The 144,179-nt window shown below is 45.2% G+C and overlaps 3 protein-coding genes across 9 annotated transcripts in view; 1 reads left to right on the top strand and 2 right to left on the bottom strand.

Moving 5' to 3' along the window:
- The window catches only part of nphp4 (nephronophthisis 4), a 516,026-nt gene extending 499,502 nt beyond the window's left edge, over positions 1-16,524 (bottom strand). For all 4 annotated transcript variants that reach the window (XM_070860148.1, XM_070860151.1, XM_070860149.1 and 1 more), the window contains exon 1: positions 16,369-16,524. In XM_070860148.1, the coding sequence (XP_070716249.1) occupies positions 16,369-16,518 (150 nt within the window). In that variant the 5' untranslated portion in view covers positions 16,519-16,524. The remainder of the gene's footprint in view (positions 1-16,368) is intronic.
- A 38,413-nt stretch (positions 16,525-54,937) lies between these two features.
- c18h1orf174 (chromosome 18 C1orf174 homolog) lies at positions 54,938-92,263 on the top strand. Of its 4 annotated transcripts, none has more exons than XM_070860913.1 (5): positions 54,938-55,062; positions 67,597-67,707; positions 86,309-86,896; positions 90,173-90,319; positions 91,208-92,263. In XM_070860913.1, the coding sequence occupies exons 1-5, from the start codon at positions 55,048-55,050 to the stop codon at positions 91,280-91,282; spliced, it is 936 nt and encodes a 311-aa protein (XP_070717014.1). In that variant the 5' UTR covers positions 54,938-55,047; the 3' UTR covers positions 91,283-92,263. The 4 variants fall into 4 exon arrangements, with proteins under 4 accessions (XP_070717014.1, XP_070717013.1, XP_070717016.1 ...); XM_070860912.1 differs by having other exon boundaries at positions 90,161-90,319; XM_070860915.1 differs by lacking the exon at positions 67,597-67,707 and having other exon boundaries at positions 90,161-90,319.
- Positions 92,264-104,752: 12,489 nt separating this feature from the next.
- Positions 104,753-139,212, bottom strand: dffb (DNA fragmentation factor, beta polypeptide (caspase-activated DNase)). The gene is made up of 7 exons (XM_070860147.1): positions 139,073-139,212; positions 130,243-130,372; positions 127,568-127,756; positions 124,090-124,169; positions 115,133-115,306; positions 109,830-109,930; positions 104,753-108,136 (listed from the first exon to the last, which is right to left on the bottom strand). Exons 1-7 carry the CDS (start codon positions 139,178-139,180, stop codon positions 107,926-107,928), a joined length of 993 nt encoding a protein of 330 aa, XP_070716248.1. The 5' UTR covers positions 139,181-139,212; the 3' UTR covers positions 104,753-107,925.
- Between the last annotated feature and the right edge of the window lie 4,967 nt (positions 139,213-144,179).

Here is a 144,179-nt window from a genome sequence, read left to right as displayed (position 1 = left end):
TAGTCATATTTTACATAGAGATGAGCTTCCGATCACACATATGTTCCATCACCAAAATCGCCTTCGTCCATCTTGGTAATATCGTCCGTCTCCACTCCGCTTCAACTCATCTGCTGCTGAAAAACCTTGTCCATGCTTTTGTTACCTTTAGACTTGACTGTTCCAATGCTCTCCTGGCCGGCCTCCCTCCCATCTTCCACCCTCCATAAATTTGAGCTCATCCAAAACTCTGCTGCCCGTGTCCTAATTCACATCAAGTCTCGTCACCCATCACCCCTGTACTCGCTGACCTACATTGGCTCCTGGTCCGGCAATGCCTCAAATTTAAAATTCTCATATCTTGTTGTTCAAATCCATCCATGGCCTCACCCCTCCCTATCTCTATAACCTCCTCCAGCCTTACAACCCTCAAATATCTCTGCACTCCTCCAATTCCAGCCTCTTGTGCATCCCCTATTTTAATCGCTCCACCATTGACGGCCATTATTTCAGCTGCCTGAGCCGCAAGCTCTCTCTAATTTAACCACGTCCCACCAATCCAAGAAACACCATTTGCCCCTACTCTTAGCTTTCTATCCTCCAGCCATTTCTCTATTAATCAGGCTATATTCCAGTTAACATCATGTCTTAATTTCAGTCATCATCATAGGCAGTCCCTCGGAATCAAGGAAGACTTGCTTCCACTCTTATTCATGAGTTCTTAGGTGGCTGTACAGTCCAATACGAGAACCACAGTTTCTGTCACAGGTGGGACAGATAGTCGTTGAGGGAAAGGGTGGGCAGGGAGCCTGGTTTGCCGCACGCTCCTTCCGCTGCCTGCGCTTGATTTCTGCATGCTCTCGGCGACTATACTCGAGGAGTTCAGCGCCCTCCCGAATACACTTCCTCCATTTAGGGTGGTCTAAGGCCAGGGACTCCCAGGTGTCAGTGGGGATGTCGCACTTTATCAGGGAGGCTTTGAGGGTGTCCTTGTAACGTTTCCTCTGCCCACCTTTGGCTCATTTGCCATGGACGAGTTCAGAGTAGAGCGCTTGTTTTGGAAGTCTCGTGTCTGGCATGCGAACTACGTGGCCTGCCCAGCGGAGCTGATCAAGTGTGGTCAGTGCTTCAATGCTGGGGATGTTGGCCTGGACAAGGACACTAACGTTTGTGCATCTGTCCTCCCAGGGGATTTGCAGGATCTTGCGGAGACATCGCTGGTGGTATTTCTCCAGCGACTTGAGGGGCCTACTGTACATGGTCCACACCTCTGAGCCATACAGGAGGGCGGGTATTACTACGGCCCTGTAGACCACGAGCTTGGTGACAGTTTTGAGGGACTGGTCTTCAAACATTCTCTTCCTCAGGCGGCTGAAGGCTGCACTGACACACTGGAGACTCTTGTCGTCAATGCCTGCTCTTGTTGATAGGAGGCTCCCGAGATAGGGGAAGTGGTCCACGTTGTCCAGGTCCACGCCATGGATCTTGATGTCTGGGGGGCAGGCTGGTGGAGGACCTTTGTCTTACTAATGTTTAGCGCAAGACCCATGTTTTCATATGCCTCGGTAAATACGACGACTATGTCCTGGAGTTCAGCCTGTGTGTGTGCACAGACGCAGGCATCATCCGCGTACTGTAGCTCGACGACAGAGGTTGAAGTGGTCTTGGATCTGGCCTGGAGACGGCGAAGGTTGAACAGCTTCCCACTGGTTCTATAGTTTAGTTCCACTCCAGCGGGGAGCTTATCAACCGTGAGGTGGAGCATGGCAGCGAGGAAGATTGAGAAGAGGGTTGGGGCGATGACGCAGCCCTGCTTGACCCCGGTCCGGATGTGAATTGGGTCTGTGATGGATCCGTTGGTAAGGATCACGGCTTGCATGTCGACGTGAAGCAGGCGGAGTATGGTGACATACTTTTGGGGGCATCCGAAACGGAGGAGGACGTTCCATAGACCCTCGCGGTTGACAATGTCAAAAGTATTTGTAAGGTCAAAGAAGGCCATGTATAAGGGCTGGCACTGTTTCCTACATTTTCTCTGCAGCTGTCGCGCTGCAAAAATTATATCCGTTGTGCCCCGGAGACGACAAAATCCGCACTGCGACTCCAGGAGGAGCTCCTCGGCCATGGGGAGAAGACGGTTGAGGAGGACTCTAGCGACGACTTTCCCAGTGGTTGATAGCAGGGAGATTCCTCTGTAGTTTTTTTTTTGGCCAATTCTTGTCAGATCAACTCCAGCGCCAAAGATAACTTTGCGCAATTTACACTTGATCTTAGCCAAAAGGCCGAGAGGGGAAGCTGCACCGTTCCTGGAAGCACTGCAATACCAGGTCGGTGCATAGAGTGGACGGGCCAAGCCCTGATTCCTCTGTAGTTGCCGCAGTCGGACTTGTCCCCTTTTTTAAAGATTGTCACGATCACTGCATCTCTAAGATCTCCTGGCATGCTCTCCTCGCTCCAGATGAGAGAGATGAGGTTGTGTATTCGCGCCAGTACGTCTCATGTGGCACTATATCAAGCATCTTCTGAAAATTCATGTATTCATCCACCATATTCCCTTTATCTATACATTGCGATTTCTGGGGAAAAAAATCAATTAAATTATTCAAGCATGACCTCTTCTTAGAAATGCATACTAAATGTCCCTGACTGACCTATAGCCTTTCTACATGTTAACTAATTTCATCCCATATTATCAACACTGGGGAGGGGGGCGGGGAAACAGTGGGAGAAATTTAAATGGCCATTTACGCTGTTCTTCCACCAAAGTTACTATGAACAATCCAGAGAACTCTTCCAGGCATAGAGGTTTACCCACAACTAAGATAAAGCATAATTGCCATATAACTTCCTACCTTATCGCTTTCCCCCATCTTGAACAGAGGTGGATCATTTGTTACGCTGCAGTCTTTTTGCACAATTTCCAAAAGGTTTTAGAAAATTTATGGCTAGTGCAGGCACTATCTCCTTCCCAATCTCAGATCGATATCATTTAGGATGGTGACGTTTCTGCTTTTGTAACAACAAAACTTGCAATTCTATAGCAGCTTTAACACAAAACATCCCAAAGCACGTTACAGAAGTGAAAGTAACCATTTTAGTCCCATTCATTTTTTTGAAAATAGTTTCTATTTGAATATTTTATACTTGCACTTAGCCTTCCTAATCTCTAACCAGACTGCAGCAGTTCAAGAAGGTGGCTCACCACCACCTTCAAGGGCAATTAAGAATGGGCAATAAATGCTGGCCTTGCCAGCGACGCTCACACCCCATGAATGTAAAAAAATAGTGGTTCTTCTACATCTTCAGCAGGTTACCCTATAGTCTCACTTTCACCTTCCTCTGCAAAAACTGAGAAAATATTTATTAAGCACAGAGAATGGTCAGTTTTTGAAATAGTTTATCTAGCAAGGTTGTAACGGCAAGTAGATTAAATCTAATCTAACACTCCAGTGCAGTACCGAGAGAGTGCTGTACGGTCAGAAGTGCCTATTTTCAGATGAGACATTAAACCTTTTAGATGGCCATAAAGGATCCCATCGCACTATTGAGAAGAGCAGAGTTTCCCCCGGTGTCCTGACCAATATTTATCCCTCAATCAACATCACTAAAAAAAACAGATCATCTGTTCACATTGCTGTTTGTGGGATCTTGCTGTGAATCAGATGGTCATGTGTTCAAGCCACGCCACAGGACCTAAGTACATAATCTAGGCGAACACTTCAGTGCTGTACTGAGGGAATACTGTATCAAGACATTGGGCCCAAGTTTCCACATGATTTGCGCCCGATTTTTAGGAGCAACTGGTGGAAAACGGACTATTTTAGAAATCGCAATTCTCCACATTTTTTTTTCTGCAGTTCTAGTCAAGTAGAACAGTTCTACGTTGGAACAGAATTTTTTCTTCAAAAGGGGGCGTGTCCGGCCACTGACGCCTGATTTCAAAGTTTCCACAGTGAAAACGTACTCCAAACTAAGTTACAATGGAGCAAGTGAAGATTTTTGTAGAACTGAAAAAACCTGTTCTACACATTAAAAAATCAGACGCAGGTTACAAGTTAGGCATCCAGAACGAGGTGGGGGGGGGGGGGGTGAGGAGGGGAAGGGAAGTCATTAAATTCTACAATAAATCCTTATTTATACTTCTACAAATATTATACAAATAAATCCAACATTTATAAGCAAAGAAAAGATTAAATAAACCATCTTTCTACCTGTGTGAAAGTGCTTCAGGCACGGAGAATGCTGCAGTCAGCCTGAGGCGCCCGTTCTTCCCGCAGGGGGGAGGAGGCGCCCGTTCTTCCCGCGGGGGGGGGGGGGCATGGTACGAGGCGCCCGTTCTTTCCCGCGGGGGGGGGGGGGGGGGAGGAGGCGCCCGTTCTTCCTGCGGGGGGGGGGAGGCGCCCGTTCTTTCCCAAGTGGGGGGGAGGAGGCGCCCGTTCTTCCCGCGCAGGGGGGGGGGGGGAGAAAGAGGCGCTCGTTCTTCCCGCAAGGGGGGGGGGGGCAGTGAGAAGGCTGCAAGTGCTGATGGCAATGTGCTTTTATTTTTAAAAAATGTTCAAAAATTAAACAGCTACAAAGAACTACAAAAATGGGCGAGTGCCAATGTTTTTTTCACACTGCATGTGCGCGAACGCTCCAACACGCATGCGCAGCGTTGCCGGCAGGAAAAAAAACTAATTTAAATAGTACCCGCCCCCTCCCACTTACAAAATCGGCGTGAGTGTAGGCTCCGCCCCCCTGGGCGCCACGCCAGGCAGACAAGGAGCTGCAGAACGCTCCAGAATCGCGATTTTTTTTTTAGGCGCCGTTTTAGGTGCGAAAAACGGGCGCCCAGCTCAGAGGGGCGCCCGTTTTTTTATCGTGTGGATACTTGGGCCCATTAAGCTCTCTGCCTGTTCAGGTGAACGCAAAAGATCCCATGCACTATTCAAAGCAGCACAGCAAAACGCTCCTGGCCAACATTTATCCTTCAAAGATCACCAAAAACAGATTAAATGGTCATTCACCTTATTGGTGCTTGTAGGACTTCGGTGTCTGTAATTGGCTGCTGCTTTTGCCTATAAAACAGTAACTACACTTCATAGAATTTTACATCACGGAAGGAGGCCATTTCGGCCCATCGTGTCCGCGCCGGCCAACAAAGAGCTATCCAGCCTAATCCCACTTTCCAGCTCTTGGTCCGTAGCCCTGTAGGTTACGGCACTTCAAGTGCACATCCACGTACTTTTTAAATGTAGTGAGGGTTTCTGCCTCTACAACCCTTTTAGGCAGTGAGTTCCAGACCCCCACCACCCTCTGGGTGAAGATATTTCCCCTCAACTCCCCTCTAAACCTCCTACCAATTACTTTAAATCTTATTTTAATTACTTAAAAACTAATTCATTGGCTATGAATCATTTTTAGATGTCCTGAGGATATGAAAAGCACCATAAAAATGGAAATTCTTTCTTTTTAATATTGGAGTTATATGTCTTTCAACATCTGATGAAAATATTTGTGAGTGATAGCTCAACTCTAGTGGAGATAATAGGGCCATTGAAAGAAAACCATGATATGCGAAAGCTGGAAGGTTTGCATCAGATCTGTGGATCAATGGTCACACCTACACATGAACATTAAGACGAAGGTCTAGTTTGTATCAAACTGGTCGATCATGTCAGAATACAACAGTCACCTCAAGGACTGGAGAACAACAGAACACAGAGGTGGTACCTGAGCGATTGTTTCAACATGCAACTGCAGGGAATAGAATTCTTCCCACAACAAGTAGTGATATATACATTGACACCATTATTCTATTTAAAAGGACAAAAATCACTCAAAAGAAATTGACAAATCTTTTTATCTTTCATTCATTAATAAGCATACAATTACATAAATCACATTGAGGCACATCAACCTGTCACTTGCACATGTCACTGCAACAAAAAAGACAGATGGGTACCTACTGCTTCTCCAAACAAAATAGACCGTTGCCAAACACTTTTTCATGAACACAATGCTCCTTTAATAGCGAGGTTACAGCACAGAGATGTAAACTTCTTTTTTTAAACGTTACATATGATTTTCAGTTATGACTCATTCACCAAGAACAAGCAATTATATTCAACATTCTAAAACTATTGAGGAAATTATGAGGAAAAACGTATTGCCAACTTACACCCATGCCAGAAATAGCAGCCTTAGGCATTTGGTGCGTTACTTACATTTCAAAATGTTGATGCAGTTACACAGTAATATTTAACCCATTTTGGTTCAAGGGGTAAGATATAATTGGCCTTAGGCAGTCTGTAAATTCTAGATAGTATGCTATACATCATACTCATACCTAGTCTTAATCTACAGCTGTGGAATAAACTCCATGATCAAAGTAATTTTTTCTAAACATCGTTCAATACACTGGTCTGTGCTCTGTTATCTGATCTCAGCTGGGTCACTACAATTCGTCTAAGCACCCATGGGCTATGGAGGCAGGTTGTGGTGATTCAACTAGGTTCCCTTTCCTGATTGCTTTCCAGATATATCCGATAAAACGTACACTTGTCCAAATGTCAGAATAGAATCCGACTAAAATGTAATGGCCTCAAAGGTAGAACAGTCTGTTGGCCCCAACTATTTAGGCTCACAGGTGAAGAATGGTCATTTGAGTGCAGTTTTGAAAGAACCTTGCCCCAGCAATACTTAATTCCTTCAGAAAGTGGGGAAAAAAACCACTTAAAATATATGTTAATGTGGATACCATTCCGATGTACATGGAATATGATGGAATATTGTGCATACTCTTTGTGCATTACATCAGTGTGTTTTTCTGCAAATACACTGCATATAATTAATCTAGGTAGGATAAATAGATATAAAGGAAATTGGATTATACTGTAATTAGCATAAATCTAGATAGCCTCAATATGAACATTTTCAATTTCAGTAGGAACATGTGGCTGAACATACCAGGTAGTGAACAGCCCCCATGCTGCAGAAATCACTTTATAATGAGCACAAAATACTGGCATGCAGAGGCAAAAGATGACACAGGAGACATGAGAAAAATAAATATTTACTTCAGAAATATGCCATTAAATTAAATGTCAATTACATTTTTTAATAAAGTTAATCATTCTGTTACAATCTTAGATGATGCATTGAAATGATAGATAAGTACAAATATATAAATATTCCTCCAAGTCACATCGACACAATACTACAAGATGTGCAAAAGATAAAAACTGATGTAAAATCACTAACTTCTTAATATTTATGATAGGCATGAATGGTCTCAGTACTGAATCTCATTTGCATTCATTTCCATTTGCAGACTTACAAACTGGCTGCTGAGATTTGGAAGGATCCATTTGTCGAAGGAGGTTCTTCAGGACATTGTCCAGATCAGGGGCCACAGAAAAAATGAATGCTGGACAAAGCCCCAGCAGAGAAGCCATAAAAGGATTCTAGGGTGCTCTGCACAGCAGCATCCTAGAGTAATGTGGGTAACTAGTTTCACATGAATCTGGAAAGACAGATTGGCTCTCCAGTCAATATGCTCCATCAAATGTGTGGTCCAATTGAATAATATTATTGAACTTAACATGGATGTTTCAGATTTACACTGGCATTGTGACATTGTTCAATGGTCTCCATCAAGCAGCATGTACCATCATCTACATAGCTTTGGAATGGCAGTGGGATGTCAAGGGGCCACCTGCTTTATGTGGATGATGTGTTTTTGCAGATTCTCCCACATATTTGTAGTACCTTGGACAGGCCCTGCACATGGTCCTGCAATAAGAAATGGGTCTTCTCACTGCTCAGCAGCACACTGTATATTTCCCTTCCTGGATAGTAAATGCTTTGTGGGTGTTGATGATTTTATTCCTCTTTAGAAAATTCATCTCCTTTGTACATCTCTGTTGTCTTCTGAAATGATTAAAGATGTGTGGATGGATGCAGCAGAGCTGGATGAACATTACGTCACTGTGGGGATAAAAATGATAGAATTTGTGACACAAAGCCATTGGAAATGGAGAGAGTCCTGCAGACACTAGACAAGCAGAGCATAGCATATGCAAGTCAAACGTATCTGCAGAATATACATATATTTTAAAAATTCTGCACGTATATTAGTAACTTTATAAAGTTTTGGCAAGCTAACATACACATCATATAGAATACTTTCCAACGACTTTTACTGTACAAAAGGTGTAAAAAGAACTCTTTTAAACTTACCAGATTGGAAATGCATTTTGTCCTTCCTGAAGTATTTTGAGTTGTTGATCTATCATTTCTTCAGATCAAGTGAGTGTTTTTAATTACTAAATCACATCCTCTTCAGTGTGCTTTGGACCTTTGATAATTAAATTCAACTTTCTTCCTTGCCACTTTTTTTGAGGTAAAGAAGAAAGAACTTGCATTTATTTATATTGCGTCTTTCACGACCTCTGGAAATTCCAAAGCGCTTAACAGCCAATGAAATTCTTTTGAAGTGTAGTCACTGTTGTAATGCAGTTTATGTTTTCTGCGACCTTGTACGATTTGTTCAATTTCAGAAATTTTAAGAGATGAGGATTCATGTATATACTTATCTGGAACTGGTAGTGTGGCACCCTGAATTTTATAAACTGATTTGAACAAACAATACAATGTGGTAAAGCATTGCCATCTCAGCTTCTCAACTGAATTTCCCTCCTTTTCCATCTTTACTAACACTGTGTGCCAGGATATTAATTTCCATTAATCACAAAACAAAGTGCCTCACCAAAATAATAGATCTGCATATTCCAATAAGCTTCCAAATTATTGCCGTGTGATATTTATCAGAAATCCTGTGTTCCCAGTTGAGCTACATCATTGAAGTGCCCCGGCAACTCGTATGTCAGAATTTCACCCTCATTTTTGTAAAAAGAATTATTCGTCCTCGGTTTCTCTTCACTTCAGGAAGACATAATAGATGATTCCAAAGACGCAAAGGGCAAAATTTTTTTTGGCAATGTGTAATTACAAAACATATTAAGGTGGCATTAATACAGCTTTACTGCTCAGTCCTTTTGTTACACCTCCATAAATCAATAGCAATATATAAAGATCTAAATTCTGTTTCAAAGACACCTCCCCACAGAGCTGTCATTCCTCACATCACTGTCAAATGCTTCTGTGAAATGCACAATCAAGCATACATGAAGAATTTTCTGTAGTCAAATCAAATTAACACAGTAGGGAAGTGCGACTAATTGGACCAAAGAGTCAGTACAGGGATGTGGGATGAATGCCTCCTTCGCAGTGTTATGATACTATGATGGTTTGTTTTTGGAAAAAATACTTTTGAATTTACACCTGTATTTCATGATGCAGATGCATTATCAAGCGCAGGCAGCGGAAGGAGCGTGCGACAAACCAGATTCCCCGCCCTACCTTTCCTTCAACCACTGTCTGTCCCACCTGTGACAGAGACTGTGGTTCTCATATTGGACTGTACAGCCACCTAAGAACTCATGCTAAGAGTGGAAGCAAGTTTTCCTCGATTCCGAGGGACGGCCTATGATGATGATGATGATTACATTAATTATTGAGGAAGTTCAGGAATTGGTGACATTTTGCAATCAGCGTTATAAATCTCACAATTTCTCAAGCCATGCTCTATTCAACTTTAGACTTAGCAAATAAATGGCAACCCAAGTGCCCCTTTACACTACAAGGTTGCCTTCAATATCAGCGAGCTTCCCAGCTAGATGAACAAGTTTCCAGTTTATCTCGGTAATGACTGCGTTTGCTGATTTAAAGCCACATTTGTGACTTAAGTAACTTCACACACAGGCCCAGAATTGTCGGTAGAAATAACAGTAAGGCTATCATCAGTGCTCACCTTTATTAAGGAGTAAATCGGACAGCAACTTCTGATGTCCTTACATGCACAGTTAAAATGCGGAAATCAGGAAGTTGCTATCCGAATTGCCCTGCTCCTCCAAAAGCTGCTCTATACTGGTATTTTGGGCGAGACCCCCAGCATTCAAATACATGAACATAAAAATATAAGAAATAGGAGCAGGATTAGGCCAGTCGGTCCCTCGAGCCTGCTCTGCCATTCAATAAGATCATGACTGATCTTCGACCTCAACTCCACTTTCCTGCACTGTCCCCATATCCCTTGATTCCCTTAATATCCAAAAATCTATTAATCTCTGCCTTGAATACACTCAACGACTGAACATCCACAGCCTTCTGGGGTAGAGAATTCCAAAGATTCACCACCCTCCGAGTGAAAAAATTTCTCCTCATCTCAGTTCTAAATGGCCGACCCCTTATTCTGAGACTGCGTCCCCTGGTCTAGATTCGACAGCCAGGGGAAACATTCTCCCTGCATCTACCCTGTCAAGGTCTAAGAATTGTGCATGTTTCAATGAGATCACCTCTCATTCTTCTAAACTCGAGAGAATATAAGCCTAGTCTACTCAATCTCTCTTCATAGGACAATCCCCCCATCCCAGGAATCAATCTGGTGAACCTTCGTTGCACTACCTCGATGGCAAGTATATCCTTCCTTAGGTAAGGAGACCAAAACTGTACACACTACTCCAGGTGTGGTCTCTCCATGGCCCGATATAATTGCAGCAAGACATTTTTACTCTTGCACTCAAATCCTCTTGTAATAAAGGCCAACAGACCATTTGCTTTCTTAATTGTTTGCTGTAGCCACATGTTAACTATCAGTGATTCGTGTACAAGGACACCCAGGTCCCCCTGAACACGAACAATACCAACAATAACGTGAAGGGCATGAAGTTGCTGTACTTATCCACGACATGCCCAGAAAAAGTTAGAACCTATCCTTACAAGTGTAAATGAATTTTTAACAGCGAGATAAGTCTTAATTACTGCCAAACAACCTCTCTGGCACTGAAAATTAACTTTTACAAGTGTACAGTCTCATTCCTTCAGATTTTAATTATTGATAGAAATGTTTTTTTAATTAAAATGTTCTAAAACTTTATTACTGTTACGTTATCTCTCCCTTCATCCCATCTTTCTTTCCTTTTCTTTATTTCACTTTCTGTACATTATTTGACATTGAATTAACTATTCTAATTTACACTTCCTGGTTTAGACTCTGCATGGCTCATTAAGGATTTTTCAATCTGATTGGTTAAGGAGACAGACCATTGCTTGTCCTGTTCACACAGGTCCTAGATCCAATATCGAGGCCGCCATGATATTTTGGCTCGCTAATAACTACAAGTTGCAGTGCAAAAGCCCACAGTAAGTCTGTGAGCAAGTGTAAGTGCAATGAACGGCTAGTGCTGTTTGTTCACCGCTGACCACAAAATCCAGGCCACAGTTTTCCCACTATTGGTGAATCCACCCTGTGGTATAATATTTTGGATGGACCAGCAGGTAGAGCTGTAGTACTAAGTCATAAGATCAGAAATGGTCTATGTTATTATCTGATCTCTGGCAAAAACATAAGATATAGGTGTCGCAGCAGGTCATACGACCCCACTAGCCTGCTCCGCCATTCAATTAAATCATGGCTGATCTTCGGCCTCAATTCCACTTTTCGGCTCGATCCCCAGATCCCTTGATTCCCTTATAGTCCAAAAATATAGGAATCGCAGGATAGCTCAGATGAATACGTGGCTTGAGAAGTGGTGCAGAAGGGAGGGATTCAAATTCTTGGGACATTGGAACCGGTTCTGGGGGAGATGGGACCAGTACAAATCGGACGGTCTGCACCTGGGCAGGACTGGAACCAATGTCCTAGGGGGAGTGTTTGCTAGTGCTGTTGAGGAGGAGTTAAACTAATATGGCAGGGGGATGGGAACCTATGCAGGGAGAAAGAGGGAAATAAAATGGAGTCAGAAGCAAAATATCAAAAGGAGAATAGTAAAAGTGGAGGGCAAAAAACAAAAAGGGCCACATTACAGCAAAACTCTAAAGGGGCAAAGTGTGTTAGAAAGACAAGCCTGAAGGCTCTGTGCCTCAATGCGAGGAGTATTCGGAATAAGGTGGACGAATTAACTGCGCAGATAGCAGTTAACGGGTATGATATAATTGGCATCACGGAAGGATAGACAGAGAGGAAAAGGAGGCGGGGTGGCATTGCTGGTTAAAGAGGAAATTAATGCAATAGTAAGAAAGGACATTAGCTTGGATGATGTGGAATCGGTATGGGTGGAGCTACGGAATACCATGGGGCAGAAAACGCTAGTGGGAGTTGTGTACAGACCTCCAAACAGTAGTAGTGAGGTTGGGGATAGCATCAAATAAGAAATTAGGGATGCATGCAATAAAGGTACAGCAGTTATCATGGGTGACTTTAATCTACATATTGATTGGGCTAACTAAACTGGTAGCAATGTGGTGGAGGAGGATTTCCTGGAATGTATTCGGGACCAATATGTCGAGGAACCAACTAGGGAGCTGGCCATCCTAGACTGGATGATGTGTAATGAGAAAGGACTAATTAGCAATCTTGTTGTGCGAGGCCCCTTGGGGGAAGAGTGACCATAACATGGTAGAATTCTTTATTAAGATGGAGAGTGACAATTAATTCAAAAACTAGGGTCCTGAACTTAAGGAAAGCTAACTTGGATGGTTTGAGGCATGAATTGGCTAGAATAGACTGGCAAATGATACTTAAAGGGTTGACGGCGGATAGGCAATGGCAAACATTTAAAGATCACATGGATGAACTTCAGCAATTGTGCATCCCTGTCTGGAGTAAAAATAAAACGGGGAAGGTGGCTCAACCGTGGCTAACAAGGGAAATTAAGGATAGTGTTAAATCCAAGGAAGAGGCATATAAATTGGCCAGAAAAAGCAGCAAGCCTGAGGACTGGGAGAAATTTGGAATTCAGTAGCGGATGACAAAGGGTTTAATTAAGGGGGGAAAATAGAGTACGAGAAGAAGCTTGCCAGGAACATAAAAATTGACTGCAAAAGCTTCTATAGATATGTGAAGAGAAAAAGATTAGTGAAGACAAATGTAGGTCCCTTGCAGTCAGATTCAGGTGAATTTATGATGGGGAACAAAAAAATGGCAGACCAATTGAACAAATACTTTGGTTCTATCTTCACGAAGGAAGACACAAATAACTTTCCGGAAGTACTAGGGGACCGAGGGTCGAGTGAGAAGAAGGAACTGAAGGATATCCTTATTAGACGGGAAATTGTGTTAGGGAAATTGATGGGATTGAAGGCCGATAAATCCCCGGGGTCTGATAGTCTGCATCCCAGAGTACTTAAGGAAGCAGCCCTAGAAATAGTGGATGCATTGGTGATCATTTTCCAACAGTCTATCCGAATCCACATTATACTGCATCTGCCATGCATTTGCCCACTCACCTAACCTGTCCACGTCACCCTGCAGCCTCTTAGTGTCCCCCTCACAGCTCACACCGCCACCCAGTTTATTGTCATCTGCAAACTTGGAGATATTACACTCAATTCCATCATCTAAATCATTGATGTATATTGTAAAGAGCTGGGGTCCCAGCACTGAGCCCTGCGGCACTCCACTAGTCACTGCCTGCCATTCTGAAAAGGACCCGTTTATCCTGACTCTCTGCTTCCTGTCTGCCAACCGGTTCTCTATCCACATCGGTATTTTACCCCCGATACCTATTGGACTGGAGCATAGCTAATGTAACACTACTTTTTAAAAAGGGAGGGAGAGATAAAGCAGGTAATTATAGACCGGTTAGCCTGACATCAGTAGTGGGGAAAATATTGGAATCAATTATTAAGGATGAAATAGCAGCGCATTTGGAAAGCAGTGACAGGATTGGTCCAAGTCAGCATGAATCTATGAAGGGGAAATCATGCTTGACAAATCTTCTAGAATTTTTTTGAGGATGTAACGAGTAGAGTAGACAAGGAAGAACCAGTGGATGTAGTTTATTTAGACTTTCAAAAGGCTTTTGACAAGGTCCCACACAAGAGATTGGTGTGCAAAATTAAAGCACATGGTATTGGGGGTAATATACTGACGTGGATAGGGAACGGTTGGCAGACAGGAAGCAGAGAGTCGGGATAAACGGGTCCTTTTCAGAATGGCAGGCAGTGACTAGTGGAGTGCCGCAGAGCTCAGTGCTGGGACCCCAGCTCTTTACAATATACATCAATGATTTAGATGATGGAATTGAGTGTAATATCTCTCAAGATTGCAGATGACACTAAACTGGGTGGCAGTGAGAGCTGTGAGGGGGACGCTAAGAGGCTGCAGGGTGACTTGGACAGGTTAGGTGAGTGGCCAAATGCATAGCAGATGCAGTATAATGTGGATAAATGTGAGGTTATCCACATTGGGGGCAAAAACGCAAAGACAGAATATTATCTGAATGGCGGCAGATTAGGAAAAGGGGAGGTGCAACGAGACCTGGGTGTCATGGTACATCAGTCATTGAAAGTTGGCATACAGGTACAGCAGGCGGTGAAGAAGGCAAATGGTATGTTGGCCTTCATAGCTAGGGGATTTGAGTATAGAAGCAGGGAGGTCTTACTGCAGTTGTACAGGGCCTTTGTGAGGCCTCACCTGGAATATGGTGTTCAGTTTTGGTCTCCTAATCTGAGGAAGGGCGTTCTTGCTATTGAGGGAGTGCAGCGAAGGTTCACCAGACTGATTCCTGGGATGGCTGGACTGACATATGAGGAGAGACTGGATCAACTGGGCCTTTATACATTGGAGTTTAGAAGGATGAGAGGGGATCTCATTGAAACATATAAGATTCTGACGGGACGGGACAGGTTAGATGCGGGTAGAATGTTCCCGATGTTGGGGAAGTCTAGAACCAGGGGACACAGTCTTAGGATAAGGGGTAGGCCATTGAGGACTGAGATGAGGAGAAACTTCTTCACTCACAGAGTTGTTAACCTGTGGCATTCCCTGCCGCAGAGAGTTGTTGATGCCAGTTCATTGGATATATTCAAGAGGGAGTTAGACATGGCCCTTATGGTTAAGGGGATCAAGGGGCATGGAGAGAAAGCAGGAAAGGGGTCCTGAGGGAATGATCAGCCATGATCTTATTGAATGGTGGTACAGGCTCAAAGCATCTATTTTCTCTGTTTCTATGTTCTAAATCTATCGATCTCAGCCTTGAATATACTCAATAACTGAGCATCTGCAGTCCTTTGGGGTAGCGAATTCCAGAGATTCACAACCCTTTGAGTGAAGAAATTTCTCCTCACCTCAATCCTAAATGGCAAACCTCTTATCCTGAGACTATGCTCTCTGTTCTAGACTCTCCAGCCAGTTTGCCTCTGTATTCTTAGGTTAGGAAGGGAAAAATCAAACAAGGTCAGCACTCCCTATCAGCATCCATTAACTGCAGGTCTATGGACTGCAAGCATTCACCATCTCTGCTCACACAAGAAGAATGGCCACTTCAGCAAAGTATCAGAAGGCTTTGGATCTGTGCCCCAGCAGGGAGTCAACAGTTTTGGCTGGTCGGTGAGAATTGGAATGAAAACAGGAGAGGGTGGGGGAAATCAGACTTCAAAATAAATAAATGAGACAAACAAACTTGAACATTTCTAGGGATTCAAACAACACGGAATATTCCATAACTTTGGAATGGATGTTGAAAAAAGTTGGTTGTTATTTCTCCACTACTTCTCTCGACCCCTATTTGGTATCTAAATTGTCAGATTGCTTGTCCGGATGAGCAGAAATTATCTCCAATTAAATATTGGGAAGACCGAAGCCATTATCTTTGGTCCCCGTTACAAACTGCTCTTTACTACGTTAAAGGTGCTATATAAATACAAGTTATTATCGATTATTTCTGTATTTTTTTCATGGCCTAAGTTGTGTGAAAACTGAAACTATCCAATTTTGAAGGAAAAAATCCTGAAGACGAAATCAAAACGGGAGTTATATTTCTTCCGAATGCATTACATAAAATAAGAATATTCAAGATCCAGAGATAAGACTAAAAGATAGCGGACACCCAATTCAAAAACACAAAAGCAAAATACTGCGGTTGCTGAGATCTGAAATAGAAACAGAAAATGCTGGAAATCTCAGCGGCCTGAAACATTAACTCTGTTTCTCTCCGCAGATGCTGTTTGACCCGCTGAGATTTCCAGCATGTTCTGTTTTTAATCCCACATTCAAAAACCAAGTTGTATAACATGGGAACCATTCGGCCCCTCCAGCCTGCTCCGGCATTCAACAATAAAAACAGAAAATGCTGAAAATCTCAGCGTTCAACAAGTCAGACAGATGGCACCCTGCACCACGTCCTGCTCGCCATTTGATTTTAGCAGAAGATGGTCACTCTGCAATGCTGCTCCCCGGACATCTCCCGCACGGAGGTTTACAGCACAGAAGGAGACCATTCTGCCCATCCATCCATCTGTCTGTCTGTCTCTCTCTCTCTCTCTCTCTCTCTGCCGTATCCTTACCGCTCGGAACGGCAGCCCCTCCAGATTCCTCAACACCAGCTGGAACAAGTCCGGGCCCTCCACCAAGCCCTGGTACCGATGAGGGTGAGGAGGAACCGCCAGGTTCACCAAACTCCTCCAGTGGGGCCCGGCCGGCCCGTCCGCCGCCATCTTAGCAACCGCCAGTCAGCGGGGTGCACCACTGGGGGGCGGGGGGGAGCGGCATGTAACCATCTTCCCAGCCGCACAACAACACGTACTACTATCGGGCCCCCTCACACGGCACCAGCAGAAAAACATGAGATAGATTATTTCTACTTTTAAATATTTTCGATTAGAGCAACTGAATTCTGCAGAATAGTTGCCCAGTGAAATAGTGCACCCCCAAACGGCTGGTTTGGTAGAGCCGGCGTCGGCTGGTGTCCGGTTACCAGGGTGACGGGCTCAGGCCGGGCGCTGCCAGGGAAGCGAGACTTGCATTTTTATAGCACCTTTCACGACCACCTGGACGTTTCAAAGTGCTTTACAGCCAATGAAGTACTTTTGAAGTATAGTCACTGTTTTAATGTGGGAAACGCAGCAGCCAATTTTCTCACAGCAAGCTCTCACAAACAGCAATGTGATAATCACCAGATAATCTGTTTTTGTTATGTTGATTGAGGGATAAAAATTGGCCAGGACACCAGGGATAACTCCCCTGCTCTTCTTCGAAATAGTGCCATGGGTCGTCGACCCGAAAAGTTAACTCTGTTTTTCTCTCCACAGACGCTGCCTGCTGAGATTTCCAGCATTCTCTGTTTTTATTTCAGATTCCAGCATCCGCAGTATTTTGCTTTTGTGTTGCCACGGAATCTTTTATATCCACCTGAAAGAGCAGACGGGGCCTCGGTTTAATGTCTCATCCGAAAGACGGCACCTCCGACAGTGCAGCGCTCCCTCAGTACCGCACTGGATGTCAGCCTAGATTTTTTTTAATGTTTTCAAGTTCCTGGAGTGGGACTTGAACCCACAACCTTCTGACTTAGAGGCGAGTGTGCTACCCACTGACAAACAGCTGAAGCAGGGGGAAGGATCCTGCTTTTGCCATTTTAAATAATGTTTTGTTGAAGAAAGTTTGCCTCCGAGTCAAGTGCTACACTTTTCTTTGCCAGACCAATCATGCCTCACTCATCTGGAATGTGATGAACTTCGTTTGGCTTTAAAATGCCCTCCTTCCTGACGTATTTTACTCTTTGAAAAACAGAAAGAAAGACTTGCATTTACATAGCACCTTTCACGACCACCAGGCTTTAATAAGAATATAAGCAATAGGAGCCGGAGTAGGCCATACGGCCCCTCGAGCCTGCTCCGTCATTCAATAAGATCATGGCTGATCTGATCATGGACTCAGATCCACTTCCCTGCCCGCTCCCCATAACCCCTTATCCTCTTATCGTTTAAGAAACTGTCTATTTCTGTCTTAAATTTATTCAATGTCGAGCTTCCACTGCTCTCTGAGGAAACGAATGCCACAGATTTACAACCCTCTGAGAGAAGAAATTTCTCCTCATCAGTTTTAAATGGGCGGCCCCCTGTTACGCTCATAATAAAGGATGAAATTGAGTACTGTGAACAATGAGTAAGTGTGACCTAAGCTCCTTTAATTAGACTCCAGAGTGCAGGTACCTCGTGGGTGACCTGCTTATATACAGTGCTCCCAAGGGATGCTGGGATCCCTTGGGACGCCAACATGTAGGTCCTCTGGTGGTGGTGTGATACAGGTTGCCAACGGTTAAAGACATAACATCACTCTCTCGTAAAGTTAATAGTACATTTATTTACAGGGTGCCATGTATCTCACACTACTGAACATAACTGTATCTTACCATGCTATACATGACTGTAACTAGAGATGACCTGTAACCACAAGCTTACCTTACCACCAGGGGTGCACTTGCAGGAGACACTAGATACCTGTCCCAGACAGGTATATAAGCATAGGTCTCAGGCAAGTGTGGCATTCGAGAGCTGTGTAATAAAGGTGCAGGTCCTGAGTGACCTTGACTTCAGCTTGTGCCTCGTGTGAGTCTGTACTGCAGGGTCAGGGTTTTACAGTGGCGACGAGTTACGGGATTACAGAATCCACAGAATGGTGACTAATGGCTCAGATGAAAAATACAATGCTGGAGATAATTGGGAGGACTTTATAGAAAGGCTCCAGCAAAGTTTCATAACCAAAGACTGGTTAGGCGACGATAAGGCAGACAAGAGAAGAGCCCATCTCTTGACCAGCTGTGGCTCGAAAACATACGCCTAAATGAAGGACCTGCTGGCACCCGAGAAACCAGCAAGCAAGTAGTTTGAAGAGTTGAGCACACTGATAAGAGACCACCTGAAGCGAGCGAGCAGCCTACGCATGGCCAGACACAGGTTCTACAACTACAGACACTGTGTGGGCCAGAGCATACTCGACTTCATGGCGGAACTTCAGAGGTTGGCCAGCTTATGTGAGTTCTCTGATGAACTAAGGAGAGACGTACTGAGAGACTTTTTTATTGAAGGAATAGGCCATGCAGGCATATTCCGAAAGCTCATAGAGACCAAGAACTTGACCCGAGAGGCAGCAGCACTGGTTGGACAGACATTCTTGGCAGGAGAAGAAGAAACAAGGTTGATCTACACTGCGGGTACGACAACTAACGAAACATCGGAACAAGGGGTTCACAGCGTGAAACAAGCCGCTACCCCCACACACAGACAAAGGCAGGAGAGCAGACCCTCAACAGCAGTGGCGCCAGAAGCCATCAAGGGCCACATGAACGGCCGTTCACACCTCATCAACCCACAATGCGAGCAATCAACTACAAACTGAGAGAAGCTCAAGAGAGATCAGCCAGACGCAGCTCATCCTTTGGAAACAATGGAAGCGGTCTGTGCTGGAGATGTGGAGGAAGGCACTCATCAAGGAGGTGTCGATTTCAGCATGCTGTTGGCAGAAACTGCGACTATACAGGGCATCTGGCCCGCATGTGCAGAAAAACGGCAGCTCGGCTGGTATACGAATCGGAAGGGTCGGAAAGCGGACCAGAAGATGGTGGGAACAGTACCCAGGACACCAAGGTACAGCGGGTCAACACGATCAATGGCCACTGCTCTTACAACAAGATGCCTCCAATAATGATGAGAGTCCTACTCAACGGGATACCCGTCAACATGGAGCTGGATACGGGAGCGAGTCAATCTCTCATGAGCGCTCAACAATTTGAACAGCTGTGGCCGCACAAAAAAGACAGACCAAAACTCACAAGGATCAACACCAAACTAAGGACCTATACCAAAGAAATCGTCCCAGTCCTTGGCAGCGCCATGCTCTCAGTCACACAGAAAGGGACAGTGAACCGACTTCCCCTGTGGATTGTCCCCGGAGATCTCCCAGCACTGCTGGGGAGAAGCTGGCTGGCAAAACTAAATTGGAAATGGGATGATGTTCACGCCATGTCATCAGAGGAACGGACCTCCTGCTCAACAGTTCTAAGTCGATTTGAACATCTCTTTCAGCCAGGTGTGGGCACCTTCAAAGGGGCTAAAGTCAAAATCTACATCACACAGGATGCTAGACTGGTCCATCACAAGGCTAGAGCTGTGCCCTATGTCATGAGGGAAAAGATTGAACATGAACTGGACAGGCTTCTGCAGGAAGGCATTATCTCACCCGTGGAATTTAGCGACTGGGCAAGTCCCATCGTCCCAGTCATGAAGCCTGATGGATCCGTACGAATCTGTGGGGACTACAAATCTACCATAAACAGAGTCTCCTTACAGGACCAATACCCACTGCCCAGAGCAGAGGACTTATTTGCCACATTGGCTGGAGGAAAACTTTTCTCAAAACTAGATCTCACATCTGCGTACATGACACAAGAATTGACCGACGAGTCTAAGCTACTCACCACCATCAACACACATCGAGGCCTTTTCATGTACAATCGATGCCCATTCGGCACCAGGTCGGCATTTGCTATATTCCAGCGCAACATGGAGAGTCTGCTCAAGTCCATCCCGGGGACGGTTGTGTTTCAAGACGACATACTTATCACAGGCAGGGACACCGACTCCCATCTCCGCAATTTGGAGGAAGTACTAAAGCGGTTGGATCGGGTAGGCCTGAGAGTTAAGAAATTCAAGTGCCTGTTTCTCGTGCCCGAGGTTAAATTTTTGGGCAGAAGGATTGCCGCTGATGGAATCCACCCAACAGAGTCCAAAACAGAAGCAATTCGCCTTGCACCCAGGCCCTGGAATGTCTCAGAACTGCGCGCCTTTCTCGGGCTACTCAATTACTGTGGGAACTTTATGCAGAACTTAAGCACGCTGCTGGAGCCTCTCCACGTGCTACTCAGAAAGGGGTGCGATTGGTTTTGGGGGGACGCCCAGGAACGCGTCTTCAATAAGGCACGCAACCTTCTGTGTTCCAACAGTGTTTTGGCTTTCTTTGATCCAGGTAAAAACCTAGTTCTTACATGTGATGTGTCAGCGTACGGGGTCGGGTGCGTTTTACAACATGTCAATAGTGCGGGTAAATTACAACCCATAGCTTATGTCTCCAGGTCACTTTCGCGGGCGGAGCGCGGGTACGGAATGGTGGAGAAGGAGGCGCTCGCGTGCGTGTACGGTGTCAAAAAGATGCACCAATACCTTTTCAGGGCCAAGTTCGCGTTAGAAACCGACCACAAGCCCCTCGCGTCCCTACTATCCAAGAGCAAGGCAATAAACGCCAACGCCTCGGCGCGCATTCAACGGTGGGCACTCATGCTTATCTCTTACGATTACACCATAAGGCACAGACCAGGCACAGACAACTGTGCCGACACACTTAGCAGGCTACCCCTGGCGACCACAGAAGGGTCTGATGAACAGGACTGTGAGATAGTCATGGCAATCAATGCCTTTGAGTCCACAGGTTCGCCCATGGCGGCTCGCCAAATCAGAGACTGGACAACCAGCGACCCCACGTTACCCCTAGTAAAAAGATGTGTCTTAACTGGTGACTGGGCAGAGGCTCGCGATGCCTGCCCCGAGGAGATCAAACCTTTCCATAGGCGCATGCATGAGCTGTCACTACAAGCAGATTGCCTGATGTGGGGCAGCTGGTTATGCCTCTGCGAGGCAGAGAGGCATTTGTCCAGGAGCTCCATCGCGAGTACCCGGGGATCGTTCTCATGAAGGCGATAGCCAGATCCCACGTCTGGTGGCCTGGCATTGACGTGGACTTGGAGCTCTGCGTCTGACGGTGCACCATTTGTGCCCAACTCAGTAATGCTCCCAGGGAGGCCCCCCCTGAGCCTCTGGCCCTGGCCCTCCAAAATGTGGTCGCGGGTGCACGTAGACTATGCGGGCCCATTCATGGGCAAAATGTTCCTCGTAGTTGTCGATGCATTTTCAAAGTGGATCGAATGCACCATTTTAAACTCGAGCACCACCTCCACCACTTTGGAGAGCCTTGGCATTCCTGACATATTGGTCAGTGATAATGGTCCGTGCTTCACCAGTGCAGAATTCCAAGATTTTATGAGTGACCACGACATAAATCACATTAGAACGGCACCGTTCAAGCCGGCCTCCATGGCCAGGTGGAGCGAGCAGTGCAGATCATTGAGGACAAACACAGGATCATTGACCTCAATATCGCGTGACAAATTTGCGCAATCATGGTACATACTTTGTTGATGCCGCCTGCCCTCAACGTGGTCATGGAGATCAGGGTGGACAAGAGAGAGACTTGTTTTGAACGCCCTTTTCATGAGTAGCTCGGCTGGGGGAACCCCGGGTTCTGGGCACATGAGCCGTCGTCGACGGACGAAAGCACTCGGATGTCGTCCCACTTCCAGCGGATTTTTCCCAACCAGCAACCCGGGTAGGAAATTATCAAAATAGTTGAGGAGTCCCAGGAACGACCGCAGCTCCGTCACGTTCTGTGATCTCGGCGCGTTCTTGATGGCCTCCGTCTTGGCGTCGGTGGTCTGATTCCGTCTACTGCGATTCTTCTTCCCAAGAACTCGACCTCTGGTGCCAGGAAAACACACTTCGAGCGTTTCAACCTGAGTCAACTTAGAACCTCTTCCAAATTCTTCAAGTGTTCGATGGTGTCCCGACCTGTGACCAGTATGTCGTCCTGGAAAACCATAGTGCGAGGAACCGACTTTAGCAGGCTCTCCATGTTCCATTGGAAAATTGCCGCAGCCGACCGAATCCCGAATGGGCATCTGTTATAGATGAACAGACCTTTGTGCGTGTTGATGCAGGTGAGGCCTTTCGAAGATTCCTCCAGCCCCTGCATCATGTAGACCGATGTCAGGTCCAACTTGGTGAACGTCTTTCCTCCAGCCAGGGTCGCAAATAGGTCGTCTGCCTTTGGTAGCGGGTACTGGTCCTGCAGCAAAAAATGGTTAATCGTTGCTTTATCGTCCCCACAAATTCCAACCGTGCCGCCACCTTTGAGTACCGGGACAATCGGACTGGCCCACTCGTTGAATTCTACCGCCGCGATGATGCCTTCTCACTGCAACCTGTCCAGCTCAATTTCCACTTTCTCTCACATCATATACGGTACTACCCGTGCCTTGTGGTGGACGTGTCGTGTAGCGGGAACCAAATGGATCTGCACTTTCGCCCCCCGAGAAACTTCCAATGCCTGGCTCGAACAACGATGGAAATCTGCTCAGAACCTGGGCACATGAGGCATCGGCGGCGGACAAAAGCGCTCGGATGTCGTCCCAGTTCCAGCGGATTTTTCCCAGCAGCTTCTACTGAACATTGTGGGGCCATCCCCTGGCACGATCCATTGTGGGAGTTCATGCACTGCTCCATCATAGGAGACTTTGTCCTCTGCACTGCCAATTACAGGGATCAGTTCTTTGGTGTAAGTTCTTAGCTTGCTGTGAATGGGGCTGAGCTTGGGCCTGTGTACCTTGTTGCACCACAGCTTGTCGAAGGCCTTTTTGCTCATTATGGATTGACTCACACCCGTGTCCAGTTCCATAGCTACTGGAATTCCGTTCAGTTCAACTTTCAACATTATTGGTGGACATTCCGTGGTGAAGGTGTGTACCCCGTACACTTCTGCTTCCTCGGTTCGAGTCTCTAGTTCAGCCTGATCACCGTAGATCGATCTTCCTCTGCAACATGGTGGTTTGCAGGGTTTGCAGCTCGCATGCACATTCACTGGAGGTGTCCCATTGTTCTGCAGCCATTGCACGCATAGTGCTTGAAGTGGCATTGATGGGCCCGATGATCACCTCCACAACGCCAACAAGGTGTTAACTGCCTCGCATTAACGATTGATGGCGGACTCTGGGTCATCTGAGATCGTGCAGCAGCCGGCGTGTACGTTCTGCCATGTATATTCCTGCTCGAAAACGACGTTACTTTGTGCACAGTACTGGCCAAAATCTCTTTATGCTGCGAAATCTGTTTGGTGTTATTGCTGGTGGACATAAATGCCTGGGCTATCATTATGGCTTTGCTCAGATTTGGTGTTTCAACAGTCAATAGTTTGCGAAGGATTACCTCATGGCCAATGCCAAGCACAAAAAAGTCTCTCAGCATTTGTTCAAGGAATCTGATATGTCCTTACTATACAGTATAAATGCACATGAGGCCCATACTTGAGAGAAGGTCACTCTGTGACCAGTCACCTTTATTACCAAGGCCTCAAGAGAGTCAAGGTGGGTAGAGCGTCCCCTTTTATACCGGAAAGTCCAGGTTAGGAGTGTCTCCCACAAGTTCGCACCCTGTGGTCAATGTTCTCAAGGTGTACAACTTAGGTCAGCTTATACATGGGTTACAATGATAGTTGAATGCATGACATCACCTCACCCCCAAAGTCTTATTGGGATCACAGGTTAAGTCTCTCTCATGGTTTACACTCCCTTGTAGAGCGCCTGAGTTGGGGCTCCGGTTGTTGGGCGCTGGCCTGAGTGTCTGTTGTATGTGGTGCCACAGGCCTGTCCGAACTGCCCACAGTGACTGTGCTCTCCTCCACTTGGTTCCGGTGTTCGGTCACCTGCAGTGGAGTAAACTCTACGTCGTGTTCTTCCTCTGCTTCTTCTATGGGGTTGCTGAACCTCCTTTTTGTTTGATCCACGTGTTTGTGGCAGATTTGTCCATTGATAAGTTTAACTACCAAAACCCTATTCCCCTCTTTGGCAATCACAGTGCCTGCAAGCCATTTGTGCCCTGCAGCGTAATTAAGGACAAAAATAGGGTAATTGACATCAATACATCGCGCCCTTGCATTCCTGTCATGGTAGTCACATTGTGACTGACACCTGCTCTCAACAATTTCTTTCATAGTAGGGTATATAAGGGATAACCTGGTTTTGAGCGTCCTTTTCATTCGCAGCTCTGCGGGTGGAACCCTGTGAGTGAGTGTGGTCGGGATCTATTGGCCAACAGGAGACGTGATAAGCAGCTTTGTAGGGAATCCCCTTGGATTCTGAGCAACTCCTATTTGATTATCTGCACTGCTCGTTCCACCTGGCCATTTGAGGCTGGCTTGAACGGTGCCGTTCTGACATGGTTGATTCTATTGCCTGCCATGAAGTCCTGGAATTCAGTGCTTGTGAAGCACGGGCCATTGTCACTGACCAAGACGTCCGGTCGACCATGGGCGACGAACATTGCCCGTAGACGTTCTACCGTGGTAGAATTTAAAATGGCCCACTCAATCCATTTGGAATAGGCATCTACTACAACCAAAAACATTTTTCCCATGAAAGGACCTGCGTGGTCCACATGGATGCATGACCATGGCTTGGCAGGCCAGGACCAGGGGCTAAGGGGGGCTTCCCTGGGTGCGTTGCCCAGCTGAGCACACGTGTTGCACCTGTAAACATAAAGTTCCAGGTCTGCATCTATCCCTGGCCACCAAACGTGTGACCTGGCAATTGCCTTCATCATGACAATGCCTGAAGTTCTCTGATAAACACCTCTCTGCCCTTCTGGGGCATGACTACTCGGTTTCCCCACAGTAGGCAATCGGCCTGAATCGAGAGTTCATCCTTGCGCCTTTGAAATGGTTTAAACTCCTCAGGGCATGCCCCGTACGTGGCTGCCCAGTCCCCATTCAGGACACATTTCTTAACTAAAGACAGTAGCGGGTCTTTATTTGTTCAGACTTTAATCTGGCAGGCTATCACAGGTGAGCCTTCGCTTTCGAAAGCTTCAATAGCCATGGCCATCTCAGCATCATGCTCAGTTGCCTCCTCAGTGGTGGCTAGTGGGAGCCTGCAGAGTGCATCGGCACAATTTTCAGTGCCCGGTCTGTGCTGAATTGTGTAGTCATAGGCGACGAATGTAAATGCCCACCTCTGTATGCGGGCCGATGCTTCGCATTTATAGCCTTGTTGTCAGCCAAAAGGGACGTTAGGGGTTTGTGATCTGTCTCCAGCTCAAATTTCCTGCCAAACAGGTACTGATGCATTTTTTTTACTGCATATACACATGCTAGCGCTTCATTTTCTACCATCCCGTAGCCCCTTTCTGCTTGGGACAGACTTCTGGAGGCATAAGCTACCGGCTGTAACTAACCATTGGCATTCACATGCTGCAACACACACCCAACCCCATAGGACGACGCATCGCACGTTAAAACTAGTTTCTTACACGGATCATATAACGTTAACAGTTTGTTGGAGCATAACAAATTGCGTGCTCTATCAAAAGCCCTTTTCAGGCTGTCCCCCCAGACCCAATCGCGACCTTTGCGTAGGAGCACTTGTAGCGGCTCTAACACCGTGCTCAGTTTGGGAAGAAAGTTGCCAAAATAGTTCAGGAGCCCCAGGAACGAACGCAGCTCTGTCGTGTTACGGGATCTGGGTGCTCTCTGGATCGCTTCCGTTTTGGACACAGTAGGTCTGATCCCGTCTGCTGCTACCCTCCTCCCCAGGAATTCTACCTCTGGAGCTAAGAAGACGCACTTCGTCTTTTTCAGTCGCAGACCTATCCGGTTCAGTCTGCGTAGCACCTCCTCCAGGTTGTGGAGGTGTTCTTCAGTATCGCGACCCGTGATGAGGATGTCGTCATGAAAAACCACCATCCTTGGAATCCACTTGAGGAGGCTTTCCATATTTCGCTGAAAGATCGCGGCGGCCGGACGAATACCGAACGGACATCTGTTATGCTCAAACAACCCCTTGTGTGTCGTGATGGTGGTCAGCTTCTTCGACTCACTCGCCAGCTCCTGGGTCATATAAGCTGAGGTCAGATCCAATTTTGAAAAAAGTTTGCCACCGGATAGCGTCGCAAAGAGGTCCTCCGCTCTCGGTAGCGGATACTGGTCTTGGAGTGACTCCCGATTGATGGTGGCCTTGTAATCTTGTAATCGCCACATATCCTGACCAACCCATCCGCCTTGAGCACCGGCATGATCGGGCTCGCCCAGTCACTGAATTCGACTGGCGAGATGCTGCCTTCCCTCAGCAGGCGGTCCAAGTCGCATTCTATCTTTTCCCACATCACGTACGGCACCGCTCTGGCCTTGTGGTGTACTGGCCTGGCGTCTGGGTTTATGTGAATCACTACCTTGGTCCCCATGAAAGTGCCGATGCCAGGTTGAAATAATGAGTCAAATTTGCCCAGGACCTGTGAGCATGATACTAGCTCCACAGAAGAAATTGCATTGACATCGCCCCATTTCCAGTTCATGTCAGCAAGCCAACTCCTCTCAAGTAGTGCGGGACCGTCCCCCGGGACAATCCAGAGTGGCAACCTGTTCTCCGAATCTTTGTGGGTCACGACTACCGTGGCGCTGCCTAGCACCGGAATGATCTCCTTTGTATATGTCCGTAGCTGTGCGTCAATCGGCAATAATTTTGGCCTCCTGGCCTTGGACACCCACAACCTTTTGAACTGTTTGATACTCATCAGGGACTGGCAGGCCCCGATGTCTAGCTCCATTAATACTGGGATGCCATTGAGGAGTACTTTCATCATTATCGGTGGCGTCCTGGTATATGAACTGTATATGTGCTCCACATGAACTCGCTGAACTTCAGCTTCCAGCAATTCCCCCCAGTATTCATTTGGCCTTGTAGGGCTTACGGGCCTGTTCTCCTTGTACATCAACCTGGCTGCAGGCTTCCTGCACATACGCGCCAAGTGACCGCTGACGTTGCAGTTTCTGCAGGTATATTGTTGATACCTGCAAGCTCTGGCTGGGTGTTTGCCTCCACACCTCCAGCATGAGCTGAAGGCCCCATTGTTGGAAACATTACCAGTCGATCGTCTCTGACTGTCTCTGTAACTGTACTTAAGCGCACCATTAACAGGTGTTGATGGCCCCATTACTGGCCGCATTGTCCATTGCGATGGCATGAATTGCCGTTCAGCTAGCCATTGTCTCTGTTGAATTCCCCATTTAGGTTCGACTGCATGCTGGGGCATGTCCGATTGCCCTTGTCTGCCTAGAGAACTGTGTGCCGCGTTAACAATGTTAACTCCCTGGTCGTTTACCGCATTTGAGCCAAGATTTTTGCCATAAATCATTCTGGCCTCTTGCTTCCCTGAGATAAATGTCTGGGCTATCAGAGCCGCCGCTTCCAAGGTCAAGTCTTTGGTCTCAATCAGTTTCCTGAAAATCCCAGCGTGCCCGATGCCCTCAATAAAAAAGTCTCACAGCATCTCCGCTCTGCAGGCATCTGGGAATTTACATAGGCTCGCCAGTCGCCGGAGATCTGCCACGAAGTCTGGAACGCTTTGCCCTTCTCGCCGCTGGAGCATGTAAAACCGGCGTCTTGCCATGTGCATGCTGCTCGCCGGTTTTCGGTGTTCCCCGATCAACTTACTGAGCTCTTCGAACATCATGTCCACCGGCTTCTCTGGCGCTAGAAGGTCCTTCATCAGGGAGTACGTTCTGGATCCATAAACCGTCAGGAGATGAGCCCTGCGTTTGTCGGCCGAATCCTGTCCCAACCATTCCTTAGTGACAAAACTTTGCTGTAGTCTCTCAATAAAGTCGTCCCAATCATCACCAACACAGTACCTCTCTTCTGTGCTGCTAGTGGCCATGCTCGTATGCTTTAAATCCCAGTTTCTCGTCGCCAATGATGTGTCCTTCCTATACAGCATAAGTGCACACGAGGCCCATACTTGAGAGAAGGTCACTCTGTGACCAGTTACCTTTATTACCAAGACCTCAAGAGAGTGAAGGTGGGTGGAGCTTCCCCTTTTATACCGGAAAGTCCAGGTTAGGAGTGCCTCCCACAAGTTCGCCCCCTGTGGTCAATGTTCTCAAGGTGTACAACTTAGGTTAGCTTATACATGGGTTACAATGATAGTTGAATACATGACAGAATCCATCAAATTCGCACTGTCCTGCAAGGTGCCTTAGTTCGGCGACATAGCTTGCCACTTCCTGGCTCTCCGACCGTTGACATATGTGGAACCGATATTTCGCCATCAAAACGCTTTCCTTAGGATTTAGGTGCTCCCGGATCAGCGTACACAATTCTTCATAGGATTTGGTTGTTGGTTTTACCGGAGCTAGAAGATTCTTCATGAGGCCATAGGTTGTTGCCCCACAGACGGTAAGGAGGATCGGCTTTCGTTTGGCAGCGTTCTCGTCCCCTTCCAGCTCGTTGGCCACGAAGTATTGGTCGACTCTCTCCAAGAAGGTCTCCCAATCGTCCCCTTCTGAGAACTTCTCCAGGATACCAACTGTTCTTTGCATTTTCGCGCGGTTATTTGTTATCTCGTCGCCAATTGTTACGCTCATAATAAAGGATGAAACTGAGTACTGTGAGCAATGAGTAAGTGTGACCTTAGCTCCTTTAATTAGACTCCAGAATGCAGGTACCTCGTGGGTGGCCTGCTTATATACAGTGCTCCCAGGAATGCTGGGATCCCTTGGGATGCCAACAGGTAGGCCCTCTGGTGATGGTGTGATACAGGTTGCCAAGGGTTAAATACATAACAATGCCCTCTAGTTCTAGTCTCCCCCGTCAATGGAAACATCCTCTCTACATCCACCTTGTCAAGCCCCCTCATAATCTTATACGTTTCAATAAGATCACCTTTCATTCTTCTGAATTCCAATTAGTGGAGGCCTAACCGACTCAACCGTTCCTCATAATTCAACCCCCTCATCCCCGGAATCAACCTCGTGATCCTTCTTGAACTGCCTCCAAAGCAAGTATATCATTTCGTAAATATGGAAACCAAAACTGCACGCAGTATTCCAGGTGTGGCTTCACCAATACCTGTACAACTGGAGCAAGACTTCCCTGCTTTTATACTCCATCCCCTTTGCAATAAAGGACAAGATTCCATTGACCTTCCGAATCACTTGCTGTACCTGCATATTATCCTTTTGTGTTTCATGCACAAGTATCCCCAGGTCCCACTGTACTGCAGCACTTTGCAATCTTTCTCCATTTAAATAATAACTTGCTCTTTGATTTTTTTTCTGCCAAAGTGCATGACCTCACACTTTCCAACATTACACTCCATCTGCCAAATATTTGGCCACTCACTTAGCCTGCCTATGTCCTTTTGCAGATTTTTTGTGCCCTCCTCACACATTGCTTTTCCTCCCATCTTTGTATCGTCAGCAAACTTGACTACGTTACACCTGGTCCCTTCCCCCAAGTCGTTAATATAGATTGTAAATAGTTGGGGTCCCAGCACTGATCCCTGCGGCACCCCACTAGTTACTGATTGCCAACCAGAGAATGAACCATTTATCCCAATTCTCTGTTTTCTGTTAGTTAGCCAATCCTCTATCCATGCTAATATATTACCCCCAACCCCTTGAACGTTTATCTTGTGCAGTAACCTTTTATGTGGCACCTTGTCAAATGACTTCTGGAAGTCCAAATACACCACATCCACTGGTTCCCTTTATCCACCCTGTTCGTTACATCCTCAAAGAATTCCAGTAAATTTGTCAAACATGACTTCCCCTTCATAAATCCATGCTGACTCTGCCTGATCGAATTTTGCGTTTCCAAATGTCCTGTTACTGCTTCTTTAATAATGGACTCCAACATTTTCCCAACCACAGATGTTAGGCTAACTGGCCTATAGTTTCCTGCTTTTTGTCTGCCTCCTTTTTTAAATAGGGGCGTTACATTTGCAGTTTTCTAATCTGCTGGGACCTCCCCAGAATCCAGGGAATTTTGGTAAATTACAACCAAAGCAACCACAATCTCTGCCGCTACTTCTCTTAAGACACTAGTGTTGTGTATCTGTAAAGCATGCACTCCCATGTTCCGCCACCAGGGAGTGCATCCCCTGAAGTCCCAAGGCATCTCAGCATCCCTTGGGAGCTCTGTATATAAGCCGGCCTCTAAGGCCTGTTCCTCACTCTGGAGTGTCTTAATAAAGACTGAAGTCACTGTTACTTTAACCTCCCTGTGTGCAGTCTCATCTGTGTTAGGAACACAATAACTGGCAACGAGTATACGAATCCAACACAAAGATGCAGCAAACTGTGGGCATCCTGGAGAAGTTCTCGGAGGGTGACGACTGGGAAACCTATGTTGAACGGCTAGACCAGTACTTTGTAGCCAATGAGCTGGACGGAGAAGGAAGCGCTGCAAAAAGGAGAGCGGTCCTGCTCATGGTCTGCGGGGCACCGACCTACAGCTTCATGAAGAATCTTCTGGCTCTGGTGAAACCCATAGATAAGTTGTATGAGAAGCTGTGTACACTGGTTCAGGAGCACCTTAACCCGATTGCGAGATATCGGTTCTACACGTGCCACGATCTGAAGGTCAAGAAGTGGAGCTACATCGCTGAGCTAAGGCGACTTGCAAGACAATGTGAGTTTGATGGCTACCTGGAGCAAATGCTCAGAGACTTTTTTGTACTGGGCATTGACCACTAGACCATCCTATGAAAACTTTTGACTGTAGAGACACCGACCCTCAGTAAGGCCATTGCGATAACACAGGCGTTTATGTCCACCAGTGATAACACCAAACAAATCTCTCAGCACACAAGTGCTAGTAATGTTCATAAATTAACTGGAACTGTGTTTGCGAGTAGAAATGTACAGGGCAGAAACCACGAGTCTGCAACTGCCAGCAGGCCTCAGGTGACCCAGATGACTCAGAGTCCGCAACAAAGGATGAATGCAAGGCAATTCACACCTTGTTGGCGTTGTGGAGGCTTCCATCCAGCCTATTCATGCCACTTCAAAGGGTATGTTTGCAAGAGCTGTGGAACAATGGGGCACCTCCAACGAGCTTGCAGATGAGTTGCAAGCTCTGCAAAACCTGCTAATCACCACGTGGCAGAAGAAGATCGGTCCATGGTGGATCAAAGCAATTTTGAGCCTCAGAGAGAGGAGGCAGATAGAGCATAAGAACATAAGAACACAAGAACATAAGAATTAGGAACAGGATTAGGCCATCTAGCCCCTCGAGCCTGCTCCGCCATTCAACAAGATCATGGCTCAGCTCCACTTAACCACCCGCTCCCCATAACCCTTAATTCCCTGATTGGTTAAAAATCTATCTACCTGTGATTTGAATATATTCAATGAGCTAGCCTCAATTGCTTCCTTGGGCAGAGAATTCCACAGATTCACAACCCTCTGGGAGAAGAAATTCCTTCTCAACTTGGTTTTAAATTGGCTCCCCCGTATTATGAGGCTGTGCCCCCTAGTTCTAGTCTCCCCGACCAGTGGAAACAACCTCTCTGCCTCTATCTTGTCTATCCCTTTCATTATTTTAAATGTTTCTATACGATCACCCCTCATCCTTCTCAACTCCAACGAAACCCAGTCTACTCAATCTATCATCATAAGGTAACCCCTCATCTCCGGAATCAGCCTAGTGAATCGTCTCTGTACCCCCTCCAAAGCTAGTATATCCTTCCTTAAGTAAGGTGACCAAAACTGCACGCAGTACTCCAGGTGCGGCCTCACCAATATCCTGTACAGTTGCAGCACGATCTCCCTGCTTTTGTACTCCATCCCTCTCGCAATGAAGGCCAACATTCCATTCACCTTCATGATTACCTGCTGCACCTGCAAACTAACTTTTTGGGATTCATGCACAAGGACCCCAAAAAAAAAAAAAAAAAAGGGCCTTGAAAATGTCTGCTGTGTCACCCAGGTCGGGTGGCATGGTTTTAATGTTTTATGTTTCTGCAGGTTAACTCAAAAGAGTTTCATGCACAAGGACCGCCACTTCCCTCTGCACCGCAGCATGTTGTAATTTCTTCCCATTCAAATAATATTCCCTTTTACTGTTTTTTTTTCCAAGATGGATGACCTCACATTTTCCGACATTGTATTCCATCTGCCAAACCTTAGCCCATTCGCTTAACCTATCTAAATCTCTTTGCAGCCTCTCTGTGTCCTCTACACAACCCGCTTTCCCAATAATCTTTGTGTCATCTGCAAATTTTGTTACACTACACTCTGTCCCCTCTTCCAGGTCATCTATGTATATTGTAAACAGTTGTGGTCCCAGCACCGATCTCTGTGGCACACCACTAGCCACCGATTTCCAACCCGAAAAGGACCCATTTATTCTGACTCTCTGCTTTCTGTTAGCCAGCCAATTCTCGATCCATGCTAATACATTTCCTCTGACTCGGTGTACCTTTATCTTCTGCAGTAACCTTTTGTGTGGCACCTTATCGAATGCCTTTTTGAAATCTAAATACACCACATCCATCGGAAAACCTCGATCCACCATGCTCGTTATATCCTCAAAGAATTCCAGTAAATTAGTTAAACATGATTTCCCCTTCATGAATCCATGTTGCGTCTGCTTGATTGCACTATTCCTATCAAGATGTTCCGCTATTTCTTCCTTAATGATAGCTTCAAGCATTTTCCCCGCTACAGATGTTAAACTAACCGGCCTATAGATACCTGCCTTTTGTCTGCCCCCTTTTTTAAACAGAGGCGTTACATTAGCTGCTTTCCAATCTGCTGGTACCTCCCCAGAGTCCAGAGAATTTTGGTAGATTATAACTAATGCATCTGCTATAACTTCCGCCATCTCTTTTAATACCCTGGGATGCATTTCATCAGGACCAGGGGACTTATCTACCTTGAGTCCCATTAGCCTGTCCAGCACTACCCCCCTAGTGATAGTGATTATCTCAAGATCCTCCCTTCCCACATTCCCGTGACCAGCAATTTTTGGCATGGTTTTTGTGTCTTCCACTGTGAAGACCGAAGCAAAATAATTGTTTAAGGTCTCAGCCATTTCCACATTTCCCATTATTAAATCCCCCTTCTCATCTTCTAAGGGACCAACATTTACTTTAGTCACTCTTTTCCGTTTTATATATCGGTAAAAGCTTTTACTATCTGTTTTTATGTTTTGCGCAAGTTTACTTTCGTAATCTATCTTTTCTTTCTTTATTGCTTTCTTAGTCATTCTTTGCTGTTGTTTAAAATTTTCCCAATCTTCTAGTTTCCCACTAACCTTGGCCACCTTGTACAAATTGGTTTTTAATTTGATACTCTCCTTTATTTCCTTGTTTATCCACGGCTGGTTATCCCTTCTCTTACCGCCCTTCTTTTTCACTGGAATATATTTTTGTTAAGCACTATGAAAGAGCTCCTTAAAAGTCCTCCACTGTTCCTCAATTGTGCCACCGTTTAGTCTGTGTTTCCAGTCTACTTTAGCCAACTCTGCCTTCATCCCACTGTCATCCCCTTTGTTTAAGCATAGTATGCTCGTTTGAGACACTACTTCCTCACCCTCAATCTGTATTACAAATTCAACCATACTGTGATCACTCATTCCGAGAGGATCTTTTACTCGGAGATCGTTTATTATTCCTGTCTCATTACACAGGACCAGATCTAAGATAGCTTGCTCCCTTGTAGGTTCTGTAACATATTGTTCTAAGAAACAATCCCGTATGCATTCTATGAATTCCTCCTCAAGGCTACCCCGTGCGATTTGATTTGACCAATCGATATGTAGGTTAAAATCCCCCATGACTACTGCCGTTCCTTTTTCACATGCCTCCATTATTCCCTTGATTATTGTCCGCCCCACCATGAAGTTATTATTTGGGGGCCTATAAATTATGCCCACCAGTGACTTTTTCCCTTTACTATCTATAATCTCCATCCACAATGATTCAACATTTTGTTCATTCGAGCCAATATCGTCTCTCACAACTGCCCTGATATCATCCTTTATTAACAGAGCTACCCCACCTCCTTTCCCTTCTTGTCTATCTTTCCGAATTGTCAGATACTCCTGTATGTTTAATTCCCAGTCTTGGCCACCCTGCAACCTCGTTTCTGTAATGGCCACCAAATCATACCCATTTGTAATGATTTGTGCCGTCAACTCATTTACTTTATTTCGAATGCTGCGTGCGTTTAGGTAGAGTGTTTTAATACTAGTTTTTAAACCATGATTTTTAGTTTTGACCCCTCCTGCAGCCCCTTTATATTCATACGTATTGTCCCTTCCTATCACCTTATGGTTTACACTTACCCCAGTGCTACTCTGCTCTGTTGCCTCCTGCCTTTTGCATTCTTTCTTGGGGTCCTGTTCATCTGAGCTCTCACCCACTCTAACTAGCTCAGAGTCCTCTCCTGGGTTCCAAATACTCCTCGCATTGAGGCACCGAGCTTTCATGCTTGCCTTTTTATTACACTTTGACCCTTTAGAGTTCTGCTGTACAGTGGCCCTTTTTGTTTTTTGCCTTGGGTTTCTCTGCCCTCCACTTTTACTCATCTCCTTTCTGTTTTTTCATTCTGTCTTCATTTTGTTTCCCTCTATCTCCCTGCATTGGTTCCCATCCCCCTGCCATATTTGTTTAACTCCTCCCCAACAGCACTAGCAAACACTCCCCCTAGGACATTGGTTCCGGTCCTGCCCAGGTGCAGACCGTCCGGTTTGTACTGGTCCCACCTCCCCCAGAACCGGTTCCAATGCCCCAGGAATTTGAATCCCTTCCTGCTGCACCATTGCTCAAGCCACGTATTCATCTGAGCTATCCTGCGATTCCTATTCTGTCTAGCACATGGCACTGGCAGCAATCCCGAGATTACTACTTTTGAGATCCTACGTTTTAATTTAGCTTCTAGCTCCTTAAATTCGTCTCGATGCTGAAGTACTCGGGGTGCACACATTTTCGACTAAATGTCCACCTATAATGCTAAATGTAAAATTGAATGGCTTACCCATAGCCATGGAACTGGACACTGGCACTAGCCAATCCATCACGAGTAAAAAGATGTTTGAGAGACTGTGGTGCAACAAGGCACTCAGACAAGCCCTGAGCCTCATCCACACGAAACTGAGAACGTACACCAAAGAGCTTATCACTGTTCTGGGCAGCGCCATGGCCAAGGTCACCTACGAGGGCACGGTGCATGAACTGCCACTCTGAATTGTCCTGGGCGATGGCCAAACACTGCTTGGAAGGAGCTGGCTGGGCAAAATCCGCTGGAACTAGGATGACATCCGAGCGCTATCACATGTCGATGAGGCCTCGTGTACCCTGATTCTTAACAAATTTCCTTCCCTTTTTGAGCCAGGCATTGGAAACTTTTCCGGGGCGAAAGTGCGGTTCCACTTGGTCCCACAGGCATGACCCATTCACCACAAGGCACGAGCGGTACCTCACATGATGAGGGAGAGAGTGGAAATCAAGCTGGACAGGCTGCAACGCGAGGGCATCATCTCTCCAGTGGAATTCAGCAAGTGGGCTAGCCCGATTGTTCCAGTACTCAAAAGTGATGGCACGGTCAGGATTTGCGGCGATTGTAAAGTAACTAATAATCGTTTCTCGCTATAGGACCAATACTGGTGCTAGCCAATCCGACCTATTTGCGACGCTGGCAGGAGGCAAGACGTTCACCAAGCTCGACCTGACTTCGGCCTACATGATGCAGGAGCTGGAGGAGTCTTGAAAGGGCCTCACCTGCATCAACACACACAAGGGACTGTTCATCTACAACAGATGCCCGTTTGGAATTTGGTCGGGCTACAGCAATCTTCCAGAGAAACATGGAGAGTCTGCTCAAGTCGGTACCACTCACGGTGGTTTTTCAGGATGATATATTGGTCACGGGTCAGGACACCGTCGAGCACCTACAAAACTTGGAGGAGGTCCTCCAGCGACTGGATCCTGGATCACGTAGGGCTGCGGCTGAAGAGGTCAAAATGCGTCTTCATGGCAACAGAAGTGGAACGTTTGGGGAGAAAGATCACGGCGGACGGCATTCGGCCCACAGACGCCAAGACAGAGGCTATCAGGAACGCACCCAGGCCACAGAACGTCACGGAGCTGCGGTCGTTCCTGGGACTCCTCAACTATTTTGGTAACTTCCTACCGGGGTTAAGCATCCTCTTAGAGCCCCTACGTGTTATTGCGTAAAGGTGAGAACTGGATGTGGGGGAAAAAAAACAAGTAATTGCTTTTGAGAAAGCCAGAAACATTTTATGCTCCAACAAGCTGCTTGTATTGTATAACCCGTGTAAAAGACTTGTGCTAGCATGTGATGTGTCGTCGTACGGAGTCGGGTGTGTATTACAACAAGCTAACGTTGTAGGGATGTTGCAACCTGTCGCCTATGCCTCCAGGAGCTTGTCTAAGGCCAAGAGGGCCTTCAGCATGATTGAGAAAGAGGCATTAGCGTGTGTGTTCGGTGTTAAGAAAATGCGTCAGTACCTGTTTGGCCTCAAATTTGAGCTGGAAACCGATCACAAGCCCCTCACATCCCTGTTCGCTGAAAACAAGGGGATAAATACTAATGCCTCAGTCCGCATATAAAAGGTGGGCACTCGAGCTATCAGTGTATAACTATACCATCTGCCACAGGCCAGACACCGAGAACTGTGTGGATGCTCTCAGTCGGCTACCATTGCCCACCACGGGGGTGGAAATGGCGCAGCCTCCAAACTTGTTGATGGTGGCGCAGCTCGCAGACTTGTTGATGGTCATGGAAGCGTTTGAAAATGATAAATCACCTGTCACGGCCCGCCAGATTAGGACTTGGACCAGCCAAGATCCTCTGCTGTTCCTCGTAAAAAACTGTGTACTGCATGGGAGCTGGGTCAGCATCCCTGTTGATATTGCAAGAGCTAATCAAGCCGTTCCAGCGGCGAAAGGCCGAGCTGTCCATTCAGGCAGACTGTCTGTTGTGGGGTAACTGCGTAGTGCTACCCAAAAAGGGCAGGGAGACGTTCATCTCGGATCTCCACAACACACACCCAGATATAATAATGATGAAAGCGATAGCCAGATCCCACGTGTGGTGGCCCAGTATCGACTCTGACTTAGAGTCCTGTGTACGGCAATGCAGCTTGTGTGCTCAGTTGAGCAACGCGCCCAGAGAGGCACCACTAAGTTTGTGGTCCTGGCCCTCCAGACCATGGTCAAGGATCCATGTCAACTATGTGGGCCCGTTTCTTGGCAAAATATTCCTGGTGGTGGTGGATGCTTTTCAAAATGGATTGAATGTGAAATAATGTCGGGAAGCACCTCCACCACCACCATTGAAAGCCTGAGGGCCATGTTTGCCAACCACGGCCTGCCTGACATACTGGTCAGTGACAATGGGCCATGTTTCACCAGTGCCGAATTAAAGAATTCATGACCCGCAATGGGATCAAACATGTCACTTCGGCCCCGTTTAAACCAGCCTCCAATGGGCAGGCATAACAGGCAGTACAAACAATCAAACAGAGTCTTAAACGAGTCACAGAAGGCTCACTCCAAACCCGCTTGTCCCGAGTACTGCTCAGCTACCGCACGAGACCCCACTCGCCCACAGGGGTGCCCCCGGCTGAGCTACTCATGAAAAGGGCACTTAAAACCAGACTCTCACTGGTTCACCCCAACCTGCATGATCAGGTAGAGAGCAGGCGGCAGCAATAAAATGTAAATGATGGTTGCGCCACTGTGTCACGGAAAATTGATTTGAATGACCCTGTGTATGTGCTAAACTATGGACATGGTCCCAAGTGGATCGCAGGCATGGTGATAGCTAAAGAAGGGAATAGGGTGTTTGTAGTCAAACTAGACAATGGACGAACTTGCAGAAAGCACCTTGACCAAACGAGGCTGCGCCCTGAACAACCAACAGCAGACACCACCTTTTTCGAGCCCAAAACACACACCCAAAGGATCAACGACACCACCCCGGATCAGGAAATCGAACCCATCACGCCCAACAGCCCAGCACAGGCTCACCCAGCAGCCCTGCAGGGCCAACAACACGCCAGCCCAGCAAGGGCACAGCCAACACACCAGAGGTGTACCGAGGCGGTCCACCAGGGAAAGAAAGGCTCCCGACCGCCTCACCTTGTAAATAGTTTTCACTTTGACTTTGGTGGGCGGGGTGGGGGGAGAGTGATGTTGTGTATCTGTAAAGCATGCACTCCCATGTTCCGCCACCAGGGAGTGCATCCCCTGAAGTCCCAAGGGATCCCAGCATCCCTTTGGAGCACTTTATATAAGCCGGCCCCTAAGGCCTGTTCCTCACTCTGGAGTGTCTTATTAAAAACTGAGGTCACTGTTACTTTAACCTCCCTGTGTGCAGTCTCATCTGTGTTAGGAACACAATACCTAGGATGCAAGCCAGCATGTCATGGGGATTTATCTGCCTTTAGTCCCATTATCTTACTGAGTACCACCTCCTTAATGATTGTGATTGTGTTAAGTTCCTCCCCCCTATAGCCCCTTGACTACCCGCTGTTGGAATATTGTTAGTGTCCTCTACCGTAAAGACTGATGCAAAATATTTGTTCAGAGTTTCTGCCATCTCCATGTTCCCCATTACTAATTCCCCGCTTTACAGCCAATGATGCGCTTTTTGAAGTGTCGTCATTGTTGCAATGTCGGAAATCAACATAAGACATAGGCAACACGCATGCTCCACGAATGGTGATAATGCAGCCAAGGATGTAACCTAAAGATACTCAAGAGTCTTTGTAGACTTGAAGTTCAACAATGTCCAACCAATGCAGCCCAGCAATCAATAATGAATCAAAAGAATAATTAATTATATAGTCATCAGAGGAAGTCGTGATCAAACTACACGATGCTCTGATCAGTACTGCATCCAGTTCTGGTCGCTATGATAAGCTCTAGAGGCAGTGCAGAGAAGAGCCACAAGCTGAACCCTAGTTCAGCTGGAAAGGAGGTGTCCAAGAGATGATCTTATAGTGGTATAGAAGGTAGCTAACAGAATGGAGAAGGTAGATGTGGAATATTACTTTATGTCATGAGAGTCGGAGAAGGGAAAATTTAGAACCAATGTCAGGATTTTAAAAACTTCATTCTCGCATGTGGCTGTTGCATTAAGGTCGGCATTTATTGCCCCTTCCTCGTTGCCCTTAAGAAAGTGATGGTGGGCCTCCATCTTGACCCGCTGCAGTCTGTGTGGTGAACATGCTCCCACAACGCTGTTAAGTAGGGAGTTCCAGAATGTTTACCCAAGAACAATGAAGGAAAGGCAACATATGTCCAAGTTAGGACAGTGTGGGTCTTGGACGGAAACTTGGAGGTTCCCATGTACCTGCTGCCTTTGTCCTAGGTGGTGGAGTTTGCAGGTTTGGGAGGTGCTGCCGAAGAAGCCTTGACGAATTGCTGCAGTGCATCCTGTAGATAGTACACACTGCAGTCTGGTGGAGGTGTTGGATGTTTAGGCTAGTGTATGAAACGTCGATCAAGTGGGCTGCTTTGTCTTGGATGATGCTGCTTGAGTCCTGGTGCAGCTGCACCCATCCTGGCAAATGGAATGTATCCCATCACACTAACTTGTGCCTTGTAGCTGGTGGGGAGGATTTGAGGTGTCATGAAGTAAGCTATTCGCTGCAGAATACCCAGCTTCTGACCTGCTATAGTAGCCAAGACATTTATGTGGCTGGGCCTTCATCATCATCATAGGTAGCCTCTCGGAATTGAGGAAGACTTGCTTCCACTCTTAGAATGAGTCCTTAATGGCTCAACAGCCCAATACGAGAGCCACAGTCCCTGCCACAGGTGGGACAGACAGTCGTTGAGGGTAAGGGAGGGTGGGACAGGTTTGCCGCACGTTCTTTCCGCTGCCTGTGCTTGTTTTCTGCATGCACTCGGCGATGAGACTCGAGGCGTTCAGCGCCCTCCCGGATGCACTTCCTCCACTTAGGGTGTTCTTTGCCCAGGGTCTCCCAGGTGTTGGTGCACTTTATCAGGGAGGCTTTGAGGGAGGCTGGTCCTTCACAGAGTGATCAATGCATCGAATGTACTTCCAGGAATAGGAGTGGAAGCAAAAACACTGGAATCCTTTAATAAACAATTGGATGGTGAAATGGGGAGAATTTAGGATCTCTGGATGGATGAATTAAGATGGGATAAATAGTTTCATCCATAAATATTTCAATCTTAAAATAAACATGCACTCTAAATGTTTTAATTGCTTTGCAAACAGTCTCACTATCTTTGTGAGATAATATAATATAGTGATATAATAAATCTCACTCCTGACATTTCCCTGATGTTGACAGCTCTGAGTTTACTGGTTTTAGTACATTTTGTCCATAGCATTTCCAGGAGTTCCTCTATTCAATTAAATGTTAAAAGGGATATGATGTAATTTTCAAGATGGAAAAAGGTTGGATGAGCCCAACAATTGGTTTGCGTTTGTGAACTTGTTTGGAACTGATTCAATTATGTTTCTTTACAAATTCTGTTGAAAAACTCTGCCAATAACTCTCCAACAGGGACAAGCAACAAGTCATCAATACTTGAAATCAAAGCCAATCCAACCCATAAACTAGATAGTTATACATCAGACTCTGCGTTGCTCTGCCTCCCGCCCCAATTTCTGTCTGCTATTCAGTTTTATTCTCTCCTCATTTCCCTCTTTCCTTCTCTTTTTCATTGCCATCTGGTACCCCCTCTCCTCCCCTACAAAACAAACCCACCCATTTCCCACTGATTGCTATTCATTCCTCCTTCATCCCAACATAATTGCTTAATTGACAATGTGTTCATGGGAGCAGCCCTTTTGAATTTGTCATGATTTTCTATCATAAAGAAAGTTTTGACAAGCACAATGTAGACAGTTTCCAACTCGTAGATATCTGCTCTTCATCACCTCTCTCCCCAGCAACTATCTAAGGTTGACCAAGCCTGTTCGCAACCTTGGTGTTATATTTGATCATGAATCGAGCTTCCTATCTCATATCTATTTTATCTAAGACTGCCCATTTCTACCTTTGAAATATTGTCTGTCCCTGCCCTTACCTCAACTTATCTGCTGTCGAATCACTCTTCCATGACTTTATCACCTCTAGCTAGACTTGACTATTCCAACTTCTCCCTCATTCTACCCTCCATAAACTTGAGGTCATCCAAAACTCTGCGGCCCATGTGTTAACTCGTACCAAATCCCGCTCACCCATCTCTCCTGTACTTGCTGACCAACATTGGCTCCCAGTTAAGCAACTGATTTAAAAATTGATTTAAAAATTCTCATCCTTGTTTTCAAATCCCTCTATGGCCTCGCCCCTCCTTATCTCTTTAATCTCCTCCAGTCCCATAATTCCCCTAGAACTCTGCACTCTGCCTATTCTGGCCTTTTGAACACCCCTGATTTTAAATGCTCCATCATTGGCGGTTGTATTTTCAGCTGCCAAGGTCCTAAGCTCTGGAATTCACACTCTAAATCTCTCCACCACGCTGCTTCTCTTTCCTCCTTTAGAACGCTCCTTAAAACCTACCTCTTCGACAAAGCTTTTTGTCATCTGCCCTAACATCCCCTTATATGGCTCAGTGTCAAACTTTGGTTTTTTTAATAACACTCCTGTGAAGCACCTTGGGACATTTTATTATGTTAAAGGCGCTATATAAATATAACTTCTTGTTGTTGCGAGCATGTGGTGGAGCATCTGCGCGTGTGTTCAGTTAAGTTAGACAGTCATCATTGGATGTAGCAATAGAATAATATTATGTATGAATAAAGAATCTGACCAGATGCTGTGAGCTCAAAGTAAAGTGTGACCGTCGTCTTTTATTACAGGTCTCCAGAGTGCCTCTCCAGCCTGTGAGGCCTCCTTAAGTACAGGTGCTCCCAAGGGATTGTGGGATCCCTTGGGATTCCAGGGGATGAGCCCTCTGGTGGGTAAACAAGGTATTTACAGGTTTACATATATAACAGATAGTTTCTCTGTTGCTGTGGCGCTCTGGACAGGCTGAAATTGTTCTTTTACATTTTGGAAACAGAGCGGCATTAGTTTTGAACTTAGGCCATGCATTCTTTTGTATTCAATGTGCGTTATCCATATTGGAATCAGATTTGTCCTTAAAAATGTGCACTTTCCTGCAGTGTTACTTTTAGATCTAAAATGATCATATTACAAGAAGATTTCTGTTCATGACATAAGAAAGAAAAATACACAAAATGTTATTTGGAAAAATAAAGTAGAAGTGCTTCAGCCAATGATTTGTTCAATTTTTGCTCGTTTCCCATATTACAACAGTGACTACACTCCAAAAGCACTTCATGGGCTGTAAAGTGCTTTGAGACGTCTGGTGGTCGTAAAAGGTGCTATATAAATGCAAATCTTTCTTTTCTTTCTTATTGCATTCGTAGAGTTGGTTTTCTGTCTTAAGCAAAATGATTGTAAGCACTCTGTTAGCGTTAGGCTATTACCCTGTAAGCAGTTCCTCCTCTTCACTTGGAGGAATATCTGCAGCTGTTCAGAGTTGAGTTTAATGGCTGTCACCAATTGCAATAAAATCAGAATACCGAAAATGCCACTGCCCTCTGAGCAACTGACTCTTCAGTTGTCTGTGTATCTGTTGAACCTTATCCAGGAGCTCAGTACTACAGTTTTTAATTCATCATCATCATCATCATCATCATCATAGGCAGTCCCTCAAAATCGAGGAAGACTGGCTTCCACTCTAAAAGTGAGTTGTCAGGTGGCTGTACAGTCCAATGCGGGGATTACAGTCTCTGTCACAGGTGGGGCAGACAGTGGTTTAAGGAAAGGGTGGGTGGGGAGCCTAGTTTGCTGCACGCTCCTTCCGCTGTCTGCACTTGATTTCCGCATGTTCTTGGCAACGAGACTCGAAGTGCTCAATGCCCTGGGATACATGACAGGTAATATTGTTAAGGCCACATTCATTGCTCTGCCCTGAAGGTGGCGGTGAGCCTGCAACTTGGACCACTGTAATTTTTGTGGTGGTAGTACTCCCACAGTGGGGGTATGTAGGGAATTCCAGGATCTTAACTCAGCATCAATGAAGGAATGATGATATATGTCCAACTCAGAATAGTGTGAGACTTGGAGGTGATAATGTTCCAACGATATTGCTGTTCTTGCCCTTCTCGATGGGAGAGGTCATACGGAAGGGCGGAACTGTCAACTTTGCTGCAGTGGATCTTGTAGATAGGTCATACTGCAACTAAATTGTGCTGGTGATGGAGGGAGAGCATACTGAGTCCAGTGGCTGGTCGAGCTTACTGTTCGATCATTGATGATGTTAAACTTTTTGTATGTTATTGCAAGTGGTTAGTGTTCCATCACACTCCTGACTTGAGTTAGTGGTGGCGAGGCTTTGAGGGTTCAGGAAGTAAGCCACTTTGTTGCTATGTACCCAGCCTCTGCCCTGCTCTTATAGCCATGGTGTTGCTATGACTGTACCCGTTAATCTTGTGGTCAATGTGACTGTATATCTCTGAATATTGCATTCACTCTCATTTTCTGGGGTGAACCATGTTTTCACAATCCTTATGACATCATATTTTCTTCTGCTACAATTGTCTTCATTTCTCACATTCAGGTAATGGTCATTCATTCAAATACAAAAACAAAATACTGCGGATGCTGGAATCTGAAATAAAAACAGAGAATGCTGGAAATCTCAGAGGGTCAGGCAGCATCTGTGGAGAGAAACAGAGTTAATGTTTCAGGTCGATGACCCTTCATCAGAACAGAATGGTCATTCATTGCCTTCTTTACTTATCTAGCCCCTTTAAGTTTATTTTTATATCTAAATTTATTTCCCACTTTATCTTATCTTTAGCTTTCCCATGGCCATCCTCCATAGTAAAAATCTATTTCCCTCTCCCTTCGATTTTTCGCCTCTACATTAGGTAATGTTAGGCTTACCTGGTTTGATGCAGTCCATCTTTCCTCCTCCAATCAGGTTTAACCCCAAAAGCAGTCCCAGTTATTTATGAAGCCAACATCATTTACAGTTTCCCAGCTGGTCAAACACTCACTAACCTGTATAATTCTAATCATGAACTCATGAAGAAAGATGAGCAGTGGTGTTGGAAACATAGCCAGGATTTTCCGCTGGAATCATCACATCTCTGGTTTAACTTTCGCAGTCGTGGAGGCAAAATCAGGCCGGGAGCCTCTCTGCTGGCTCCAATTAGTCCTGCTACTTTATAATTTATACGCTAGAAGTGATGAAGATGTCGAATGTGTCCACCCTAATATGAGCGTATGTATTAAAAAAGTATGCAAATGCAAAATATGTCATATAATGAATTTTCTATTATTTGTCCCATGGTAATGTGGGCACTGTTATGTATTTAACCCCTTGCAATCTGTATCACACTACCATCAGAGGGCCTACCTGCATCCCTTGGGAGCGCGGTATATAAGCAGGCCACCCACGAGGCACATGCACTCTGGAGTCTTATTAAAGGAGTTAAGGTCATGCTTGCTCATTGCTCATAGTACTCAGTTTCATCCTTTATTATTAACGCATCAATTGGCGACGAGGTAACGAACAACCGCGCGAAAATGCAAAGAACAGTTGGTATCCTGGAGAAGTGCTCAGAAGGGGACGATTGAGAGGACTTCGTGGAGAGACTCGACCAATACTTTGTGGCCAACGAGCTGGAAGGGGACGAGAATGCTGCCAAACGAAGGGCGATCCTCCTTACTGTCTATGGGGCAACATGCTATGGCCTCATGAAGAATCTTCTAGCTCCAACAGCTAAATCCTATAAAGAATTGTGTACGCTGGTCCGGGAGCACCTAAATCCTAAGGAAAGCGATTTGATGGCGAGATATCGGTTCTACACGTGTCAACGGTCGGAGGGCCAGGAAGTGGCGAGCTATGTCACCAAACTAAGACACCTCGCAGGACATTGCGAATTTGAGGGATTCCGAGAACAAATGCTTGGAGACATTTTTGTACTGGGCATTGGCCATGAGGTGATCCTTTACAAACTGTTGACTGTTGATGCTCCGAATCTAAGCAAAGCCATAATGATAGCGCAGGCATTCATGTCCACCAGCGATAACACCAAACAGATTTTGCAGAGTAAAGAAGTTTCGGCCAGTACTGTGCACAAAGTAACGTCGTTTTCGAGCAGGAATATACATGGCAGAACGTACACATCGGCTGCTGCTGCATGACCTCACATGACCCAGCGTCTGCCATCAATCGTTAATGCGAGGCAGTTAACACCTTGTTGGCGTTGTGGAGGTGATCATCGGCCCCATCAATGCCGCTTCAAGCACTATGCTTGCAACGATGCAGAATAATGGGACACCTCCAGCAAATGTGCAGGCGAGCTGCAAACCTTGCAGAGGAAGATCGATCCGCTATGGATCAGGCTGAATTGGAGACTCATACCGAGGAGGCAGAAGCGTACAGGGTACACACATTCACCACAAAATGTCCACCAATAATGTTGAAAGTTGAACTGAACGGAATTCCAGTATCTATGGAACTGGACACGCGTGCAAGTCAGTCCATGATGAGTAAAAAGGCCTTCGACAGGCTGTGGTGCAACAAGGCACACAGGCCCAACCTCAGCCCCATTCACATCAAACTGAGGACATACACCAACGAACTAATCCCTGTAATTGGCAGTGCAAAAGTCAAAGTCTCCTATGATTGAGCAGTACACAAATTCCTGCTGTGGATCGTGCCAGGGGATGGCCCTACATTGTTTGACAGAAGCTGGCTGTGAAAAATCCACTGGAACTGGGACGACATCCGAGCGCTTTCGTCCGTCGACGACGCCTCGTGCCTGGGTTCTGAGCAAGTTTCCATCGTTGTTCGAGCCAGGCATTGGAAGCTTCTCAGGGGCGAAAGTGCAGATCCATTTGATTCCCGGTACGCGACCCATTCACCACAAGGCACGGGTGGTACCATATATGATGCGTGAGAAAGTGGAAATTGAGATGGACAGGCTGCAGCAAGAAGGCATAATTTTGCCGGTGGAATTCAACGAGTGGGCCAGTCCGATTGTCCCGGTCCTTAAAGAGGACGGCACGGTCAGAATTTGTGGGGACTATAAAGTAACGATTAACCGTTTCTCGCTGCAGGACCAGTACCGGCTACCCAAGGCAGACGACCTATTTGCGACCCTGGCTGGAGTGAAGACATTCACCAAGCTGGACCTGACCTCGGCCTACATGATGCAGGAGCTGGAGGAGTCTTCGAAAGGCCTCACCTGCATCAACATACACAAAGGTCTGTTCATCTATAACAGATGCCCATTTGGGATTCGGTCGGCTGTGGCAATCTTCCAACGGAATATGGAGAGCCTGCTAAAGTCAGTTCCTCGCACCGTGGTTTTCCAGGACGACATACTAGTTACAGGTCGGGACACCATTGAGCACTTGAAGAATCTGAGAGGTTCTTAGTCGGTTGGATCGCGTAGGACTCAGGTTGAAACGCTCGAGTGTGTTTTCCTGGCACTGGAGGTCGGGTTCTTGGGAAGAAGAATCGCAGCAGACGGCATCAGACCCACCGACACCAAGATGGAGGCCATCAAGAACGTGCCAAGACCACAGAATGTGACAGAGCTGCGTTCGTTCCTGGGACTCCTTAACTATTTCGGTAATTTTCTACCTGGGTTAAGCACCCTGCTGGAACCCCTACATGCGCTACTGCGCAAGGGAGATGACTGGGTATGGGGGAATTCACAAGAGGCTGCCTTTGAGAAAGCCAGGAATCTGTTGTCTTCAAACAAACTGCTTCTCCTGTATAACCCTTGTAAATAATTAGTGCTAGCTTGCGATGCGTCGTCATACGGGGTCGGGTGTGTGTTACAACAGGCTAACGAATCGGGGATTTTGCAACCGGTCGCTTATGCATCCAGGAGCTTGTCCAAGGCCAAAAGGGCCGACAGAATGATTGAAAAAGAGGCTCTAGCTTGCGTTTACGGGGTAAAAAAAATGCACCAGTACTTGTTTGGCCTCAAGTTTGAGCTTCAAACTGACCACAAGCCGTTCATATCGCTGTTCTCTGAGAGCAAAGGGATTAACACCAATGCGTCTGCCCGCATCCAAAGATGGGCGCTCACGCTGTCGGCATAGAACTATGTAATCTGCCACAGACCGGGCACAGAGAACTGCACTGATGCTCTCAGTCGGCCTGCATTGCCCATCACCGGGGTGGAAATGGCACAGCCTGCGGACTTGCTCATGGTAATGGATGCATTCGAAAATGAACAGTCACCCGTTACGGCCCGCCAGATCAGGACCTGGACCAGCCAGGATCCTTTACTGTCCTTGGTAAAAAAAACTGTGTCCTCTATGGGAGCTGGTCCAGCTTCCCAGCGGAGATGCAGGAGGTGATTAAGCCATTGCACAGCGCAAAGACGAAATGTCCCTGCAGGCGGACTGTCTGTTGTGGGGTAATCGCGTGGTCTTGCCCAAAAAAGGCAGAGATACGTTCATTTGCGAACTGCACAGCACCCACCCAGGCATTGTAATGATGAAAGCCATAGCTAGATCCTTTGTGTGGTAGCCCGGCACGACGCAGATTTAGTGTCATGCATGCACCAGTGCAACACTTGCTCTCAGCTGAGCAATGCACCCAGAGAGGCACCGCTAAGTTTGTGGTCGTTGTCCTCCAAACCGTGGTCGCGGATCCACGTGGACTATGCGGGCCCATTTCTAGGCAAAATGTTCTTGGTTGCCGTGGATGCTTACTCAAAATGGATTGAATGTGCAATAATGTCTGTAAGCACGTCCATGGCCACCATTAAGAGCCTACGATCCATGTTTGCCACGCACGGCCTGCTTGATATCCTAGTCAGCGACAATGGGCCGTGTTTCACCAGTGCTAAATTCAAGGAATTCATGACCCGCAATGGGATCAAGCACGTCACATCTGCCCCGATCAAGCCCGCTTCCAACGGCCAGGCAGAACGGGCAGTTCAGACCATCAAGCAAAGCTTGAAACGCATATTGGAAGGCTCCCTGCAGCCACGACTGTCCCGAGTGCTGCTCAGCTACTGCACCAGACCCCACTCACTCACCGGGGTTCCCCCACCCGAGCTGCTCATGAAAAGCGCGATCAAAACAAGGCTCTCTCTTGTCCACCCTGATCTCCATGACCACGTGGAGGGTAGGCGGCATCAACAAAGTGTGTACCATGACCGCGCAAATTTGTCACGTGATATTGAGGTCAATGACCCTGTATTTGTACTCAATTATGGACATGGTCCCAAATGGCTCGCTGACATGGCCATAGCCAAAGAGGGGAGTAGGGTGTTTCAGGTCAAATTGGCCAATGGACTAACATACAGAAAACATTTGGACCAAATCAAATTGCGGTTCCCCAGCAGCTACGAAGAAGACACCATAAACTTTGACCCTCCAACGCACACACAAGTGGCAACCGACATCATGGTTGACCACGAAGCCGAACTCATCATCCCCAGCATCCAGGCAAGGCCGGCTGCCCAGCAGCTCAGTGAAGAACTAACCAACTCACTCACACCCGCATTTGTACCGAGATGATCGACAGGGGAGCGAAAAGTCCCAGATCGTCTCACCTTGTAAATAAGTGTACTGTTAACTTTACGAGGGAGTGATGTTATGTATTTAATCCCTTGCAACATGTATCACACTACCACCAGAGGGCCTACCTGTTGGAGTCCCAAGGGATCCCAGCATCCCTTGGGAGCACGGTATACGAGCAGGCCACCCATGAGGTACCTGCACTCTGGAGTCTTATTAAAAGAGCTAAGGTCACGCTTGCTCATTGAAACATAGAAACATAGAAAATAGGTGCAGGAGTAGGCCATTCAGCCCTTCGAGCCTGCACCGCCATTCAACAAGATCATGACTGATCACCCACCCCAGCACCTCCCCCCACGCCCCCTCCACACACCCCCGACCCCCAAGGACCACATCCAACTCCCTCCCGAACACATCCAATGAACTGGCATCAACAACTCTCCGCGGCAGGGAACCCCACAGGCCAACAACTCCCCGAGTGAAGAAGTCTCTCCCAATCCCAGCCCCAAACAGCCCACCCCCCATCCCAAGACCGTGCCACCCCCCGGCTCCGGACCCACCCAACACTGGGAACACTTCCCCCGCACCCAACCCGCCCCGTCCCGTCAGAATCCTTCCCAAATGCCGAACACCCCCGGATGTCGAGCTCCCAGCCCCGGCCACCCCGGAGCCACGCCCCCGCGACGCCAACCACACCACATCCACCAACCGCCATCTGCGCAGTCAACCCGTCCACCCCACTCTGAACACTCCCCGCACCGAGGCACAGAGCCCCCAGGCCCGCCCCTCCAACACACTTCGCCCCCCCAGACCTTCGCTGCAATGTGGCCCCTCCTGTCCCCCGCCCTGGGTTTCTCCGCCCCCCCACCTCCACCACTCTCCCCTCCATCGCCCGCCCCCGTCTCCCCTCATCTTCCCTCTTCCTCCCCGCACAGGCTCCCATCTTGGGGGCGGTAACTTTCTGGGGCAGGGAATTTTAGCCCCTGGCGTGGAAGTGCTGCTCCCGCCGCAGAATTGGCCTTACCACCCCTCAATGGAAGCGAAGTGCAATTTCCCACACTCCACTTCCTTTGGGGGCAGTTACCGGGGCACGACTGGATGCTCCTGTGACAGTTGGAACTGGTGCTCTCCACTCTCCCATCCTGTGACAGTTGGAACTGGTGCTCTCCACTCTCCCATCCTGTGACAGTTGGAACTGGTGCTCTCCACTTTCTGTCCTGTGACAGTTGGAACTGGTGCTCTCCACTCTCCCATCCTGTGACAGTTGGAACTGGTGCTCTCCACTCTCCCGTCCTGTGACAGTTGGAACTGGTGCTCTCCACTTTCTGTCCTGTGAAAGTTTGAACTGGTGCTCTCCACTCTCTGTCCTATGACATTTGGAACTGCTGCTCTCCACTCTCTCTCCTGCGACAGTTGGAACTGGTGCTCTCCACTCTCCCATCCTGTGACAGTTTGAACTGGTGCTCTCCACTCTCTGTCCTGTGACATTTGGAACTGCTGCTCTCCACTCTCCCATCCTGTGACAGTTTGAACTGGTGCTCTCCACTCTCTATCCTGTGACAGTTTGAACAAATTTTTCACAGTGCTCAGTTTCATTCTTTATTATGAATGCATCAGGCACTAATGTGTGTAATGTTGGTGTGTTCTGGAATTCAGCATTACTGTGGTATGTGACAGGTGGAATTTAACTACTACATCCCCAAAAGAAGTTTATTTAATCGCAGGACAACCAATTCAGTTCCCTGACCCCATAATTTGAAATCCTCTCCTTTTCCAGTTGCCCCAGTGGTCATCAGCCACAATACTGCCTGCCATTGATTGCTCTGATGATTTGACTGCTCTGGCAGGGTGCTGTTGAAGAACTCCAACAACATACCTGACAATCGCTCACAGTCCACACTCTCCATCTATACCCTCACTGCAGAAATGATCAATCAATGATTCTCTTCTTTAGTCTAATCACGGTTGGAAAAAATGTCTTCGTTCTTTTATATTACATTTTTCTCTGGTAATTAACACAAATATTTTGCACAGCACTTTCAGTCTAGTACTGAGTGAATCTTACATTCTCCTCTCCCAGTCAAACTTGAAAACTGTGGCTATTCAGTGTTAGCTTCTATCCTTTATCAACCATTTTGCCTCTGGATTCCTGCGGCTTCCATTTCAAATGTAAACTCCTCAGTTGTGCTGCGGAGGTGTGATGACTTGGGATGGTGTGATGAAAGAAGATGCCAGCATTTGACTGGGCCCTTAAAAGGAACGTAACCTTACCCTAAGAGACCCCTCCATGTATAGATAGAAGCTTCATTGTGTTCTTGATGCAGCCAAAGCCAAGGGAAGCTGCCAAGTTACCCTGACCTCCTGGATCCTAACATGTACATAACTGTACCAACACATGTGCCATTGTATTCTCCTGTAAGTATTGTGAAATATAACAGTACAGTAATACCACACAATGTGTGTCTATTCATTTCTATGAATAAACAAAGGAGAAAAGAATATTTGCCACTGAAAACATTAAGCAGTGTGAGTTACTCACCTCATACCATTTATCTGAAAATAATATTTTCTTGGGGGAAAACAAAAACCAGGAAAATCAGCCCATCTATATGTTCTGTCTTCCATGAGACTGATGCCCTTGCTGAGGGAGTGTCTTATAGAAACATAGAAACATAGAAAATAGATGCAGGAGCAGGCCATTCAGCCCTTTGAGCCTTTTATTCAATAAGATCATGGCTGATCATTCAACCTCAGTACCCCTCCCCAGCCTTATCTCCATACCCCCTGATCCCTTTAGCCATTAGGGCCACATCTAACTCCCTTTTGAATATGTCCAACGAACTGGACTCAACAACTTTCTGTTGCAGAGAATTCCACAGGTTCACAACTCTCTGGGTGAAAAAGTTTCTCCTCATCTTGGTTCTATATGGCCTACCCCTTATCCTTAGACTGTGTCCCCGGTTCTGGGCTTCCCCAACATCGGGAACATTCTTCCTGCATCTAACCTGTCCAATCCCGTCAGAATTTTATACGTTTCTATGAGATCCCCTCTCATTCTTCTAAACTTCAGTGAGTATAAGCCTAACAGATCCAGTCTTTCCTCATATGTCAGTCCTGCCATCCTGGGAATCAGTCTGGTGAACCTTCACTGCACTCCCTCAATAACAAGCACATCCTTCCTCAGATTAGGAGACCAAAACTGCACACAATACTCAAACAAAACAAATAACTTTAATTTCTTAACTTTCATTTTTTATTTGCTTTCACTGATTTTCAAATGTGTATACAAGAATAAATAGACAACATAAACACTAATAGATTAAAAACAATTAATATATCCAACAATATAATGTCAAAAATTAATTTGAATTTAGACATATGTTTAAGATATAAACCACATCACATCATAATTTGTCTTTTCTCTTTACAGAGGTTAACTGATACTGTGTATTTCCATTTACTGCTTTTATTTTGCTAACCTTTAGTTGTTTAACTAACTTTATTTCTGCAAATTGCCCATATCTACCCTTGTTAGCAATATCCATGTTTATGATGATAAAGCTTGACTTGAATTACTCCTTCTCATTAGTTATCCACCTCAGCACAAGTCTGATTGAATCCTTCCCTTGCCAGCATCTATTTAGAGTCAATGTAATTGATTGGTCAGGTTGTATGCTATTGTTCCAATTTCACGTTATGAAGTTAATCTCACAGTGTCGGATTAGCAATAGTTTTTCCTGCACATCCTAAATGTAGTGCTGCATAAAAAATGATCTTACAAGACTTACAGGATCATCAAAAAAGCTGAAAGTGAAAGAAATAGCACAGCCTTTAAAAATGAGAAGTGGTGCAACTTGTCATCAACATCTGCTCACCACTTGAGTGTAGATCCACCCTAAATCATCATCATCACAGGCGGTCCCTTGTATCGAGGATGGCTTGCTTCCACGCCAAAAATGGATGAGTTCACAGGTGTTTCAATGAAGGACCTAATATTCCAGGTCCCGAACTACATCCTGGAAAGGCCAACAACAGGCACTGCCTCTGTAAAATAAATCTAAATGTTGTTTCACAGACCAGTTAATTTAATCTAAAATAATTTGTTCTAAAAAATAATGTTAATCCATTGAGAAAAGGAAGGGACTATAATAGATTTCAGTCTTGAAAACAATACATTTCTTAGCCCACACAAGTTACAAGTGGAGTTTACTGGGGTTATGGGGAGCGGGCAGGGAAGTGGAGCTGAGTCCATGATCAGATCAGCCATGATCTTACTGAATGGCGGAGCAGGCTTGAGGGGCCTCTTACCATTCCTATTTCTTATGTTCTTATGTAACATCCAAACAGAACAATAAGGTCCAGTTTTTATTGTGTACATGTAATCATTTACTTCCATTAATTAGTGACAAATATAATCAAAACAAGGTCATATGGCAATTTTTGGCCCTATATCTGGGACAACTAGCACAATTGTCAACAGATACTTTATTTGTAAAACCTGAAATAAGATACAATCGGTACAGTACCTTAAACTGTATTTCCATTAGTTACAGTATTCTCAAGTAGAAATCCCCAAGTTTCTTCAAGGTAAAATAGTCTTATTTTAATGAAGCAGTTACAAACTTTTATATACATGCTACAATCAACACTTTGTAGCATGAGAAGAGTGATAAACATCCCGAGCAGCAGACAAGTTAATCGTTTAGGAAATGCTTTACACTAAAACTCTTAATATTAATATTTAACTTGCAGAACAATTTTTATCACAACTTTTGCTGTTGTTGATAACTATTTGTCTTTTTACACACAATGCCTTCTGGCTAACTATGCTCTGCCATCAGTAGTCAGAGGGTTTTATCTTTTTGTACAGTGCATGTTTCTTCGCGGGAGTCCTCCCTTTATTTATTGGGACTTGACCTGGAGGGTGTGGCATGGGGCAGTCCCGTGCAATCGGTTTTTAAGTCGGTTCACGGACTCCCAGGCCGCCTGAAATTTCTGTGGTCTAGAAGAGTCCGTGTTCCATGTTTATATGGAGTGTGTCAGGTTGGAGTCCCTGTTCCATTATTTGAAGAGGCTGCTCCTCAAATTCTGGTTGCACCTCAGTCCCACGCTCCTGATCTTTGGGAACCCTGTGCGGAGGAGAGCGGGCAGGTTGGAAGGCCTCCTCGTAAGATTGCTCCTGGGCCTGGCCAAAGTGGCCATGAACCGGTCCAGGCATGGGCGGTCGAGGGGGTCGTTGAGCCCGACTGCCTGCCTCTCTTCCGCGGTTACATCCGAGCCAGGGTGTCCCTGGAGATGGAGCACGTGGTGTCCACCGGCACGCTCGCGGCCTTCCGCGAGAGGTGGGCGCCGGAAGGGACTGGAGTGCATCATTACCCTTGGTGTTATATATGTAAACCTGTAAATACCTTGTTTAACCACCAGAGGGCACATTCCCTGGAGTCCCAAGGGATCCCACAAACCCTTGGGAGCACCTGTACTTAAGGAGGCCTCACAAGCTGGAGAAGCACTCTGGGGACCTGTAATAAAAGACTAAAGTCACACTTTACTTTGAGTTCACAGTATCTGGTTAGACTCTTTATTCAATACATAACACCTGCCAAACAAACTTTAATTCGATTTAAGTTGACGGTAAAAAGTTTAATTTGTTTAATTTGTCGGATTTAGTGCCACCCACCTCCCCCACCCCCTTTAATAAGGGGGGCACTTGATTTATGGTTCCAACTTAAAATAGTTGTACAGTGCATGTCAGCTTTAAGCAGAGCGACTATGTGACATTTTCCACCCTTCACAAAGATGGCGGCGGCCCAGTGCCTTCCGGAATGATGGACATGTGGGTTGCCCAATGGGAATTGGAAGCTGGCAGGCGTCGGCCAATCGGGTGGCGGCTTTGGGCGAGCGGTTGTGGCTGAGGCTGGGCTGCGCTGAAAGTTCCGATGTTTGTTGCAGCCCAGTTTGGAGCGAGCGAGTGCAAAAAAAGGGAGGCACGCTGGTGCGGATTTTTTAATTGACGATGAAGACCAAGCAGGTAAGGAGCTCGCTGGCCTTCGGGTCACAGGTGTGTGTTAGTTGCAGTGCGGCGGCGGCGAGTGAAGCGAGCCCGGAGCCCGAGCCTGAAAGTGTGTTTTGTCCTCACAAAGTTGGGACTCCGGCCGCTGCCTCCTTCCAACTACCGAGACTTGCAGATGTCATTAAAAATAAACGCGTAACTCTTGTGTTGCAAGAGCCCACTTTAATCCCAACTGGCGTAAGCATTTTTTGTTGTTGTTGTTGCAGAGGGTCTAAAATAAGTCACAAAGAGTCAGGAAGTCAGTCCAGGGCTCTGCCCTTCCCACCGGCTGGCCCTCTCTACATGGAGCAGGGAGGGTGGCACTCCAGCCAGGTTGACACTGAGGGTAGGGTAACTCTCCCTGAGGTGGTAACAACACTGCCACAGGGCTGTTTGTGGAGGTTACATTCTAATTGTTACGGTCAGAATGTGGCTATCCAGTATTGGCACGAGCAGAAGGTGCCACTAAAGTGTTTAGTTTGACTTCCAGACTCGGTTTCTGCTGTCTGTGTCCGCTCAGAGTTTTTTTTGTCTGAGGTGCAAATGACAGCTAATGTGAAAGGGTGTGTCCTAATTAAACCAATAAAAATCCTTCTATTCAATGGCCTTTTCCTGTACGCATTTGCAAAATATGTTTTATTTGCATTTCAAATGATGAATATTGTGAAGTAGACTTCTGATTTTTTTTTCCCCGTTTGAAAGTAAAATGAAGTTGTAAACCGCTCGACTTTAGTGTTGGTGCTGAAGGGTTACTGTGGTCCTCAGAGGGCTGAGGCCCAGTCACTTTTTTCCATTTATATTTGGCACCAAGAAAGTGGTTTGTAACCATTCCAGCAGGGTTGTCTGAGGAAAGACTATGTGAGTGTAGATTATGTCATAAAGGTGCTTTGTGTAAACAATAAAGTAGCTAGTGGGATGATAGGCTTTCAACAGTGAGTAGGCGAGTGAGACATAAACATGAAGTCACATATTATGCTCTGAAAGATTGTCTAATCATTTTGTTATATTCAAAACAATCTTTTCATTTTACCCACGCCCCGCTCCAGTTTGTCTCTCGCTCTCTCCGAATGATACTTTATGCCAGCGTACAGTTTCTTGGGCACTAGCAGTTTTGAGTACTTTGCCCACATAGGCATTTTACGAAGTGTGAGTTTAGACAATGGGCAGAACTTTCAATTTAGGTGGGTGGGGGTGGTGGCAACGTAAAACAGCCAGTCGCAGATTGGCTGCCTGAAATGGAAACAAAATTTGAGCGGGATGTGTAACAACAAGAACAACTTGCATTTATGGCCAGCTGCGCAGCTACCACTCGATCTACACCCCCGCGAAGTTGAAAGTTCCGCCTGAAGCATGTTAGCAAGCTATTCATTTGTCGAAGCCATTACAACCAAGCCTTATCCTGTCATCAGCCAGTGTCCACATGTGGACCCTTTGCAGCAGGGATCACTTGATAGTGATTGTGAGTCGGAACACTATCTGATTTTTTTGCTCCTCCGTAGTCCAACTGAGGTTAATTTTAGCATCCTTACCGCTGCCTTGGTTGAGAACAGTTAACTCTGCACTGATCAGGGATTGAGCCTGGTCTCCAAGACTCAGTGCCACATCAAGACATGGGGAAACAATCCTTTTTTTCTTCAAATAATCTTATAATTCCACTTTAAAGGATGATGGAAAGAACATATTTCTTCCTTCTGTCCCCAACCACATTATGTTTCATGTTAAGCAAGAATTCAAACGGTTTCTGTTGTGTAGCCTGTTGAATTTTCCCAGTTTGAGTGGTTCTATTTGACACTCAGGATCAGAAAGGATGCCAATCTGCAGAAACCGCTGTATATGCACTCACTGATGCTCCTGAAGCGAATCCCAGCTCAGCGGCGTCCTGTAGACAGTGGGAATCTGCATCACCTTCGAGAGAAAAGCACAATTTGAAAATATAAATATCTTGTATGAAAGAGGAGATTTCTAACCTTATTTTTAACATGTAATGGATTGAGGAAGACTGCATCCTGGGCATATCTTAATTGTCTTTTAATTGTGAAATTATTCTTGTGACACATATAATATAACAACTCAGACATAGGTGAAAGCGTAGTCCAGTCTCCAGGCTCTAAACACAGGCATATATGCATAGGATTATTGTTTATGGGGCACAGGAACAGTCAATCTCAGTGTTGGGAATAAATATATGAATACACGAATGCCACAATTTATGAAGTCTTCTTCCAATTGTGGACTGATCAACCCTGTAGGAATTATGACTTATGTGGTCATTTCAACTGTGGAATGAATTCCTTCAACCAGGCTGCCCTCTCATTATCCATGTGTAGATAGCTGCCCCACAGCATTGCTGCAATTCCAATTGGTAATGTCAACAGAAGGTAAGATGCCGTTGTGACTGTCAGAACCACAAGCAAACTTTTAGTGCTTCTGGAAAAATATATATTTGAGCTTTGGAACAGGTTATATTAGGTTGAGTATATTCAAGGCAGAGATCGATAGATTTTTGGATATCAAGGGATATGGGAATAGTGCAGGAAGGCGAAGTTGAGGTAGAAGATTGGCCACGACTTTCTTGAATGGTGGAGCAGGCTCGAAGGGCCAAATTGCCTACTCGTGCTCCTATTTCTTAAGTTCTTGTATTCTTATGTCATTAAATAATTCAACTGATAGGAGGTCTTTTCAACAAAATCAAGCAACACATATATGTATTTTTGGATTGAACCTCATTGAAGTCGTATTAAAAAGTTAGAATGAGAGATATCCATAGTATGTTGAGTACTGTTGAGGGGAATGACTCATCAGGGGAGGGCAGCAGCAGCCAAGTTCATGGCACCGTGGCTGGCTCTGCTGCACAGGAGGGCAAGAAAAAGAGTGGGACAGCAATAGTGATAGGGGATTCAATGGTGAGGGGAAGAGATAGGCGTTTCTGCGGCCGCGACCGAGACTCCAGGATGGTATGTTGCCTCCCTGGTGCAAGGGTCAAGGATGTCTCGGAGCGGGTGCAGGACGTTCTGAAATGGGAGGGAGAACAGCCAGTTGTCGTGGTGCACATTGGTACCAACGACATAGGTAAAAAAAGGGATGAGGTCCTACGAAACGAATTTAAGGAGCTAGGAGCTAAATTAAAAAGTAGGACCTCAAAAGTAGTAATCTCGGGATTGCTACCAGTGCCACGTGATAGTCAGAGTAGGAATCGCAGGATAGCGCAGATGAATACGTGGCTTGAGCAGTGGTGCAGCAGGGAGGGATTCAAATTCCTGGGGCATTGAGACCGGTTCTGGGGGAGGTGGGACCAGTACAAACCACGGCCTGCACCTGGGCAGGACCAGAACCAATGTCCTAGGGGGAGTGTTTGCTAGTGCTGTTGGGGAGGATTTAAACTAATATGGCAGGGGGATGGGAACCAATGCAGGGAGCCAGAGGGAAACAAAAAGGAGGCAAAAGCAAAAGACAAAGGAGATGAGGAAAAGTGGAGGGCAGAGAAACCCAAGGCAAAGAACAAAAAGGGCCACTGTACAGCAAAATTCTAAAAGGACAAAGGGTGTTAAAAAAAACAAGCCTGAAGGCTTTGTGTCTTAATGCAAGGAGTATCCGCAATAAGGTGGATGAATTAATTGTGCAAATAGATGTTAACAAATATGATGTGATTGGGATTACGGAGACGTGGCTCCAGGATGATCAGGGCTGGGAACTCAACATTCAGGGGTATTCAACATTCAGGAAGGATAGAATAAAAGGAAAAGGAGGTGGGGTAGCATTGCTGGTTAAAGAGGAGATTAATGCAATAGTTAGGAAAGACATTAGCTTGGATGATGTGGAATCTATATGGGTAGAGCTGCAGAACACCAAAGGGCAAAAAACGTTAGTAGGAGTTGTGTACAGACCTCCAAACAGTAATAGGGATGTTGGGGAGGGCATCAAACAGGAAATTAGGGGTGCATGCAATAAAGGTGTAGCAGTTATAATGGGTGACTTTAATATGCACATAGATTGGGCTAGCCAAACTGGAAGCAATACGGTGGAGGAGGATTTCCTGGAGTGCATAAGGGATGGTTTTCTAGACCAATATGTCGAGGAACCAACTAGGGAGGAGGCCATCTTAGACTTGGTGTTGTGTAATGAGAGAGGATTAATTAGCGATCTCATTGTGCGAGGCCCGTTGGGGAAGAGTGACCATAATATGGTGGAATTCTGCATTAGGATGGAGAATGAAACAGTAAATTCAGAGACCATGGTCCAGAACTTAAAGAAGGGTAACTTTGAAGGTATGAGGCGTGAATTGGCTAGGATAGATTGGCGAATGATACTTAGGGGGTTGACTGTGGATGGGCAATGGCAGACATTTAGAGACCGCATGGATGAATTACAACAATTGTACATTCCTGTCTGGCGTAAAAATAAAAAAGGGAAGGTGGCTCAACCGTGGCTATCAAGCGAAATCAGGGATAGTATTCAAGCCAAGGAAGTGGCATACAAATTGGCCAGAAATAGCAGCGAACCTGGGGACTGGGAGAAATTTAGAACTCAGCAGAGGAGGACAAAGGGTTTGATTAGGGCAGGGAAAATGGAGTACGAGAAGAAGCTTGCAGGGAACATTAAGGCGGATTGCAAAAGTTTCTATAGATATGTAAAGAGAAAAAGGTTAGTAAAGACAAACGTAGGTCCCCTGCAGTCAGAATCAGGGGAAGTCATAACGGGGAACAAAGAAATGGCAGACCAATTGAACAAGTACTTTGGTTCAGTATTCACTAAGGAGGATACAAACAACCTTCCGGATATAAAAGGGGTCAAAGGGTCTAGTAAGGAGGGGGAACTGAGGGAAATCTTTATTAGTCGGGAAATTGTGTTGGGGAAATTGATGGGATTGAAGGCCGATAAATCCCCAGGGCCTGATGGACTGCATCCCAGAGTACTTAAGGAGGTGGCCTTGGAAATAGCGGATGCATTGACAGTCATTTTCCAACATTCCATTGACTCTGGATCAGTTCCTATGGAGTGGAGGGTAGCCAATGTAACCCCACTTTTTAAAAAAGGAGGGAGAGAGAAAACAGGGAATTATAGACCGGTCAGCCTGACCTCAGTAGTGGGTAAAATGATGGAATCAATTATTAAGGATGTCATAGCAGTGCATCTGGAAAATGGTGACATGATAGGTCCAAGTCAGCATGGATTTGTGAAAGGGAAATCATGCTTGACAAATCTTCTGGAATATTTTGAGGATGTTTCCAGTAAAGTGGACAAAGGAGAACCAGTTGATGTGGTATATTTGGACTTTCAGAAGGCTTTCGACAAGGTCCCACACAAGAGATTAATGTGCAAAGTTAAAGCACATGGGATTGGGGGTAGTGTGCTGACGTGGATTGAGAACTGGTTGTCAGACAGGAAGCAAAGAGTAGGAGTAAACGGGTACTTTTCAGAATGGCAGGCAGTGACTAGTGGGGTGCCGCAAGGTTCTGTGCTGGGGCCCCAGCTGTTTACACTGTACATTAATGATTTAGACGAGGGGATTAAATGCAGTATCTCCAAATTTGCGGATGACACTAAGTTGGGTGGCAGTGTGAGCTGCGAGGAGGATGCTATGAGGCTGCAGAGTGACTTGGATAGGTTAGGTGAGTGGGCAAATGCATGGCAGATAATGTGGATAATGTGGATAAATGTGAGGTTATCCACTTTGGTGGTAAAAACAGAGAGACAGACTATTATCTGAATGGTGACAGATTAGGAAAAGGGAAGGTGCAACGAGACCTGGGTGTCATGGTACATCAGTCATTGAAGGTTAGCATGCAGGTACAGCAGGCGGTTAAGAAAGCAAATGGCATGTTGTCCTTCATAGCGAGGGGATTTGAGTACAGGGGCAGGGAGGTGTTGCTACAGTTGTACAGGGCCTTGGTGAGGCCACACCTGGAGTATTGTGTACAGTTTTGGTCTCCTAACTTGAGGAAGGACATTCTTGCTATTGAGGGAGTGCAGCGAAGATTCACCAGACTGATTCCCGGGATGGCGGGACTGACCTATCAAGAAAGACTGGATCAACTGGGCTTGTATTCACTGGAGTTCAGAAGAATGAGAGGGGACATCATGGAAACGTTTAAAATTCTGACGGGTTTAGACCGGTTAGATGCAGGAAGAATGTTCCCAATGTTGGGGAAGTCCAGAACCAGGGGTCACAGTCTGAGGATAAGGGGTAAGCCATTTAGGACCGAGATGAGGAGAAACTTCTTCACCCAGAGAGTGGTGAACCTGTGGAATTCTCTACCACAGAAAGTAGTTGAGGCCAATTCACTAAATATATTCAAAAGGGAGTTAGATGAAGTCCTTACTACTCAGGGGATCAAAGGTTATGGCGAGAAAGCAGGAAGGGGGTACTGAAGTTTCATGTTCAGCCATGAACTCATTGAATGGCGGTGCAGGCTAGAAGGGCTGAATGGCCTGCTCCTGCACCTATTTTCTATGTTTCTATGTTTCTATGTTTCTATGTTTCTATGTTTCTATGTTTCTATGTTTCTATGTTTCTATGTTTCTATGTTTCTATGTTTCTATGTTTCTATGTTTCTATGTTTCTATGAAATCTGTAACTACATCTTCAGATGGATGTAGTTACACTGGGTGTAAATAATAAAAAAAATTTCTAGCGAAAGGTACTACTGTACACATGATTGGTGTTTGTTTTAATCAGCTGATTGGGAGATCAAACTGCTGGGAATCGTACCAAATTCCATAAGGACACTTGCACGCAAACACAGTGATTTCTAATAAGGGCTTGGATCAGCCTAATATATTATTGACCGAGATGGCATTATCAAACACAATGATACACTGGAAAGGCAATATTATACCATTGATATCAATTCGAGACTGATACCTGCTTATAGTTGTAATGGGTTAATAGTCCACCTCCAAATGTTGGCACACTTCTGCAGTTAGGAAATCTGAGGAAGATTCTACACTGGGTCACTTTTGCTCACTTTTTCTAGTGGTGTTGAAAAATGACTAAATGGAGATCTGGCAGCAGTTTCTCTGGCCTCACAACTGGGATTCTCCACAGGGAAAATATGTATGAAGAAAAAAAGGGAGAATAAAGAGTTTTAAAATATATTGTACAAGATGAGCTCCAAAAGAAACATTGCACTGTTGACTATTCATGTTTTATTTTTATTTGCAAATTTGCTACAGTTTTTGGCTACTTGCCTGTATCTTTTGCAATGCACTTACAGTCCAGGAAGGCCCCATGTTCAATTCTCATGCTGGTGGGATTTAGCTGATCTAAACCAAAGTGGTAATGGGGACATTATAGTTGACTTCAACTCCTGTGGGTCACAGAAAAGAAAATCAGCCTGGCTTTTCACTCACGATCATTGTACATGCGTGGATATTGGGTGAGGATGGATTCTGATTCTGCTGTGATATCCTCACTAGTTCAATAGCCTTTTGGCACTTACTGTCGAGGTTAACGTGAATAATTGAGCAAGGTGTCAGAGAGCACCTAACAGCCATGCAACCATAGCTCAACAAGGAGACAACATCTCGGATGGAGAGGAGCTAAATTGGCTGAGAGAATTATGAATAAGATACTGTACCAACATGTACACTGGTCTACCAACTTGTTATGCTTCACTTATGTTGAGGTAGTTAACACCCTGCGATAGATCAGAATCTTTCTGTATGGGGAGAACAGACGCACCAACGTTAACGTCCTCGACCAGGCCAACATCCCCAGCATTGAAGCACTGACCACACTTGATCAGCTCCATTGGGCAGGCCATATTGTCCGCATGCCAGACACGAGGCTCCCAAAGCAAGCGCTCTACTCGGAACTCCTTCACGACAAGCGAGTCAAAGGTGGCCAGAGGAAACGTTACAAGGACACCCTCAAAGCCTCCCTGATAAAGTGCAACATCCCCACCGACACCTGGGAGTCCCTGGCCAAAGACCGCCCTAAGTGGAGGAAGTGCATCCAGGAGAGCGCTGAGCACCTCGAGTCTCATCGCCGAGAGCATGCAGAAATCAAGCGCAGGCAGCGGAAAGAGTGTGCGACAAACCAGTCCCACCCACCCTTTCTCTCAACGGCTATCTGTCCCACCTGTGACAGGGACTGTGGTTCTTGTATTGGACTGTTCAGTGACTTAAGGACTCATTTTTAGAGTGGAAGCAAGTCTTCCTTGATTCCGAGGGATTACCTATGATGGGTATGGGGAACTGCAGGCCCACACCTGTGTCTCACCAACCCCAAGGCTCTGAACATTATTGATGGGGTTCCGCAGGGCTCAGTACTAGGTCCCTTGCTTTTTGTGATACACGTCAACGATCTAGACTTAAATATAGGGGGTATGATTAAGAAGTTTGCAGATGATACTAAAGTCGGCTGTGTGGTTGATAATGATGAAGAAAGCTGCTGACTGCGGGAAGATATCAATCAACTTAGTCAGGTGGGCAGAACAGTGGCAAGTGGAATTTAATCCAGAGAAGTGTGAGGTAATGCATTTTTGGAGGGCTAACAAGGAAAGGGAATACACATTAAATGGTAGGACACTGAGAAGTGTAGAGAAACAAAGGGACCTTGGAGTGCATGTCCATAGATCCCTGAAATTAGCAGGCCAGGTAGATAAGGTGGTTATGAAGGCATACGGAATGTTTGCCTTTATTAGCCGAGGCATAGAATATGAGGGGAGGGGCGGGGTTTTATGCTTGAACTGTATAAAACACTGGTTCGGCCACAGCTGGAGTACTGCGTGCAGTTCTGGTCACCGCATTACAGGAATGACGTGATTGCACTGGGGAGGTACAGAGGAGATTTATGAGGATGTTGCCGGGAGTGGAGAATCTAAGCTATGAGGACAGATTAGATAGGCTGGATTTGTTTTCATTGGAACACAGGAGACTGAGGGGAGACCTCATTGAGTTGTATAAAATTATGAGAGGCCTAGGTATAGTGGATAGAAAGGACCTATTTCCCTTAGCAGAGGGGTCAACAACTAGGGGGCATACATTTAAAGTAATTGGTAGACGGTTTAGAGGGGATTTGAGGGGAAATTTCTTCACGCAGAGAGTTATGGGGGTCTGGTAATCACCACCTGAAAGGGTGGTAGAGGCAGAAACCCTTACCATATTTAAAAAGTATTTGGATGTGTTCCTGAAGTGCCGTAACCTGCAGGGTTACGGACCGAGAGCTGGAAAGAGGGATTAGGCTGGTTAGCCTCTTGTTGGCCGGCATGGACACAATGGGCCGAAATGGCCTCCTTCCGTGCTGTAAACTTCTATGATTCTATATTACCTTTTGTAACTTTTTAATTATATTGTAACAAAAAAAATGAGTGCTTTCTTTACTTTAACACTTAAAATTTAATCAAAGTGCAAAATGTTGCAGGTCATTTTGTTTTCAATTCCCATCAGACGCGCACAATTTGTAAAAAGCTTGATGCATAATAAAAATATTGGAACATACTGTGAAAGATATTGACACTTCATAACTCGTAACATCTGTTACATGAATGATTGTGGAAGTGATCCTCCTGAATGATACACAGTGAAACCTGATCAGAGAATATGACGAGGACAGATTGAAATTGTTGCACAAGAGTTGGGGATAAAATTGGACTTTGAAAGATATTGATACTAACTTTTTAACTGTATAATATACAGTATCCTGAAATTAAAGTGCCGGAAAGTTTTAATATTTTTAAAATCGAGACGTACTTATGTTGCAAGAATGGCAAGAATGTCGTAAAGGGCACGCCAACAGGTGAAGACGATGGAGATGCGGATGAACAGGACCCCATTTATTTATCACGACCAACGGCATCTGCACCCAAACATTTGATCAACAAAGCCTTTATGCACTCCAAGGGATCGGAGGCCGAAACGGTTTCAATTGGTCCTCCTTCGGATCCCGGTACACACGATGAGGGTGCTAGGATAGAGCCATCTTGCGACTGTGATAGCCCAGTAGGCATCACAATCTATTGCCCCACCGACTGCTTGTTCTGCCAAGTTTGTAACGAGGCATATCAAACCATCTGGTTGTTCAGAGTCCACCTCCAGAACAAACACCAACTCAAGTCTTTTAAGACCATAGTCGCCAAATGCAGTAAATCTGGCGAATACAGATTCATCGCCTGCCATTTCGCCAAATGAAAAGACACGGGGCCGCCTGAGCTAGAAGGCAGTTTCTCGTGCGAGGGATGTGAGGCCAAATTCTCTACCCAAGGTGGCCTCAGCCAGCACGAGAGACATGAGCATCCTACCATAAAGAATGAGAAATGAATAAGAGCTCTCATCTCCCATAAAAAAACCTGGTAGAAAAGACTACCTGTGGTCGGAGGAGGAGGAGGAGGAAACAACTTTACTTGCAAAACTGGAAATACAGTCCCAGGGCTACCGTAATATAAACAAAGAAATAGGCAGCATTCTGAAATCCAAAAGTAACAGATTTCAGACAAACGCCGTGCCCTCCGGAAAGCGGCTGAAAGAGCGGAAATGACAGCATTAGCCGCCGAGGCTATCGCCCACTCTGACCAACCCACCATGTTACAGGTCCGGCACAGGATACAGCACCCTGTGAGACACCCCTCGACACATAGAACAATCATTCTGAGAATGTGGGATTAAATATGAACCCTAAGAAGACTGCTGGGTTCCACTTTGTATGTAAGGTTAAGACCTTCCTATATAACCACTGTGAGAATTGGTAGCTTAATGGGAACTCCGTATGCTACATTCCACTCTCCTCCCCCCCCCCCCCCCCGCCCCCCCCGGAGTTCCCATATGCTATATGCCCCCCTGGAGAAACGGAGAAGTACCTGGGTGCTCGGATAGATCCATGGGTGGGTGTTGCCGATGACAACTGGGCCGATATACTTGAAAGAAGCCAAACTAAAGCCCACGCAAAAACTTGAGCTTCTGAAAATGCACATAATTCCTAGGATTTCCCATCACCTTATCCTTGCGGAGGCCTCTCAAAATACCCTTACAATGCTTGATCAACTAATTAAAAAGGCCGTGAAGGAAATACTACACTTCCAGCTGACGTTGCTGACGGAATCCTGTGCTCTGCCAACAGGGATGGTGGCCTGGGTCGACCAAATCACATCAGCCGTCATCAGAAAGTTCAAGGCGCAGGAGCTGTCTGGCGATGAAGTGATCCAGTCATCCTTTAAATTCTATCGCGAAAGTACAACATAATTTCCAAACTCAGGAACCTGAAGGCCCTCGGGGAGCTGGAGGAGTTCCTGAAAGGAAAGTTAGGCAGCAACCTGGCCCTCGGCCCTGAAGACGCCTTGGCCACAGGCAGCAAAATCAAACCTAGGAACTGGTATAAAAGCTGGAGGGAATGGGAGTTTGAAAGGTGGGTGAACATCCCAGACCAAGGCTTCGGCATCCGATATTACCAGAAGGACAGGATCTCCAACTCATGGACCATCTCCTTCCATGGCCTAACACAATCCCGATTTATCAAAGGGTTGTTACTGAGATGTAATCTCTATCCCACCAGATGCACACTCTGCTATGGTCGAGCTAACATTGATTAAAACCTGTAGGAAATGTGACTGAGCAAGAGAGACCTGAGCCCATATCTCTGGGAGGTGCCAGCAATCAAGAATGTTACAATAAAGCGCCATAATAAGATCCTAGACCGCCTAAAAGACCTGGTGGGCCAATATGGATGGACATCATTCGTAGAACCAAGGATCACCTCACCTTACGGTGCTCTATGAAAACCCAATATTATATTCAAGAAGGAATCAGAAATCGCGGTAGTAGATGTCACTGTCAGGTGGGAAGACAACAACATGATGCTTGAAAATGCATGGGATGAGAAGGTGACAAAATATGGCCATTTGACACCGCAGGCCATAGACCTAACAAAAGGCACCTCCATCAAATATTTTGGCTTTGTTATGGGGACCAGGGGCAAGTGGTTGAATAGGAACAACTCACTCATGCAATATTTAAAAATCGAGAGGTTCACTTCTTGCTGATGCTAAAGTTATATTGTATAGGTTGAACCTCTCTGGTCCGGCACCCTTGAGACCTGACTGGTGCTGAAACACGGAATTTTCTGAACCACGGGAGGTCAATGCTGGTGATCGCTGAGTGAGTGAGGAGAGGCAGGGAATGTTGGTGATTCGGCATTTCTCTGTCTGTCTCGGCTCTGACACCCCTTCACTGCGCCGTCAAATCCTACAATTCCACAATGAGGAAGCAGAGTGAGATACTGAGCATCGCTGGAGCGCTCAACAGTGAGCTCCCAGCCCAGGCCCAGGAAAGCAACAGTTCTGCACTAATGCTGAACCACGGCTGTTTCCGGATCAGAGAGTCCCGGACCAGAGAGATTCGACTTGTACAATGCATCCGCAATTACTGTTTCAGGATAAAATCTGTATGTGCTTCTCAAATCTTGTATTATCACAGATTAACCTTGAGTGTTTTCTGACATATGTAGATGTATAGTATGCAGATATACCTTGGTAAAGTATTGCTTCGGTTATAATAAATTTACCAAACATCTTGTTTAAGGTTGGAATTCGCCGTTCAGCACGTATTAGGAATAGGGAGCTCTGTGCTGCAGCATCCAACATCTCCAAACAGGATGTCAAGGATGACGGTTCAATGCAGGAACCACCCATGGTAAGAAAAATGGCAACGTGTCCACTTAATCTTTCCACTGGCACAAATCTATATCTACGAACTAATGGAACTTATTACAACAGCAACAAGTTGCGCATATAGCATCTTTAATATAGTAAAAACGTCCCAAGAAGCGTTATCAGACAAAGTTTGGCACCGAACCACATAGAGATATTAGGACATGTGATCAAAAGCTTGTTAAAAGAGCAAGGTTTTAAGGAACTATTTGAAGAAGGAGAGAGAGACGGAGGTTTAGAGAGGGAATTCCAGAATTTAGGACTTGGGCAGCTGAAGGCACAGCCACCAATAGCGGAGCAAAGGAAATCAAGCATGCGCAAGAGGCCAGAATTGGAGGAATGCAGAGATCTCGGAGGGTTGTAGGGCTGGAGGAGGTTATAGAGATAGGGCGAGTTGAGGCCATGGAGGGATTTGAACACCAGAATGAGAATTTTAAAATCGAAGCATTGCTGGACCGGGAGCCAGTATAGGGGTAATGTATGAACAGGACTTGGTGCGAGTTAGGATACAGGCAGCAGAATTCTGGAGAGCTTGAGTTAATGGAGGGTGAAAGATGGGAGGCCGGCCAGGAGAGCATTGGAATGGTCGAATTTGGAGGTAACAAAAGCATGGATGAAGGTTGCAGGGGCAGAACCCGACGATATTTAAGGTAAAATTAGACAGTCTTGGTGATTGGGAGGATATGGGGTTGGAAGCTCAGCTCAGGGTCAAATAGGGTGACGAGGTTGTGAATAGTCCAGTTTAGCCTCGGACAGTGGCCAGGGAGGAGGAATGGAATCTGTGGCTAGGAAACGGAGTTTGTGGTTGTGCTTCTAACTTGCCCACCAGATCTTGTCCACTTGCCATACGCCCATCAGCCTCTACTCTCTCACCAGGTCCTTTCTAACTGTCTTTGGCCAGTGTGGATTATTGTGTACACCTGCCTCCATTGATTTCACCATTAAAGCTAACTTGAAAAAAGAAGCCTTTAATAAAATTGGATTTAATTAAAGAAGACAATGGTTTTAGTCCTCTTAATATTTAATTGGAGGAAATTTGTGCGCATCCAGTACTGACTGTCGAACAAGCAGCTTGACAAATCGGAAGCAGTGGAGGAGTAGAGAGAGGTGGTGGTGAGGTAGAGCTGTGGGTGTCGTCAGCGTACATCTGGAATCTAATGTGTTTTCGGATAATATCGCGGAGGGACAGCATGCAGATGAGAAATGGGAGGGCCTTGAGGTAACAGTGCGGGAGCAGGAAGGGAAGCCATTGCAGGAGATTCTCTGACTATGACTGGACAGAAAGGAATGGAACGAGGTGAGGGCAACCCCACACAGCTGCACAACGGAGGAGTAGTGTTGGAGGAGGATGGTGTGGCCAACTGTCGAGGGCTGAAGACAGATAGAGAAGGATGAAGAGGGATAGTGCACTATGGTCACAGTCACATAGGATGTCATTTAAGACTTTGATAAGGGTCGTTTTAGTGCTGTGGCATGGACGGAATCCTGCTTTTGGAGTGGTTCAAAAATGGACTTGCAGTCCTGTGTGCTGGTCCTGGTGCTAATCGGCACTGTGACTGAAAAGGCCTGGGGTTTAAAGGGGCCTCACTGCTTACCGTGTGGTCACTGCCCAGCGAGCCCCGGTCATCAGAATGAATTCCGAGTGACCATCAGGTTGAGGTAAAGTCTTCCGGTTATAGCTTTTGGCGGGGGATGGATTTGGGAGGTGCCAAGACGTTCAAGAACTTTGGAGAAGAAAGTGAGGTTGGAGATGGGATGGTAGTTTGCAAGGACAGCGGAGTCAAGGGTAGGTTATTTGAGGAGGGCGTGATGCGATGATGGCAGATTTGAACGGGAGGGGAAGTACCTGAGGAGAGGGTAGCATTAACACTATCAGCTAACATGGTTTTCAGGAAGGGAAGTTGGTGGTCAACAGTTCGGTGGGAATAGGGTCGAGGAAGCAGGAGATTGGTCTCATGGACAGGGTGAGCTTGGAGAGGGTAGATGGGGAGATAGAAAAACAACTGGAGGCAGATGCAAGTTCAGGGCTAGGGCAAGGGGGGAAGTTTGGCCCAGTGGGGGAGGGAGTGAGGGAGGGAAGCGACAGAGGGAGCTGAACAGATGGTCTCAATCTTAGTTGACGAAGAAGTCCAGAAGCTCCTCGCACTTGTTGGAGGTGAGAGTGAAGGGGCAGGGTGGAAAGATTTAGAAGGACTGTTTGTAGTGGAGAAGAGAAGCTGGGGGTATGATGAATGATGAAACCAGTTGTCCACCTTAAACGATTAAGTTTGCGTCCCTTAAGAGAGTGGAGATGGGGGTCCATACCAGGGGGAACCAATAACCCTGTTGGATGAGATAATATTCAGTGAGGCATTCCTGTAAAACTTTAGCAACTGACATGCCAGGTTTAATGAATTTATTCCTTTGCCTTTTTCTTCAGTCCTTGATTTCCTCAGTATACATACCTCCTATTATAGCGAGGGTGTGTGTCCAACTGTCTCCCTGGTCTTGAACATTGCTGTTCTGAGCTGGCCACTGTCCAACATTAGCCAGGGGACAACACTCCTGTTGCCTTCCTCCCTCTTCCCACAATAGTACAGAGAAATTAGTAATCTCGTGAAGGGTTGGAAAGAGAATTAAACCTGTGCCCTTCCGTTGCCATGGCATCATGCATTAATGATCCAACACGCTGTAGTACTGTGCCACCTTCAATTTATTCACGTTGGCTGTGGAAACTTTTTAGAAAACTTTTCAGTGAAAAAAATACTGTAATTGTTGGAAATCGCTACCCAGTGACTAAAACTGAACAACCTGGGCCCAACCATTCATAGAATCATAGAATGGTTACAGCTCAGAAGGAGGCCATTCAGCCCGTTGAGCCCGTGCCAGCTCTCTGCAAGAGCACTTCAGCTAGTCCACTCCCCCGCCCTTTCCACACAGCCCTCCAAATGATTTTCCTTCAGGTTCTTATCCAATTCCCTTTTGAAAGCCACGATTGAGTCTGCCTCCACCACCCTCTCAGGCAGGGCATTCCAGATCCTAACCACTCGCTGTGTAAAAAAGTTTTTTCTTGTGTTGCCTTTGGTTCTTTGGCCAATCACCTTAAATCTGTGACCTCTGGTTTTCCTTCCGCCAATGGGAACAGTTTGTCTCTATCTGCTCTGTCCAGACCCCTCATGATTTTGAACACCTCTATCAAATCTCCTCTCAATCTCCTCTGCTCTAAGGTAAACAACCCCAGCTTCTCCAATCTATCCACGTAACTGAAGTCCCTCATTCCTGGAATAATTCTCGTAAATCTTTTCTGCACCCTCTCTTAAGGCCTTCACATCCTTCCTGAAGTGCGGTGCCCAGAATTGAACACAATGCTCCAGTTGAGGTCGAACCAGTGTTTGAAACGTGACCATCATATTGCCTCGCTTTTGTACTCTTTCCCTCTATTCATGAAGCCCAGGATCCTGTTGGCTTTTTAAACTGTTTTCTCAACCTGTCCTGCCACCATCAACGATTTGTGCACAAATACTTCTAGGTTTCTCTGTTCATGCAATCCCTTTAGGATTGTACCCTTTAGTTTATATTTCCTCTCACATTTTGGTAGAAAGAATATCACTTCACACTTTTCTGCGTTAAATTGCATCAGCCTGTCTATGTCCTGTTGAAGTCTATCACTATCCTCTTCATTGTTTACTGTACTTCCAAGTTTTGTGTCATCTGCAAATTTTGAAATGGTGCCCTGTACATCCATACCCAAGTCAAGAAAAGCAGTGGTCCCAGTACCGACCCCTGGGGAACACCAAAAATAAAAAAGGGAAGGTGGCTCAACCGTGGCTATCAAGGGAAATCAGGGATAGTATTAAAACCAAAGAAGTGGCATACAAATTGGCCAGAAATAGCAGTGAACCCAGGGACTGGGAGAAATTTAGAACTCCGAGGAGGACAAAGGGTTTGATTAGGGCAGGGAAAATAGAGTACGAGAGGAAGCTTGCAGGGAACATTAAAATGGACTGCAAAAGCTTCTATAGATTTGTAAAGAGAAAAAGGTTAGTAAAGATAAACGTAGGTCCCCTGCAGTCCGAATCAGGGGAAGTCATAACTGGGAATAAAGAAATGGCAGACCAATTGAACAAGTACTTTGGTTCGGTATTCACGAAGGAGGACACAAACTTCCGGATATAAAAGCGGTCGGAGGAACTGAGGGAAATCCTTATTAGTTGGGAAATTGTGTTGGGGAAATTGATGGGATTGAAGGCCGATAAATCCCCAGGGCCTGATGGTCTGCATCCCAGAGTACTTAAGGAGATGGCCTTGGAAATAGCGGATGCATTGACAGTCATTTTCCAACATTCCATAGACTCTGGATCAGTTCCTATGGAGTGGAGGGTAGCCAATGTAACCCCACTTTTTAAAAAAGGAGGGAGAGAAAACACGGAATTATGGACCGGTCAGCCTGACATCGGTAGTGGGTAAAATGATGGAATCAATTATTAAGGATGTCATAGCAGCGCATTTGGAAAGAGGTGACATGATAGGTCCAAGTCAGCACGGATTTGTGAAAGGGAAATCATGCTTGACAAATCTTCTGGAATTCTCCCTGTTTCCAATAGAGTGGACAAGGGAGAACCAGTTGATGTGGTATATTTGGACTTTCAGAAGGCTTTCGACAAGGTTCCACACAAGAGATTAATGTGCAAAGTTAAAGCACATGGGACTGGGGGTAGTGTGCTGACGTGGATTGAGAACTGGTTGTCAGACAGGAAGCAAAGAGCAGGAGTAAATGGATACTTTTCAGAATGGCAGGCAGTGACTAGTGGGGTACCGCAAGGTTCTATGCTGGGGCCCCAGCTGTTTACATTGTACATTAATGATTTAGACGAGGGGATTAAATGTAATATCTCCAAATTTGCGGATGACACTAAGTTGTGTGGCAGTGAGCTGCGAGGAGGATGCTATGAGGCTGCAGAGTGACTTGGATAGGTTAGGTGAGTGGACAAATGCATGGCAGATGAAGTATAATGTGGATAAATGTGAGGTTATTCACTTTGGTGGTAAAAACAGAGAGACAGACTATTATCTGAATGGTGACAGATTAGGAAAAGGGGAGGTGCAACGAGACCTGGGTGTCATGGTACATCAGTCATTGAAGGTTGGCGTGCAGGTACAGCAGGCGGTTAAGAAAGCAAATGGCATGTTGGCCTTCATAGCGAGGGGATTTGAGTACAGGGGCAGGGAGGTGTTGCTACAGTTGTACAGGGCCTTGGTGAGGCCACACCTGGAATATTGTGTACAGTTTTGGTCTCCTAACTTGAGGAAGGACATTCTTGCTATTGAGGGAGTGCAGCGAAGGTTTACCAGACTGATTCCCGGGATGGCGGGACTGACATATCAAGAAAGACTGGATCAACTGGGCTTGTATTCACTGGCGTTCAGAAGAATGGGAGGGGATCTCATAGAAACGTTTAAAATTCTGACGGGTTTAGACAGGTTAGATGCAGGAAGAATGTTCCCAATGTTGGGGAAGTCCAGAACCAGGGGTCACAGTCTAAGGATAAGGGGAAAGCCATTTAGGAACGAGATGAGGAGAAACTTCTTCACCCAGACAGTGGTGAACCTGTGGTATTCTCTACCACAGAAAGTTGTTGAAGCCAATTCACTAAATATATTCAAAAAGGAGTTGGATGTCGTCTTTACTACTAGGGGGATCAAGGGGTATGGCGAAAAAGCCGGAATGGGGTACTGAAGTTGCATGTTCAGCCATGAACTCATTGAATGGCGGTGCAGGCTCGAAGGGCCGAATGGCCTACTCCTGCACCTATTTTCTATGGGCCCAAGTTTCGAGCCGTGCCTAGAACGGTGCAGTCCCGACCTGGACGCCCGTTTTTCGCGCCACAAAGTGCGCCTAAAAAAACCCTCCAGATTCTCCACCTCCCTGCAGGTCCTCTGGCCCTCGGCGCAGCGCAGCAGGAGCTGTCGGGGGCGGAGCCAGGTCCCTGCGCTGAAAACAGTGCCTGGACCTCTGCACATGCGCGCTACAGTGGGCGCACAAGTGCAGTAGCTCCAGGCGCCCGAAACTGTGTGGGAGGGGCCGAAGCACGCAGCCCCAGCCCTGGCCGAATGGCCTCACTGGGGCTGCGTGAATAAGGCTCCTCCCAAGGCCAGCGCCTGCTTCCTCCCGACCCGACTCGACTCCCGCATCCCGGCCCCCGCCTCCGGACCGGACCCGACACCCGCTCCCCCGGACCGGACCTGACACCAGCTCCCCCCAGCCCCGCCCCCGGACCGGACCCGACACCCGCTCCCCCCCCCTGCCCCCGGACCGGACCCGACACCTGCCCCTGGACCAGACCCGACACCCGCTCCCCCCGGACCGGATCCAACACCCCACCGGACCCGACCTGACCTCCCTCTCCCTCCCCCCGACCCGAACCGAACCGACCTCCCTCCTACCACCCCCCCGACCCGACCCAACACCACCTGCCTGTAAATCTGGTGCTGGGGACGGGCCCTGCCCTAAGTCTCCGGCCCGGCCCGTTCAGCCTCCCTCCCCATTCTCCTTCCCCCCCCCCCCCACCCCCCACCCCCAATCTCCTTCCCCCCCACCCACCCCCAATCTCCTTCCCCCCCACCCCCCCCCCAATCGTTCCCCCCCCACCCACCCCAATCTCGTTCCCCCCCACCCACCCCCAATCTTTCTCCCACCCCCCCAGTCTTTCTCCCACCCCCCCAGTCTTTCTCCCACCCCCCCAGTCTTTCTCCCACCCCCCCAGTCTTTCTCCCACCCCCCCAATCTCCTTCTCCCCCCCCATCCTGCCCCCTTCTCCCCCCCCCATCCTGCCCCCTTCTCCCCCTCCTCTCGCTCTCAGAAACACAGACACTGACAGACAGAGAATGAGAGACACACACACCGACAGAGAGATAGAGACACTGACAGAGACACACTAAGGAGGGCATCCCAGCACGCTGTTGGAGGGCTCCCGGTGCTGCAGTCGGTAAGTAGAAAATGTTTTATTTATTGATTTAAAAAAAATTTTATTTCTTATTAATTTTTTTTGATTGATTTATTGGTTGATTTATTGATGTATTTATCATTTATTATTGATGATGGCTCTTTATTTGTAAAACGGAAGTGTTTAATGTTTGTAAACTTCCCTTTAAACACCCCCCCCCCCCCCCCCCACCATTCCCTACGCCTGATTTGTAATCTTCGCCTGATTTTCTAAAGTGTCGACAAGGTTTTTTCGAGCGTACAAAAATCTTCACTTACTCCATTCTAAGTTAGTTTGGAGTAAGTTTGCACTCACGAAACTTTGAAATCAGGCGTAAGTGGCTGGACACGCCCCCTTTTGGAAAAAAAAAATCTGTTCCAAAGTCAAACTGTTCTGACTGAAGAGAACTGGAGCAAACTAAATGACGAGAATTCCGATTTCTAAGATACTCCGTTCTACACCAGTAGCTCCTAAAAATCAGGAGCAAATCATGTGGAAACTTGGGGCCTATATTTCTATGTTTCCAGTCCGAAAAACAAAAGTTCATCACTACTCTTTGTTTCCTGTCACTTAGCCAATTTCGTATCCCTTTTATTCCATGGGCTTCAACTTTGCTGGCAAGCCTATTAGAAACATAGAAAATAGGTGCAGGAGTAGGCCATTCGGCCCTTCTAGCCTGCACCACCATTCAATATGATCATGACTGATCATGCAACTTCATTACCCCATTCCTGCTTTCTCTCCATACCCCTTGATCCCTTTAGCCATAAGGGCCACATCTAACCCCCTTTTTGAATATATCTAACGAACTACCTCAACAACTTTCTGTGGTAGAGAATGCCACAGGTTCACAATTCTCTGAGTGAAGAAGTTTCTTCTCATCTCGGTCCTAAATGGTTTACCCCTTATCCTTCGACTGTGACCCCTGGTTCTGGATTTCCCCAACATCGGGAACATTCTTCCTGCATCTAACTTGTCCAATTCCGTCAGAATTTTATATGTTTCTATGAAATCCCTCCTCATTCTTCTAAATTCCAGTGAATATAAGCCTAGTCGATCCAGTCTTTCTTCATATGTCAGTCCTGTCATCCCGGGAATCAGTCTGGTGAACTTTCGCCTATTAGAAACATAGAAACATAGAAAATAGGTGCAGGAGAAGGCCATTCGGCCCTTCGAGCCTGCACCACCATTCAATATAATCATGACTGATCATGCAGTTAGATGCATGGAGTTAGATCAAGTCCTTACTACTAGGGGGATCAAGGGGTATGGCAAGAAAGCAGGAATGGGGTACTGAAGTTGCATGTTCAGCCATGAACTCATTGAATGGCGGTGCAGACTAGAAGGGCTGAATGGTCTACTCCTGCACCTATTTTCTATGTTTCTATGTTTCGCTGCACTCCCTTAAAGCAAGAATGTCCTTCTTCAGATTAGGAGACCAAAACTGTACACAATATTCAAGGTGTGGCCTCACCAAGGCACTGTACAACTGCAGTAAGACCTCCCTGCTCCTATACTCAAATCCTCTCGCTATGAAGGCCAACATGCCATTTGTCGCCTTCACCGCCTGCTGTACCTGCATGCCAACTTTCAATGACTGATGTACCATGACACCCAGGTCTCGTTGCATCTCCCCTTTTCCTAATCTGTCACCATTCAGATAGTATTCTGCCTCCCTGTTTTTGCCACCAAAGTGGATAACCTCACAATTATTTACATTATACTTCATCTGCCATGCATTTGCCCACTCACCTAACCTGTCCAAATCACCCTGCAGCCTCTTTGTGTCACTTTGTCGAACGCCATTTGGAAGTCCATGTACACCACGTCAGCTGCATTGCCCTCTGTTACCTCATCAAAAAACTCGATCAAGTTGCTTTAACTAAATTTGCCTTTAACAAATCCGTGCTGGCTTTCCTTAATTAATCCACAGTTGTCCAAGTGACTGTTAATTTTGTCTCTGATTATTATTTCTAAAATCTTCCCCACTACCGAGATTAAACTGAGCAGCCTGTAGTTGCTGGTTTTATCTTTACACTTTTTTTTTAAACAATTCCACTGCAGGGTTCTCTAATCACGATACCCAACTCTTTCAATAGGACCTTTACATTTAGAAACAGGTTTGCTAGATCTATTTCCTCTATATACTGATGATGTGCATTCAAATGAGTCATTTTTAAATATTAAAATGCCATATTGATATATCGGATATATACTTATGCAAGTGTTAGTTTACAGTTATAAAACATGTGCTTACATTTGCTTCAGGTTGTCAGCGTGCAGGAGCTTGACTGCCAAATTTTCTTTGTCTTTCGTAATGCGTGCATGTTTTTTTATTACCCAGTAAAGTCCCTGCTCACTTGCTTCTAGTAAATCCTGCTGTTTATATGTCCTGCAAATAATGTAGCATGATTTGTTTATAGTAAAGATTGTGTCAGAGTTAGATTTTAGAGTGTGTGTTTTTTCCCCAGTTCTTCTTTCCTCCTCTCCTGAAGGTGGTGATTTATACTGGGGTACGGTCCATAGGTGCCAGCACCTCACCCAAGATTCTTCATGTGTGAGCCTAGCTAGTGAGTGTTAGCAGAATATTTGATCATGGTGGGTACATCACAGGTGAATATGGTCCTAATTTCACATGTTACTCAGAAGCTTTCAAAATTGATTATACGCTACAAACGGAATTTAAAGGCAATAAATTTAAGTCAAAGATAAAAAAACAGCATTGGTTTACTGTTTTTGGAGGATCTGTTTTTTTAATTCCTTTTGTCTTCTCTAACTTCCTGTGAATAATCCATTTTGAAAACTGTTTTCAACAATAATCCCTATTGTTGATGAAAGATGATTGGGTGATTACTCAGCGGAAAAAGCTGAGGGATTAATTCAGACATTTTTACTGCTGATCAGGCCGCATATCAAAATCAGAAGTTGAGCCTGATGAGCAGTTTAACAGAGGTGTATTTGATTTCTTTTACAATTGATATCTTCAGAACCTATATCAGAATTATAAGAAATAGGAGCAGGAGTAGCTCATAGGACCCTTTGAGCTTGCTCCACGATTCAATAAAATCAAAGTTGATCTTCTACTTTAACGCCACCTTCCTGCACTGTCCCCATATCCCTTGATTCCCCTTGTATCCAAAAATCTGTTGATCTCTGTCTTGAATATTCTCAACGACTAAGCATCCCCAGCTCTCTCGGGTAGAGAATTCCAAAGATTCACAACCCTTTTGAGTGAAGTATGCTACCTTTCCGGCAAAACAGGGGCAGGCTATGTCAGACAGTGCAGGGATTGAACCTGCAACTGTGGCATTATTAGCACCACGTCTTAACCATCTGAGCTAACCGACCCATGCAAATTGATTGGTACCTTTATACTGTAAATCATTGGCTGTAAAGCATTTTGAGATGACTGGTGGTCGTGAAAGGTGCTATTTAAATTCATGTCTTTCTTTCGCTCTTTCATTCGCTCTTTCTTCTATAATGCACAGAGGCTTTGGCTACAGTGGGTTTTTTTCTGCATTCTTCTCTTGAAATTGCTGAAACTTCCGTGTTATGTTCAGTAGATGCTGTAGCCCCCCCCCAGGGCCTGTGGCCATTCTCCTCCCCCCCCCCCCACCCCCCAATAAGCCTAAGTAGCAAGTCTCAACAGCCTATCAGACTGAAGGACACATTAGCGTTAAACACCATTCTGTGTTTGCTCAGTGTCCACGTGGGTACTTTGCAGCACAGGTTACAGGACCCCTGATTTTGTTTTCCGTTCCCAGGACTGCTAAGGCCATTTAATAGCATCCCTCATACTTCCCTGAGATTAGTTAGCTTAGCACAGTCTAATGAGGAAACCTTGGGCCTTCCTGGTCTCATACTTGGTTCACTTATCCCTAAATTATCACTTAAAGGGGAGGGACACTGCGATGCCGACATGGAGCCCAATGGACCACCAGGGAGGGGTTCGGCCAGGCCAGTGGCCCGGCATCCAAGAGGAAGTGCCAGGCAGCCCAGCTGAACCAGCGGCCGCCATTGGCAGCTTCCCGCTGCACGAAGATGTCGGGGGCACCGACCAGCGGTGGCTACGCTCCCGCGGAGCAATTTCCCCCTAATGGGGTAGTAAGGGGTTGGCGCGCTGGGCAGGACAGAAACACGGGGCATGGAGGAAACCCGATCGGGGGTAATTGCGGATGGGTCGGCCCCGCCACCTGCCCCCGGGCAAAAGGTCATACTGCCCCATTAGAGGCAGTAGCAAGCATGAAAGAAGGGGGTAATTTCCCCCCTACTGTGTTTTAATTAATCTGCTGCATAGGTGGGGTGGCCTTAGCTGGAGAAGCAGCAGGAAACTCATCAGTTCTATGTGCTGGTAGACTGCACGGTTTTAACTAGTTATTGTGGAAACCTGGAGATCCATAAGCTTCAACCTTCACCTAAATTCTCTGGAATGAAGTAAGTGAGATGTGTACCTGTGAGGACAGAGTGTTCACTCTGTACAAGGCAAACAAAAACTACCTATTGTGTATCTGTAAAGCATGCACTCCCATGTTCCGCCACCAGGGAGCTCATCCCCTGAAGTCCCAAGGGATCCCAGCATCCCTTGGGAGCACTGTATCTTAGCTGGCCCGTAAAGCCTGTTCCTCACTCTGGAGTGTCTTATTAAAGACTGAGGTCACTGTTACTTTAACCTCCCTGTGTGCAGCCTCATCTGTGTTAGGAACACAATACTACCTGTATTGGTTTGGCAATGTTTAATCATGGTGATGGTTTTCTTTGCATGTTAGCCAACGAGCAAACCAAAAACATAATTACCTTTCATTAAAGCAACTTTCATAGTTTATAGCAACAGCTCAACCCCTCAATTCCTCCTTCCCAGTTATCCACTGATCAATGTAGTTCGTTGTTTCATAATGTCCTCCTTTGTGTGGTATGTTTAAGAAGATATTTTGTTCCAGAGTTCTTTTCATTTCTTAATTGCTTCGACCTGTCGGACTTGTGATTTGTGAGCCCTATTTTGAATGAGCTCATGTAATGAACCTATCTCATTGCTGTTTATGTGGGTGGAACTTTCAATCTAAAAGATTCCATTTGCAGTGATTTTCTTTTATGAAGCCACCGGAGTTGTAATTCTTAACTGGCCTGTAAAAGTAAATAATTACTGTAACTAAAGCAACAGAGTGTTATGACATCAACCCAGTTGGAACAACTTTGCTTTCTGTTTTTTAGCTTGTGAAGAGAGCTGTGAGATCTGAAAAACTGCATCCAATAATTTAATTTAATAAAATCCTGTAAGCGTTGGGTTAAAAAGTAATTAAATGCTCTTGCAGTATAATATTTCTGGTTCATGTATGCCATTTGGATAACTCAAGTGTCGATACTTTAAAATTAAAAGGATTCCTCTGAGCCATTAGATCTCACAAGAATGTACCAGAGTGAGAATACCAGACCCTCTTAGACCCTACCTAGGATCCAAAAGCTGACTGTTACAGGGCACAATGGAACAGATACAGAATAAGGCTCCAGGTGTCATTTTAACAAGGAACCAATATGCTAACTTGGATATTTGCCGGAACGAGTCCTATTTTTTCTGACACAAGGCAATTGGTTGAGCTTTAGATATACCCTGTATCCGATAATCTTACCCTCCGAATGTATGTTATTTTAAGGCCAATGGAGCAGGCAGGTGATGTAATCCCATCCCTCTACCAATTCTATTCTGTGTGCATCATCATCATAGGCAGTCCCTCGGAATCGAGGAAGACTTGCTTCCACTCTTAAAATGAGTCCTTAGGTGGCTGAACAGTCAAATACGCGAACCACAGTCCCTGTCACAGGTGGGGCAGATAATCATTGAGGGAAAGGATAGGTGGGACTGGTTTGTCGCACGCTCTTTCCGCTGCCTGCGCTTGGTTTCTGCATGCTCTCGGCGATGACACTCGAGGTGCTCAGCACCCTCCCGGATGCACTTCCTCCACTTAGTGCAGTCTTTGACCAGGAACTCCCAGGTGTCAGTGGGGATGTTGCATTTTATCAAGGAGGCTTTGAGGCTGTCCTTGAAACATTTCCTCTGCCCACCTTTGGCTGGTTTGCCATGAAAGAGTTCTGTGTAGAGCGCTTGCTTTGGGAGTCTCGTGTCTGGCATGCAGACAATGTGGCCTGCCCAGCGGAGCTGATCGTGTGGTCAGTGCTTCAATGCTGGGGATGTTGGCCTGGATGAGGACGCTAACGTTGGTGCGTCTGTCCTCCCAGGGGATTTGTAGGATCTTGTGGAGACATCATTGGTGGTATTTCTCCAGCGAGGTGTCTACTGTACATGCTCCATGTCTCTGAGTCATACAGGAGGACAGGTATTACTACAGCCCTGTAGACCATGAGCTTGGTGGCAATTTTGAGAGCCTGGTCTTCAAACACTCTCTTCCTCAGGCGGCCGAAGGCTGCACTGCCGCAGTGGAGGCTGTGTTGGCTCTCGACGTTGATGCCTGCTCTTGTTAATTGGAAGCTCCCGAGATATGGGAAGTGGTCCACGGTGTCCAGGGCTGCGCTGAGGGGCAGTGCTGTGTGGCGAGGACAAGCTGGTGGAGGACCTTTGTCTTACGGATGTTTAGTGTAAGGCCCGTGCTTTCGTACACCTCAGTAAATACGTCGCTGCACAGGACAACAGGCAAAAGAGTGGGAGAGCTGTAGTGATAGGGGATTCTATTGTAAGGGTAACAGATAGACGTTTCTGCAGCTGCAACCGAGACTCCAGGATGGTATGTTGCCTCCCTGGTGCAAGCGTCAAGGATGTCTTGGAGCGGATGCAGGACATTTTGAAGAGGGAGGGTGAACAGCCGGTTGTCGTGTATATAGGTACCAATGATATAGGTAAAAAACGGGATGAGGTCTTACAAAACGAATTTAAGGAGCTAGGAGCGAAATTAAAAAGTAGGACCTCAAAAGTTGTTATCTCAGGATTGCTACCAGTGCCACGTGCTAGTCAGATTAGGAATCGCAGGATAGCTCAGATGAATACGTGGCTTGAGGAGTGGTGCAGAAGGGAGGGATTCAAATTCCTGGGACATAGGACCCGATTCTGGGGAAGGTGGGACCAGTACAAACCGGATGGTTTGCACCTGGGCAGGACTGGAACCAATGTCCTCGGGGGAATGTTTGCTCGTGCTGTTGGAGAGGGGTTAAACTAATATGGCAGGGGGATGGGAACCTATGCAGGAAGACAGAGAGAAGTAGAATGGGGGCAGAAGCAAAAGATAGAAAGAAGAAAAGTAAAAGTGGAGGGCAGAGAAACCCAAAGCAAAAAGGGCCACATTACAGCAAAATTCTAAAGGGGCAAAGGATGTTAAAAAGACAAGCCTGAAGACTCTGTGCCTCAATGCGAGGAGTATTCAGAATAAGGTGGACGAATTAACTGCGCAGATAGCAGTTAACGCATATGATGTGATTGGCATCACGGAGACATGGCTCCAGGGTGACCAAGGCTGGGAACTCAACATCCAGGGGTATTCAACATTTAGGAAGGATCGACAGAAAGGAAAAGGAGGTGAGGTGGCATTACTGATTAAAGAGGAAATTAATGCAATAGTAAAAAAGGACATTAGCTTGGATGATGTGGAATCTGTATGGGTGGAGCAACGGAATACCAAAGGGCAGAAAATGCTTGTGGGAGTTGTGTATAGACCACCAAACTGTAGTAATGAGGTTGGGAACAGCATCAAACAAGAAATTAGGGATCGTGCAATAAAGGTACAGCAGTTATCATGGGTGACTTTAATCTACATATTGATTGGGCTAACCAAACTGGTAGCAATGTGGTGGAGGAGGATTTCCTGGAGTGTATTAGGGATGGTTTTCTGAACCAATATATCGAGGAACCAACTAGAGGGCTAGCCATCCTAGACTGGGTGATGTGTAATGAGAAAGGACTAATTAACAATCTTGTTGTGTGAGGCCCCTTGAGGAAGACTGACCATAATATGGTAGAATTCCTTATTAAGATGGAGAGTGACGCAGTTAATTCAGAGACAAGGTCCTGAACTTAAGGAAAGGTAACTTTGATGGTATGCGATGTGAATTGGCTAGAACAGACTGGCGAGTGATACTTAAAGGGTTGACGGTGGATAGGCAATGGCAAACATTTAACGATCACATGGATGAACTTCAACAATTGTACATCCCTGTCTGGAGTAAAAATAAAACAGGGAAGGTGGCTAACAAGGGAAATTAAGGATAGTGTTAAATCCAAGGAAGAGGCATATAAATTGGCCAGAAAAAGCAGTAAACCTGAGGACTGGGAGAATTTTGTAATACAGCAGAGGAAGACAAAGGGTTGAATTAGGAGGGGGAAAATAGAGTATGAGAGGAAGCTTGCTGGGAACATAAAAACTGACTGCAAAAGCTTCTATAAATATGTGAAGAGAAAAAGATTAGTGAAAACAAAGGTAGATCCCTTGCAGTCAGATTCAGGTGAATTTATAATGGGGAACAAAGAAATGGCAGACCAGTTAAACAAATACTTTGATTCTGTCTTCACAAAGGAAGACACAAATAACCTTCCAGAAATACTCGGGGACCGAGGGTCTAGTGAGAAGGAGGAACTGAAGAATATCCTTATAAAGCGGGAAATTGTGTTAGGGAAATTGATGGGATTGAAGGCTGATAAATCCCTGGGGCCTGATAGTCTGCATCCCAGAGTGCTTAAGGAAGTGGCCATCGAAATAGTAGATACATTGGTGATCATTTTCCAACAGTCTATCGACTCTGGATCGGTTCCTATGGACTGGAGGGTGGCTAATGTAACACTACTTTTTAAGAAAGGAGGGAGAGAGAAAGCGGGTAATTATAGACCGGTTAGCCTGACATCAGTAGTGAGGAAAATGTTGGAATCAATTATTAAAGATGAAATAGCAGCACATTTGGAAAGCAGTGACGGGATCGGTCCAAGTCAGCATGGATTTATGAAAGGGAAATCCTGCTTGACAAATCTTCTAGAATTTTTTGAGGATGTAAGTAGAGTGGACAAGGGAGAACCAGTGGTTGTGGTGTATTTGGATTTTCAAAAGGTTTTTGACAAGGTCCCACACAAGCGATTAGTGTGCAAAATTAAAGCACATGGTATTGGTGGTAAAGTACTGATGTGGATAGAGAATTGTTTGGCAGACAGGAAGCAGAGATTCGGGATAAACGGGTCCTTTTCAGAATGGCAGGCAGTGACTAGTGGAGTGCCGCAGGGCTCAGTGCTGGGACCCCAGCTCTTTACAATATACATTAATTATTTGGATGAGGGAATTGAGTGTAATATCTCGAAGTTTGCAGATGATACTAAGCTGGGTGGTGGTGTGAGCTGTGAGGAGGACGCTAAAAGGCTGCAGGGTGACTTGGACAGGTTAGGTGAGTGGGCAAACGCGTGGCAGATGCAGTCTAATGTAGACAAATGAGAGGTTATCAACATTGGTGCTAAAAACACGAAGGCAGAATATTATCTGAACAGTGGCAGATTAGGAAAAGGGGAGGTGCAACGAGACCTGGGTGTCATGATACATCAGTCATTGAAAGTTGGCATGCAGGTCAGCAGGCGGTGAAGAAGGCAAATGGTATGTTGGCCTTCGCAGCTAGGGGATTTGAGTATCGGAGCAAGGAGGTCTTACTGCCGTTGTACAGGGCCTTAATGAAGCCTCACCTGGAATATTGTGTTCAGTTTTGGTCTCCTAATCTGAGGAAGGACGTTCTTGCTATTGAGGGAGTGCAGCGAAGGTTCACCAGACTGATTCCCGGGATGGCAGGATTGACACATGAGGAGGGATTGGATCGACTGGGCCTGTATTCACTGGAGTTTAGAAGGATGAGAGGGGATCTCATAGAAACATATAAAATTCTGATGGGACTCGACAGGTTAGATGCAGGAAGAATGTTCCCGATGTTGGGGAAGTCCAGAACCAGGGGACATAGTCTGAGGAGAAGGGATAAGCCATTTAGGACTGAGATGAGGAGAAACGTCTTCACTCAGAGTTGTTAACCTGTGGAATTCCCTACCGCAGAGTGTTGATGCAAGTTAATTGGATATATTCAAGAGGGAGTTAGATATGGCCCTTACGACTAAAGGGATCAAAGGGTATAGAGAGAAAGCAGGAAAGGAGTACTGAGGTGAATGATCAGCCATGATCTTATTGAATGGTGGTGCAGGCTCGAAGTGCCGAATGGCCTACTCCTGCACCTATTTTCTATGTTTCTTTGTCGACTATGTCCTGGAGTTCAGCCTCTGTATGTACGCAGATGCAAGCATCGTCTGTGTACTGTAGCTCGACGACAGAGGTTGGGGTGGTCTTGGACCTGTCCTGGAGACGGCGCAGTTTGAACAGGTTCCCACTCATTCTGTAGTTTAGTTCCACTCCAGCGGGGAGCTTATTGAGTGTGAGGTAGAGCATGGCAGCGAGGAAGATTGAGAAGAGGGTTGGGGTGATGACATAAGGCTATTGGTTGAGCTTTAGATATATCAGATAATGATACCCTCCGGGTGTATGTTATTTTAAAGCCAATGGAGCAGGCTGGTAATGTAATCCCATCCCTCTACTAATTCTACACTGTGTGCATACAGTAGCTAATAACTCCGCCTACCATGTGTTGGAAGGGGGATGTAGGTCGTGCTTGAAGCAGATTTTCTATAGAACTGGCACCTCATCCTATTTTTGCTTGAAAGTTTTACATACTGTTGTTGCTTTTCTCAGTGGTAATGTTTAATCGCACAATGCTCAGATTTTAAAATGAAACTTTGAAAGGTTTGGTAAGCAAACCTTTAGAGCAGGACAGACTGCTTTACCCTCTGATTTTCATTTATTACATCTATTTCCCTTCCTTTGTTTGTGTCCTCTCCTACATGATTGTTATTGGGAGCTGCAATGGATGACGTGACCTGTTGCACGCTGCTTCTGGACCTTTTGTATTATACATGTTGTGTGTTTGACTTTGTTCCCCACACACACTGTGCATTTACAACCAGGAGAGTATCCATTCTTCCACATTGCTCTATGCTCTGTTCTCACCACCTGGTCATTAATACAAATGCAGAACGAGGATGGGGTCAAACAAAAGTGTTTTATGTAACAGGCATGCACTGGACATGACGATTTTTTTAATATGTACACAAAATGATTCTCTCATGGAGTAAAGATATTGGGTACAAATGTTTAATGACCATAGCAGTGTTGTCATTCAAATTTTAGTGAAGCATAACGGTGAATGTGCAACATTTTTCATACTATGTCCATTTGAATTGTGTAAATCACCCAGTAGTCCTACTATAGATTTTGTCCTTCCAAACTTGGGTTGTATCTGGAAAGAGCATAATAAATTATACAACACTGGGATGAAGTGCAACTAGTTGCAGGTTCTCACTGCTTGTTGTGGGGCAATTTTGGGTTTCGAATTAAAAGTAACACACAAGAAATATACTGCGCATCATTAAAACACATTAGCTTGAGTATGATTTTTCTTTCCTTATAGCATACCAAAATATTAAATATGCCGAGCGACAAGATGCAATAGTATCTCATAGCTAACCAAGGTCCTCTATTTACATTGTATTCCTAATAGGTTGGTATTTGAAGTGGCATAATGTTTAATGATTTGTGTGTGTGTTTTTTGCTGCAGCCTCCACATGAAGCAATGCCTGCACTGGATAAAACGGTTTCCAGTCCAGTCCAGCCCAGCCATCCCTCAAAAAAACAGAAATGTGAAAGGGTGGAAGTGCAGACAAAGGAGGAGACTGTTGCTGCTGAGCAGGAGCTGGAAGATGCAGCAATCGTCCTTCCTCACAAACCATCACACAAATCAACAGAACAAAATGAGAGACCAGTTACTCATGAGGTATGCACAGAAGTGAGCCCAATGGCTCAGGAAAACATGGCACCCACCACAACCAGCTTGCCGTGGAGAGAGACAGAAAAGCAAGAAAAACATGCAGATGAAACTCAAGAACTGGCCAATATTAATGGTGCTTCAGCAGAGATATCTATTCAGAAAGTTTTGGAAGTCATCGATAAGGGTATGTTGGAAAACAAGGAAGACATTGAGAAAACAGAAAAATGTGTAGATAATGATATCGAAGGGAGAAATAGTATGGAGATTGATCAGCCACCAGGCACCTCACTCAAAGTGGATAACAGCATTTTTCTGGACGAGGATAGCAATCAGCCAATGCCTGTTGGCAAGTTCTTTGGGAATGTGGAGATTATGCAAGTAAGTGCTCTAAATAATAATTATTCCTCATTCATTCAGCTTCCACCTGTAAAGAGTAGGATGTTATTCAAAGGGGGAGTAAAAAACACTGGGAAATTTTCCCTTTCAAGAAAAAAATTATGCATTACAGAAACTTTATTGGTCAAATAATCTTCCTCCACTCTGCCTGTAAATGGAGCTTTGCTCTGTATGTATACTCTTTCTATTTTTTTTGTCCCATTATTGGCAGAGATTTATTCCATTAGAACATGAGAGAAAGCTTGTGTTGTATCATTTCATCAGCTGAATGTCAGAAAGCAGAGAGTAGGGGTAAAGGGTAGCTATTCACAGTGGCAGAAGATGGAAAGTGAGGTCCCACAAGGATCGGTGCCGGGATCACTGTTGTTCACAATTTCTAATAACGATTTAGACTAGAATCAAAAACACAATCTTTAAATTTGCAGATGACACCAAATTGGGGGAGATAGTCAAAACTGAGGGACTGTAAAAGATTACAAGAAGACATTAATAAACTTGCAGAATGGGCATAAAATTGGCAAATGAATTTCAATGTAGATAAATGTGAGGTACAGGTATTATATTTTGGTAAGAAAAATAAGGAGGTCACATATTACTTAGAAAATAGAATCTAAATGATGTAGAGGAGCAAAGGGATCTCCGAGTACAAATACACAAATCATGAAAGGTTGTGATGCAGGTTAATAAGACCACAACAAAAGCAAACCAACCACTAGGGGTTATTTCTAGAGGGATATAATTGAAAAGTAGAGAAGTTATGTTAAACTTGTATCGATCCTTGGTAAGACCACATTTGGAGAACTGTGTGCAGTTCTGGATGGCAAATTATAAAACAGATATAGAGGAAGAAGGTGCAAAAACAATTTACAAGGATGATACCAGAACTGCGAGGTTATACCTATTGGGAAAGCATCAACGGTCTAGGAAAGCGAATACTAAGCGGTGACCCAATAGAGGTCTTTAAAATGATGAAAGGTTTGGATGGAGTAGACACCTAGAGGGTGCTTCCACTTGTGGGGAAGAGCAAAGCTAGAGGCCATCAATATAAGATAGTCACAAAGAAATCAAATAGGGAATTCAGAAGAAACTTCTTTACCCAGAGAGTGGTGAGAATATGGAAGTCGCTACCACAGGGAGTGGTTGAGGCAAATCATATAGATGCATTTAAGGGGAAGCTGGATTAGCATATGAGGGAGAAGGGAATAGAGGGTTATGCTGATCGAGTTAGATGAAAAAGGATGGGAGGAGGCTCAAGTGGAGCATAAACGTCGGCATGGACTGGTTGGGCCGAATGGTCTGTTTTTGTGCTGTATATCCTATGTAAGTCTGTATATCCTATCTTTGTGAAAGATTTCTAAATGTGTAAATTTGAGTTTGAAATGATCAGTTTTTAAAGTCATCACCATTGACTTTGCTCTTGGAAGGTGTTGTCATTTTCAAATTTCAAGTTAGTCTTATGCTACTGCAGTCACTTCAATTTATGCGAAAACTTTTTTTCAAGATCTTAACAATGGAATACTCCCAGTGGCTGATTCCCACCAGAAGTGTTTGCCTTGTGTAATATTGTTGCACGATTTTCTAAGATGTATAGCTAGTGTCAATCTTAACAAGGTCCGTCATTAACATCAAATTCTCTGTAAGAAGTCTTGCCAATTAGAACGTCTTTACTTGATGCTTAAAAGAAAGACATTCTGGCTTCCAGCATAATCTCCATGATTGGAAAGAGAACCGGGCACAGGAAAAGTGGTCCCCAGAGTAATCCAGTTGATTTGCATTTCACATTAACTCAAAAAACTGGGACTTTTGCAGACTCTGATAGCCTTCTTCAGCTCAAGCCACAAGGCAGCTGAAACCCAGGTACTTCATTTGCTCTAAGACAACTTTAAGCCAACAAAGCAAAGTTACTAAGAGACTCAAAGCATTAAAAGTAATGTAGTATCCCATTCTAGGACCATCTATCAATGCACATTGTTGACATCTGTAGTGGAGCAGTATCCAGCTGTATTATGAAGCTCTTTGGTGTCATCATCATTGGCTCTTGAAAGAGAGATTTGATTGAAATGGAAATCTCTTAATAGCCTTGTTGGGAGGAACCTTGGCCAGGTGTGCCAGCGGATTAAGTCTGCATTAGTAAGTGATGGTATCAGGAACTTTAGCAACTGTTGCACTAAATTGGTAAATTATAATCCTCATCTGCAATGTGTCTTTGAGATACATATATATGTATACACACATACGCACTTTTCCTACAATTATCTAACTTGCATTCCTTTGAATCTACCTGTACCTGATGGGTAATTTGCCGCATTTTCTGTAAAACTACTGAGAAATTGACAACATGTGAAGTAAGAAGGGATTTACTATAGCTTCAATTAGTCTGCCATTTTAAAAAAAAAAGGATCCATATTCTATTTGAATCCAAGGCAGAATCCAATATCTATTCATGTGAAATAAATACAGAAAATGCTGGAAGTACTCAGCACCACAGGCAGAGAAACAGAGTTAACGTTTCAGGTCGATGACCTTTCGTCAGACCTGCTGAGTATTTCCAGCATTTTCTGTTTTTATTTCGGATTTCCAGCATCTGGAGTATTTTCTATTCATGTGAGACCTGGCAATAAATTGATTCCAATCAGATTAGGTTGGTATTATCCATGAGTAGTTTTAAAGTTTAAGAACATAAATTGATTTTAAAAAAAAACTAGTCTTGAGACATCTCTGTTTTTACAGTTATGGTGAAAGTGACGAGCATTGAAGAGACTCTTTAAAAATTGCACCATTGTTGCTGATAAAAATTCAATCTTTAACATTCAATTTTGAATGTCCAAAATTTGGGAAACTGAAAGCAATATAATGTAGATGTTAAAATTCTGAATAACTCTAGTGACAGTGATTTGTAATCTGTACAGTAGTGGAGATTGGTATTCCTCTGCTCCGATGGCAAGGATAAGCTGCCATCTGTCAGCACCTGATTGAGTCAGTGCACTACGGCCACATCACCTTCAACCCCCTTCCTCCCCCACAAATATACTTGAGACTATCAGGAATAGCACATTGTCCTCACTAAAGCTTTCTGATACAATGCACATTAGTGCCAGATGTCCCATATAAAACATGCTTTCTGTAACACAACCTTCAGTACAGCAGGAGTTGTGCCATTAAACGGCTCCAGTGTCTTGAAAAATTTGATACATATTTGATACATTTTAACTTTTTATAAGAAATATAGCATAATGAATGTTTCAGGATCTTCCGCAGTCGGTACCACTCCTGGATTCTGTCACCAGGCGAGAGTATAGGAGGCGGCACTTCATTGCAAAAGATGAAGAGGATGAAGAACTGGAGGACAGGGCAGTGGATGAGACAGCAGGAGAGCCAAGAGTCCTGCCTCTTTCAGAAAATGAGGTATGACACTACTGCTGTGTACTTGCTGTTATAGAAATGTTTTAAATATGGTGTTGTGTTTTGGATCAGCATATAGCAATAAAAAGAATAGTGATACTGAGTCAATAAAGTATTCGATGATTCAGCACCTGGTTGACATCAGTTAAGCAGGTTGAGATAAATAAAATGGCAGGGACATAGAAGCATTTGTATTGAAGTTACACCCACCCCCTACACAGTAGAGTATCCTTCAACATTAAGAATTGGTCTAGAATTTGAATAATCAAGCAGTTCAAGTCTTGTTCCACATCTCAATGTTATAAGTTTGATTTATGCTGAAGTTAATAGCATAACCTATTTAGCAATATAAATATTCCATCATTAAGTGGGGTGAGACACCATTGCCCACAGGAGGAGACTGTATCCATGGAAGAAAGTGGACTCGGGTCTGTTTTTAAAAATTCATTTAAGATAGTCCAGAAACATACATTTTCAAGTTCTTGACTTCTATCCAGAACTTGGAAATTCTATTCCCAGAGGTGCCTTAGGGCTGGCTAGCTAGATAGATGGGGAATAAAATAGTTCCACTTGCTGTGCTTGAATTCTGTTTCCTGATGGTGAGTTGTAGAATGCGATGAGCTGTATTGGTGAATTTCTCACTAGCCTGGGCCCACTCCCCCCATCCTGGCTAGAGGAGGGTGTGTTGAGACAAGTGGTCTCCAAAAGAAGAAACCTAGGAAAGAAGAACACCTTGTGGCTGATCCACAGAATAGCAAAGCATCTGAGGCTTTGAAGGAATCCAAGGCCCAAAATTTCTACACGGTTCATGCATTTACTTTCGCCAGCCATCTGTTAAGGAAGATGAAAAGTACAAGTCCGGCAACTAATAATAATGTTTTGTCTTCAAAGGTGCCTGTGGGAACTGAAACAAAAGTAAATTCTTTGCTGCAAAATACACCGGACATGGTGGAGAAGTGTTTGTGATGGTCTGTCAAAGCACAGATGGAAACTGCTAACCAATGAAGTCAAACCAAAGATGTCTGATTACACACCTAATAATAGCGAAGCCTTATATATGTGACCTGGCTTGTATGGAAGCCAATTTTGGTAGTTGCCCAGCTATTGCATTTTCTATGATTGCACAACATAAATCTGTGCTGTTTCGTAATCATAATTTTGGCTTAAAGTTTTATTAGCTGTGTTCTGTGATTTCATGCCATATCTTACTTTTATAATAGTCATTTATTTAAGTTTGCACTTAAAATAAAACAGCCCTGGCATTTACATGTACAGCTATTAATAGACCAATAAATCAAAATAACGGTGGTTGTATTACCTTAACTGTTTAAAGTTAGAAGTGGAAGAAAATGTTGGGTTAGCTTTGGCATTTGTGCAGAGCCTTTGCCAATGTGAGTGTGAATGTACCCAGACTGTTCGGCCTCTTAAAATCATAAAGCTAAGACTAACCCATTCATATAAACAGTTTTATGGATTTTGTATATATTCATCCTCTGGAATAATTATTGATTTAAGTTGTGTGTCGAGCTAAATATTGCATTTTAACGTAGCGATAGACTGTAATATTGTAATATGGTTTGGAAAATAATCTTTTACACAGATTCCTCTGGTTATATGAAATATCACATCCATACATTTTTAAGCTTTGCATACTTGAGATAATATATTCATGGGAGTCCAGTGAATGGTTTGTAATTCTTTCTAAATGGTCCTTTTTATTCAGGTCAGTAATGTGGAGTAATGGTGACTTTGTAAATCCAGGGAAAAGTTGCTATGAACGGTGGATGAAGTGAAATGACAATTTTTTTTCAATATCAAGCAATTATTGCAGTACTGAAACAAGATAATCAGCTATAGCACAAATAAACATGAGAATCTGTGACCAGCAGTCCCCACTGTGTAGCTGTGTTCAAAACCTAACACAAAGAATAAATAGATTTCACTTTTGATTGTGTCATTTATCTTCATTGTGTGGTAGGTATTTGTTAACAAATACCTGAGGGATGATTGATGACTGTTTTCCAGAGTACTCCGAACCTTGGTAGAGAAGGCTATAACTCTACATTTCAGTAACATTTTAATACAGTCTTTCAATTATCCTGTTGTGCTTGTTTAATGGGTTACGGTGATATTCATTTATGTTTATCTTAGTAAAATTAAACGGTTTTGTTGTGTTGCTTTACCAGGTTCGCTGTGCAGAAAAGGGAGAATAATCAGCAGACATTGCCTCTCAATTTGGTTATCCTGTGTCAGCCAATGCAATTGAAACTGTTCCGTAGGAAGTGTGCAGTAGCCTTTGATTCTCCCTACCTCGGAGTATTGTGCCTGGTTTTACTCAGCTCTCCGTCCCCCCATGCCCCATGTGGAACTAATGATGTTGGCTGTAATGTATGCATCTGTGGGGACGCTCACAGGTTTGTAGAGCTGTTGCAACCAAATTTTAATGTGATTGGTTAAAGTTCCATTTAAAGTTTTGTTGATGTGTGTGTTCTAGTGTCCCTTTTAATAAGGGGGCACTCGGCTTTAGCTGTTTATTTTAAAATAGTTGTCGAGCTGTTGCATTGTGAGTGGCTTAGCCAGTCATGTGATGTTCACAACACTCAATAAAACCCCACTCAGTTGGGTTCAGGTCATCCATGATGAGGAATGCAGTTGTGAACCTAGTGGATGAACTGGTAATGTGTAGTGTGATTGTTAAACCTTTGTTAATCAACCAACTACTTCCTAATAGCAATGTGTTGCTATGAATTCTTAAGCAAAGAACCCATGAAGCAAATACATTGCATTGGCAACACCTCTTTTGGAGAATTACTGCCTCCTTTCCAGCCCTGGCATAGTGCCCTAAGCCATGATTTATTAATCAGTTTATTAATCAATTGTGACATCCCTGGTACAGTTAAATTATGGAACCTGGTATTAAATGTTTTGCTTCAATCATACATCCAAGCCTATTCTTCATTCAAAACACCTGTGAACTCATCCTTTTTTTTGGCATGGAAGCAAGTCATTCTCATTTCGAGGGACTGCCTATGATGATTATTATGTGGCTTCAATGAAATAGATTTTTTTAATGGTTGCTCTATTTCAAAAAAAAACTTGCTCTATTTAAATTCATTAATTGAAGAGTAGGTTTGGGTATTTGCATTCTGAGGCCATTGTGGATTCTGATGCTGTTTCAAGCTCATATTAAACAACAACAACTTGTAATTATATAACACCTTTAATGTTGTAAAATGTCCCAAGACACTTCACAGGAGTGTGATGAAACAAAACAAATAAATTTGAAACCGAGCCACATAAGAAATTATTACAGCAGATAACCAAAGGCTTGGTCAAAGAGGTAGGTTTTAAGGAGCAGCTTAAAAGAGGAGAGAGAGGTGGAGAGGTTTAGGGAGGGAGTTTCAGAGCTTGGGGCCCAGGCAGCTGAAGGCACGGCAACCAATGGCTGAGCAGTTATAATTCGGGATGCTCAAGAGGGCAGAATTTGAAGAGCGCAGACATCTTGGGCGGGGCAGGGTGGGGGTGGTGGGAGGAGTTGCGAGGCTGAAGGAGATTTCAGAGGGACGGAGTAGCGAGGCCACAGAAGGTTTTGTGAACAAGAATGAGAATTTTGAAATTGAGATGTTGCTTAACTGGGAGTCAGTGTCGGTCAGCAAGCACAGCGGTGATGAGTGAGCGGGACTTGGTGCGAGTTAGGACACTGGTTGTCGAGTTTTGGATGACCTCAAGTTTACTTAGGATAGAATGTGGGAGGCCAGCCAGGAGTGCATTGGAGCAAGTCAAGTCTAGAGGTAACAAAGGCATGGATGAGGGTTTCGGCAGCAAATGAGCTGAGGCAGGGGCAGAGACTGGCGATGTTACGGAGGTGGAAACAGGCTAAGTTGCTCAACTCTTCCCATTGGACAGGAACTCCAATTATCTAAGTCATATTGGACATGGACCATTATGTTGGATGACAGACAGCAGGCATTTGAAAAGAGTTGGGGAAAATAAGATAAAGGACCGAAAATAAATATTTTAAATGGGCTGCAAAGGTGGGGCAGCCAGAGAAAAAGTATTGGCTGGGTCAGGAGAGGTGCACAAACAGCAAATAAGAGATACTTGTTGCAGGAGATAGAACCAGTGAAGGAAGAGACATAAATATGCATAAGTAATGGTTGATACTCCATTCTGTATGATTGGTGTGTGGTTCCATGTGGTTTATGTTAATGATCAGACTGATAAGTTAACATGTTTTTAAGATTGTTTGGAGCTATGTTCCTGGAATAAGAGTCTTCTATTAAATCTGGAGAATTTCGGTCCCCGTCATGGGAATGTATTCTTTCCCCTTCTGTTGTTGGTTTCATGTCTTTAACAAGCAGGAAGCAACACGTTGCCTGCCTGCTTTAAGGGATGGAAGACAAATGTTAAGAATAGCTTTCACCAGAAATAGATCATTGATGCTCTACTGATTTGTGATTTTATGTTTCAATTTATGTTCCCGATTCCTGTTGCTCTCTCTCCCTCTATCCCAGTCCCGTGCACTGGGCTGTAGGAGCCCTCCCACTGTATAGGACTAGCACCATATCAGCTGGTATAACGATGGTTACGGCCATGGAAGCAGTGTCAGACTGTTAATCAGCCTGAAAATCCTTCCACTACTTCATGTTGTTCTCCAAGGGAAGAATGTGAAGATGTGCTAAGAAAGAAATGTCATGTACCATTCTCTAACTGAAAACAATCCTAACCCCTCCCCACATCAACAGTGCTGTGAACCAATCACTGATGAGTATTCTCTCCAAGCGATGCCTCCCCCAGATGGCACAGCTGAGATCAGGTATTCATCATGTGGCGAATTATGAGGTAAAAAGGTATGAGTACTTTTCTAGCACCTTTCAAGACCTACCAAAGTGCTTTACAGCCAATTAAGTATTTTCTGAAGTATAGTAACTGTTGTAATGTAGGAAATGCAGCAGCCAATTTGCACACAGCAAGCTCCCACAAACAGCAATGTGATAATGACCAGATATTCTGATTAGTGATGTTGGGTTAAGGGATAAATATTGGCCAGGACAACAAGATGAACTCCCCTGCTCTTCTTCAAAATAGCGCCATGGGATCTTTTGCATTAACCTGAGAGAGCAGACGGGGGCCTCGGTTTAACGTCTCATCTGAAAAACAGCACCTCTGACAGTGCAGCACTGCACTGGAGTGTCTGCCTAGATTTATGTGCTCCAGTACCTGGAATGGGACTTGATCCCACAACCTTCTGATTCAGAGGCAAAAGTGCAACCCACTGAGCCATTGATAACTGGAGGTAGCACTGCATTCCCACCACTCCTAGTGTAATGAGTAATGTATTATTGCACTATGGCCCCACCCTGCCCCTGATTTGTTCAGACCACCTTTGCCCAGTAAAAAGCATTTTTTTAAAGTTTTCTTTCCTTTACTGGGCTTCATTCTAATTTTCCCTCCATTACGTAATCCTCCATCATGTGACTTGTATGCTGTCTCACAATTCCAATCCAAAGATGGAACTTTTCCCAAGTGGAACTGTGCAAGAGTGTCGATTTGTGTCTATTTATAAACTGAAATCTTAGACCAAGTAACGGCAGTGATTAAGGGAGCCTTCACTAATTTACGCTTGTTGCACTGACCTTCTGCACAAAGTCAAATAATGCCATTCTTCTTCCATTCACAAATACCTTTCTTTCTAGGATTTTCTGACAATAGTGTGTAAGATTTCCAATTCTCTCTGGCATTAAATTGACAGCAAGACCAATTCTTGTAAAACAGTTTGGAATAAGTTTATTAAACACACACACATGCATGTAGCTTATCAGACAAACAGCAGTCGATGAGTATCCTACGGACTCTACTTAATTACAACAGGTAAGGTAATGAGTTATAGATTTACGGAGATATATACTTCCCTCTGAGTCAAGCAAAGCACGCGGCCTCCTTTCTTGCTTCTGGTTCTGTAGAGGGAGGTTTCCTGCTTTGCCGTATGGTCGGTGAAGAAGAGCGAAGAGAGAGCGAGCAAGCTTTTACGGGCTTGACTTTTTATTCTCATATAGTCCATTGTCTTTCAGAAAACCCCAGGATTGGGTCTTGGTTCCAGGGCATTCTTCATTGGCTTTCCTCGCACATGTGACTGTGGAGGACTGGTGAGATTCTTTGACTAGGTTCATCGCTTTCGTCGCCCTCCTGCACCAGCTCGCGCTGCTCTCTGGAGTAGTCTGCCTCCACGCTGCTCCAGGCCGCCGCACCTCCGCTCCTTTTATGGCCCCACCTGCCGCTGGTGTTCTCACGCAGCTCGGGGCCGCCAAGCTGCTCCCTGAGGCGTTATCGAGGTCCAGGTTGGTGATTAGAGCGTGGGCAGGTACAGCTGGAGTGGCAAGAGTCTATGGAGGGATGTGATCGGGGCCCAGGGACAGCACGGGCCAGCCCACAGTGCGATATGTGTGCGCACTAGGTCCGTGCAGCAGAGCTAGTCTCCAGTCGTCTTGGTTAATCCTTGCCACTGGACCAAGACCTAGCTCTGTCAAGCCCGTGTGGTGGCTGGTGTGCAACGGCCACCCTACGTTAAAAAGATCCACGCACAGGCATCTTCCACCCTTCGACATGTAGTTCAGGTTCTTCATTGAAACACCTGTGAACTCATCCTTTTTTGGCGTGGAAGCAAGTCATCCTCGTTTTGAGGGACTGCCTATGACTAATCGCTTTCTCATTTACACCTTTTCTAGTTTGGTGAGTTTCGAAGCCATGCTCCTTTTGTTCCTTAAGCTTTGCCCAGAAGAGGCTTGAACTTGAAAATCCAGTTTGTGTTCTTAAGAGTTCAAACTGCAGCTTGTCTGTGTGTTCTGCACTTTTGATATACATACACATTGAATCAGTTTTATCATTAATATACACTTTTATTCTTGTGTGTCAACAGCTGTGTATTTGTCTCAAGTGCCAGAAGTGAATCTGATGCAACTGATTCTAGTTAAGAAGTATTGACTGTGATCTGGTGGATTTGCAGTGCAGCAGATCTTCGACCTAATTGTGGCTGTGTCGGTACACAAGACTAATAATCTCGTGATGTCTTCATCTTACTGTACCGGCAACCCTAAAAACAAGTGTGGAAAGGGTAAAATGGTTAAGGAATCAAAGTAAAGGCCAAATAAAACAGCAGACCTGCTATCCCATTGAGGTCTCCTTGCCCACAAAACTGTTTCCCTTTGCCTTCAGTAACAACGGTGCTCTTCTACTAAGGTTTAGATTTTGAAGCACTTATTGAATGTTTTGCAAATAAGTAATCAGTCTATTTTTGAAGGGATTCAAAGTTGACTAGCAGCTAGGCACATGTGTCTTAATCTCTTGTATGGGCTACAACGTCGGTCATTAGACAATTTTCTTAATCCTATGGATGTTGATTGATTTCTTTGAAGAGATTCGATTGAGAAAGTGCTGCCATTTACATGGAATTCTGGAATAACTTAATGCTCTTCAGCGTAAAAGCAGTCAACGAGTTTCATCTGTAAGCATAACAGCAGCAACTTGCATTTATATATCACTTCAATGTAGGAAAACATCCTAAAGTGCTTCACAGGAGGGTGATGAGACAAAAACTTAACGCTGAGCCAAAGAAGAAGGTTCAGATGAAATGTCAATGACCTGTAACGTTAACTCTATGGGCTAGACTTTCCATTATTATTGCTATCGCCCAAAAATGAGCGATATTTCCGGTGTTGATGGTTGTTTTATTTTTCAGGATCGCCGGAATATCGCCCATTTTAAAAACTGCTAGTTTCACCTTTTTAATTTGGGCGATACCCTTTGTGATGTGAAATGGGCGATAGCGATGTATTCAGTCGTGCAAGGCCGGCTCCATAGCAACGGTCTTTCTGCGCATGCGCATTTTTTTCAGTCAATTAACTTTTTCCGCGATTCGGGCGGTCGGAGGTCATCTGCGCATGCTCAGAAGACAGAGAGAGAGAGAAGGAAGGTTGTGTTGAGGCAATGGAGATGTTCACAAGACTAAATAAAACCCCAGCCAGTTGGGTTTGAGGGATCCACGCCGAGGCAGGTGGTTGTGAACCTGGTGGATGAACTGGTAATGTGTAGTGTGATTGTTAAACCCTTTGCTAATAAACCAACTAGTTCTTAAAAGCAATGAATTCTTAAGCAAAGAACACATGAAGCAAATACATTCCATGCAGGACCACCCATTTGCCCTAATATCCTGTATTGTAAAATTGTTTCTGTTACAGGCATCTTTGGTCAGGAGCCCTCACCTTTGATGGCTACCTGGATTGATTTAGTCCTCAGGTCCTCATCCTGCACCCCTGAAAGATCTAAAAAGAGTGTTTCACTTTGAACTTATCTGGCCCTGCAAGGCGACGGGTGGCTCCCACACTTCCAGAGCAAGGTTGAACTTCTGGGCTCGCAAAGATGCCTTGCCATTCTCACTGGTTCAGGGATGATTTTAGAATGGGCTCGGATTTTGACTACCCCTAACGACTGTTGCCACTGCTCAGCCTGTACCAGGATCCACTGGATCAGCCGTGCAACAGCTTACCATCCGCAGAGGTAAATCGTCTTTTATTCCACATTACTTCATGCTTATCAAAACCCGAGGAGGTGGGGTAGAGTTAATTATAACAGCAGGTCTTAGCCGTGCAGTGACCAAATTAAGAAAACAGTGCTTTGTAAACTTTCAAACTAATTTAAAACAAGACACTGCATCTTTAATGTAAACTGCATAAAGCAAGAGCAGTTTTTAGCGCAATCCAATTAAAATAAAGTGCTTTGAACAAGTTCAAATTGATTTTCAAACAGACACCTCTCTGTAACAGTAACTTGTAATTCTTCAAAGCTGTAGCCTCGAATTAAACATTTTCCTCCTTGTGTTCATGTATCTCCATGGCCTCGCCCCTCCCTATCTCTGCAACCTCCTCCAGCCCAACAATCCTCCAAGAACAACTCTGGCCTCTTGAGCATCACCCACTCCTTTCATCCCAGAATTGGCAGCCGTGCCTTCTGCCACATAAGCCCTACGCTCTAGAATTCCCTCCACAAACCTCTCTACCTATGTTCTCCTTTAAGACTCGCTTCAAAACCTAACACTTTGCCCAAAATTTTAATTGCCCCTCCAAACATCTCCTTCTTTGATAATAAACACAGAAAATGTTGGAAATACTCAGCAGCTCAGGCAGCATCTGTGGAGAGAGAAAAACATATTATGGGCTAGACCTTCGGCACATATTCGCCCATTTATTGCCCATATAACCGCCGAGATTCAGTTATCACCCATTTTTGATGAGAAATGGAAACTACCGCCTGATTATCACCCATTTATCGCTGGCGGGACTTTCAGCATACAGGAATTAACTGAATCACCCGGCCTATTTTTATTAATAAAATCTGAAGTCATCACTCGCGCAAGGCCCAGAATACTGTTTATAATGGAAACTAGCACCCGATTATCGGCAAGTGCTACTCTTGGCATTTCGCCCAAATTTCATATTGTGCCCAAAAAGACACTCAAGAAAAGCTGCACTCACCTGACCTTAACCCAGCAGTACGGATGCTATTTTGTAAATCGGAGCAAGTTTAATAAAAGGCTGCTTCAAGTTGATGGGAGCATTGAAGTAATCCGTGAGTGATTTTAAGGGCGTTTTAGAATCTTGCCAATCATCTAATCACACTGTGGTCAATTTTGAGTTTATTGTGTGTTTGTTGAGGACAATTTAAGAATTTTGAATACAGATTAGGGCAGAGTGATGGGGCCTGTAATTTCTCAAACAGTATTAATGACTACTCACATGCTGCAGAATAGATATGGGAGAAGATTCATTGAAGAGCATTATGTGCCCAAAGAGGTGGCATACTGCTGAGGAGGAGATGTTACACCCAACGCATTTACAGGGATAAACGATCATACCTGGACTTGTCCGATAACACGTGCGTTAGAAGGTTGCGCTTCCGATAGGAGGTCAGTGAGATATGGCAGCTAATTAAGGGAGATCTGCAGCCTACCAGCACCATCATTGCTGCAACCATCTGTCCCATGTCCTCAGAGATTCATACAGATCGTGTGGCAATGTTGCCGGTCAACCCACCAGTCGCTTGGAGGAGTTCTCGACCAATGTCAACGCTCGCCCTCGACACAGACACCATGTCCTGGTTCACATCTGCCTGTCGCAGTGCGTGCCTACCTCGCCGACCCAACCTCAGCGGGGTCGGCGTGGACATTGGACCACTCAGAGTGCCCTGCTGCAAGCTGCTTGGCCCCGCTACTTCATCAGCTGAGGACGACGTGGCCTCAGGTACTGCAGATTCTCAACCGGCTCATCCACCTCCTCGGTTGTATCTTCTTCCCCCGTGGTCAGCACGACCTGCAGCAATTGGGGTGATGCACCAGGGGCCTCCCGTTGCGCACAGGGAGCTGGAAAGCATAATTGAGGTTAGTTGAAGAGAAGGGGCGATATGAGAGAAAAGATCTGCAGGCCCTCTTAAGGTCTACCTGCACTCCATCCGATTCTTAAATATCTTCTGCAAACGTGACAAGAGCATGGCATAAGCTAATTGCCTTGGTAGAATTACAGAAACACACAGATATTGTAATCCACAATTAGTCATCGCGCATGCTATTCATTGTTAACGTTATATGCTAATACAGTTTGTATGCAATTGATGCATGGTTTACAACATCTACGTTCAGAGAAGAAATTTAATAAGATCGTGGTTAGGAACTAATGCGTGATACCAACCACCTCGCGTACAATCCCCAGGAAAGGCCCCATCCACGGGCCGTGCCACTCACTGCCTGAGGGGAGGGAGCTGGGTTATTGCAATCAATGGAGGTCCCCGAGGGGGGTGGAATCAGGACCGCTGGTGAGCTCGGCAATGACAGGACCATGATGGGAGGGGGCACTGTGTCCCTGGGCTGTGCTCAGAGACCTGTGAGTGGTCGGAGCTAATGTCCCAAGTGTCCCATGGCAGACTGAGCCAGGGCAGCTCTCCCACAGCCCAGGCTGGGTCACTGTGAGTGTGACAACAGCCGGAGAGACTCACACAGTCTGGGTAAAGGTGACCGGACCCCTCAGTGCTCAGTCGTGTCCCATCCACCAACGTAACCAAAAAGGAGATGGCGCCCAAGTTAAAGAGTTGCTCACAGCACACAAGCAGTGATGTAATTTAATAATTCTCCTTCTAAAGTAAAATGGTAAAAATGTCGAGAGTTTGCGGGATGTCTGTTTCCAGTCATTCCTTTGGCCCCAATTTTCGATCAAAGCGTTTAAATAATAATTAATACGGTCGATTCAGTTTAAGGCTTCTTAGCCAGATTACGAATGCACATTTGCACGGAATGGTTCCTGGGCCCTGCCCTCCCAGGGTCAGAGTCCTGGGCCCTGCCCTCCCAGGGTCAGAGTCCTGGGGGCACAGGTTCCGACCCCAGTCCAAATCTTATCAGGGATGCTCCCCAAGATTACCCAGCTTAATTACAATCCAGCAGATTTACATTCTAATTAATGAGTCAGGGCATCATTATAATTATAAATATAATAATTTAATACTTAGTCTTGCAGATGCCACCAGACTGTCCCAGCGCTTGTGGCACTGGTTTGGCTCTCTCCTGTCATGGGCTGCCGAAGTTACCACTTCGGCGATGTCCACCCATATTCGCTGGTATATCCGGTGGGGGATTTCCCATGCCCACCCCGGGTTAATTGGCCCCACCAAGTCTCCACCTCGCGGACCAGAGCTTCGTTGGCTTCATCAGAAAAGGCTTTCGCCCTCCTTCTACCTGCAACCTCCGCAACACACCAGCCGCCACACGAGCTTGACCGAGCTAGGTCTTGGTCCAGTGGCAACTGTTATCCAAGATGACTGGAGACCTGCTCTGTTGCACGGACCGAGTGCGCACACATATCGCAGTGTGGGCTGGCCCGTGCTGCCCCTGGCCCCAAACTCATGCCTCTCCTGGGCCCCCGATCATGTCCCTCTACAGTCTTTTGCCGCTCCTGTTGTATCTGGCCACACTCCAATCACTGACCTGGACCTTGATGATGTCACTCTTCACTGCCATCGCCCTCCTGCACCAGCTTGTGCTGCTCCCTGAAGTAGTACGCCTCCACACCACTCTCGGGGCCTCCACGCTGCGCCCGAGGCCACTCGCCGCTCCTTTTATGGCCCTGACCTGGCGCTGGTGTTCTCACACAGGTCAGGGCCTCCATGCTGCTCCCAGGCAGTGAATGCCGTTATTAATGATTGCCTCACATGTGCCCAGTATAGCCATGTCCCAGCATCCATGGCCCGTGGAGAAACCCACAGATTGATTACATTGGCCCATTTCAGAGGACTCAGAAAGGTAACTACTATGTCTTGGTTACAAATGACTATTTTTCAAAAGTAAATTCAAGTTAAATTTCACTCATTAATCTGACAATGTGTTCCGAATCTCGGCCTAGCTTGTATATAATATTGGAGTGAATATTGACACCACCGTGAGCCAATGAGTGGAAGGCGGGGCAGGACTTGTGGTTTTAATTTACAGAGTCTCCAAACTCATGACCAAAACTCCAGCAGAGGCCCCCGAGTACAGCACAGTGCTATCTCCAGGAAAACGCAGTGAGTGGAGCATCGATATATAATACAGGTGATGGGCTGGATTTGGGGTTTTTTGGGCAGAAACGCAAGCGATGTATGAAAATTACTGTTTTCACTGCGCTAACGATTTAAGGCCTAACTTTCGGCCCTCTGATCTACGCCGGGGTGCATCGGGAGGTGTTGCACAATTGTTTGCGGCGCAAAAACGAGAGTTTCGGCAACTTTAGTGCGGGGCCGGGATAGCTGTGAGAGAGGCCTTGGGAGGGAGTTGCTGCTGCCAGGGCGTTCAGAGCATGGCGTATGGGTCGGAAGAGAGCCGAAACTCAGAAGCAATCGCAATCCGAACCATTCCATGTCCGGCGCACCTCTCCCCGGTGGTACTTCTGAGCGCCGCCGCAAACAGGTACCAGAGGATCCCTCCTGGGCTTTGCGACCAGGTTTTCGCCGCGGAGGGTCAAATCGCAGCGAAAACCTGTCGCAAATCCGTCCCGTTGTGCGTAAAATCAATCCCAGTCACTTACAGCAGTGCAACTGATGGGGGAATTACCCAATTATCTCCATTCTGGCCAGGACTTGTAGTGTCCCTCTATGCAGCCATATATTGTTGTGGTAAAGATTAAACATGCCGGTCAAATAAACAACATATGACAGGCTTTAAAAATACTCAACTCATTTACTCCAACCCAATATTTTCAGTACTACAGCAGCAACCTAAGAAGACAGGCAGTTCAATTTTGCAGCAAAAATGTAAAACTCGATTGATTGGTTTAAAGATTACATTTTGTCACTACTTGGTGAATTGTCTCTCATATTTCCAGGCTTCCATAACTGTCGTAAGATTGCAGAACCTGAGCACTTGTTGAGAATGATGTTTGAGCCGCTGTAATGAAGTGGAGATAGTTGGAGGGCTGCATTAGAAGTCACATGATTCATAGGTTACAGATTTAGACCCAGGGTTTTATTCATATCAATCATTATACACATCAGACATGGGGTTTTACAGTCAAATATGAGACTATTTAGCTTGATGAGAGAACACTGGAACAATTTCAAAACAACTCCCCAATTACAAGTATGGATAAAAGCCATCAAGTGGTGATTTGGACAAGGTTTCAACATTATTTTCTAGAATATTAAAAGTGGAACTTGCGCCACAGAATTAAATATTCGTACATGTACAGAAAAATAATTCATGTGTATAAATTATAAAATAGCAGATAAAACATCATTACAGAATTGCAATGGCTCAGTGGGCAAGTGCACTGCCTACTATAACAGCACCAGGAGAGTCATAACTGGCTTCAACATCCCCAAACTTGGAAAGGATCATAGAATCATGGTCCCTGCTCCTGATCGCCATCCAGCAATTCCTGCTGGAAATTCTGTAAGAACACTGGGTTTTAGGAATCCCGGCAAATATATGCCAAGGAACCCGATGAATCCTTAAATCCCCTCACTGCAACTCCTCACTATAGAATAGTCTGGATTTTACCACACAGATTGAGGTCTAGGGGTGAATTATGCCTAAGTCAGCTTACCAAACTATCTTACATTAACCACTTCATATCAAATTTGAGCTTATTTCACCCATGCTCGATTAGAATACCCAGAAGCTCATCATCATCATCATAGGCAGTCCCTCGGAATCGAGGAGGACTTGCTTCCACTCCCAAAGTGAGTTCTCTGGTGGCTGAACAGTCCGATACGAGAGCCACAGACCCTGTCACAGGTGGGACAGACATTTGTCGAGGGAAGGGGTGGGTGGGGCTGGTTTGCCGCGCACTCCGTCCGCTGACTGCGCTTGACCTCTTCACGCTCTTTGCGTTGAGACTTGAAGAGCCAAATCAAACAAGTCAGACAACAAGTCTAACAATTATTTACTGACTTACAACTTACACTGAGTACACGAGCGATAAACAGATATGAGCAGATGTTGATAGGGTTCCCCAGCAATTTGAATAGCAAATCATTAATGAACTGAGTTACTTAACAAAATGAGGTACAGAGGTTGTGAAGGCAAGTCAGTAGCATCACAATAATTAGGCGCTAAAGGATCGATTATTAAATTATAGCTGGGATCAGTATCTGAGACTATTGCAAATTGGTAAGATTACTCGAAGAGTCAGTCCTTAGATAGCTGACAGGTAAACAGCCTTGGAGATCCAGTCCACTGGGTAGATTAACTGGTAGTTAATCTCCTTCTAACTATCAAGAGAAGCTAAAAAAGACATAGAAAGATTCTACCTCCATTACTACTGACTATGGGCTGAAGTTTCCCCAGGAGTTGCTCCTTTTTTTTTGGAGCAACTTGATTTTTCTGGACTATCTTTTTAGTTGCAATTCTGGCCATTTAATTTGCACCAGTGTAAGTGAGTTAGTTAGGTTTTTTTTTTAAGTTAAGTTTTTTTTCAAAAGGGGGCGTTCCCAGCCACTTATCCCTGTTTTAGGTGTTTGGCCAGCAAATAGTTGCTCCAGACTAACTTAGGGCAGCGTACGTTGCCACTTCTGTCAGCACAGTAATAAGCAATTAATTAACAGATAAAATAGAAGGAACCCTGCACCTAAATCAAACAGTAAATAATAAATAAAAAATAGAAGTCCTACCTTAGGGAATGCAGCGGGCCTCCGATGAGGGAGCCCATTCGGCCAGGGCTAGGGACGGCGTGTTTCAGCCCCTCCCACACAGCCTGCAGCACGCACTCACATTCGGCCTGCCAAGAGCTACTGCACATGCACGCAGACCCTAGCGCGCATGTGCAGAGATCCCGGCACTGTTTTCAGCGCCGGGACCTGGCTCCACCCCCAATCCATTGGGCCACGCTGCGCCATCACCGAGGAGAGGCTGGGGAGTGGCCAGAATACCAACATCTTTTTTTGGCGTGCTTTGAGGCGGACAAAAACGGCGCACCTTGGGTGAGGGCGCCAGAAAAACAGGTTAGGGAAACTCTAGCCCAAGGACTCTATAACTTAGAATCATAGAATAGTACGGCACAGAAGGAGGCCATTTGGCCCATCAAGTCTGCGCCGGTCCTTTTGAAAAGCAACCCAGTTAGTCCGCCTCTTGGGATCCCCGCTTTCCCCATATCCCTGCAATTTTTTCTCCCTCAGGTATTTATCCAATTCCCTTTGAAAGCTACTATTGAATCTGTATCCACCGCCCGATCAGGCAGTGCTTTCCAAATCCTAACCATTCATTGCCGAAAAAAGTTTTTCCTCATGTTGCCTTCTTTTTCCAATCACCTTCAATCTGTGCATTCTTGTTATTGACCCTACTGCCATGAGAAACTGTTTCTCTTTCTACTCTCTCTAAATTCTTCATGATTTTAAACACCTCTATCAAATCTCCCCTTAGCCTTCTCTGCTCCAAGGAGAACAACCCCAACTCTTCTAGTCTATCCACGTAACTGTAAACCCTCATCCCTGGAACCATTCTAGTAAATCTATTCTGTACCCTCTCCAAAGCCTTCACACCCTTCCGAAAGCGTGGTGCCCAGAATTGGACACAATACTCCAGCTGGGGCCTAACTCGTGTTTTATATAGGTTTAGCACAACGTCCTGGCCTTTGTACTCTTTGCCTCTATTTGTAAAGCCCAGGATCGCAGTTGCTTTATCAACTGCTTTGTTAACCTGTCCTGCCACCTTCAAAGATTTGTGCACAAGCACCCTCAGGTCTCTGTTCTTGTATTCTCTTCAAAGTTGTATCATTTAGTTTGTATTGTTTCTCCTCATTCTTCCTACCAAAATGTATCACCTCACACTTCTGTGTTAAATTTCATCTGCCAAGTGTCTGCCCATTCCACCAGACTGTCTGTCTATGTCTTGAAGTCTATCACTCGCCTCCTCACTGTTTACTACAGTTCCAAGTTTCGTGTGAGGAGATGTGACATCTTTAAACGTCTAAGTGCCATTTCCCTGGGATTCTAATGCCAGTAAGCAATATCGTGTGTGTGTTTACACAAGTCTTGTGGCTTGATCAGCTTTGCTTCTCACCCGCTTCCCAGCATTCAGTTCACCTACGAACTCCACATTGAGTGACCACTTGAAGCTGAACTGTTCGAGAGCGCATTTCAAGAAGCTTACACAGGATCACCACCCACCCCGAGAATCTTGAAGGCACCCTTCAAGCAATTTATGGGGCACTTTACCTAAGGTTCACATGTGTAGACATTGGGGGGGGGGGCAAGGGGGGGGTTGCTCAGGATCAGATCTCTGTGGGTGAATAGCAAGTTGGCTCATTGACTAGGCACACAGGCTAAATGGCCATTTGGGTGGGGTACTCAGTGCATTTATGATTATGGACAATATGCTTTTAAAATTAATTATTGGGACTTGGGTGTTGCTGGCTCAGCCAGCATTTATTGCCCACCCCAAAGGCCACCAGAGAGCAGTTAAGAGTCAACCACGTTGGTGTGGGACTGGAGTCACATATAGGCCAGACCGGGTGTGAAGACGGTTGGTTTCCTTCCCTAAAGGACATTAGTGAACCAGTTGGGTTTTTATGACAATCGGATAGCTTTATCCTCTGGATTACTAGTCCAGCAACATAACCACTACACGACCATAACCATGAATGTAATGTACCACTACACTACCATATCTGAGAATACAACTCATATTTTCAACTACCAACAGCAAAAAATGTATTATAATTATAAACTTTCCACATTACCATGTGAACAATTTTGGGCACTAAACAATAGAAGTATTTTAAAAGATAGAGATTGTATATGATTATTTTCCACAAATCAGACTGTGACATTTTATTTTACATATTCCGGTCCTGAAGTATTTGGCCTGATTTTGAGTTGATGGCACCAACACAGAGCAATGCCAGCTGGACCAATTTGACTTTCCTGTGGTATGGACAATGACATAATTATGCAGTGACAAGTAATTAAATATTGTATTTGTTTCAGCAGTTTAAAGAAAAAAAATACCTGTCTCAGAAAGCAGTCAGGCAACTGTAAATGGTGGAAATTGTAAAATGATAAACTATGCTTAATTCAGGACTGGTTCTGCCAGTTTTCATGGGTTAATTTATCTTGGGTTTCTTTCCCATGCTGTTCTGGGATAGGTCACATGAAAGATTGTGCGCTTTTTTGTTGTGACAGACAATGTCAACCAGCTTCAGATTGTCCAGAGTAAATAAATTTCTGTAGAAATATTCAACCTTGCTTTCCTCAGTGTTCTGCTGTTTGACAATTTTGACTAGTTCGGGAATAATAGTCCGTTTCTTCTCAATCCTGTGGAGAAAATGTTGAATGTTAATGTAGGGATGTTAAAATAAAATGCAAGGTCCCCAATCTTCCATGTTTTGCACGCACTTACACGAGTGGAACTACACAATTATTACAAAGGATTATTCAGTCAACGAAAAGGTTACAATACATATTAAGGGTTACTAAATCTTATGCTCAATCGGGAGTTAATTTCCAAACATCGATAGAACACTTGTTGGGGTGAGGAAGGAGGGAAGGAGCATTGATTGGAACATCCCACATAATTTTCTGTCCAACCAACACATATAGCAAGATGCAGGGTTCAGAATAAAGTAGAATCCATTTGTAGTGCCAACTGCTTGTAATGATCATGCAGCAATCAAATTGTAGTTTCTAAAAACCAGATCATGTCTGGAGACTTTAGGGGGGACTTTAACAGGCAGTTAGAGAATGGACAGTTTGTTTCCTCCTCACAAATGATCAGGAACTATTAAGAAAACACAAACAATCTGGAAATGGACCTTCTCAGAATAGAATCCTGATCATCTTCATCATAAGCGGTCCCTCGAACGAGGATGACTTGCTTCCACATGAGTTCACAGATGTTTCAATGAAGGACCTGATGTTCCAGTCCAATTGAGGGGGAGGAAGATGCCTGTGTGTGGATTTGTTTAACGTGTGGTGACCGTTGCACATCAGCCACCACATGGGCTTGACAGAGCTAGGCCTTTATCCAGTGGCAAGGGTTAACCAGGACAACTGGAGACCTGCTCTGCTGTATAGACCTACTGCGCACACATATCGCAGTGTGGGCAGGTCTGTGCTGCCCCTGGGCACTTGGCTCTTCTGGCCCCGAACCCTCATTCGCTGCACCTCCACCACGATCTCTCGCCGCTCCTCCGTCACAGAGAAACATAGAAACATAGAAAATAGGTGCAGGAGTAGGCCATTCGGCCCTTTGAGCCTGCACCACCATTCAATATGATCATGGCTGATCATGCAACTTCCTGCTTTCTCTCCGTACCCCTTGATCCCTTTAGCCATAAAGGCCACATCGAACTCCTTTTTGAATATGTCTAATGGACTGGCTCCTCACGTCACGATCCCTCACCGCTGCTCCGCCACAAAAACACTTGCTGTATCTCCGCCACGATTTCCCGCCGTACCTTCGCACCAAACATTCACTGAACCTCCGTCACAATCACCCACCAAATCTTAGCCATGATCCCTCATCACTCCTCCGCCCCGATCACTCGTTGCAAGTCCACCACGACCTTCCCACTCCTCTGCTTTACCAGGGCCCCGCCGATGTTCTTGCCCACGCTCCAAACGGCGACCTGGGTGCTGATGACGTGCCCCAGTTGCCCACCTTGGAGCCGTCGCACACTTGTGTCGGCTCGCGCTGGAAGTTGCAGTGGCATGCTCCAGCTCTATACTCCCGACCTGCGGTGGTGATCTTCTCAGGTCGGGGTGGCCCACAATGTTCCAGGGCCCGGCGCTCGAAAAAATAGAATCCTGATAATTATCTTATAACTCCTACATCAAATCAGAACATTGAAATTCATAGTTCACCGTATTTGTGAAAATTTGACCAAACTTTAAACTTAGTGACACAGATGACAGCCTCACATTTTGCAGAGAACCACAACACATTTTAGTTTCTCAAACTTCGACGAAGCGGCTGAAATTGCACAGATGTTTAGATTTCTCCACCTACTTGTGATCGAGATTCCAGGTGCTAAAGCGAATTCTGTTCTCCATGCTACCGTATGGATTGATTGTATGATTAGAGCTGCAGAAATCTTTGTCAAACGGCCCCTGAAAATGTACAGCGATTCAATTGTTTAATTCTAACTTTACAACTTGTTTAGTCTTGAATGGAGATTTGGCTGAAGTGTTTAAACAGGAAGGATTTGTGAATACTTAGTGCTGGAAGTGTAACTGAGCTCTGGATCATCCTGAACCAGCTCAACCCAAACAAAGCAGATGCACCATTGCAGTACCCCTGTATTTCCTCACAAACTTGCGCCATTAGTATGCTGAAAGGATCACAGAAATTTACATTTGGGTACAGGTATCCGCTGTGGCTCAGTGGGTAGCACTCTCGCCTCAGAGTCAGAAGGTTGTGTGTCAAGTTCTGCTCCAGGGACTAGAGCACAAAATGGAGGCTGACACCTCCGTGTAGTACAGAGGGAGGGCTGCACTGGCGGAAGTGCCATCTTTCAGGTGTGTTGTTAAACCGAGGCCCCTTCTACTCTCAGGTGAACGTAAATTATCCCGAATATCCTGGCCAATATTTATTCCTCCACCAATATCACCAAAGAGTAAATTGTCTACTCATTATCAGCGACTACACTTCAAAAGTACTTCATTGGCTGTAAAGCGCTTTGTGATGACCTGGGGTCGTAAAAGTTCTTGTATAAAATGCAAGTCTTTCCTTTTTACATTTACTCCGTTATTGTGTTAAATGCAAGTTTCTTCGATCTTTTTAAGTGTAAACCTTATGCCCGTCAAAGTCTCTCAGTGCCCATTTGCATAGCAACTCTGTTCAAGCACATGGAAGTTTCCTGGGTTTACATTGCTTCTGCACTCGGTGTAAAGTTACACCCCCAGAAAGTGGTCTAACAGCTCAGACACGTGTAAGAGAGCACCAACCTCACTTGCTGATAACCAGCTTCTGAGAAACTTTAGATTTTTTTCATCACTGTCACCTGCGCTTCATATTATCGTAGTGCTTTCGTCTCTTCCCAGAAAATTATTTTTGGGCCCCCGAACTGCCCCCAACCGCAATCCTACACTCATATCTAGTTTGGACATGGGATCGCTTCCCCCATGGGCATCGTGATGGAGGAGGAGTTGCATCAGCCCTGTGTTTAGGTACTGTGCAATGTGGGAACCACAGCAGCCAATTTGTGCACAGCAAGGTCCCACAAACAGCAATAGGATAATGACCAGATAATCTGTTTTAGTGATGTTGGTTGAGTGATAAATGTTGGCTGGGGGCACCAGAAGAACCTTTCTCAAAGTGTCATGGAATTTTTTTATGTCCGCCTGAGGGGGCAGACGGAACCTCGTTTAACATCTCATCCCAAAGATGGCACCTGCAACAGTGCGGCACTCCCTCAGTACTGCACTGGAGTGTCAGCCTAGATTATTGGTTCAAGTCTCTGGAATAAGGGCTTGAACCCTCGGTCTTATGATTCAGAGGCACAATGCTGGCATTGAGCAACGATTGACAGCTAGAATATAAACATTTCTTTATTGGGAAAGTGCGAGGCTATCCACTTTGGATTCGAGAAAGACTGATCGGAATATTTTCTTTCTACTAATTTATAACTGAAATATTTTAACAGCCTGCAAAAAGACTATGCAATGTAGACTGGAACAGAGTTTTTTATTTTCGGGTATGATATCAAATCTAAGCCTGCCTGAAGTCGAATAGAGTTATTCAGTTTATGGCAGGACGTTGCAAGATGTCCCCCAGGGATCTGTACTGAGGCCTCAGCTTCTCACCATGTATATCAATAACTTGAATGAAGAAATACAGAGTTGCACGCCCAAGTTTGCAGATGACACGTGTGTTAGGAGGTACAGTAAGTTGCACAGATGGAAGCAGCAAGTTACAAAGGGACAGAGACAGATTAAGTGGGTGAGTAAAACTGTGGCAAATGGAGTTCAATGTGGGGAAGTTTGAGGTTATCCACTTTCGACCCAAGAAAGACAAATCGGAATATTTTCTCAATGGCGAGAGACTAGAAGCTGTGGAGGAGCAAAGGGATTTAGGTGTTCATGTACACAAATGACTAAAAGCTAGTGTTACAAACAGTAACCAAAACGTTTAATGGAATGTTAGCTTTCATCGCAAGACATTTGAAATTCAAAAGTGAGGAAGTTTTGCTTTAGTAGATTGGGCCTATATTCTCTGGAGTTTAGAAGAATGAGAGGCGATTTCATTGAAATGTACAAAATTCTGAGAGGGCTTGACAGGGTAAATGCTGAGGCTGTTGCCCCTGACTGGAGAGTCCAGAACAAGAGAGTCACAGTCTCAGGATAAGGGGTCAGCCATTTAGGACTGAGATGAGCAGAAATGTATTTACTCAGAGGGTTGTGAATCTCTGGAATTCTCTACCCCAAAGGGCTGTCCATGCTCAGTCATTGAGTATATTCAAGGCTGAGCATGACACATTTTTTTAGACTCCAGTGGAATCAAGGGATATGGGGACAGTGCAGGAAAGTGGAGTTGAGGAAGAAGTCCAGCTATGATCTTATTGAATGGCGGAGCAGGCTCGAGGGACCGAAAGGCCTACTATTTCTTATGTTCTTATGTATGAAAGCTATGTAATCAATATGGAATGACAGCATGAAATCTATTGAAGTGGACAGAAACGTGGGTGGGAAACTCTCAAAACCCTTATTGGAAAATATCTCGGTAGAAGGTTATTTTCTATCCTGTGGCAACATCGGGTTGTTGGAAGTCTCAATCTGCCTATACATTTTGCTCTGAGCACAGAAGAGGGCTCAAATTGTAACAGAACATTTATGAATTCTTTTAACATTTTTGACATTTTATGGATAATTTTACTTACATTTTATTAATGCAGCAGCATTAAGTAGCCATTTACATGATTTTTTTTGGTTTGGAATTGCATGTTAATTTTTTTGGTTCAACTGAAGAGATTATAAAGAAGTATAGTCTTATTTTGAACATACTAAAATTTTAAATGTGTAAATTGTAACACAGTAGATACAGTAATACAGTAGCAAAATGGTTATGCAGAAACACATTAAAGCACACATCAGTTATCAGTTCTAGAACAATTTATCAATGTGTAAACAGGAGTCCTAGGTTGCTATCCAGAGATAGCTTCGGGAGAGGATGGATGTTCTAGGTTGATCAATGAGGAGCAAGTGTATGAATAAGAGATGGAATTGATATGGGAATTGGAATGAGTTTTAAGTAACTGGACAGAACAGATTATATTGGGCATAGAAATGCCACATATTGCAGTGAATGATCGAGACCTCGCCATCCCTCACACCTTTCTTGGTGCAAAGAATTGTCACTAGCTCTGCACTGCTGTAAACTCTTTGTCATTTAGGTTTCCTGTTGATAAGCAACAACCCATTGATTTGGGAAGGAGATTAGAAGATATGATGGAGGGTAGATGGAGTTAAGATACAGATCAGTCATGATCTAATTGAATGATGGAAGACTTGAGGGGATAAATGGCCTACTCCTGTTCCAATGTTACACCAGAGTTCCACCAAGAATATTTAGATTAACATACCCAGGAAACTTGGGGTGTAACTCCCTCTGTTGGTGACCGATGTAATTTTACATATATACTGGATATATGGCACAGAAACTGGGTATTCGTCCCGACCAGTTTATGCTGCACTCGAGCCACCGCCCGTCTTTACTCATCTAAATCTATCAGCATAACCCTCTATTCCCTTCTCCCTCATATGCTTGTCTAGCCTCCCCTTAAATGCATTGATACTATTCCCTTCAACCTCTTCCTGTGGCAACGAGTTCCACATTCTCACCACTCTTTGGGTAAATCATTTTCTTCTGAATTCCCTATTGGATCTCTTGGTGACTGGCTTATATTGATGGCCTCTAGTTATGTTCTTCCCCACAAGTGGAAACACTCTCTCTGTATCCACTCTATCAAAACATTTCATAATTTTAAAGAGCTCTATTAGGTCACCCCTCAGCCTTTTTATCAAGAGAAACGAGACCCAGCCTGTTCATCCTTTCCTGATATGTATACCCTCGCATTTCTGGGATCATCCTTATAAATCTTCTCTGTACCCTCTCCAGTGCCTCTCTTTCTTTTTATAATATGGCGACCAGAACTGTACGTAGTACTCTAAAAGTTTGGTCTAACCAAGGTTCGATACGAGTTTAGCATAACTTTCCTACTTTTCAATTCTATACCTCTAGAAATAAACCCTAGTGCTTGGTTTGCTTTTTTATGGCCTTGCTAACCTGTGCAGCAAATTTTAGTGACTTGTGTATTTGTACTTCGAGTTCCCTTTGTTCCCATACCCCACATTCCTAATAGCTCACATTTATCTGCATTGAACTTCATTGTCAAATTATATGCCCATTCTGCAAGTTTATTAATGTCCTGTCACTTGTTGCAGTCCTCCTCAGTATTGACTATTGACAATTTGGTGTCATCCGCAAATTTAGAAATTGTGTTTTTGATTCCAAAGTCTAAATTGTTACCCAGTATTATTTTCTAGCATAACAATGGCATAACTGACATCGAGGAAATTCAGAGCTGGTATTTCTCTTGACCTAATCATCAAATGGTCATTTGTGTGGTCAATTTAAAAATGTACTATCTTTAAATTCCTCGTTAAATCAAAAACGGAGGTGGGTGGGCTAAAAGCTAACATTTGCTAAATGTCACAATGAATGTACAGTGTTATATTACGGTTATGTAAAGAACATTGAATTTATTTACTGGTATTTTTCATATATGTTTGATCTTTAAAAACTGTAATTATTCTGTGCTTTAAGTGTTATAATATCTAGCAAGCTGTAGGTTAGAAGATTTGAATACCTTGCTTCTGGTACAGAAAGCCAATTTGATATATGACAGACACAAGTGATATTTTCCAAACTAAACAATAGACAGATACAGGACTGGAGAGTGTGAACGGCAAGGCCATGATCCAACCAGAGAACTGAGTTGACAACAAGAGGCAGAAGTAAAGCTGGTGAGTCATCTGAATCCCTGAGACTGAATTACTGTCTGGAATTCCCTGTCACCCATCCATAGCAAGAGAGGAATTGATAGATAGAAAAAGACGAAGGTCCATCTAGTTCGCTTTCTACCATCCTGGTAGTCACTTGTTACAATGATAATGGAGTTGTTGACTAATCATAGCAATCAATCTCTGTCAATTTGTCTAAACAGACCCAGACCACACAAGGAAAATCCCAATCTCTAGGTTAAGGGGTTTACTCACGGCTTCTATGCCATTCGATTGTCAGCCAATACTCACCTGGCAAGTAAACCATCCAGTGTTATCACAGAGCCGGCTTTCTTCATCTGCTTGTCTGTCAAAGTAACATCCATTGTAATTATTTTCTTTAAGCTTATTGCGTATTCTTGCGACAAATTCCAAGTAATCTTCCTGCAGTTTTCCTTTTTGAAGTTTGTCAGCATGATTCATTACCTGTGGATGGCAAAAACATGTGTTGGTGTACCTTTAAAAAATCAAGTGCATTCTACTGATTGAATTCACCGGATGAAGGGGCTGCAAAACAGCTGAGGTATACATTTTCCACAAAGGGAGGAAATGTGTAGGAGAATATTTGCCAGGAATTATTTTAATCGCTCCACCATTGGGAGCTGTGCTTTCAGCTGCCCAAGCTCTGGAATTCCCTCTCTAAACCTTTCCACCTCTCTCTCCTCCTTTAAAATGATATTTAAAGGTTTGATGGTGGATAGGCAATGGCAAACATTTAAAGATCACATGGATGAACTTCAGCAATTGTACATCCCTGTCTGGAGTAAAAATAAAACGGGGAAGGTGGCTCAACCATGGCTAACAAGGGAAATGAAGGATAGTGTTAAATCCAAGGAAGAAGCATATAAATTGGCCAGAAAAAGCAGCAAACCTGAGGACTCGGAGAAATTTAGAATTCAGCAGAGGAGGTCAATGGGTTTAATTAAGAGGGGGGAAATAGAGTATGAGAGGAAGCTTGCTGGGAACATAAAAACTGACTGCAAAAGCTTCTATAGATATGTGAAGAGAAAAAGATTAGTGAAGACAAACGTAGGTCTCTTGCAGTCGGATTCAGGTGAATTTATAATGGGGAACAAAGAAATGGCAGACCAATTGAACAAATACTTTGGTTCTGTCTTCACAAAGGAAGACACAAATAACCTTCCGGATGTACTAGGGGACCGAGGGTCTAGTGAGAAGGCGGAACTGAAGGATATCCTTATTAGGCGGGAAATTGATGGGATTAAAGGCCGATAAATCCTCGGGGCCTGATAGTCTGCATCCTAGAATACTTAAGGAAGTGGCCCTAGAAATATGGATGCATTGGTGATCATTTTCCAACAGTCTACCGTCTCTGGATCAGTTCCTATGGACTGTAGGGTAGCTAATGTAACACCACTTTTTAAAAAGGAGGGAGAGAAAAAAATGGGTAATTATAGACCAGTTAGCCTGACATCAGTAGCGGAGAAAATGTTGGAATCAATCATTAAGGATGAAATAGCAGCGCATTTGGAAAGCAGTGACAGGATCGATCCAAGTCAGCATGGATTTGTGAAAGGGAAATCATGCTTGACGAATCTTCTGGAGTTTTTTGAGGATGTTACTAACAGAGTGGACAAGGGAGAACCAGTGGATGTGGTGATTTGGACTTTCAAAAGGCTTTTGACAAGGTCCCACGCAAGAGATTAATGTGAAAAATCAAAGCACATGGTATTGGAGGTAATGTACTGACGTGGATAGAGAACTGGTTGGCAGATAGGAAGCAGAGAGTCGGGATAAATGGGTCCTTTTCAGAATGGCAGGCAGTGACTAATGGAGTGCCGCAGGGCTCAATGCTGGGACCCCAGCTCTTTACAATATACATCAATGATTTGGATGAAGGAACTGAGTGTAATATCTCCAAGTTTGCAGATGGCACTAAACTGGGTGGCGGTGTGAGCTGTGAGGAGGATGCTAAGAGGCTGCAGGGTGATTTGGACAGGTTAGGTGAGTGGGCAAATGCATGGCAGATGCAGTATAATGTGGATAAATGTGAGGTTATCCACTTTGGGGGCAAAAACACGAAGGCAGAATATTATCTGAATGGTGGCAGATTAGGAAAGAGGGAGGTGCAACGAGACCTGGGTGCCATGGTTCATCAGTCATTCAAAGTTGGCATGCAGGTACAGCAGGCGGTGAAGAAGGAAAATGGTATGTTGGCCTTCATAGCTAGAGGATTTGAATATAGGAGCAGGGAGGTCTTACTAAAGTTGTACAGGGCCTTGGTGAGACCTCACCTGGAATATTGTGTTCAGTTTTGGTCTCCTAATCTGAGGAAGGATGTTCTTGCTGTTGAGGGAGTGCAGCGAAGGTCCACCAGACTGATTCCAGGGATGGCTGGACTGACATATGAGGAGAGACTGGATTGACTGGGCCTTTTATACACTGGAGTTTAGAAGGATGAGAGGGGATCTCATACAAACGTATAAGATTCTGAGGGGACTGGATAGGTTAGATGCGGGAAGAATGTTCCCGATGTTGGGGAAGTCCAGAACCAGGGGACACAGTCTTAGGATAAGGGGTAGGCCATTTAGGACTGAGATGAGGAGAAACTTCTTCACTCAGAGAGTTGTTAACCTATGGAATTCCCTGCCGCAGAGTGTTGTTGATGCCAGTTCATTGGATATATTCAAGAGGGAGTTAGATATGGCTAAAGGAATCAAGGGGTATGGAGAGAAAGTGGGAAAGGGGTACTGAGGGAATGATCAGCCATGATCTTGTTGAATGGTGGTGCAGGCTCGAAGAGCCGAATGGCCTACTCCTGCACCTATTTTCTGTGTTTCTATGTAAAATGCTCCTTAAAATCGACCTCTTTGACCAAGCTTTTGGTCATCTGTCCCAATATCTCCTTTTGTGGCTCGTTGTCAAATTTTGTTTGATAACGCTCCTGTGAAGCACCTTGTTTTACTACATTAAAGGCGCTATATCAATACAAGCTGTTGTTGCTGAATGTATTTCCACAGAAGATTGGAATGTTGAGATATAGAGCAAGACCTTTGCGAGACTCCCCCAGCATGTGGGCCACATGACCCCTTGACAAAGAGCCACATTTTGCAGCAACTGACTTGGGAGGCTGCGCTACAGGCTGCATTTTAAAAAGGAAAATTACTTAGAACCAATCCCACACCAAATCTTCGACCAAGGCTCCTGCCCACATGGCGCACCTTGCTCATGTGGCAAGGGAATGCTGGGACATAGCCTGGTCAAGGGAGATGACAGTTTGAGTCACTGGTAAAAGTGGATGCTTTTTTTTGTATTTTTAATGAGAGGGCCTGGAGGGTGGCGAGGAACACACGCAGCTAACAGGAAATATTTAACTTAACTAAGCCTGGATTCTACTGCAAGAAAGAAAAAAAACTTGTATTTATATAGCGTCTTTCATGACCTCAAGACATCCCAAAGTGCATTACAGCCATTTTGAAGTGTAGTCACTGTTGTAATGCAGGAAGCGTGGCAGCCAATTTGCGCACAGCAAGCTCCCAGAAACAGCAATTTAATAATGATCAGATCATCTGTTTTTTTAAGTGATGTTGGTTGAGGGATCAATATTGGAAGAAAGACTTGCATTTATAGAGCGCCTTTCATGACCATTGGATGTCTCAAAGCGCTTTACAGCCAATGAAGTACTTTTGGAGTGCAGTCACTGTTGTAATGTGGGAAACATGGCAGCCAACTTGCGCACAGCAAATTCCCACAAACAGCAATGTGTTAATGACCAGATAATTTGTTTTTGTTATGTTGATTGAGGAATAAATATTGGCCAGGACACCAGGGATAACTCCCCTGCTCTTCTTCGAAATAGTGCCATGAGATCTTTTACATCCACTTGAGAGGGTAGACGGGGCATCTGTTTAACGTCTCAGCCAAAAGACAGCACCTCCGACAGTGCAGCGCTCCCTCCGACAGTGCAGCGCTCCCTCAGCACTGCTCTGGAGTGTCAGCCTAGATTTATGTGTGTCATGTATTCAACTGTCATTGTAATCCATGTCTAAACTGACCTAAGTTGTACCACCGTGAGAACACTGACCACTAGGTGGTGAACTTGTGGGAGACACTCCTAACCTGGACTTTCAGGTATAAAAGGGGAAGCTCCACCGATCTTCTCCACTTCAGTGCTGGCAAATAAAGGTTACTGGTCACAGAGTGACCTTCTCTCGAGTATGGGCCTCGTGTGCATTTATACTGTTTAGTAAGGACATATTATTGGCGACGAGAAACTGGGATTTAAACCACAGGAGCATGGCCACTAGTAGCACAGACGAGAGGTACTGTGTTGGTGATGATTGGGACGATTTTATTGAGAGACTATAGTAAAGTTTCATCACTAAGGAATGGCTGGGACAGGATTTGGCCGACAAACGCAGGGCTCATCTCCTGACGGTTTGTGGATCCAGGACGTACTCCCTGATGAAGGACCTTCTAGCGCCAGAGAAGCCGGCGGACGAGACTTTTGAAGAGCTTAGTAAGTTGATCAGGGAACACTTTAAACCGGCGAGCAGCATGCACATGGCGAGACATCGGTTTTACATGCACCGGCGGCGAGAAGGGCAAAGCGTTCCAGACTTCGTGGCAGACCTCCGGTGACTGGCAAGCCTATGTAAGTTCCCAGATGCATGCAGAGCGGAGATGCTGCAAGACTTTTTTATTGAGGGAATCGGGCACGCTAGGGTTTTCAGGAAGCTGATTGAGACCAAAGATTTGACCCTGGAAACGGCGCCTTTGATGGCGCAGACATTTATCTCAGGGGAGGAAGAGATCAGAATGATGTTTGACAAAAATCTTGGTTTACATGCAGCAAATGGACAGCGAATCAACATTGTTAACGTGGCACACAGTTCTCCAGGCAGACAGGGGCAATCGGACATGCCCAAGCATGTAGTCGAACCCAAAGGGGGAATTCAACAGAGACAATGGCTAGCTGAACGGCGATTCATGCCATCGCAATGGACAATGCGGCCAATAATGGGGCCATCAACACCTGTCAATGGTGTGCTTAAGGACAGTTACAGAGACAGTCAGGGATGATTGACTGGTAATGGACCTTTTGTTTCCAACAACGGCTCATGTTGGAGGTGTAGAGACAAACACCCAGCCAGAGCTTGCAGGTATCAGCAATATACCTGCAGAAACTGCAACGTCAGCAGTCACTTGGCGCGTATGTGCAGGAAGCCTGCAGCCAGGTTGATGTACGAGGAGGACGGGCCCGATGTAAGCCCTACGAGGCCAAATGGACACTGGGGGAAATCACTGGAAGCTGAAGTTCAGCGAGTTCATGTGGAGCACGTATACAGTTCATACAACAGGACGCCACCGATAATGATGTAAGTGCTCCTCAATGGCACCCAGTATCAATGGAGCTAGACACTGGGGCCAGCCAGTCCCTGATGAGTATCAAACAGATCGACAAGTTGTGGGCGTCCAAGGCCAGGAGGCCAAAATTATTGCCGATTGACGCGCACCTACGGACATATACAAAGGAGATCATTCCAGTGCTAGGCAGCGCCACGGTAGTCGTGACCCACAAAGATTCGGAGAACAGGTTGCCACTCTGGATTGTCCCGGGGGACGGTCCAGCACTACTGGGGAGGAGTTGGCTTGCTGTCATGAACTGGAAATGGGGCGATGTCAATGCAATTTCTTCTGTGGAGCGAATATCATGCTCACAGGTCCTGGATAAATTTGACTCACTATTTCAACCCGGCATTGGCACTTTCATGAGGATCAAGGTAGTGATTCACATAAACCTGGACGCCAGGCCAGTACACCACAAGGCCAGAGCGTTGCTGTACATGATATGGGAAAAGATAGAAGGCGAGTTGGGACCGCCTGCTGAGGGAAGGCATCATCTCGCCAGTCGAATTCAGTGACTGGGCGAGCCCGATTGTGTCGGTGCTCAAGGCAGATGGGTTGGTCAGGATATGTGGTGATTACAAGGCCACCATCAATCGGGTGCCACTCCAAGACCAGTACCCACTACCGAGAGCAGAGGACCTCTTTGCGACGCTATTCGGTGGCAAACTTTTTACAAAATTGGACCTGACCTCAGCTTACATGACCCAGGAGCTGGCACACAGGCGTTTTTTGAGTACAACAGATGTCCGTTCGGGATTCGTTCGGCCGCCGCGATCTTTCAACGAAACATGGAAAGTCTCAAGCCGATTCCAAGGACGGTGGTTTTTCAAGACGACATCCTCATCACAGGTTGCGATACTGAAGAACACCTCCATAACCTGGAGGAGGTGCTACGCAGGGGTAGGTCTGCGACTGAAAAAGGCAAAGTGCGTCTTCCGAGCTCCAGAGGTAGAATTCCTGGGGATGAGGGGTAGCAGCAGACGGGATCAGACCTACTGCGTCCAAAACGGAAGCGATCCAGAGAGCACCCAGATTCCATAACACGATGGAGCTGCGTTCGTTCCTGGGGCTCCTGAACTATTTTGGTAACTTTCTTCCCAAATTGAGCACGCTGTTAGAGCCGCTACATGTGCTCCTACGCAAAGATCGCGAATGGTTCTGGCGGGGACAGCCAGGAAAGGGCTTTTGATAAGAGCACGCAATTTGTTATGCTCCAACAATCTGTTAACGCTATATGACCCATGTAAGAAACTTGTTTTAATGTGCGATGCTTCATCCTATGGGGTCGGGTGTCTGTTGCAGCATGTGAATGCCAAGGGTCAGTTACAGCCGGTAGCTTATGCCTCCAGAAGTCTGTCCGAGGCAGAAAGGGGCTACGGGATGGTGGAAAAGGAAGCGCTTGCATGTGTATATGCAGTAAAAAAAAATGCACCAGTACCTGTTTGGCAGGAAATTTGAGCTGGAGACAGATCACAAACCCCTAACGTCCCTTTTGGCTGACAACAAGGCCATAAATGCGAATGCATCGGCCCACATACAGAGTCGGGCACTCACGTTAGCCGCCTATGACTATACAATTCAGCACAGACCGGACACTGAAAACTGCGCCAATGCACTCAGCAGGCTCCCACTAGCCACGACCGAGCATGCTGCTGAGATGGTCATGGCTTTTGAAGCTTTCGAAAGCGAAGGCTCACCTGTGACAGCCCGTCAGATCAAAATCTGAACAAATAGAGAACCGCTACTGTCTTTAGTCAAGAAATGTGTCCTGAATGGGGACTGGGCAGCCACATACGGGGCATGCCCTGAGGAATTTAAACCATTTCACAGGCGCAAGGATGAACTCTCGATTCAGGCCGATTGCCTACTATCGGGAAACCGAGTAGTCATGCCCCAGATGGGTAAAGAGACGTTCATCAGAGAACTCCACAATGAGCACCCGGGCATTGTCGTGATGAAGGCAATTGCCAGGTCACACGTTTGGTGGCCAAGGATAGATGCAGACCTGGAACTTTGTGTTCGCAGGTGCAACACGTGTGCCCAGCTGGGCAATGCACCCAGGAAAGCCCCCCTTAGCCCCTGGTCCTGGCCCGCCAAGCCATGGTCACGCATCCATGTGGACTACGCAGGTCCTTTCATAGGAACAATGTTTTTGGTTGTAGCAGACGTCTACTCCAAATGGATCGAGTGTGACATTCTCAATTCAAGCACATCCTCTGCCACGGTAGAAAGTCTACGAGCAATGTTCGCCACCAATGGGCTACCGGACGTCTTGGTCAGCGACAATGGTCCGTGCTTTACAAGCATTGAATTCCAGGACTTCATGGCAGGAAATGGTAACAACCATGTCAGAACGGCATCATATCAAGCCGGCCTCAAACGGCCAGGTGGAACGAGCAGTGCAGATAATCAAACAGGGGATGCTCAAAATCCAAGGGGGTTCCCAACAAAGCCGCTTATCACGCCTCCTGTTGGCCAATAGATCCCGACCACACTCGCTCACAGGGGTTCCACCCGCAGAGCTGCTAATGAAAAGGATGCTCAAAACCAGGTTATCCCTTATACACTCCACCATGAAAGAAATTGTTGAGAGCAGGCGCCGGTCACAATGTGACTACCATGACAGGAATGCGAAGGCATTCCTCAACTACGCTGCAGGGCCCAAATGGCTCGCAGGCACTGTGATTGTCAAAGAGGGGAATAGGATTCTGGTAGTTAAACTTACCAATGGACAAATCTGCAGCAAACACGTGGATCAAACAAAAAGGAGGTTCAGCAACCTCATAGAAGAAGCAGAGGAAGAACACGATATAGAGTTCACTCCACCACAGGTGACCAAACACTGGAACCAAGTGGAGGAGAGCCCGGTCGCTTTGGGCAGTCCGGACAGGCCTGAGGCACCACAAACAGCAGACACTCAGGCCAGCGCCCAACAACCAGAGCCCCAACTCAGGTGCTCTACAAGGGAGCCTAAACCACCAGAGAGACTTAATTTGTGATCCCAATAAGACTTTGGGGGGGGGGGGGGGAGGTGATGTCATGTATTCAACTGTCATTGTAATCCATGTCTAAACTGACCTAAGTTGTACACCGTGAGAACACTGACCACTAGGTGGTGAACTTGTGGGAGACACTCCTAACCTGGACTTTCAGGTATAAAAGGGGAAGCTCCACCCATCTTCTCCACTTCAGTGCTGGCAAATAAAGGTTACTGGTCACAGAGTGACCTTCTCTCTAGTATGGGCCTCGTGTGCATTTGTACTGTATAATAAGGACATATTAATGTGTTTACCTGAGAACCCACAACCTTCTGACTCAGAGGCAAGTGTGCTACCCACTGAACCACAGCCGACACTGGATAGAACACCAGGGAGAACTCCCCAGCTCGTCTTCGAAATAGTGCCAGGGGATTTTTTACATCCACCGGAGAAGGCCCTAATCTCAGACGCCCATACAGGCCCCGACAGGCCTTCGGCTGTTCTCAGACTTCTACCTATTTTCAAGATGCAAGACCAAAACTGGGGGGCAGGCCAGGGACAGGAAATGCACGTGGTCCCAGGCTTGGACAGAGGACGGGCAGGAAAATTGGCCGCCATGTATTTGTATTGCTGTATTACAAACTTACACCTCGAGAACTGCTATTTGTCTAACACATACTTGGAGCAGCTGTAAGAATGGAAGTGAGTTGGATTTTGAAATTATCATGTTTTCAATTCCTGTCATTACAGTGTAATGCAACAGCCTCCTCATTTTAATATGGCAATAATGTAGAAAGAACATATCAGGCAAAACAGCGTTTAATGCAGACAGTTTCATATTAAATTGTTCCAATTTCATACCTCCGTCAGATAATTTCTCATTCTTCTGCCACAATTGAATCTCATATAACCAGTTTTGGTTTTAAATCGTTTCTCCAGACCTGCAAAATAACAGATCCTATCGTTAGTGCTTGTAATTTCTGAAAACAGCTTTATACCAGTTGCAGCTGAATCTTAAAGCCACAAAGGTGTTGAACAGCTTATTTTACGATCTAGTTTTGAAATGTTTGTGACACCCTAAAGCACAGATATTGTTGGCCTGTAAGTTACTTTGTGTCCCCTGATTATGTGAAGTTACAGATTCAACAGGAAATCTGATACAGCTGTGTCAAAATGTAGCCTTGTCTCCATCTTATGTGACACTTTCCCCCTCACTTCAACTCTCCCCCCAATTACCAAAGCAACAAAATAAATGCTGGGCTATCTAGGAGGGAGTCTGTCTAAAGCCCACTGCAGCAATGGTGTCTAATAGCAGGCTCTTTAAATGAAATGTGCTGCGAGGTTCTGTGAGACATCGAATTTAACATGAAGACGAGAAAGGTTCTCAGCTTTGTACTAAATTTACTGTTGTCAGCAAGGGCATATAGGCTTCTACAATTAGCTTAGCGCACCTGGGCTTGGGAAAATGAGTCATGGTTCCCAATTCTGATCTATGGAAAGTTATGTGTAGGTGTTGAGTGCGGACATAAAGGTGATGCACACCCTAAAGAGCCTGCCAATATTTACCCTCTCATCATCATAGGCAGTCCCTCAAAACGAGGCTGACTTACTTCCACGCCGAAAACGGACGAGTTTACAGGTGTTTCAATGATATTCCAGATCCCGAACTACACCTTGAAGGGTGGAAGACGCCTATGCGTGGATTTTTTAACGTGTGGTGGTGGTTGCACCCCAGTCACCACATGGGCTTGACAGAGCTTGGTCTTGGTCCAGTGGCAAGGTTTAACCAAGACCATTAACAATGACCATTTGGGCAACATACTGAAGGGTTGCATGGAACTTTACCCCAGCAAAAGTCAGCACCTTCAGGAAAGAATGGAAGAAGTTTGTAGGGTAAGGGGAACGAAAGAGAAAAAGAGATTAAACATGTGAAGTAGAATCCATGATCGAGCAAATTGTACATGGTCTGTGAAAGTAGTGCATTTGATGGGCTGAATGGTGATTTGTCATTTGACACAACTCAGCCACTTGTACATAAGAATATAAGAATTAGGAACAGGAGTAGGCCATATAGCCCCTCGAGCATGCTCCGCCATTCAACAAGATCATGGCTGATCTGGCCCTGGACTCAGCTGCACTTACCCGCCTGCTCCCCGTAACCCTTAATTCCCTTATTGGTTAAAAATCTATCTATCTGTGATTTGAATACATTCAATGAGCTAGCCTCAACTGCTTCCTTGGACAGAGAATTCCACAGATTCACAACCCTCTGGGAGAAGAAATTCCTTCTCAACTCGGTTTTAAATTGGCTCCCCCATATTTTGAGGCTGTGCCCCTTAGTTCTAGTCTCCCCGACCAGTGGAAACAACCTCTCTGCCTCTATCTTGTCGATCCCTTTCATTATTTTAAATGTTTCTATAAGATCACCCCTCATCCTTCTGAACTCCCAGTGAGTAAAGACTCAGTCTACTCAATCTATCATCATAAGGTAACCCCCTCATCTCCGGAATCAGCCTAGTGAATCGTCTCTGGACCCCCTCCAGAGCTAGTATACTCTTCCTTCAGTAAGGTGACCAAAACTGCATGCAGTACTCCAGGTGCGGCCTCACCAGTACAGTTGCAGCAGGACCTCTCTGCTTTTGTACTCCATCCCTCTCGCAATGAAGGCCAACATTTCATTCGCCTTCCTGATTACCTGCTGACCTGCAAACTAACTTTTTGGGACCAGGTCGGGTGGCACGGTTTAATGTTTTTTGTTTTGCAGATAAACTCCAAAAAGAGTTTCATGCACAAGAAACCCCCAGGTCCCTCTGCACTGCAGCATGTTGTAATTTCTCCCCATTCAAATAATATTCCCTTTTACTGTTTTTTTTTCCAAGGTGGATGACCTCACATTTTCCGCCATTGTATTCCATCTGCCAAACCTTAGCCCATTTGCTTAACCTATCTAAATCTCTTTGCAGCCTCTCTGTGTCCTCTACACAGCCCGCTTTCCCACTAATCTTTGTCTCATCTGCAAATTTTGTTACACTACACTTTGTCCCCTCTTCCAGGTCATCTATGTATATTGTAAACAGTTGTGGTCCCAGCACCGATCCCTATGGCACACCACTAACCACCAATTGCCAACCTGAAAAGGACCCATTTATCCCGACTCTCTGCTTTCTGTTAGTTAGCCAATTCTCTATCCATGCTAATACATTTCCTCTGACTCTGCGTACCTTTATCTTCTGCAGTAACCTTTTGTGTGGCACCTTATCGAATGCCTTTTGGAAATCTAAATACACCACATCCATCGGTACACCTCTATCCACCATGCTCATTATATCCTCAAAGAATTCCAGTAAATTAGTTAAACATGATTTCCCCTTCATGAATCCATGCTGCGTCTGCTTGATTGCACTATTCCTATCTAGATGTCCTGCTATTTCTTCCTTAATGATAGCTTCAAGCATTTTCCCCACTGCAGATGTTAAACTAAGCGACCTATAGTTACCTGCCTTTTGTCTGCCCCCTTTTTTAAACAGAGGCGTTACATCAGTCATGTGGTGTTATTGAATAACTAAAGTCACTGGGGCCGAAATTCAGCCTCCTGATAAGGCCAGTTACTACCAGAAAGCGGTGGTCACGCGTCGGAGTCGAATGGCCGGCAATTTTCTGTCGATTGGCCACCGCTCGCGAAATTCTCCTCGGTGGTTTTTCCGGCGGTCCCCACTTCCGTCCCGCTGCCGCCGAACCCTCCTAAGTGCATCATCAAAGCGCGCACCGCCAATCTGTCGCCCCGCAAGCAAAATTAACGTAAAAAAAATCTTGTGGCTGCCGCGCGGTGCCCCCGACAGTTTTTGCTGTCAGTGCACTGTATTTGCAGTGTGTGCAAAACGGCATTGCAGCCACCATTAAAGGGGAGGGCGCACGGCCATGGTCACCATCTTATTTTTTTTGTTGGCTGACTGCCAGGTCGGCCTGAAAATTATAACGCCGGGTTCGGCCAGGCCGCCAACAGCCAGCCTGGCACCCCCTTTTGGGTGCCAGGCCACTGGTCTGGCCGAAATCCTCTCTGGTGGCCCAGTGTACCGAACTAAATTAATCGTAGAGCTCGCAACGGCTCTCCCCTTTAACTGAAGGGGAGAGATGTGGTGACGCACCCATAATGAATGACTTCCGCTCCGCTCGGGGAAAAAAAAGCCAACGAGCTGAATTTCATGCAAGAGGCCACCTCATCCACCACGGCGGTGAAAACACAGGAAAAATGGTAGGTGCGACTTGATTCCAGTGGAGGTGAATTTCTACCCCACTTTCTCCAATCTAATATTACTCTCAACATACAACAACACATCACCTTTAAACCATTCCTCATGGCTGTTACGATCTTCAGCTGCCACATTTTCATCACCGCCTTCAATAAGATTCAACAGCAGCTTCCGTTTCTTGGGTTCCATTTCATCAGATAATATTTGTTTTGCAACCTTCAGTAATTCTTTGTTTTCACCAAATGCATTCAATACTTTATTTAAATTGTAGAAAACCCCTGTAAATTGGATAGAACTATGAGTTACCAATTTTAAATTGGTCTGAATTGGAATAATAATCTTCAAGTGTCACGAACAACACAAATCAGATCTCATTGTTTGTCACACAATAGAATATCTCATCAACAAGTCTTAGAAACATAGAAAATAGCTGCAGGAGTAGCACATCAGTAGTGGGGAAAATGCTGGCATTAAATTATTAGAGATGAAATAGCAACGCATTTGGAAAGCAGTGACCAAGTCAGCATGGATTTATGAAAGAGAAATCCTGCTTGACAAATCTTCTAGAATTTTTTGAGGATATAACTGGTAGAGTGGACAAGGAAGAACCAGTGGATATGGTGTATTTGGACTTTCAAAAGGCTTTTGACAAGGTTCCACACAAGAAATTGGTGTGCAAAATTAAAACACATGGTATTGGGGGTAATGTACTGACATGGATAGAGAACTGGTTGGCAGACAGGAAGTAGAATGGCAGGCAGTGACTAGTGGGGTGCTGCAGGGCTCAGTGCTGGGACCCCAGCTATTTACAATATATATCAATAATTTGGACGAAGGAATTGAGTGTCATATCTCCAAGTTTGCAGATGACACTAAGCTGGGTGGCGGTGTGAGCTATGAGGAGGATGCTAAGAGGCTGCAGGATGACTTGGTCAAGTTAGGTGAGTGGGCAAATGCATGGCAGATGCAGTATAATGTGGATAAATGTGAGGCTATCCACTTTACATTATCCCCAATACCATGTGCTTTAATTCTGCACACCAATCTCTTGTGTGGGACCTTGTCAATAGCCCTTTGAAAGTCCAAATACACCACCTCCACTGGTTCTCCCTAGTCCACTCTACCAGTTACATCCTCAAAAAATTCTAGAAGATTTGTCAAGCTTGATTTCCCTTTCACAAATCCATGCTGACTTGGACCGATCCTGTCACTGCTTTCCAAATGCGCTGCTATTTCATCTTTAATAATTGATTCCAATTTCAGTGACTGATACATGCTGCAAAGTGTGCTTCATACCCGGTGCCTAGTTACCTGAAGTACCACCCAGTCAAGCCAAATGCTCCCGTTTGGTGACTGACTGCAGTGAGCAAAATTCACCAGAACCCCCCCCCCCCCCCCCCCCCCCTGTGTTTGGGCTCATTCGAAAAGAAATTTAATTTGGGACTATCTACCGAAAAGTTTGGAACTCTAAAGGGCTTATGGAAGAAACTACGAACTTTAATAGAGTTATGAACTTTTACAAGACAAATTCAAGCCTGTAGCTGGACGTAGGGAACAAAGGAAGCCCACTTGATTATTGGAGCTGTCTGGGTGTGAGGACTGAGGTAACCCATCTGGAAGAATGAGTATTTGGAAATCTTCCTCCACAAGAGACATTACCATCGCAGTATCACCCAGCGATAGTTTCCCATCAGCATGGGTCTGGACAAACCATTTTCAGCATACACATCACAAAGAGGCCCAATCCAGCCTGTATGCGAAAGACTAAGCACCAGAGGACATTGCAATTGCCAAACTAATTTTTCCATCAGGAAACAGTTTTTCGAAGATCAACCCACCCAAGACATATCAACTTTACCGAGCCCGACAAAATATTACAAAGAAGAACCAAGCCTGCCAAAATTATACAAATATTGTGAATAGATTGGGCGGCAAGATTAGAACACTGAAGTCGTATAACTGCCCCTGTTTTTAACAGAGGTTAGTGGGGGAGAGAGGTGGTCGCTACTACCTCCTCAAGACAAGGAGAGAAACTAACATGACAGTTGTAAAACTAACTTCTCCAGCCCCGAAGTCTTGAAGTCCTGAAGGAAGAAAGAACATCACCATCTACCATTAACTATCAAAAGGGTTGGTAAGCATAAGTCCCTGCCTGCCCTGGAGTCGAACCTAGCTGGAATTAGGTATTGGGAGGAGGGAGGTATAATTTTACTGCAATCCCCTTTGAATGTGTAGTGTATGGTTCTTTATCAGAGTGATTTTAAGTTTGACCTTGTACCTTTCCTTCTATTGTTCTTTATTAGAGTGATTGTAAATTTGGCCATGTATTTTCTTACTTGAGTAATACGCCTGTATTACCTTGACTATAATAAAACCAAAGTTCTTTGCATCAAACCAGCATCCTCTGCACTTTTGGCACACCCCCCAAATAAATCCAGAGTGCAGAACTCAAGGGAGGGGGAGCGATTTGAAACCGCTCAAGTTGGTCAGAAGGGAACCTGACTCCCTCATAGAGACTACACCACACACAAACCACCCCCCCACCCCCCTTACATTGCTGAAAAGTGTGCTTCATACCCGGTGCCTACACACCTAAAGTACCACCCAGTCAAGCCAAATGCTCCCGTTTGGTGACTGAGTGTTGTTGACCCAATGCACATTACCACTGCCTGAATCCAGGGATGAGGACTGATGTCAGTGTAAGCTTGCAGATTTATCACAGAGAAGTTGTAAAAGACTTTCAGGCAAAAGACACTTAATTTACCTCCATTCCACTTCTCCCCCTCCTCAAGAATAATGAGCTCAGAGTTATGTTCCAAATATGAGAAATAGTCAGCATCAACTTCTGCCCCATCTTCAAGTAAACATACACGACGCCACTTTTCCGGTTCGAGCTATCCAAAATAAAAACCAGCAGTTATCATCAAGTATAGGAAACACTGTCGCCACTTCCATGTAATCATTTTGTACCAGAGACATAGTGTTACAGGTACAAATCCTCAGGGTTTTCCGGATTTCACAAAAAAAATAGTCTGAAATCCGGAGTCCTAAACAGAATCCGGCACAACCTGAAATCCGGCATGGATTCAGTTGAGGATTCCAGATTTCAGACTTGATTTTCTTGTCTGAAATCCGGAATCATCGACTGAACCTGTGCCAGATTTTCAGTTTTGCCTAAATAATGTCTGGTTTTCGGACAGTAACTCCAGTTTCCGGACGACTCCATCGGCTATGTGCAAAATGTCCGGTTTTCGGACAATTCTGGGGTTCGGAGTTCCGGATTTGGGACGTTGCACCTTTATTATTGAAACTATATTTTTCTTTGAAATGTTGACTACAATATTAAAAGTTACCTTTAAAAGGAGTAATTAGGTGGTCCTTTCACCTCAGAGACTTGGGTTCAAATCTGTCTGCTCTCTCTGCCAGCTGTAAATAACCATAGTCTGGGCAGACTCGGCCCAGTTCCCAGTGGGTGCAGCCACGCACTGCCCATGATTTGGCACAAATCACCAATGCACTGTAAGACTCACTCCGCACAGGTCACAAAAGAATGGCTGATGTCTGAAATGGGAACATTGACACTGGTGCAATTGAGACAGTGCCAGGGTTCTTCTGAGGTTATGATAGACACGTATCTCTGCCTCTGACCAGCTATACCACTAAAACGCTGCTAGACAACTGAAACATAGAAACATAGAAAATAGGTGCAGGAGTAGGCCATTCGGCCCTTCAAGCCTGCACCACCATTCAATAAGATCATGGCTGATCATTCACCTCAGTACCCCTTTCCTGCTTTCTCTCCATACCCCTTGATCCCTTTAGCCGTAAGGGCCATATCTAACTCCCTCTTGACTATATCTAATGAACTGGCATCAACAACTCTCTGCAGTAGAGAATTCCACAGGTTAACAACTCTGAGTGAAGAAGTTCCTCCTCATCTTGGTCCTAAATGGCTTACCCCTTATCCTTAGACTGTGACCCCTGGTTCTAGACTTCCCCAACATCGGGAACATTCTTCCTGCATCTAACCTGTCCAGTCCCGTCAGAATTTTATATGAAACTAGAATGAGAAGTCTATGTAGGTACTATCTGTGTTATTGGATTTGTCTTTGTATGAAGGGGCGTAATGTGTTTGCTTCATGTGTTATTTGCTTAAGAATTCCTAGCAATACACATTGCTATTAAGAATTATTTGGTTTATTAACAAAGGTTTAACAATCACACGACACATTACCAGTTCATCCACTAGGCTTACAACTGCATTCCTCATCATGGATGACCTCGACCCAACTGACTGGGGTTTTATTGAGTCTTGTGAATATCACATGACTCGCTAAGCCACTCACAATGTAACAGCTCTACAACTATTTTAAATGATAACTTTAAGCCCAATATCCCATTTGGTAATGGCACTAAAACCTGCAAATTAACAATTAAATGTTAAGGGAACCATACAAAATCAAATTAGAATTCTGTTCCCTGCTGTAATGATGCACTTCAGTCCCTCAGGTGCCCACCTATCGTAGAAGGCCGCGAGCGTATCGGTGGACACCGCGTGCTCCATCTCCAGGGACACCCTGGCACGAACGTAGCCACGGAAGAGAGGCAGGCAGTCAGGCTGACCGACCCCCTCGACTGCCTGCTGCCTGGACCTGTTAATGGCCACCTTGGCCAGGCCCAGGAGCAGTCCCATGAGGAGGCACTCCGACCTGCCCGCTCCCCTCCGCACCGGATGCCCAAAGATCAGGAGCGTGGGACTGGGTGCAGCCAGAAATCGAGGAGCAGCCCCTTCAAATAATGGAAGAGGGGTTGCAACCTCACACATTGTATAAAAACATGGAACACAGACTCCTCCAGACCGCAGAAAATGCACGTGGCCTGGGAATCCATGAACTGACTTAAATACTTATTGCACGGGACTCTCCCGTGCAACACCGCAGCAGCTCTACAACTATTTTGTTGTATCTGTAAAACAAATGTAAATCAAATGCCCCCTTATTAAAGGGACACTAAAACCGACAATTTAAACAAATTAAACTTTAAACTTTAAACGATCAAATTAAAATTTAGTTGCCGGGGGTGATGATGCACTCCAGTCCCTCCGGTGACCACCTCGCGTGGAAGGCCACGAGCGTATCGGTGGACACTGCATGCACCATCTCCAGGGACACCCTGGCTCAGATGCAACTGCGGAAGAGAGGCAGGCAGTCGGGCTGAATGACCCCCTCAACCGCTCGCTGCCTGGACCGGTTAACGGCCCCCTTGGCCGCGCCCAGGAGCAGTTCTACGAGGAGGCCTTCAGACCGACCCGCTCCACTCCACACAGGGTGCCCGAATATCAGGAGTGTTGGACTGAGGTGCAGCCAGAATTTGAGAAGCAGCCACTTCAAATATTGGAAGAGGGGCTGCAACCTCACACATTCAACATAAATGTGGAACACGGACTCCTCCAGACCGCAGAAATGCAGCAGCTCTACAACTATTTGAGTAGGCAGCAGCTCTACAAACCTGTGAGCATACTCACATGTGCATGCATTACAGAGGGGTATTGTAAAAATGCTTTACTTCTTAAGAGCATGTTATTTGTGCTGTAATTCAGAATAAATTCAATGGCATTTCCACAAGCACAGTTCCTCCAATAACAAACCAAATAATACAAACCATATTCAGTTAGAGAGTCTAAGGTTCATCATTGCCAATGAACGTTTCTTGAATAGACTGGATGTGCTCCTACTTTTCCATCAAGTGGCTACCAGACCACCTGAACAAAATTGCCACAATGACAAAGCTTCAAAATCAAATATATTTCCTGACAGACCAAATATTAATTGCTGGAAGTTTGATTTTATTTTCCTTTGAATTGCAGATTTTATGTGGGAATTGGCTGAAACCTACAATTTTATGTAAACTTTGTGAACTTTGATGGCAGTCAATTGAAAATCACCTCTCCTGCATTTGCAGCCTTCAGCATAGCATATGAGTGTGGGCCTGAATTTACAGCAAGCGTGAGAAAATTTTTTTTTTTTTAAAAAGATAAGCAGATGAAGTTGCTTTCTGCTAGGCTACTCAAGCAAGTTACTACCCAGGATGTTGTCCTTGGTAAAAGTTAGTGGCTAACCCTAGTAGTATATGGAGTCACTTGGATCAGAATGTCGCAATTGTGCAGAGGTAAAACCAATGATTTGCAAGATTCCCACTGCTAAGCATGTATCTGTGTTTCTCATTGCTGAAGCAGGAATAATCAGCACTAGATCATCATGAGGCAAAGATAAGAAGGCAATGCTGAAGGGGTGGTGGATAATTCCCAGGGGGAATGAACAGGCAGACTGGCAGGAGAAGGTGAAAGAGGGAGATAATGTGTAAAGAAAGAAAAATGCCTCAATTAGAAACAAAACCATTTCCCATGAATAAATTACCAACCAATATGTATCACCATTGTGAAGGTTATAGCACAATCGATAAGAACGAGTAAACTGTGTAATTCACAATGGAACACATTGGGCTGGAAATTCCGCAACCTTGCTCTGGATTTTTCGGCGGTATTTCGCTGTTTTGGGCGGAAAACAGTGCAGCGAGAAATTCTCCGAAGACTTGCGCCAGCGGTTTTGAAATACTGCTGGGGAGCGGACCGCGGGCGTGCAAGTCTGGAAAAAGTGTTTTCGCCCGATATTTGGCTCAGCGGTCACCCATCGATGGGACCAACAAAACCGCCGAGGAAAAACCTGTCTGTGCAGCCCTTGGAACAGCGGTAGGTATGAAACCCTGAAAAAAAGGTAACTTATAAAGTTTTTATTTTAAAATTATTTTGCAGCAATTCGCTAGAAAAGGGTCTTGTGAATGTTTTGTGATTTTTTTCCCCCCCAAAAATTGTGTTTTCTTCCTCTCGCTAGGCTCAACTCGCATCGGTATCAGCCTCGGAGAAAATTTGCAGAAAATTCGTGGTTTGCATCGCGAATCCTCATGCAACACTAATCTTTCCTGCCGCGCACTATTTTCCCCCTTTTTTCCCGATCGGCGGAGTCATAGTTTTTTTCCACCAAAAAAAACAAATTTCTAGCCCATTATGGCCTAAATCTCTAAATCTTCAACTCATTGACGATGAGTGAGTGAAAATCCAGCCCGTTTCTCTGTAGTCAGGTCTTATTTAAAAGGAAAGATTCATTATGTGAGGGACAGACTGCAGGGCAGATTCCCCAAGGAGGTGGCAGTGTGGTTGGTTAAAGAAGGATAAGAAAGCTGATATAAGTTGACGAATGGCTGACGCAAATGAAAACACAGCTCTGGCGAGGGAGAGAAACTACAGAGTCCAGCATGCATTGCAGCCTATTACACAATGTCCACAAAATAGGCCAGGGCCACATAATGGGAAAAACACACTCACATATAGTACTACTCCAATGTGTGGCTGAATACACAAACCTAATATTAATAAGCTTAAAAATGAGCCATTTTACCATCACAGTATGTCTCCCCATCCCCATTCACCTGGGAGTCCCTGGCCAAAGACGGCCCGAAGTGGAGGAAATGCAATCGGGAGGGCGCTGAGCACCTCGAGTCTCGTCGTCGAGAGCATGCAGAAACCAAGAGCAGGCAGCGGAAAGAGCGTGCAGCATTCCAGTCCCACCCCCCCGCACCTCCCCAACCTCGATGACTGTTTGTCCGACCTGTGACAGAGACTGTGGTTCCCGTATTGGACTGTAGAGCCACCTAAGAACTCATGCTAAGAGTGGAAGCAAGTCTTCCTCGATTCCGAGGGACTGCCTATGATGATGCAAATTGTTTTCTGCATGTAATGCAAATCAATCAGTAAATATTATACATGAGCCATGGAAATCATAAAAATCACATTAATTATGATAACCTGTGAAAAATATGTGAGTTAATTCTACTCAAGCTTTTACAGACAAGTGAAACAGGGTAAAACCACACCTTTAACATATTAATTAGAACAGGCTCAGAGCTTGTTAAAATTGGTGGCGTGTAATCACAGATGAATACCGAGCAAAGCATAAACTATATTTCTCAGCATGGCAGAACTTAAAAATAAAAGCAACCAGCCAATTTTAAAATAATGAGGAAAAACTGCAGAGCAAAACTCAATGGCCCAGAAATTGCGGTCAGAGGCTTCCCGCGGGCGGATGCCTCTGACTTGAAAAATTTCTACAAATCTACCTGGTGGTCCGGGAGTTCGGAGACTTGCGGCCCCAGGTCTCCAGGTGAAGGCCCACGGAGAGGCACACGTATCCCAGGGACGTAGGCGCTTCGCACACATCCCTGGGATCACGTGGGCCGGCCCAACCAATTCAAGTAGGGGTATTCCCATTCATACTTGTGGTGATTCCGTATATAAGGAAATAGAATTTAATTAATGATTTAAAACAGAAATTTAATTTTTTGAAAAATAAATTTATATGTTTTAAAGGGTCTAAAAATAAACTTAACTTATTTAACAGGATTTAAAATGTTAAAATTATTGAAAAAAATTTATTTTTTTTGTCCTTTAAAAGTCTTACACTGATAAAAAGCAGGCCTTATACCTGCTTTTATCAATCGTAAGAATTTCAAGGGCATTCGCTGGGCAGAAGTTGGGCAAATAGCTTCTTTACTTCCGGATGCGTGCGGTCTGTCAAGCTTGACAGATCGTAAGTTCTGGGTTTAGGCCTATACCTGGAACTTGTGGGGCTCCTGCGAGCATGCGCGTATCTTGTACGCACCCATTGGGGCCGCAAATTCAGGGCCAATATTTTACATGTGAATCGACATGAAGTGTACAAGATGACACTGCAAATTACTTCACCATGGGTGAAACTCCAGAGCTAAACTGGCAGAACAAAAGATAAGAATTTAGATACATAACGAGGAAGCACATTAGAAACAATATCCTTTCAAAACTATGTTTCAATTACACTCAACATCAAACGCCTCTATCATTCTTGCGATGTGTCACGTTGTATCACTTAGAAGTGAGTAGCATGTATCCCAATATACTGCCATCAATATGATGATGCTGCCCTCAACAGTTTCACTCTCACTGCCTATTTCAAGTGCAGGTAAAATGTACACACTAAAAGTGACAAATGCTCCCCACCCCCACACACACAAAGTAGCTCAGTGGGTAAATGCACTTTTTTGGTGCAGCCATATAAATGTTTAAAGGAGGACTTGCATTTATTTAACACCTTTTGCAACCTCAGATCATTCCAAACCATTTTACAGTCAATGAAGTACTTTTGAAGAATATTCATTGTAATGTGGGAAATGATGCAGCCAATTTATGCACAGCAAGGTCCCACAAACAGTAATGTGATCATTGACCAGATAATCTGTTTTAGTGATGCTCGTTGAGAATTAATTAGTGGCCAGGATACCCAGGTCTTCTTCGAATAGTGCCATGGGATGTTTTACGTCCACCTGAGGGGGCAGATGGGATCTCAGTTTAATGTCTCATCCGAAAGGTGGCACTTCCGACAGTGTAGCACTCCTCAGTACTGCCACTGACATGTAAGCCAAGGTTTATTTTCCAGTCCCTGGAATGGGACTTGAACCCACCACCTTCTGACTCAGAGGTGAGGTGCCAGGTCTGAATTTTAGATCGTGCTCAGTTTGCTGATCTCAGTGATGATGGCAGTGGGATATTATGATTGAGCTCAATGTCCTCAAGCTTGCCATCAGGGTTTCTACTGTTAATTGTTATACAGTGAGCTACACTCGAAATGCAAGGACAGAATTGAGCCTGGCAGAATTGTGGTCTCACCTGTCACGTACAATTTTTAAATCACCTTTTAATGTATACTTTGGTCAAAAAATCCAGCATTACCACCAAATCATCTGAATTCATCAACACTGGTTCTCAAAATGTATCCATCCCACTGCATCCATTTTAGTGTCAACTTAAGAACTGGCTCCTGTTTCTAAGCCATTGATAAAAATGATAAAACAGCAGTGATCCCATACTGATCCAATTTTCAAAACTTTATGTTGTTTGTATGAATTAAATATTTTTGGAATTCACTCCCTAAACATCTCTACCTCTATCTTCTCCTTTAAGACGTCCCATAAAATTAACTTATTGTCAAGCTTTTGGTCACCTGTTCTAATATCTCCTTATGTGGGACAGTGTCACATTATACCTAATAACACTTTGGGACATTTTACTACGTTAAAGGTGTAATATAATTGCAAGTTGTTGTTGTATGCATTCTGGTTCATGGATATCCAAAAACATCAACTTATATTTATATAATTGCCCCTTTAATATAGTACAAGATCCCAAGGCACTTCACAGGAGTGTTAAAAGACAAAAACATTGACACAAGCCACATAAGGAGAATTTAGGGCAGATGACCAAAAGCTTGGTCAAAGAGGTAGATTTTAAGGAGTGTCTTAAAGGAGGAAAGAGGTAGTGAGGCAGAGAGGTTTAGGGAGGGAAATCCTATGGCACTATTTAAAGAACCAACATTTCTCCTTCAAAAATAGATTAACCATCAATTTATCCCATAGCTCTTTGTGAGATATTGCATTCACAGAATGGCTGTTGTGTTTCGTATACTGTACAACATCACTGCATTTCAATAGTTATTACATTTGTGAAACATTTTGAGAAGCTGATATAGAATTGTAAACATTTAATATATGATCTGTTTTCTAAATTCAAATCATTTAAAGTTTAAGGGCAGCAGTGCTCCATTAAAAGGACAAATACTCCAGTGCAGTGCTGAGGGAGTGCTGCACTGTCGGAGGTGCCATCTTTCAAAGACGTTAAACTGCCCTCTCAGGTGGACATAAAGGATCTCATGGCACTATTTCGAAGAAGAGCAGGGGAGTTATCCCCAGTGTCCTGGCCAATATTTATCCCTCAATCAACATAACAAAAAACAGATTATCTGGTCATTATTTTATTGCTGTTTGTGGGAGTTTGCTGTGTGCAATTGGCTGGCACGTTTCCGACATTATAACAGTGACTACACTCCAAAAGTACTTAATTGGTTGTAAAGCACATTGAGACGTCCGTGTTCGTGAAAGGCGCTATATAAATGCAAGTTTTTCTTTTTCAAACACACCATTAATAAGTGACCAAGAGTTGGATGTAACATTGGTCGAAGGATGCATTTAAACCACAGGTTTTGATTTTACATTGATGCTAAACTTGCGCAGTGTAAATCAGGAGTTAATGATTCTCAAGCAAAGTGGCGGCGCGCCCCCCCCCCGGCCTCTGGAAATGTCACTCTGGTTTGGTTTCGGATCCCGACTCTGGATTCAGACTGCTGGAATCCACGCGGAAGGAAAGGACTTAACACCAGGCTGCAGCCCTACTGTAAATGCACTCAAAGGCAAGAAAACCCTGAATAATGTTGTAAACATCTTAATTTCTTTACAACAAAAATGCAAACATCTACAATTTATAAACGAACTCCCTCACGGAAGACGGATTCAGGGAATTACAATTCAGCGCCGATTGAAATGAATAGGCTGCGCTCCTTCCGAGTTCCGGGTTCCGGGTTGTCTGGCAGACAGGACACATCTTGAGACCGAAGCTTGCTTTCATTGAATGATTCGTGTCCTTTCGTATTCTACATACTCGATTAAAATTTCACCTGAAATTTATGACACCACTTTTGCAGTAGCTCCTCCAGACTGCGGGCTACGATTCCATATTTGCTATCAGTCTTCAAACTCATCACTTTGAAGCATTTGGCCTCCATGTTCCAAGTTACAGCAAGTTACACTTTGTTGCAACTGAAGGTAAGTGCGCACGCGCGCTGCCAGCCCCAGGGCCTGACAAGGGAGGGCGGACCGAGGCTGCAACTTGCTGACTGCTCTGCGGAAGCAATGGTCAGCCATTAAATAAACGTACAGAATCACTGGACAATGCAAAGACCCGGTTTATTTCTACCATTGATACATAGACTAGAGTATATATCGGATCTATTTTTTGTAGCCCTTCCAAAGTCACATTTAACATTTTTCCAATTTTGATAGCTCATCACATATGGCGACTGAAAGTGTTTATAATGAGTGAATTCAACCTCAACTGTGGCAGTTAGAAATATGCAAGCACATGTACGCAAGCATAGGAAAAAAATAGGCCGTTTCCACGACCGCTTGGCACCAGAGGGACTGGAGTGCATCATCACCCCCGGAAACCAAATTTTGATTTGATTTGTTAAGTTTGACAAATTTGCTGGAATTCTTTGAGGATGTAACGAACAGGGTGGATAAAGGGGAACCAGTGGATGTGGTGTATTTGGACTTCCAGAAGGCATTTGACAAGGTGCCACACAAAAGGTTACTGCACAAGATAAAAGTTCACGGCATTGGGGGTAATATATTAGCATGGATAGAAGATTGGCTAACAAACAGAAAACAGAGAGTCGGGATAAATGGTTCATTCTCTGGTTGGCAATCAGTAACGAGTGGGGTGCCACAGGGATCAGTGCTGGGACCCCAACTATTTACAATCTATATTAATGACTTGGAAGAAGGGACTGAGTGTAAAGTAGCCAAGTTTGCTGATGATACAAAGATGGGAGGAAAAGCAATGTGTGAGGAGGACATAAAAAAGCTGCAAAAGAACATAGGCTAAGTGAGTGGGCAAATTTTTGGCAGATGGAGTATAATGTTGGAAAGTGTGAGGTCATGCACTTTGGCAGAAAAAAATCAAAGCGCAAGTTATTATTTAAATGGAGAGAGATTGCAAAGTGCTGCAGTACAGCGGGACCTGGGAGTACTTGTGCATGAAACACAGAAGGATAGTATGCAGGTTAAGCAAGTGATTAGGAAGGCCAATGGAATCTTGGCCTTTATTGCAAAGGTGATGGAGTATAAAAGCAGGGATGTCTTGTTACAGCTGTACTGGGATTGATGAGGCCACACCTGGAATACTGCGTGCAGTTTTGGTTTCCATATTTACGAAAGGATATACTTGCTTTGGAGGCAGTTCAGAGAAGGTTCATTCGGTTGATTCCAGGGATGAGGGAAGGTTGAGTAGGTTGGGCCTCTACTCATTGAAATTCAGAAGAATGAGATGTGATCTTATCGAAAGGTATAAGATTATGAGGGGGCTTGACAAGGTGGATGCAGAAAGGATGTTTCCACTGGTGGTGGAGACTAGAACTAGAGGGCATGATCTTAGAATAAGGGGCCGCCAATTTAGAACGGAGATGAGGAGAAGTTTCTTCTCTCAGAGGGTTGTGAATGTGTGGAATTCGCTGCCTCAGAGGGCTGTGGAAGCTGGAAAATTGAATAAATTTAAGATAGAAATAGACAGTTTCTTAAACGATAAGGGATTATGGGGAGCGGGCAGGGAAGTGGACCTGAGGCCATGATCAGATCAGCCATGATCTTATTGAATGGCGGAGCAGGCTTGAGGGGCCGTATGGCCTACTCCTGCTCCTATTTCTTATGTTCTTATGCTCTAAGAAGACATGGTTGAATTGTATTATTTAAAAGAGTTGTGAGCTGGAAGCTGCATGTTTGAATTCAATTTGCAAATCGTCGTATTTAAAAGAGTTGTGAGTTAGAAGGTGATTAAGCGTGGCCCCTGGCCTGCGAGCACCATCGGAGCAGGCCGGGGAGCGGAAGGAGCAGCGTGGCAGCGTACCACTCCAGGGAGCAGCACATGCTGGAGCAGGAGAGCAACGGCAGCGAAGAAGGCGACTGGATTGGACGTCACCAAGATCCAGGTCGCTGATTGGAGCTTGGGCAGGTACTGCAGGAGCGGCAAGGTCGGGGCGAAGCAGCGGCGAGAGATTGTAGAGGGACATGATTGGGGCCAAGGAGAGGCATTAGTTCGGGGCCCAGAAGAGGCGAGGGCCCAGGGGCAGCACAGGCCAGCCCACACTGCGATATGTGTGTGCACTAGGTCCATGCAGCAGAGCTGGTCTCCAGTCGTCTTGGTTAATCCTTGTCACTGGACCAAGACCTAGCTCTGTCAAGCCCATATGGTGGCTGGTGTGCAACGACCACCACACGTTAAAAAAATCCACGCACAGGCATCTTCCACACTTCAAGATTTAGTTCGGGACCTGGAATATTAGGTCCTTTATTGATACACCTGTGAACTTTTTGGCGTGGAAGCAAGTCATCCTGGACTTGAGGGATTGCCTATGATGATGATGAAGTAGTTGTACATTGTTTAATTCTCAAAAGCTATTTCATAGGCACTAGTTTGCAAAAGCACAGAAGTAGGCTATTCAGCCCCTCAAGCCTGTTCCGCCATTCAATTAGATCATGGCTGATCTCTACCTCAACTCAATTTGCCTGCCTTTGATCCATATCCCTTGATACCCTTACCTAATAAAAATCTGTTCATCTCAGTCTTGAACGTTTCAATTGTCGCAGCATCTGCAGCAATTTGGGTAAGAAAATTCCAGATTTTCACTATCCTTTGGGTGAAAGGTGCTTCCTGATTTCACTCCTGATTGGCCAAGCTCTAATTTTAAGATTGCGACAGCTTGTTCAGGATTACCCCATCAGATGAAATGGTTTCGCTGTATTTACTCTATCAAATTCTTTTCTCATTTTAAACACCTTCATACATAAACAACAACTTGCATTTATATGGCAACTTTGTTGGGGTAAAAAAGGAGGCTTCACTCCTTCAAGGTGGATTAACTGATATAGTTAATCGACACCTGCCCGTCTTCCACTGTATAAAGATCACGGAAGTAAACAAACAAAAGCTCAGGTTTACCGGTTTTATTACGATCAATGCACGGGAAGGTTCAACCTAAAACCTCCGAAATACGAGAGGTTTCAAGTACAATTTATACAGGTGTTAGAGAGGAGCACCCTCCTACAAAATCCTCGATAGGTCTAATTCTATCAGCGAAGTTACATTGATTTGTCGACTCTTATCAAACTGTCTCTGAGTGGTATATGCAATTGCCCATCTTTTATGGTGTTGTTCCATTACTTGCACTTTGCCACAGTATAATAGATGCCTAAACTGGCTTCCTTATTTCTTCCTCCGAGACTTCTGATCAACAACTGCTGATTTTGCTGTTTAAGTATTAACAGAGGTTATGGATTCAGTTTAATGTGTTATATATTTGTGCTATACCTACTTTCTTGCCACCATGCTCCACCTCACAGTCAACAACCTCCCCACTGGAGTGGAACTAAACTACAGAACCAGTGGGAACCTGTGCAACCTGCGCTATCTCCAGGCCAGATCCAAGACCACCCCAACCTCTGTCGTCGAGCTATAGTACGTGGACGACGCCTGCGTCTGCGCACATACAGAGGCCGCACTCCAAGACATAGTCGACGTATTTACTGAGGCGTACGAAAGCATGGGCCTTATGCTAAATATCCGTAAGACAAAAGTCCTCCACCAACCTGTCCTCACTGCACAGCACTGCCCCCCAGTTATTAAGATCCACGGCACGGTTCTGGACACCGTGGACCACTTCCCATATCTCGGGAGCCTCCTATCAACAAGAGCAGGCATCAACGACGAGATCCAACACCGCCTCCAGTGCGCCTGAGGAAAAGAGTGTTTGAAGACCAGGCCCTCCAAACTGCCACCAAGCTCATGGTTTACAGGGCTGCCCTCCTGTATGGCTCAGAGACATGGACCATGTATAGTAGACACCTCAAGTTGCTGGAGAAATATCACCAACGATGTCTCCGCAAGATCCTACAAATCACCTGGGAGGACAGGCGCACCAACATCAGCATCCTCACTCAGGCTAACATCCCCAGCATTGAAGCACTGACCACACTCGATCAGCTCTGCTTGGCAGGCCACATAGTCCGCATGCCAGACACGAGACTCCCAAAGCAAGCACTCTAGTTGGCAAACGAGCCAAAGGTGGGCAGCGGAAACGTTACAATGACACAATCAAAGCCTTCCTGATAAAGTGCAACATCCCCACTGCCACCTGGGTGCCTCTGGCCCAAGACTGCCATAAGTGGAGGAAGTGCATCCGAGAGGGCGCTGAGCACCTTGAGTCTCAACGCCGAGAGCATGCAGAAATCAAACGCAGACAGCGGAAAGAGCGTGCGGCAAACCAGTCCCACCCACCCATTCCCTCAATGACTATCTGTCCCACCTGTGACAGAGTCTGTGGCTCTCTTATTGAACTGTTCAGCCACCAAAGAACTCACTTCAGGAGTGGAAGCAAGTCTTCCTCGATTCCGAAGGACTGCCTAAGATGATGACCTACATAAGCAAGTGTTACATACATAGGCAATTATACAGACCCTGCTAATATTGATAAGTTCACTATCTTCAGCATAATTCTGACCACCTATTTGCAACTTTTACAATTTATCCCTTACAACCTTTAATGTAGTAAAACATCCCAAGGCGCTTCACAGCAGTGTTATAAGACAAAACAAATAAATTTGACACCGAGCCACATAAGAAGAAATGACAGCAGATGACCAAAAGTTTGGTCAAAGAGGTAGGTTTTAAGGAGCGTCTTAAAGGAGGAGATGGAGAGGTTTAGGGAGGGAGTTCATATCACCCCACAACAGTCGAAACTCAAGGGAATGCAACCCAAGTTTATGGAACCTACCAGTATAATTTAATCCTTTAAGCCCAGTACCCTCGTTACTTTGGAGCTTCACACCTGTACACTTTCTTCACCTGCTCTTGGGCAGTCTTCTAGTTCCCAGAATTTCTCAAGTGATGACTGCTAGTGCAAAGGCACTGAGCTACAGGTTCCCAACCTTTACAATAACATTTGCTAATTG

This window comes from Pristiophorus japonicus, chromosome 18, assembly GCF_044704955.1.
Source record: "Pristiophorus japonicus isolate sPriJap1 chromosome 18, sPriJap1.hap1, whole genome shotgun sequence".
NCBI lineage: Eukaryota > Metazoa > Chordata > Chondrichthyes > Pristiophoridae > Pristiophorus > Pristiophorus japonicus.
Note: the sequence above shows the minus strand (reverse complement) of the source record. Positions and strands in the feature narration are given on the sequence as shown.

Coding starts and splice junctions, on each gene's coding strand:
- c18h1orf174 (XM_070860912.1), top strand. Junction 86,897..90,160: donor GGAATGTGGAGATTATGCAA/GTAAGTGCTCTA, acceptor TGAATGTTTCAG/GATCTTCCGCAGTCGGTACC. Junction 90,320..91,207: donor TGCCTCTTTCAGAAAATGAG/GTATGACACTAC, acceptor TTGTCTTCAAAG/GTGCCTGTGGGAACTGAAAC.
- dffb (XM_070860147.1), bottom strand. CDS start 139,180: ATGGAGGCCAAATGCTTCAAAGTGATGAGTTTGAAGACTGATAGCAAA. Junction 130,373..139,072: donor AGTGGTGTCATAAATTTCAG/GTGAAATTTTAA, acceptor TATTTTGGATAG/CTCGAACCGGAAAAGTGGCG. Junction 127,757..130,242: donor GGGGGAGAAGTGGAATGGAG/GTAAATTAAGTG, acceptor TCCAATTTACAG/GGGTTTTCTACAATTTAAAT.